The 127692-nt window shown below is 34.7% G+C and overlaps 58 protein-coding genes and 1 non-coding gene across 59 annotated transcripts in view; 26 read left to right on the forward strand and 33 right to left on the reverse strand.

The window, feature by feature from the left end:
- Positions 1–1249, reverse strand: TpMuguga_03g00614 (uncharacterized protein; the record flags this gene model as incomplete). Its single annotated transcript, XM_757645.1, has 1 exon — positions 1–1249. A coding segment is annotated over exon 1 (832 nt), but the record flags the coding sequence as incomplete, so codon positions are not given.
- A 199-nt stretch (positions 1250–1448) lies between these two features.
- On the reverse strand, positions 1449–2900 carry TpMuguga_03g00615 (uncharacterized protein; the record flags this gene model as incomplete). The annotated part of the gene is made up of 1 exon (XM_757646.1): positions 1449–2900. The coding sequence occupies exon 1, from the start codon at positions 2193–2195 to the stop codon at positions 1449–1451; it is 747 nt and encodes a 248-aa protein (XP_762739.2). The 5' UTR covers positions 2196–2900.
- Positions 2901–3579: 679 nt separating this feature from the next.
- TpMuguga_03g00616 (uncharacterized protein) lies at positions 3580–5031 on the reverse strand (the record flags this gene model as incomplete). Its single annotated transcript, XM_757647.1, has 1 exon — positions 3580–5031. The coding sequence occupies exon 1, from the start codon at positions 4321–4323 to the stop codon at positions 3580–3582; it is 744 nt and encodes a 247-aa protein (XP_762740.2). The 5' UTR covers positions 4324–5031.
- Positions 5032–5268: 237 nt separating this feature from the next.
- On the reverse strand, positions 5269–7799 carry TpMuguga_03g00617 (uncharacterized protein; the record flags this gene model as incomplete). The annotated part of the gene is made up of 1 exon (XM_757648.2): positions 5269–7799. One exon carries the CDS (start codon positions 7797–7799, stop codon positions 5412–5414), a length of 2388 nt encoding a protein of 795 aa, XP_762741.1. The 3' UTR covers positions 5269–5411.
- Positions 7800–8460: 661 nt separating this feature from the next.
- TpMuguga_03g00618 (putative integral membrane protein) lies at positions 8461–8793 on the forward strand (the record flags this gene model as incomplete). Its single annotated transcript, XM_061305738.1, has 1 exon — positions 8461–8793. One exon carries the CDS (start codon positions 8461–8463, stop codon positions 8791–8793), a length of 333 nt encoding a protein of 110 aa, XP_061160873.1.
- Positions 8794–9163: 370 nt separating this feature from the next.
- On the forward strand, positions 9164–10231 carry EMG1 (EMG1/NEP1 methyltransferase family protein). The gene is made up of 2 exons (XM_757650.2): positions 9164–9425; positions 9509–10229. The coding sequence occupies exons 1-2, from the start codon at positions 9316–9318 to the stop codon at positions 10212–10214; spliced, it is 816 nt and encodes a 271-aa protein (XP_762743.1). The 5' UTR covers positions 9164–9315; the 3' UTR covers positions 10215–10229.
- A 157-nt stretch (positions 10232–10388) lies between these two features.
- Positions 10389–12250, reverse strand: TpMuguga_03g00620 (uncharacterized protein). The gene is made up of 4 exons (XM_061305739.1): positions 11322–12250; positions 10833–11175; positions 10534–10655; positions 10389–10501 (listed from the first exon to the last, which is right to left on the reverse strand). Exons 1-4 carry the CDS (start codon positions 12180–12182, stop codon positions 10406–10408), a joined length of 1422 nt encoding a protein of 473 aa, XP_061160874.1. The 5' UTR covers positions 12183–12250; the 3' UTR covers positions 10389–10405.
- A 25-nt stretch (positions 12251–12275) lies between these two features.
- Positions 12276–12894, reverse strand: TpMuguga_03g02165 (uncharacterized protein; the record flags this gene model as incomplete). The annotated part of the gene is made up of 2 exons (XM_061305831.1): positions 12276–12436; positions 12472–12894. The coding sequence occupies one exon, from the start codon at positions 12892–12894 to the stop codon at positions 12517–12519; it is 378 nt and encodes a 125-aa protein (XP_061162059.1). The 3' UTR covers positions 12276–12436; positions 12472–12516.
- A 128-nt stretch (positions 12895–13022) lies between these two features.
- On the reverse strand, positions 13023–14960 carry TpMuguga_03g00621 (uncharacterized protein; the record flags this gene model as incomplete). The annotated part of the gene is made up of 2 exons (XM_061305740.1): positions 13436–14960; positions 13023–13314 (listed from the first exon to the last, which is right to left on the reverse strand). Exons 1-2 carry the CDS (start codon positions 14917–14919, stop codon positions 13023–13025), a joined length of 1776 nt encoding a protein of 591 aa, XP_061160875.1. The 5' UTR covers positions 14920–14960.
- A 1-nt stretch (position 14961) lies between these two features.
- Positions 14962–15434, reverse strand: SOH1 (SOH1 family protein; the record flags this gene model as incomplete). Its single annotated transcript, XM_061305814.1, has 2 exons — positions 15351–15434; positions 14962–15260 (listed from the first exon to the last, which is right to left on the reverse strand). The coding sequence occupies exons 1-2, from the start codon at positions 15394–15396 to the stop codon at positions 14962–14964; spliced, it is 345 nt and encodes a 114-aa protein (XP_061162060.1). The 5' UTR covers positions 15397–15434.
- A 64-nt stretch (positions 15435–15498) lies between these two features.
- Positions 15499–15972, forward strand: UBL5 (Ubiquitin-like protein 5). Its single transcript, XM_757653.2, has 3 exons — positions 15499–15570; positions 15651–15756; positions 15842–15972. The coding sequence occupies exons 1-3, from the start codon at positions 15562–15564 to the stop codon at positions 15955–15957; spliced, it is 231 nt and encodes a 76-aa protein (XP_762746.2). The 5' UTR covers positions 15499–15561; the 3' UTR covers positions 15958–15972.
- Positions 15973–16081: 109 nt separating this feature from the next.
- Zdhhc18 (DHHC palmitoyltransferase family protein) lies at positions 16082–17486 on the forward strand (the record flags this gene model as incomplete). The annotated part of the gene is made up of 1 exon (XM_757654.2): positions 16584–17471. One exon carries the CDS (start codon positions 16584–16586, stop codon positions 17469–17471), a length of 888 nt encoding a protein of 295 aa, XP_762747.1.
- A 136-nt stretch (positions 17487–17622) lies between these two features.
- On the reverse strand, positions 17623–18746 carry TpMuguga_03g00624 (uncharacterized protein). Its single transcript, XM_757655.2, has one exon. The coding sequence runs from the start codon at positions 18620–18622 to the stop codon at positions 17639–17641; it is 984 nt and encodes a 327-aa protein (XP_762748.1). The 5' UTR covers positions 18623–18746; the 3' UTR covers positions 17623–17638.
- A 70-nt stretch (positions 18747–18816) lies between these two features.
- dnaJ (DnaJ domain protein) lies at positions 18817–21793 on the forward strand. The gene is made up of 4 exons (XM_757656.2): positions 18817–19152; positions 19218–19464; positions 19643–21536; positions 21714–21793. Exons 1-4 carry the CDS (start codon positions 19096–19098, stop codon positions 21778–21780), a joined length of 2265 nt encoding a protein of 754 aa, XP_762749.2. The 5' UTR covers positions 18817–19095; the 3' UTR covers positions 21781–21793.
- A 12-nt stretch (positions 21794–21805) lies between these two features.
- Positions 21806–23838, reverse strand: TpMuguga_03g00627 (Inositol polyphosphate kinase family protein; the record flags this gene model as incomplete). Its single annotated transcript, XM_757658.2, has 8 exons — positions 23184–23838; positions 23036–23100; positions 22913–22991; positions 22712–22824; positions 22439–22600; positions 22294–22367; positions 22057–22264; positions 21806–21865 (listed from the first exon to the last, which is right to left on the reverse strand). Exons 1-8 carry the CDS (start codon positions 23542–23544, stop codon positions 21806–21808), a joined length of 1122 nt encoding a protein of 373 aa, XP_762751.1. The 5' UTR covers positions 23545–23838.
- On the forward strand, positions 23617–24767 carry rpiA (ribose 5-phosphate isomerase A). Its single transcript, XM_757659.2, has 5 exons — positions 23617–23786; positions 23827–23988; positions 24077–24256; positions 24332–24580; positions 24655–24767. Exons 1-5 carry the CDS (start codon positions 23748–23750, stop codon positions 24748–24750), a joined length of 726 nt encoding a protein of 241 aa, XP_762752.2. The 5' UTR covers positions 23617–23747; the 3' UTR covers positions 24751–24767.
- Positions 24768–24808: 41 nt separating this feature from the next.
- Positions 24809–25730, forward strand: TpMuguga_03g02120 (uncharacterized protein). The gene is made up of 2 exons (XM_061305827.1): positions 24809–25164; positions 25318–25730. Exons 1-2 carry the CDS (start codon positions 24912–24914, stop codon positions 25686–25688), a joined length of 624 nt encoding a protein of 207 aa, XP_061162061.1. The 5' UTR covers positions 24809–24911; the 3' UTR covers positions 25689–25730.
- Positions 25731–25845: 115 nt separating this feature from the next.
- On the forward strand, positions 25846–28737 carry UFL1 (Uncharacterized conserved protein (DUF2042) family protein; the record flags this gene model as incomplete). The annotated part of the gene is made up of 2 exons (XM_757660.2): positions 25846–28409; positions 28685–28737. The coding sequence occupies exons 1-2, from the start codon at positions 26024–26026 to the stop codon at positions 28735–28737; spliced, it is 2439 nt and encodes an 812-aa protein (XP_762753.2). The 5' UTR covers positions 25846–26023.
- TpMuguga_03g02115 (SGS domain protein) lies at positions 28658–29793 on the reverse strand (the record flags this gene model as incomplete). Its single annotated transcript, XM_061305826.1, has 10 exons — positions 28658–28762; positions 28794–28832; positions 28894–28977; positions 29011–29055; positions 29085–29131; positions 29254–29317; positions 29360–29432; positions 29469–29524; positions 29611–29655; positions 29698–29793. The coding sequence occupies 10 exons, from the start codon at positions 29791–29793 to the stop codon at positions 28727–28729; spliced, it is 585 nt and encodes a 194-aa protein (XP_061162062.1). The 3' UTR covers positions 28658–28726.
- Positions 29794–29839: 46 nt separating this feature from the next.
- On the reverse strand, positions 29840–31067 carry nadD (Cytidylyltransferase family protein; the record flags this gene model as incomplete). Its single annotated transcript, XM_757662.2, has 3 exons — positions 30364–31067; positions 30030–30225; positions 29840–29944 (listed from the first exon to the last, which is right to left on the reverse strand). The coding sequence occupies exons 1-3, from the start codon at positions 30729–30731 to the stop codon at positions 29840–29842; spliced, it is 669 nt and encodes a 222-aa protein (XP_762755.2). The 5' UTR covers positions 30732–31067.
- Positions 31068–31418: 351 nt separating this feature from the next.
- On the forward strand, positions 31419–31491 carry TpMuguga_03g00934. The gene has a single exon. It is a non-coding gene; the product is annotated as a tRNA-Lys (tRNA).
- Positions 31492–31650: 159 nt separating this feature from the next.
- TpMuguga_03g00632 (uncharacterized protein) lies at positions 31651–32067 on the reverse strand (the record flags this gene model as incomplete). Its single annotated transcript, XM_757663.1, has 1 exon — positions 31651–32067. One exon carries the CDS (start codon positions 32065–32067, stop codon positions 31651–31653), a length of 417 nt encoding a protein of 138 aa, XP_762756.1.
- A 175-nt stretch (positions 32068–32242) lies between these two features.
- TpMuguga_03g00633 (uncharacterized protein) lies at positions 32243–33225 on the reverse strand (the record flags this gene model as incomplete). Its single annotated transcript, XM_757664.2, has 1 exon — positions 32243–33225. The coding sequence occupies one exon, from the start codon at positions 33223–33225 to the stop codon at positions 32275–32277; it is 951 nt and encodes a 316-aa protein (XP_762757.1). The 3' UTR covers positions 32243–32274.
- Positions 33226–33398: 173 nt separating this feature from the next.
- TpMuguga_03g00634 (uncharacterized protein) lies at positions 33399–34193 on the reverse strand (the record flags this gene model as incomplete). The annotated part of the gene is made up of 1 exon (XM_757665.2): positions 33399–34193. One exon carries the CDS (start codon positions 34191–34193, stop codon positions 33399–33401), a length of 795 nt encoding a protein of 264 aa, XP_762758.2.
- A 160-nt stretch (positions 34194–34353) lies between these two features.
- Positions 34354–35252, reverse strand: TpMuguga_03g00635 (uncharacterized protein; the record flags this gene model as incomplete). The annotated part of the gene is made up of 2 exons (XM_757666.1): positions 34354–35093; positions 35126–35252. The coding sequence occupies 2 exons, from the start codon at positions 35250–35252 to the stop codon at positions 34354–34356; spliced, it is 867 nt and encodes a 288-aa protein (XP_762759.1).
- Positions 35253–35404: 152 nt separating this feature from the next.
- On the reverse strand, positions 35405–36252 carry TpMuguga_03g00636 (uncharacterized protein; the record flags this gene model as incomplete). The annotated part of the gene is made up of 2 exons (XM_757667.1): positions 35405–36102; positions 36135–36252. The coding sequence occupies 2 exons, from the start codon at positions 36250–36252 to the stop codon at positions 35405–35407; spliced, it is 816 nt and encodes a 271-aa protein (XP_762760.1).
- Positions 36253–36434: 182 nt separating this feature from the next.
- TpMuguga_03g00637 (uncharacterized protein) lies at positions 36435–36833 on the reverse strand (the record flags this gene model as incomplete). Its single annotated transcript, XM_757668.1, has 1 exon — positions 36435–36833. The coding sequence occupies one exon, from the start codon at positions 36831–36833 to the stop codon at positions 36435–36437; it is 399 nt and encodes a 132-aa protein (XP_762761.1).
- Positions 36834–37485: 652 nt separating this feature from the next.
- Positions 37486–38214, reverse strand: TpMuguga_03g00638 (uncharacterized protein; the record flags this gene model as incomplete). The annotated part of the gene is made up of 1 exon (XM_757669.1): positions 37486–38214. One exon carries the CDS (start codon positions 38212–38214, stop codon positions 37486–37488), a length of 729 nt encoding a protein of 242 aa, XP_762762.1.
- A 74-nt stretch (positions 38215–38288) lies between these two features.
- On the reverse strand, positions 38289–39480 carry TpMuguga_03g00639 (uncharacterized protein; the record flags this gene model as incomplete). The annotated part of the gene is made up of 1 exon (XM_757670.2): positions 38578–39465. One exon carries the CDS (start codon positions 39463–39465, stop codon positions 38578–38580), a length of 888 nt encoding a protein of 295 aa, XP_762763.1.
- Positions 39481–39975: 495 nt separating this feature from the next.
- Positions 39976–42370, forward strand: TpMuguga_03g00640 (BTB And C-terminal Kelch family protein). Its single transcript, XM_061305741.1, has 11 exons — positions 39976–40249; positions 40290–40356; positions 40442–40559; positions 40641–40728; positions 40759–40991; positions 41024–41190; positions 41259–41405; positions 41470–41641; positions 41712–41928; positions 41988–42165; positions 42237–42370. The coding sequence occupies exons 1-11, from the start codon at positions 40203–40205 to the stop codon at positions 42354–42356; spliced, it is 1554 nt and encodes a 517-aa protein (XP_061160876.1). The 5' UTR covers positions 39976–40202; the 3' UTR covers positions 42357–42370.
- A 24-nt stretch (positions 42371–42394) lies between these two features.
- TpMuguga_03g00641 (uncharacterized protein) lies at positions 42395–43578 on the reverse strand (the record flags this gene model as incomplete). Its single annotated transcript, XM_757672.2, has 3 exons — positions 42751–43578; positions 42647–42721; positions 42395–42615 (listed from the first exon to the last, which is right to left on the reverse strand). Exons 1-3 carry the CDS (start codon positions 43352–43354, stop codon positions 42395–42397), a joined length of 900 nt encoding a protein of 299 aa, XP_762765.1. The 5' UTR covers positions 43355–43578.
- TpMuguga_03g00642 (Telomere stability and silencing family protein) lies at positions 43540–44483 on the forward strand. Its single transcript, XM_757673.2, has one exon. It carries the CDS (start codon positions 43662–43664, stop codon positions 44406–44408), a length of 747 nt encoding a protein of 248 aa, XP_762766.1. The 5' UTR covers positions 43540–43661; the 3' UTR covers positions 44409–44483.
- Positions 44484–44521: 38 nt separating this feature from the next.
- Positions 44522–45377, forward strand: TpMuguga_03g00643 (PRELI-like family protein; the record flags this gene model as incomplete). Its single annotated transcript, XM_061305742.1, has 5 exons — positions 44522–44569; positions 44609–44753; positions 44794–44905; positions 45066–45180; positions 45273–45377. 5 exons carry the CDS (start codon positions 44522–44524, stop codon positions 45375–45377), a joined length of 525 nt encoding a protein of 174 aa, XP_061160877.1.
- Positions 45034–48293, reverse strand: chl1 (DNA repair helicase (rad3) family protein). The gene is made up of 11 exons (XM_061305743.1): positions 48145–48293; positions 47991–48109; positions 47891–47949; positions 47608–47810; positions 46633–47578; positions 46554–46574; positions 46371–46523; positions 46117–46338; positions 45890–46087; positions 45387–45684; positions 45034–45350 (listed from the first exon to the last, which is right to left on the reverse strand). The coding sequence occupies exons 1-10, from the start codon at positions 48202–48204 to the stop codon at positions 45407–45409; spliced, it is 2259 nt and encodes a 752-aa protein (XP_061160878.1). The 5' UTR covers positions 48205–48293; the 3' UTR covers positions 45034–45350; positions 45387–45406.
- Positions 48294–48361: 68 nt separating this feature from the next.
- leng8 (SAC3/GANP/Nin1/mts3/eIF-3 p25 family protein) lies at positions 48362–51991 on the forward strand (the record flags this gene model as incomplete). The annotated part of the gene is made up of 11 exons (XM_757677.2): positions 48362–48730; positions 48766–49251; positions 49281–49855; positions 49886–49953; positions 49988–50423; positions 50517–50618; positions 50651–50917; positions 51142–51214; positions 51245–51575; positions 51779–51859; positions 51892–51991. Exons 1-11 carry the CDS (start codon positions 48655–48657, stop codon positions 51989–51991), a joined length of 2595 nt encoding a protein of 864 aa, XP_762770.2. The 5' UTR covers positions 48362–48654.
- A 198-nt stretch (positions 51992–52189) lies between these two features.
- TpMuguga_03g00647 (uncharacterized protein) lies at positions 52190–54226 on the reverse strand (the record flags this gene model as incomplete). The annotated part of the gene is made up of 1 exon (XM_757678.2): positions 52190–54226. One exon carries the CDS (start codon positions 54224–54226, stop codon positions 52214–52216), a length of 2013 nt encoding a protein of 670 aa, XP_762771.1. The 3' UTR covers positions 52190–52213.
- A 465-nt stretch (positions 54227–54691) lies between these two features.
- Positions 54692–55193, reverse strand: TpMuguga_03g00648 (Mitotic-spindle organizing gamma-tubulin ring associated family protein). The gene has a single exon (XM_061305744.1). It carries the CDS (start codon positions 55000–55002, stop codon positions 54745–54747), a length of 258 nt encoding a protein of 85 aa, XP_061160879.1. The 5' UTR covers positions 55003–55193; the 3' UTR covers positions 54692–54744.
- Positions 55194–55348: 155 nt separating this feature from the next.
- On the forward strand, positions 55349–59169 carry TpMuguga_03g00649 (uncharacterized protein; the record flags this gene model as incomplete). Its single annotated transcript, XM_757680.2, has 1 exon — positions 55349–59169. One exon carries the CDS (start codon positions 55349–55351, stop codon positions 59033–59035), a length of 3687 nt encoding a protein of 1228 aa, XP_762773.1. The 3' UTR covers positions 59036–59169.
- Positions 59170–59217: 48 nt separating this feature from the next.
- On the forward strand, positions 59218–59858 carry rbm8a (RNA-binding protein 8A). The gene is made up of 3 exons (XM_757681.2): positions 59218–59364; positions 59434–59625; positions 59662–59858. The coding sequence occupies exons 1-3, from the start codon at positions 59334–59336 to the stop codon at positions 59733–59735; spliced, it is 297 nt and encodes a 98-aa protein (XP_762774.2). The 5' UTR covers positions 59218–59333; the 3' UTR covers positions 59736–59858.
- Positions 59859–60104: 246 nt separating this feature from the next.
- Positions 60105–66932, forward strand: Spt6 (SH2 domain protein; the record flags this gene model as incomplete). Its single annotated transcript, XM_061305745.1, has 5 exons — positions 60105–61018; positions 61187–61540; positions 61597–65638; positions 65687–66006; positions 66354–66932. The coding sequence occupies exons 1-5, from the start codon at positions 60296–60298 to the stop codon at positions 66930–66932; spliced, it is 6018 nt and encodes a 2005-aa protein (XP_061160880.1). The 5' UTR covers positions 60105–60295.
- Positions 66933–66970: 38 nt separating this feature from the next.
- Positions 66971–69142, forward strand: TpMuguga_03g00652 (uncharacterized protein). The gene is made up of 2 exons (XM_757683.2): positions 66971–68135; positions 68462–69142. The coding sequence occupies exons 1-2, from the start codon at positions 67042–67044 to the stop codon at positions 68592–68594; spliced, it is 1227 nt and encodes a 408-aa protein (XP_762776.1). The 5' UTR covers positions 66971–67041; the 3' UTR covers positions 68595–69142.
- Positions 68461–69167, reverse strand: TpMuguga_03g00653 (uncharacterized protein). The gene is made up of 2 exons (XM_757684.2): positions 68758–69167; positions 68461–68713 (listed from the first exon to the last, which is right to left on the reverse strand). The coding sequence occupies exons 1-2, from the start codon at positions 69074–69076 to the stop codon at positions 68634–68636; spliced, it is 399 nt and encodes a 132-aa protein (XP_762777.1). The 5' UTR covers positions 69077–69167; the 3' UTR covers positions 68461–68633.
- Positions 69168–69242: 75 nt separating this feature from the next.
- On the forward strand, positions 69243–75220 carry TpMuguga_03g00654 (AAA domain protein). Its single transcript, XM_061305746.1, has 23 exons — positions 69243–69823; positions 69854–69949; positions 70025–70112; positions 70144–70268; positions 70319–70513; positions 70654–70740; positions 70770–70913; positions 71411–71579; positions 71610–71772; positions 71802–72033; positions 72066–72359; positions 72387–72476; positions 72526–72715; positions 72987–73082; positions 73116–73316; positions 73374–73482; positions 73730–73890; positions 73933–74071; positions 74123–74189; positions 74220–74285; positions 74539–74735; positions 75002–75049; positions 75079–75220. The coding sequence occupies exons 1-23, from the start codon at positions 69311–69313 to the stop codon at positions 75191–75193; spliced, it is 3585 nt and encodes a 1194-aa protein (XP_061160881.1). The 5' UTR covers positions 69243–69310; the 3' UTR covers positions 75194–75220.
- Positions 75221–75321: 101 nt separating this feature from the next.
- TpMuguga_03g02075 (ATP synthase subunit H family protein) lies at positions 75322–76145 on the forward strand (the record flags this gene model as incomplete). The annotated part of the gene is made up of 3 exons (XM_061305823.1): positions 75322–75449; positions 75570–75617; positions 76022–76145. The coding sequence occupies 3 exons, from the start codon at positions 75322–75324 to the stop codon at positions 76143–76145; spliced, it is 300 nt and encodes a 99-aa protein (XP_061162063.1).
- A 155-nt stretch (positions 76146–76300) lies between these two features.
- On the forward strand, positions 76301–77776 carry TpMuguga_03g00655 (N4). The gene is made up of 3 exons (XM_061305747.1): positions 76301–76686; positions 77161–77351; positions 77588–77776. The coding sequence occupies exons 1-3, from the start codon at positions 76436–76438 to the stop codon at positions 77617–77619; spliced, it is 474 nt and encodes a 157-aa protein (XP_061160882.1). The 5' UTR covers positions 76301–76435; the 3' UTR covers positions 77620–77776.
- A 76-nt stretch (positions 77777–77852) lies between these two features.
- On the forward strand, positions 77853–79676 carry TpMuguga_03g00656 (3-oxo-5-alpha-steroid 4-dehydrogenase family protein). Its single transcript, XM_757687.2, has 7 exons — positions 77853–78075; positions 78106–78147; positions 78177–78257; positions 78343–78472; positions 78673–78795; positions 79126–79292; positions 79415–79675. The coding sequence occupies exons 1-7, from the start codon at positions 77973–77975 to the stop codon at positions 79657–79659; spliced, it is 891 nt and encodes a 296-aa protein (XP_762780.1). The 5' UTR covers positions 77853–77972; the 3' UTR covers positions 79660–79675.
- Positions 79677–80441: 765 nt separating this feature from the next.
- Positions 80442–83691, reverse strand: TpMuguga_03g00657 (uncharacterized protein; the record flags this gene model as incomplete). Its single annotated transcript, XM_757688.2, has 1 exon — positions 80442–83691. The coding sequence occupies one exon, from the start codon at positions 83689–83691 to the stop codon at positions 80446–80448; it is 3246 nt and encodes a 1081-aa protein (XP_762781.1). The 3' UTR covers positions 80442–80445.
- A 548-nt stretch (positions 83692–84239) lies between these two features.
- On the reverse strand, positions 84240–84758 carry TpMuguga_03g00658 (uncharacterized protein; the record flags this gene model as incomplete). The annotated part of the gene is made up of 2 exons (XM_757689.1): positions 84240–84430; positions 84452–84758. The coding sequence occupies 2 exons, from the start codon at positions 84756–84758 to the stop codon at positions 84240–84242; spliced, it is 498 nt and encodes a 165-aa protein (XP_762782.1).
- A 156-nt stretch (positions 84759–84914) lies between these two features.
- Positions 84915–87054, forward strand: TpMuguga_03g00659 (uncharacterized protein). Its single transcript, XM_757690.2, has one exon. It carries the CDS (start codon positions 85489–85491, stop codon positions 87037–87039), a length of 1551 nt encoding a protein of 516 aa, XP_762783.1. The 5' UTR covers positions 84915–85488; the 3' UTR covers positions 87040–87054.
- A 274-nt stretch (positions 87055–87328) lies between these two features.
- TpMuguga_03g00660 (uncharacterized protein) lies at positions 87329–89482 on the forward strand (the record flags this gene model as incomplete). Its single annotated transcript, XM_757691.1, has 1 exon — positions 87329–89482. The coding sequence occupies one exon, from the start codon at positions 87329–87331 to the stop codon at positions 89480–89482; it is 2154 nt and encodes a 717-aa protein (XP_762784.1).
- A 636-nt stretch (positions 89483–90118) lies between these two features.
- Positions 90119–93904, reverse strand: TpMuguga_03g02140 (Cullin family protein). Its single transcript, XM_061305829.1, has 18 exons — positions 93641–93904; positions 93468–93586; positions 93346–93437; positions 93164–93317; positions 93042–93112; positions 92850–93012; positions 92653–92784; positions 92185–92409; positions 91785–91937; positions 91694–91757; positions 91479–91582; positions 91360–91450; positions 90874–91265; positions 90789–90824; positions 90687–90759; positions 90562–90656; positions 90410–90496; positions 90119–90382 (listed from the first exon to the last, which is right to left on the reverse strand). Exons 1-18 carry the CDS (start codon positions 93693–93695, stop codon positions 90137–90139), a joined length of 2352 nt encoding a protein of 783 aa, XP_061162064.1. The 5' UTR covers positions 93696–93904; the 3' UTR covers positions 90119–90136.
- Positions 93905–94008: 104 nt separating this feature from the next.
- TpMuguga_03g00663 (uncharacterized protein) lies at positions 94009–99483 on the forward strand. The gene is made up of 5 exons (XM_061305748.1): positions 94009–94880; positions 95149–95244; positions 95275–99022; positions 99162–99263; positions 99331–99483. Exons 1-5 carry the CDS (start codon positions 94232–94234, stop codon positions 99458–99460), a joined length of 4725 nt encoding a protein of 1574 aa, XP_061160883.1. The 5' UTR covers positions 94009–94231; the 3' UTR covers positions 99461–99483.
- Positions 99484–100153: 670 nt separating this feature from the next.
- Positions 100154–101326, reverse strand: TpMuguga_03g00664 (uncharacterized protein; the record flags this gene model as incomplete). The annotated part of the gene is made up of 1 exon (XM_757695.1): positions 100154–101326. The coding sequence occupies one exon, from the start codon at positions 101324–101326 to the stop codon at positions 100154–100156; it is 1173 nt and encodes a 390-aa protein (XP_762788.1).
- Positions 101327–103530: 2204 nt separating this feature from the next.
- RER1 (Rer1 family protein) lies at positions 103531–104396 on the reverse strand. The gene is made up of 2 exons (XM_061305749.1): positions 103667–104396; positions 103531–103632 (listed from the first exon to the last, which is right to left on the reverse strand). Exons 1-2 carry the CDS (start codon positions 104232–104234, stop codon positions 103595–103597), a joined length of 606 nt encoding a protein of 201 aa, XP_061160884.1. The 5' UTR covers positions 104235–104396; the 3' UTR covers positions 103531–103594.
- An 82-nt stretch (positions 104397–104478) lies between these two features.
- Positions 104479–106384, reverse strand: Rab7a (small GTP-binding protein Rab7). Its single transcript, XM_757697.2, has 5 exons — positions 106301–106384; positions 106197–106264; positions 105904–105962; positions 105589–105875; positions 104479–104732 (listed from the first exon to the last, which is right to left on the reverse strand). Exons 1-5 carry the CDS (start codon positions 106348–106350, stop codon positions 104549–104551), a joined length of 648 nt encoding a protein of 215 aa, XP_762790.2. The 5' UTR covers positions 106351–106384; the 3' UTR covers positions 104479–104548.
- Positions 106385–106762: 378 nt separating this feature from the next.
- Positions 106763–114002, reverse strand: DDX60 (DEAD/DEAH box helicase family protein). The gene has a single exon (XM_757698.2). It carries the CDS (start codon positions 113857–113859, stop codon positions 106780–106782), a length of 7080 nt encoding a protein of 2359 aa, XP_762791.1. The 5' UTR covers positions 113860–114002; the 3' UTR covers positions 106763–106779.
- A 1029-nt stretch (positions 114003–115031) lies between these two features.
- Positions 115032–126940, forward strand: vps13F (Chorein domain protein; the record flags this gene model as incomplete). Its single annotated transcript, XM_757701.2, has 4 exons — positions 115032–120683; positions 120735–126549; positions 126581–126662; positions 126808–126940. 4 exons carry the CDS (start codon positions 115032–115034, stop codon positions 126938–126940), a joined length of 11682 nt encoding a protein of 3893 aa, XP_762794.2.
- Positions 126941–127090: 150 nt separating this feature from the next.
- On the forward strand, positions 127091–127535 carry TpMuguga_03g00671 (uncharacterized protein; the record flags this gene model as incomplete). The annotated part of the gene is made up of 3 exons (XM_757702.2): positions 127091–127218; positions 127260–127357; positions 127417–127535. Exons 1-3 carry the CDS (start codon positions 127097–127099, stop codon positions 127533–127535), a joined length of 339 nt encoding a protein of 112 aa, XP_762795.1. The 5' UTR covers positions 127091–127096.
- A 14-nt stretch (positions 127536–127549) lies between these two features.
- Positions 127550–127692, reverse strand: part of AIFM3 (Pyridine nucleotide-disulfide oxidoreductase family protein) — a 2492-nt gene continuing 2349 nt past the window's right edge. The window contains exon 15 of the mRNA XM_061305750.1: positions 127550–127692. This exon is cut by the window's right edge and continues 115 nt beyond it. Within this exon, the coding sequence (XP_061160885.1) occupies positions 127655–127692 (38 nt within the window). The 3' untranslated portion in view covers positions 127550–127654.

The raw sequence follows: 127692 nt of genomic DNA on the forward strand, positions 1-127692 counted from the left end.
TATCTAGACTACTGTAGCCATCAGTGCCCTTAATGTGCCATAGACTTGTGAATTGGGTTTTGGCACCAGAATCACCAGCTGAGAGAGCGGATTGGACATCTTGGACGGCCTCAGGTTTGGGTTCTTTTTCACCAGTAGTACCAGGTTTATTTTGTTCAAGTTTTGTGAGGGCTTGAGTGATTGAATCGCCGATATTTATTTGGGTTTTACCACTACCACCAGATTTGAGATTAGTTTTGACTGCACCTGCCTGACCGTCGAGTTTGACAGATTTGAGAGCTTCTGTGGCAGGATCGGTGAGATCTTTGTCCTCAATTTTGGCTTCATCATTGTGACTGGCACCGAGGGCTCCTTTGACTTCGGCGACGGCAGCTTGTCTTTTAGCAGGATCAGTGAGGGTTTCGAGGGCTTCAGTGACTTGAGATTTAGGAACACCAGATTGGATATTAGTGATTTCAAGATGTTCTTCGAGTTGGGTTTTGACGGCATCGGCTTTAGTGGAGAGACCATTAGCAGCATTGAGGACAGCTTGGATGGTTTCGGTGAGATCAAGATTGACAGGATCTTGTTGAGCTTGAGCTGATTTGAGAGCCTGTTCAACTGCAGTTACCACAGCTGTGGCGAGTCTGTCAACCTTACCATTGAGACCCTGTATGATAGCTTTTACTACCTCAGTGGCCTTAGATTTGAGAGCGTCATCTTCTGTTGGATGCTTTGAAACATATCCTAAGGTCCACAGTACAGCTGATAGGAGTGACAGTAAAATGGCTACCACAAGGTCTATGTAGACCATCAGGAAGTCACTGTTCCACTTCCTTCTGTTACCAAACATTAGGGATGACAGGTAGTGGATCAGAGAAGTGAGGACTGGAAATGAGTTTTCTCCAGCTATGTAGATGGGTAAATAATTATCATCAATAGCAAACGTCAACACATTACTGAGACCAAACACGAATCCAGAAACTGCAATCACAAAGTAGAAGGCTGTTAGATGACCTCTGTCTCCAGGTACATAGACTAAAAGAAGTATCAAGTAGGTTATGAAATTAAGCCACTGGACAGCTATGGAAGGATAGACAACGGTATTGCGTTTTAGTTCCTTGTTGTCAGTGGCTTCTTTGGCGTCACCGTCTTTTTTATATGTGTAGGTTTTGCCGAATATGTTGTCAAAGTCTACTGCCAGTTTAGCTCCATGTTCTATACCGTCTGCCACAACGAATGCTGGAAGACACCAAAGCTCTTTCACTTTTTACTACTTTATCTACCAGTACTTTATCTACTTCCTTTATCTATCTACCACATACTCTTCACTTTATTACATTACATTATCACTTTACTTTATTACATTAAGCTTTATTAGATTACATCATACTCTTACTCTGGTGTTAGATTACCACTTTGTTAGATTACATTCTCCCTCCATTAGTATTAGATTACTTTAACTTTTGTTAGATTAGCTCATTTCTTTCTATGCATAGTAACAGGTCTCTTCTCAGGTCTTTGGTGAACAATGCTGCTAGGTTCTTATTGCAGTTCTTGGAGGCCATTTTGGTCCAGTACCTAAGGGCATTCCACCTAGTCATTCCTGCTGTAGGCCAATTGCTAGGATCATGTCTCTTATACTCAATAATGTAACCTTCAGAATATGGAGCTAACAGACACATCAGAAATGCACCTATCAGCTGAGCCGTAAGGGCTAGGATGCTACCACCTCCATTACCACCAAAGATACCTGGAAATCCTACAGCCAATGAGATCTCATGACACATATAGAATAGAATGGTTAGACATGTAGACATTTTGGGTTGGTTGATGATTGATCTGGCAACTGATGAGTCTCTGTAATGCAGTGAGTAAATAAATAAATAGGCTAAAATGATCATGGTAGGAATCACTAGGTCAGTTAGGTGCCAGTGGTATCCTTGGCCTAATGGTACTCCAGGTATCCAGGGTAGTTCATTTTTGGCTCCCCAATTACATGTAGGAGACACGGGATTGAAGAAACCACCAAAACCTGGTATCAGTTTACCACTTCTGGCAATTGCCACATACAGAGCTGGAAATATGGTGGCTATCAACAGAACCATCTCAATCTTATCCACGAGGTAAAATGGAACAATCATTCCAGGAGCTATGGCTGGATATATGCAGTAGACTAGACCCATACCAATCAGGACCATAAGAAATGGAAACATAATGTACCAATGGGCACTATCTAGACTACTGTAGCCATCAGTGCCCTTAATGTGCCATAGACTTGTGAATTGGGTTTTGGCAGTACCTTGAGAGAGAGCGGATTGGACATCTTGGACGGCCTCAGGTTTGGGTTCTTTTTCACCAGTAGTAGTACCAGGTTTATTTTGTTCAAGTTTTGTGAGGGCTTGAGTGATTGAATCGCCGATATTTATTTGGGTTTTACCACTACCACCAGATTTGAGATTAGTTTTGACTGCACCTGCCTGATTTTGGAGTTTGACAGTTTTGAGAGCTTCTGTGGCCGGTCCTTGAAGATCAGTGTCCTCTACTTTGGCGGTATCATTGGCAGTGGTACCACCGAGAGCTCCTTTGACTATGTCGACGGCAGCTTGTTTTTTAGCAGGATCAGTGAGGGTTTCGAGGGCTTCAGTGACCACAGCTTGAGCAACACCATTACCAGGAGTGATACTAAGATGTGATTCGAGAGCTTCTTTGACGCTTTGGACTTGACCTTGGAGACCATTATCTGTTTTGAGGACTCCACTGATGTTAGTGGTGAGATTAACTGTGACATTACCTTGATCTTGAGGTTGAGCTAGAGGTTGGAGAGCCTGTTCAACTTTAGCTACCACAGCTGTGGCGAGTTTGTCAACCTTACCATTGAGACCCTGTATGATAGCTTTTACTACCTCAGTGGCCCTAGATCAGTATTGGTTTCAGTCTTATCTTACTAGTTTTAGTTTAACTATCTACCTAGCTATTTACCTTTAGGTATCACATTTTATTTAGGTATTACATATTACATTCTCTAACTATCTTATTACTATCTTTTAGTATCTTATTAGTATCCTTTAGTATCTTATTAGTATCTAACTATCACATATCATTCACTTTATTACATTACATTATCTTATTACATACTCTCTTACTAGATTATATTACCACATTATCTCTTACTATTACATTATATCTTACTCTGGTGTTAGATTACCACTTACTAGTATTAGATTACATTACATTATCTTATTACATTACATTAAATACTCTCTTACTATCTCTTACTCTTTTGTTAGATTACATACTCCCTCCATTAGTGTTAGATTAGCTCATTTCTTTCTATGCATAGTAGCAGGTCTCTTCTCAGGTCCTTGACAACGGGTTAGCATTATCTATTTACCACATTCCAGATTAGTTTAGTATTAGTTTAGTATTAGATTAGTATTAGATTAGTATCAGATTAGTATTGGATTAGTATTGGTTTCAGTTAGCTTACTTTTAGTTTAACTATCTACCTTACTACATACTTTTAGGCATTACATTCTCTCTTTCTCTAGTATTACATTACATTACTCTCTTACTACTTTGTGTTACATTATCACTTCGTTAGATTAGTTCATTTCTTTCTATGCAGAGTAACAGGTCTCTTCTCAGGTCCTTGGTGAACAATGCTGCTAGGTTCTTATTGCAGTTCTTTGAGGCCTGTTTGGTCCAGTACCTAAGGGCATTCCACCTAGTCATTCCTGCTGTAGGCCAATTGCTAGGATCATGTCTCTTATACTCAATAATGTAACCTTCAGAATATGGAGCTAACAGACACATCAGAAATGCTCCCATCAGCTGAGCCGTAAGGGCTAGGATGCTACCACCTCCATTACCACCAAAGATACCTGGAAATCCTACAGCCAATGAGATCTCATGACACATATAGAATAGAATGGTTAGACATGTAGACATTTTGGGTTGGTTGATGATTGATCTGGCAACTGATGAGTCTCTGTAATGCAGTGAGTAAATAAATAAATAGGCTAAAATGATCATGGTGGGAATCACTAGGTCAGTTAGGTGCCAGTGGTATCCAGTGCCTAAATCACTTGGTAGCCAAACAGGTTCATTTTTGGCTCCCCAATTACATGTAGGAGACACGGGATCAAAAAAGTCACCAAAACCTGGTATCAGTTTACCACTTCTGGCAATTGCTACATACAGAGCTGGAAATATGGTGGCTATCAACAGAACCATCTCAATCTTATCCACGAGGTAAAATGGAACAATCATTCCAGGAGCTATGGCTGGATATATGCAGTAGACTAGACCCATGCCAACTAGGACCATGAGAAATGGAAACATAATGTACCAATGGGCACTATCTAGACTACTGTAGCCATCAGTGCCCTTAATGTGGAACAGACTAACGAATTTAGTTTTGGCAGTACCTTGAGAGAGAGCGGATTGGACATCTTGGACGGCATCATCTTTGGGTTCTTTTTCACCAGTAGTACCAGATTTAAGTTGTTCAAGTTTTCCGAGGGCTGCAGTGATTGAATCGCCGATATTTATTTGGGTTTGGCCAGTAACTTGATCTGTGAGTTTAGTTTTGACTGCACCTGCCTGATTTTGGAGTTTGACAGATTTGAGAGCTTCTGTGGCCGGTGCGGTGAGATCTTTGTCCTCAATTTTGGCTTCATCATTGGCACTGGCACCGAGAGCTCCTTTGACTTCGGCGACGGCAGCTTGTCTTTTAGCAGGATCAGTGAGGGTTTCGAGGGCTTCAGTGACTTGAGATTTAGGAACACCAGATTGGATATTAGTGATTTCAAGATGTTCTTCGAGTTGGGTTTTGACGGCATCGGCTTTAGTGGAGAGACCATTAGCAGCATTGAGGACAGCTTGGATGGTTTCGGTGAGATCAAGATTGACAGGATCTTGTTGAGCTTGAGCTGATTTGAGAGCCTGTTCAACTTTAGCTACCACAGCTGTGGCGAGTTTGTCAACCTTACCATTGAGACCCTGTATGATAGCTTTTACTACCTCAGTGGCCCTAGATCGGTATTGGTTTCAGTCTTATCTTACTAGTTTTAGTTTAACTATCTACCTAGCTATTTACCTTTAGGTATCACATTTTATTTAGGTATTACATATTACATTCTCTAACTATCTTATTACTATCTTTTAGTATCTTATTAGTATCCTTTAGTATCTTATTAGTATCTAACTATCACATATCATTCACTTTATTACATTACATTATCTTATTACATACTCTCTTACTAGATTATATTACCACATTATCTCTTACTATTACATTATATCTTACTCTGGTGTTAGATTACCACTTACTAGTATTAGATTACATTACATTATCTTATTACATTACATTAAATACTCTCTTACTATCTCTTACTCTTTTGTTAGATTACATACTCCCTCCATTAGTGTTAGATTAGCTCATTTCTTTCTATGCATAGTAGCAGGTCTCTTCTCAGGTCCTTGGTGAACAATGCTGCTAGGTTCTTATTGCAGTTCTTTGAGGCCATTTTGGTCCAGTACCTAAGGGCATTCCACCTAGTCATTCCTGCTGTAGGCCAATTGCTAGGATCATGTCTCTTATACTCAATAATGTAACCTTCAGAATATGGAGCTAACAGACACATCAGAAATGCACCCATCAACTGTGCCGTTAGGGCTAAGATGCTACCACCTCCATTACCACCAAAGATACCTGGAAATCCTACAGCCAATGAGATCTCATGACACATATAGAATAGAATGGTTAGACATGTAGACATTTTGGGTTGGTTGATGATTGATCTGGCAACTGATGAGTCTCTGTAATGCAGTGAGTAAATAAATAAATAGGCTAAAATGATCATGGTGGGAATCACTAGGTCAGTTAGGTGCCAGTGGTATCCTTGGCCTAATGGTACTCCAGGTATCCAGGGTAGTTCATTTTTGGCTCCCCAATTACATGTAGGAGACACGGGATTGAAGAAACCACCAAAACCTGGTATCAGTTTACCACTTCTGGCAATTGCCACATACAGAGCTGGAAATATGGTGGCTATCAACAGAACCATCTCAATCTTATCCACGAGGTAAAATGGAACAATCATTCCAGGAGCTATGGCTGGATATATGCAGTAGACTAGACCCATACCAATCAGGACCATAAGAAATGGAAACATAATGTACCAATGGGCACTATCTAGACTACTGTAGCCATCAGTGCCCTTAATGTGCCATAGACTTGTGAATTGGGTTTTGGCAGTACCTTGAGAGAGAGCGGATTGGACATCTTGGACGGCCTCAGGTTTGGGTTCTTTTTCACCAGTAGTAGTACCAGGTTTATTTTGTTCAAGTTTTGTGAGGGCTTGAGTGATTGAATCGCCGATATTTATTTGGGTTTTACCACTACCACCAGATTTGAGATTAGTTTTGACTGCACCTGCCTGAGCTTCTAGTTTGACAGTTTTGAGAGCTTTTGTGGCAGGTGCGGTGAGATCTTTGTCCTCAATTTTAGCGGTATCATTGGCACTGGGACCACCGAGAGCTCCTTTGACTGCGGCGATGGCAGCTTGTTTTTTAGATTGGAGGTTTTGGATGGCTGCCTGGACTGCAGATTTATCAACACCACCTTGGATATTAGTGATTTCAAGATGTTTTTCGAGAGCTTCTTTGACGCTTTGGACTTGACCTTGGAGACCATTAGCAGCATTGAGGACAGCTTGGATGGTTTCGGTGAGATCAAGATTGACAGGATCTTGTTGAGCTTGAGCTGATTTGAGAGCCTGTTCAACTTTAGCTACCACAGCTGTGGCGAGTTTGTCAACCTTACCATTGAGACCCTGTATGATAGCTTTTACTACCTCAGTGGCCTTAGATTTGAGAGCGTCATCTTCTGTTGGATGCTTTGAAACATATCCTAAGGTCCACATGACAGCTGATAGGAGTGACAGTAAAATGGCTACCACAAGGTCTATGTAGACCATCAGGAAGTCACTGTTCCACTTCCTTCTGTTACCAAACATTAGGGATGACAGGTAGTGGATCAGAGAAGTGAGGACTGGAAATGAGTTTTCTCCAGCTATGTAGATGGGCAAATAATTATCATCAATAGCAAACGTCAACACATTACTGAGACCAAACACGAATCCAGAAACTGCAATCACAAAGTAAAAGGCTGTTAGATGACCTTGGTCTCCAGGTACATAGACTAAAAGAAGTATCAAGTAGGTTATGAAATTAAGCCACTGGACAGCTATGGAAGGATAGACAACGGTATTGCGTTTTAGTTCCTTGTTGTCAGTGGCTTCTTTGGCGTCACCGTCTTTTTTATATGTGTAGGTTTTGCCGAATATGTCTGTTTCTACTGCCAGTTTAGCTCCATTTTCTATTCCGTCAGCTATAACGAATGCTGGAAGACACGAAAGCTCCAGTGATGTTGCCATTCTTCTTACAAAGACACTGAAGAGGTTTTCTGGCAGCCTAAATCTCATCAGGGCGTATGGAGCTGTAGAGTAACAAAGTCTAATATTAAGCATCATAGCAAATCCACCAAACACAAATGCGGCATTGAGAATGGGACACCCAGCTGCGTAGCCAGAGCCCTCAGCACAGGCATTACCATCATTGTGGAGACTTTCCATTAGATGAGAGCCAACTATTACTAGGGCTATCATGGCCATTACCAGAATTGACAGAGCCAGTGACAGTATTATGATCCACACCTTGGACAGTCTATTCATCAGGGCTATCATTGCTACAGTCACACCAGCAGCCAAAGCTCCACAGGCACCAGCCCCATAGAAATACCCTGTGTGAGCCATCTCAGTAGTAGCCTTTGGTGTCTCACTAGTCTATAGTAGTTCTTTGGTATTTCTGATTTGGTGGTCTATTACTTCTATTTTATTGTTACTATGGTACTCTTTACTTCCACCTTGGTAGTCTGTTGTTACTTCCACCTTAGTAGTCTATTGTTGTTACTCCTACTATAAGACTCTCGTATGTGATTGCGATATTATTACTATGGTACAGAAATATTGGTTAAATAATATTATCCATCAGAACAACAATCCTCATCATAGCATCAGAGTTAAACATCATCTATTTGATGGTTGGAGTGTCCATATTGTTATCTCAAGTGGAACAGGAAGAGATGACTATTATAAAAGAAATGATACTGGAGATAGCATTACCAAGCTTAAGAGAACTCTTCGAACTTATGAGTCGAGACCAAGTAATCTGTATTACAGCATGATTTGATATAATATCAGATTGTGTAATATTATGGCATTTTAGTTTTTCTCTCATATTTAACATTCTGGATTGTTATGGAATATGTTGAGTTCTGGATTGAATCCCTGTTGGTCTTATAGTATTACTAGTTATCTAATGTTAACTCTGATATCAGTATCATTATTGAAATTTGATAATTTCAACTGACCGTTTACTAGTGATAAAATAAATAAATAACTGAGTTAAAGGTATATGGGTTTGTGTTACTATATTAGGCGTGAGGAGTTCATCAGATGTTTGATGGCATTTTTCATGATCAGTTGTCCAATTTTGGTTTTTGAACAGAGTAATCTGTGGCGTTGGTACCTCAGTTCCTTCTTCCTTCTCCTTTCCGTATCCTTTTCTTCAAGTAATCGGGATGTTTGTTATGTTTATCCAAAAACTCGTTCTCAAACCTCTCCCTCATACCAATTATTTTACCATACATACCATTATTGTTTAGATTTAGAGAGTTGTGACTATTTACCGGGTTATTGGTATCAACATTTTGATAAATATTTTTATGAGAATTTGGTGTTGAATTAGTATATGAAGTGATCAACTCTATATTATTATCAATTATATCTTGATCATTTAGGGATTGTTCCAAATGGAGTCTCAATTAAAGGATTTATTATTTTCACATTATCAAGAACACCTATTGAATTGGTTGCCATTCTAAACTGTGTTAGTAGAATTAGAAGTATTGGTAGTATCAGTATTGGAAGTATCAGCTGTATCTATATTGTTAGGTGAATTTATTTTGTTTTGTTTTGTTTTGATGAACACTTTTCTCGTATTGATTTAAATATTTTTGGTCTATAATATATTGTTTATTCTTTCTTTGGATGTGTTTGTTTTTAATATCTACTGACCGGTAAGATCCATATCCCTTTACCTTCTTAGCCTTTTTTACCCCAAATTCCGATTAAAACATCAATTAATATTTTATAGTACATTTTAAAATTATTCCTCGTAACACTATTTATTAAAAAATATAAAATATTTTTTTCTAACACTATAATTAATTTGAAATAATATGTAATGTTTTAAAATGAATTGTAAAATATGGTAATAAATTTCGTAATTTCTAATTCCGGTTTAGAATTCCACAAATCTAATAAAAAATCTCCACATCCAAAACTCAATCTTCTTCAAGAACACTTACATTTTAACAAGTAATCACTTATTTATACTATATATAGATTGTTATGTATGGATATAGTAGGTATATATCATTAATATATCAATACTATTGTAGTATTGAGGAGGATAGAAATGGATCTGACTATCGTCCTGATCTAGTTCATTTTTGTTTATTATCACTTCAAGATTCGATTTTGAACAAAGAGGGGAAGATTCAGGTGTACTTGGAGACTCTTCAGGGCCACGTTTTCAAGGTTTCAAATTCCTTTAGGGTCCCTAGAGCATTTAAGGTGTTCAACAAAGTTTTCTCTACTTTTTTACACAGCAAGTCCAAAGACCTAAGAACTGAGTCTGGTGACATTTTGATAGAGTCTGTTGTCAATTTGGACCAATTAATTCCAGACTCTTCCATCAAAATCGCAATTGACAACAGATGCCCAGTTTTAGATATTAGGGCTGTTCTATCCCAATTAACTGTTGATTTTGACCGCTGTTGGTTCTTTTTCTCATCCTCCCAAAATCGCAATCTTTCTAACATCACTCTCTCAAATAATGTAGAAATTAAAGCTATACATAAGGAACTACTCGAAAGGGATGATCTAACCACTAGCACATACCCCAATAAACTGCAATCCTTAGAAGATAAATATTTTAAATCAGTCAACAATTTAGATCCATCAAACCATTCCAATTCAGTAAATATTGTGAATGGAGTGGATAGTAAATTTGATTATTGTTTATCAATTAGAGATTATAACATGAGTTGTCTTTCAAATTGTTATACTCTCGTTTGCACACTAGAACACCTTCTCAATTATTAATATAATACACACATTTTATCAACTAATTAACTGTATTTTTATTTATTAAGGACTAGAATAAATAAATTAAGTGTATAATTAAGCTTAAATAGTATTTGACCTTTAACCATAGATAACATATAACACATAAATATATTGCAACATACAGTTAACTGTTAATTTAAAATAAAAATATAAAAGAGTGTAAAATATTAATGTGAATAATTCTGAAATTTAGTAGCCTTGAATAAAACGTTTTTATGGTTAAACTTTTGAAGTTTCACACCAAATTCCAAATCTCTCATACACTAAACAACATTACAACTATATGTGTAGTTACTTGTGAGTAGCGATTTATAAGGTGAGTTTGATTATTTAGGTTAAGGCAGTCCAAACTACTCTTGAATAGCGGTTTGTTCTCACTCAACTCAATATGCATACTAACACTCCTCATATTCGGTACTAAAGACTAATTAACACTGTTATATACTTTATATAAGGTTAATATATAACACATTTAGGGTTATACAGGTTATAAGATAACTAGTAATCTCAAGTGTGTATAAATAAGTGAACTAGTGTAAAATATGGATAATAATCCCAAGGAAAATAGGGGAATCACCCCCAGTGACAAAGTACCCATAATCATTGGAGTTGGTTTTGTAATTTTCCTCGTGACAGTTTTGTTGGATAAATCATCAGAAGTGGAAATAATGGATGAGTTTCTTAAAGAAAAACGAGAGTTTGTCTTAGAATCCCCTAGGTTGTTAAGATCATCTACTAGCTCCTGCCTACGTTTTTCGTGATCCTTGAGCCTCAAAATCTGAGAGGGATCGTTCTTGGCGGACTCACTCAACAGCTCAATTTCGTGTGTATAACGCTGAATTTCAGAGATCAACGAAGTTTTTTTATTAGGAATAGAGGATCTTTCTCGTAACTTTTGTTCCAATATTATCTGAACATCCTCATCCGTAAATGTAAACTAAACACATCATTAATACTACTACTAGTAGTATAAAATTAGTGTATAATAATCAATGAAAACTAAATAATGTATATAAAAAGATCAGTGTGTAAAACTGAGTCCACGTGGGAAGTTAAAGAATGACCAGGTGTTAAAAACAGTACCGATTTCAAATTATCAGAAATTTGTTTAAGAAACTCTGCAAAATACTCATCACCGAAATTAAGTTGTTCTTCTTGAAATGAGGAATTACAAATATCACACACACTGACGAGCACAAATGTGTTGGACGCTTCGGTAGCCACATTTAAGACCTTACCACATAGTACATACGAGCACTTTGAGAGGAAAAGCTTTGAAAAGTGATCACAAGAATTTAAATTGCTACCGAAAACGTCATAAGTTTCTGAGGGAACAGCACATTCAATTTGAAAAACGACGTGTTTTGAGATCAGTTTTGGGAACAATTCACAAATTGGAACAGCCTTTAGGCGCTTAGGAGATGACTTAACTGGGCTCAACCTTAAGCTCTCCACTGTAATAAATAAGTTAATCAGAGCACCTGAAAGGTACTCATTAAAGTTCGGATGTTCCAAAATGTTCAAAGTTCTAGTTTTTGATAATTTTGCCGAATTTGCAATTGACACTGTTATTGGATTGAATGTTGGTTTATCATCTTCATCTTTACTCTGGGATATTTTACCCGATTTAGCTACTTTAGGATCAGATTTGGAGGCCTTTGAGGTCTTTCCGGAACCTTTATTATCATCTTTGAATAAAACACCTGGTTCCTGTAATTTCTCTGAGGTTTCATCTACAACATCATCCAAATAGTACAAATCTTCGTACAAACCAGTGGAATCAGGTCCAACTCCAGAACTTTCCCACAACAAACTCATCCTCTGCTTAAGCCTAACTTCCTCCGCGTGTTTTTCAGCCAAAAGAAGTTCTCTCTCGAACTCAGGCATATCCGAGAGTTCATCATCCTCAACAGGAGAAGCATCTGATGAATCCTCACTAACCATTTTTTACATTATTTCTAAATTTAAAATTATTCTCTCCTAAAACAATAACAATATAATATACAATACATAATATTGATAAATTGTTATATAAAGTAGTTGGGCAAGAGATTATTAGAGAAAAAATGTTCCGGAATGAATCTCAAATTAATTCCAAAAATTTTACAAATTTGCTCAAAAAAATGCTTTATATTTTAAATGGATCCCATCCCCTTTCAGAACCAAACCTTGTCATATACTACTATATTCAAAATTATCTAATTATAATAAGTTTAATATATAGTAAAATTACTGTATTGGTTAGATTTGAGAAGGTGTATTGCTTGATTTCTTTTTCTTAGTAAAAATCCAAGATAAATTCCTCAACTTTATAATAATTTTTCAAGTCTTCCAGCTTCAGCTTATTCATTAAGTATTTTTCCAAAATTTTGTACGATCTCCCACCATTAAACCTAACTATTTGTCCGTATTCTGTTAATTTCACTATTAACTCAGGATCTAACTTTGAAATTACTGAACCATAAGCTCTAAAATCGCAATATTTCAACATCAGTAACAATATTCTCAACTCCTCAACAATCTTATTAAAATTGTTCACACATTCCAATCCACCAATTATCCCTCTGTAAATATGATCCAGTTTATCACTATTCACTTCAATTTTTAGTAAATAAACACATTTAAGTATAACGTATAACACCAGTATATTAGTCATACCACTGTTTAATTCTGGTTGTATTATAACATTATCCTCTACATACTGTAATACGTATTGGGTCAGTGGTTCTGGGAAGATCCTTGTATTACTTGCAAATGTCAACAGTTTACTTATCAACTTGAGGTTTATTTTGTTTTTCCCCTCAAAAATTTGTAAATTGCGTCAAACAAATTACTCATATCACTTACACATTCATAAGTTAAATTACAGTGCTCAATTCCATCCAATATTACATCATACCCATACAACACACTAGAGTTAGTTGATAAGTTCATGAAATTTACAGATTTATTAAAGAATTTTGACACCAATTCAGTTGTCAAATTGTTGAATTTGTAAACCTTATTCTTAATACACAAATTTATCAAAAATATAGCCTCATTGCCAATTTCACTCATTTCACAATCCTCGATATTTCTATAACACACATTAACAGATATATAACAAATGTTAATAGTATATAGCATATAGTATTATTATACTATTAATTATATGTATAGTTTATATAATTGATAAAGTGGCAGTGGTAAAAAAATACTTGAAGTAGTTCATTATAATTGAATTGATATATTTAGAGTAATGTTTGATTTTAATGAAATCTGACAATGACATTAATATATTCTTAACATCCTCATCAATTTTCGGTAATTTACCATCAACTGTATTAAAAAGGGGTAAAACTCGATCATTAAAGTAGTTTTCAACCAATTGTGCTACAATTTCTCTATTTTTAACCAAATTTAACCTCTTAAACACAATCAGCAAATGATGAAATTGTGGAAAGTCCAACTGATTCACACTGTTTTTATCCAATTTTTTTAACATCAACATTTTTATCTTATTACTATTTGTTAACTGTAACAAATAAGTCAAAGTTGGTAATGCCGAATTCATGTTTAAATTTACAAATTTCTCCTCAAAACACCTTTTTACCATATTTAATAACATATTACCACATTCAGCGTATAAATTCTCACCTAAATCTGTACAATTTAACTTGAAATATTGTTTATAAGAGCTTAAAATTGTAATTAATGTTTCCAACTGTTCATTATTAAAGGATCCAAACTTATACACCACGGAAAGTACCATACGGTTAAACAACTTATTTTCAACCCAATTCATCTTCAATAGAACATAGAGTAGTGTTAACAACTCATTATTATCAAGTATATAAACATAATTACTAACCTTATTAATAAAATTATATATATAATCATTATTCACAAACTCTATACCATGTGTTAGGTGTAATATTTCATTAAAACATTTATAGAACACTGTAGAAGTGGACAAACTATCAAATAACAACTCATTTATCAAATGGTTTAGATAAGTTCCATCAACTTTATCAACCAAACCAACCTTACAAACTAAATTTGAAGTCAATTTGAGCTTTATGATCAGTCTTTCATCCTCAGAATAGTTTCCCCTATCTAAAGCATTCAGTGTACAGGCGTGTAATTTAAGTATCAAAGGATTGACATCTTCAACACCAATTTCAAGCAAAAAATTTAAATAATTTATCAATATTTCAGTGTCCAAACTATCCAAATTTGTTACAACTAACCGGAACAAACATTGTACCAGATCATTATTTATGATTTCATATTTTAATCTTAAAACTGAATCATCTTGTTGTAATGTGTTAAGTGTGTGTATATAAGGAGTTAATGACCGTATAATATTAAGTTTGTAACTCAAAAAACATGACAATGTTTTAAGATCACAATTGTCATTTAATTTTTCCACAAACTTAAAACTTTCTAGTTTAGAGAATAATTCACTAAATTCAGAAGTGACAGGACTTGAACTATTACTTTGATTCAAGCATTTCAGATTATCTCGAAGAACCTTTTTATTATACTTTAAAAATTTATTATTAACTTTAAAACCAATATCATCAATTAATTCGTGTAAATTTCTTACACATTTTTCAAATACAAATTTACCAGAAACGGATGAATTAAGTGAATAAACTGGAAATTGTGTTAAAAAAATCCTTTTTCTAAACAAAATCATTTTAATCTATAGAAAACCAAGACTATTTACAGAAATTATTTGCTATTTGTCATGTTTGAAGCATATCCAATGATTATCAATTTGGTATTTTAGTGCTTCAACAGTTAAATCTGAGGACAGACTGTTAACAAAATCTTTATCCAGGAGTAGTTCTAAAATCTTGAGGCAATAAGCGTATTCAACAAACTTAATATAATGGCCAGTGCGCCAATACTGTAAATATAATATATATGCTCTAAAATTCTCATCATTGAAATAGCCTTTATCGAATAAATGCTTCAGATAATAAATGTCAGATAAACACTGCACAAAATCCAATTCCACCCCAAATCTAAGATTATCTACAACATATATTACTATTTCTATGGTAAATAACTAAATTAAGAAGTTTAAAATGGAAAATTGGTCTAAATAATGAGTAAACAACACACCTTCATAAGAATTATTTCTATAATAATTACGTAAGTAGGATTTCATAATAGGATAAAAAATACTCAAAACATTTTTAAGTTAATTATTTTTTGTGCCGATGGGGAATCTCGCTACTATATTTACTAAAATTATTCTTTTTATACTTTAATTTTCATTAAATCTAATTTATAAATAGTTTAAACTATGTTTTAATGTAAAATTTATCCATAAATGGGCCAGGTTTTTTTTCTACAGTTATCTATACCAATACTATAGTTATATACAGTTTAATTATATAAGGGTACATAATATAGTTTTAGATGATAGAGGTAATTTTAAATGACCGTTTGGGTCGTAAAATAAGGGTAAAATGCAATTCGGATGATACAATTTTGGACCTTAAAAAGCTTGTAGCTGCTCAAACAGGTAAATTCATAAAAAATTTCAATAACTTGATTATTGATATTAATTATTATTAAATTAAATAAAAAACTATCATATATATTGTTAGGAACGAGACATGATAAAATCCGTATTCAAAAGTGGTATACCGTATACAAGGACCATATCACTTTGGAAGATTACGAAATAAAAGACGGAATGGGTCTCGAACTTTTTTATAACTAAAATTTACCTTTTAAATTAAGTTTGCAGTTTTTAAATTTATTTCAATTTTTGAAAATTTCAACCTATTTTCCAACATAGATTTGTAATAACACTTTTTAAATTTGATTTTGTTTCTTTTGTTTTTATACTTTATAGATTTTACATGTATTATATATGACTTTTAGTACTAAATGTGTATTTGTTAACTGGCTCTTGTTTGGTTTTGGTGTGTAAAGCATTCTAGTCAATGTTTTACGAATATGTTGAGGAACTTTTAGGAAAAACTTTTTCACTTTTGTTTTTCTCCACAAAACACCTTTTAAATAATTTAATATTATTTTAAAATGGTGTTTAAAAGTTCCTTTTTTAGCCTTACACATCTCTTTCCGATTGTCGTCACACTTTCTTAAATTTTTAGTGTGAATGTATTAATGGTCCCATCCATAATCTTAAAAATAACTAATTTAGGTGTATTTGTACTTGAAATAATCTAATCTAACCCTTAATATCCTATAATAAAGTCACAATCAAGGGTTGATTAATGCAAAATTTAAGATAAATTAAGGTATAAATAAAGTCAACTTGATTATAAATAAATTTTATTGTGATGTGTAATAGAAGTGAAGGAGGTGTAAGACATAAAAAGGATGGGTTGCGGTAGTGTGGGAATGGTATGTAATTTGAGATGTACTAAGGTGTTGATTGCAGTTTTTACATTTGTAGCGTCGTTTTTGCCATTGTTTTTCTTTCTGGTGTATCATTTTAGCTTTTACTACTCTAGAAATTTGGTTGTTTTGTATGTGATCTTGGCGATTTTGGGGTTGTGTTCAGTGGGTTTGTTCTTTGCCACGTCTTTTTCTAATCCAGGCTATGTCAAAAAACTAGATTTTCCCACTCGAATGTTCGATCACCTAAAATTCTCATTCAGAGGCACTAATCCACCACGTTTTGTTGACATGATGATCAATGGACAGCCAACTAAGGTTAAGTTTTGCCCAACTTGCCACTCTTATAGGCCTCCTAGGTCAGTTCACTGTTCAGATTGTGACCGTTGTATTGTTCGTTTTGACCACCACTGTCCTTATGTAGCAAATTGCATCGGATACTATAACTACAAGATATTCCTGTCTTTTCTTTTAGTTTCTTCTCTCTACTTTTCGCTTATTTTTTCGCTGTTTATTTACCGTTCTGTTGAGTTTTTTCCCTCGTTATCGTCAAGTGTTAGTCAGAACCCTACTGACATCATAGGCACAATTATATTTATGATCATAACTTTCATTAGCATCTGGCTAGTTTTTGGTCTTTACTTCTTCCACATGTTCATTATTCGAAGCAATTTGAGCACCTACGACAAGCTCAAGGAACACTTTGACGAGTTCAACCCATTTGACCGAGGCACCCTCAACAACTGTAAAACTGTACTCCTTTATAATCCGAAGAAACATACTAACCCAAATCAAGACATTTACAATCCATACGCCATGTACACTCTCAAGGTACACGCCAAATCACTCGATAAAACATTGTCTTTTTAATTTCTTACTCAATTCACTATACACACACACTACTTATAGTACTATAGTATATGTTCACATATTTATACATATATATATTAATATATATATATATATTAATATATATATATGTATGTTTATATTTATACATATGTTTATGTTTATGTATATATAACGATTTTGAAATATTATGTGCTAATATTATCAATATCGAAATGAGGTCTAGAATTTTGTAAATCTGGTTCGGTTTGCATCCTATGTAAAATTGGTAAACCAGATTGGAGTAGCAGATTTTGCTTAGTTATACGGTCTGAGGCCTTTGGAGGCTCAGCATTATAAATTAAATTATCCTCAGTTTCCTGGACAAATACAAAATCAGGAGGCAGTAGAGGCATGTGTTTGTGCAAAAACTTAGGTTTAGATTCCAAAATCTTCTGGTAAACCTCATCCATCTTAAAGGAATAAGGATTTCTAGTGATATATGTTAAAAAATATTCAATATCTAAAATTTCAGGGGATATTCCCTTCCCATCATCATCCTGTTTTTTCAAACTCATACTGTTATACACATTTAAAAATCCATGAGCAGCAAAGGGGCTGGTATTAGAGGCGTTGAGCTCAGATAAAAGCTCAGTCGTGTTTATCATACACTCGTAATAGAGAGCTGATGGTTGTGAAAGACTCACTGGCTGTGTTAAAATATCGTGAGGTATAATTGGCTCGTATCTAATCAACGGTTTAGTCTTGGAGCCTAACTTCTCCTTAAAAATGTAATTGTAAACCGTTGAATCAACTGTCTCTAAAGCTTTCATAACATCGACAAAATTTGTGGTTTCACAGCCCCTAACTCTGCTCATCTCAGTGGCTTTACGACCTAATGTCTTTACGTGATTCACGACAAAGTTGGTCGCAGCTTCTAAGGAAAAAAAGTCGATCCTCTTAATTCCAGAGCACAGAGCAATCCATGCAACACATCTGATAAGCCATTCCTCGTAGTAATCAGATATATCAGACTCGAGTTGCCGGGGGTTGAGGACCTGAGGAGGAATAGGAGTACTTTGAGAGTCGCCCAAAGATACCTCATTATCTTCTTCTTCATTAAAATCATCCTCTGCAAGATTATCCTCTATTTCTTCATCGTTAAAATCAAGATTCTCATCGTCATCGTCCATTATTAAAAATTACACCCATCATAGTAAACTACCCATAATTAAACACTACTATAATAAGTATATTATAGTATTATCAAATTGGCTACATAATAAATTAAAATAACTGAAAAATCGAACCAGTAAAGGTGCTGCTATCGCAGAATGGGAAATTACCCTATTAAGTAGAGAGTTAAAGTTAGTTTATGCCTTTTGCTATAGAATCCAGCCTTTTAAGTGTTTTTATATGTATTATATTTTTGTTTCTTGTAAAATACCTGTACCTCTGATAAACACCCTTAAAATCAAAAATTTGTAAATTATATTTAGTTTTTACACATTTACTTTCTTAACTCAGCAATAACAGTATTTTCATAAATAAAAATATCCTAAAAATTGATAACCATAAGATCACATTCCACAAATTGTGAAATTATTATACTTCTTAACACTCAATGAATTTTTTAATAGACGGAATAGTTCAATAATATTCGACTATGAATCTTGATTTTGATAATTTTGATTATTATGACACTTTAAACGTTACACCTAATGTCGGTTTTTGAGTTAACTATTAACATTTTATTTAATTAATTTGACCTTAATAACTCACATTTAGTCCTCTCAAGATGAAATAAAAACCAGTTATCGCAAATTAATTCGTTTATGGCACCCGGATAAAAATTCTCTAATTTCAGAGCCTGATTCCTCAGATTATACCTCTGATCAGAACCACCAAGCTCTCAAGGACACACAATCATTCAGTAATGATGGCCAATCACTCAATAAAAAGCGTGATTCCGCCTTTACTAAGATACAAAAGGCTTATTCTGTGCTCTCAGATCCTATTCTAAGATCCCATTATGGTAATTTACCACCAATTTATAGTTTAATTACCTTTATTGTTTTTTATTATATTTACAGTATATTTTTTGTAAATTATAGTACATTTACAGTATCTTATAATATTACATTGTATTACACTATTATACCATTATTTTACCTATAAATAACCCATAATACACAGATTTAAGAATGTTACAGATAAGTTTGGACATGAAGGAGCAACTTTGGCGAGGCTAGTTATGAACGAGAATGTGAGTGAGAAGAGTGTGTACAGCATTCCGGAGGAGTTGGACAGTGAGAGTCCGAAGCAGGAGATTTTGAGCTACAACAAGAGTGAGGACTACGTATCTAGAAGAGTTCTTCTTCTCCTTAGAGACCGTTACTCAAGGGAGATGAAGCTTCTTCCATTTCAGCTGATCACCAATTATACCTTTAACTTAAGGTCAGATTTCCTGTCTGATTATGTCCAGTTTAACCTTGACAAGGATAAAGGTGTTCCAGTTCGAAGTTTACTGGGTAAAAGGCACCTTTATATGACTGGTGTGATACTGGACAATTCCATGGAATTGCTGTATAACAAGTTCAGGTTTGGTTTTCACCTATCGTCAGTCCTTAACAAGGGTACTTTTGGGAACCTTTTTACCCGCTTTGACCTCAGCAAAGATATATCAGAAACCGTTGAATTTCGTATTAGCGCTGATAAAACAGGCTTTATGAACCCCAAAATGCTATTATTGAATCTCAGGAAGAAGTTTACTGACACCTTTTGGTCCTCTCTCATATTCACGCTTTCTGAAAATTTTACCCCGAATCTGTTTGCCATTTTCAACAAGAACATCAATAAACGCCATTCCATACAGCTTACAGTTACCAACGGTTTATACCTCAACTACCACTATTTGAAGGTCATTAGTAAGTACACTAAGGTTAACTTCAAGGCTGTAGCCTCCCCAGACAACATCGGAATTGAGCTCAGAAGTAAGACTTTAAATGTGTTTGGAACCACTTTAGGCGCCTTAATTCGCCTCTGTTTGATGAATGGCCTTAGTTTCGAGTGGTTCTTCAGAACTTTTGTCGAGTCCAGTTACTTGGGAATTATGAAAGTTGAGTACAGACTAAGCCTTATAAATAACAAAGTAATATTGCACCTCAAAGGCATTATTAACAATTCAAAGGTAAATGTCCCAATTCTCCTGTTTAAAGGTGATCAAAACTTTGCCATATACATCATTTCATCTCTGACAATTATTACTCTTTCATTACCTCTGTTTTACTCTACAATCCAGTCATTATATCAGGGAAGCTGTGGTCTGATAAGTCACTACACTAACAAATGGAACTCTCAAACTCCAGAAACCGCTGGAATTGTGAGTAGGTTGAGTAGTATAATGACGAATGACGAAGGTGAAATTGGCCTAGAGAAACTTGAAGATGTTGGTAGAAGCTTTTACAAGAACCCTCTTAGGCATAATTTTTACTCTTCTTTCCCTCAGTTCTTTTCAACCACCAACTATTACCCCTATTCTATCAATAATGGTTCTGATCCTTCATCACCTCTATATACCAACCAACAACTTGAGGGTAATTTAAACTATGAACTGAAACACATTAAATATTATCATTACAATCCCTTAATACCCGACGGAGGTGTGATACATGGGGAAAATAGCGCACAAGTTAAAAATGATGAGGAAACTGTAAACTCTAGTGAGGAACTGATTATGGCGTTGGAGGAGAACAATAAGTTGCATAACATGGCTAAATTGAATTATTTTAAGGAACTGGAGAAAAAAGGTTTATTGGTCCTGTTTGCCCTTTATGGTCACCCTAAGTTACTTGAATACGTAAACTCTCACTACAAGTCTATCCACTTTACCTTCAATAAGTTCACCACTTACGAAGATGAACTTGAAAAACTTCTGAAAAGCTCTAATTTGGACATTGATACCTCATTTGTAATTAACGTAACCAATGTTCTCATGTCAAAAGTCAACGAATCTTGTTTGTACCTTTCAAGCAGTAATAAAGACTCTCTAATTGGTTTCACCAATCCGCATCTTCATTTATCCATCAAACCTAAATTACTCGTCGTGTACCACATACTTATGTTATACATTTTAATTATATTATATACTCTATTTATATTATCCAGAATATTTATATTATCAATTTTATTTATATAATACGATGTATTTATACTATCCATAATACTTATATATTATCCATTACAACACATATACTATTATACAGTATTATAATTGTGTTTTAGGTATAAATATGGAAATGATGTAAAATCGATTTTAATAAAAAACACACAATATCTTGTTTTACCATAATCTTATCAATGTATATGATATAAGATTAGGATTTAATTATTGACATTAAGTTATTAATGCCATTTATCATGTTTGAACTGTTATCCTACAAATTAATTAGTTTAACCAACTTAATTTAATAATTGAAATAATTAAATAATTGGTTGATTATCGGAATAATGGATTGAATAATGAAATAATTAGTTTAATAGTGAAATAGTTGGAATAAATAATTACTGGACTAATAAGTTGAATAATTAAATAATTAGTTGAATCGTGAAATAGTTAAAATGATACCGTTGTGGGAGTGGAGTTATGGTCAATGTGAGTGAAGTCAATCCACTTAATTTTGTGGAGATTCGGGTTACTTTCATCAAATATTATGAGAATTGAGGAGGCGACTATGGAAATGGACTTCTGGAGGTTTATCCACTCACTTAAGCGCTCTAGAAAGGATATTAAGTTGAGCCTAATAATCTCCATCCTCTCATCCTTCTTGAATATGCTAAACATTTTTTTAAAGTTTAAACTAACTTGTCAAGCAAGTCCATTGTTTGAGTCTTAGTTAAGGTCTTGGCTTCATTGCTTGTTATTACATAATTCTTATTCTAAACGATTATTAAGCTTATTTACAAAAGTAATTATATATATATGTATAGGAGTTAGTGTGGGATAGTACTGGATGTTGTATATATATTGAAGTAATTCGAAAACCAAGTTCTTGCTCGGTGGTTTCCAAAGCAACTTGCTTCTGCCTCCAGGTCTTTATTAGCATGAACAGTGTATGCATGTCCAAGTTATTATAAGATTCTGGCAATCCCAAATCTGACGCATTAAAGTTCTAAACATTAGTTATTCATTAGGTATATTATTAAGCATTATTATTAGTATATAACTACCATAATACATGGAATTGAATGTATAATGAGATAAGGAATAAATAGGAAAGTACCGGATGTGATTTTAATGTTCCATTGAGAACAGAATTGTGGTATTTGTTCTTTAATTCTCTCCAAAGTTCAACGGATTTTACCTTAATCTTATCATCAATTTCGCCATAACACTCTAATCAACAGATATTACCAATAAATAAAAATGTATTAACTGAAACAATAAAATAAATATGGAGATATGGTTGTGAATAAGAGGATACGATCATCATTGACGTTGTGTGAGCCGAGTTTGATGTCAATAACACCGGGATTTTCAAGCCCATACATTAAGTTTTCAAGCTAAACAATTATTAATAAAAAATTATAAAATTAGTGTAAAATACCTTAATGGCCTTGAATGTGTTAGCGGATACATCAATTACATGACCCAGATCATACCAACGATAATCTAAAAAATTAAGTTACACAAATGTGGGATAGTATAAGAGTGCGATGTGTAATTAGAAAAAATTGTATAAAAAGTTAAATTACCTTCATATGAAATGGTAGTAATTCCATAAAAAAGAGGAATTAAATCATTATCGATGAGATAGGAAATATTGTCAAAAACTTCAGGATTAATGTTGTTAACTCTGAAATCATTTAGGTGAGGGATCGGAATGCGATAAGCAATCGAGTAAAAAACAGCTTCAGTAGCAGAATGAGTTTTAATCACCTTGTAGACAAAATTTCGGCCAAAATCCCGGAGAATAAAGGAAGTTCCGCTCAGTTTTAGTTGGCTTTCACCCATGATTTCGAGCGGAATTTTAGATCCCAAATTACTCTCAGGAACTTCCTCCTGCGACTTCTCCATTTCTATAGATTGAGCTGATTTTTCCAGCTGAACTGACATTAATATACAAACTATATAAATTATAATTTTGTTCCAAGCACCACTACAATTTATTGGATTAAAATAATTTTAAAAAATCTCATTTTTAAAAAATTCTTGCTGATTTTTGTTAAACTAAATTAAATTCTACAATTTAAGTTGTTAATTTGTGTAATAATGCTTAATTTCGAGATTAAATGAGAAATGTGTAAAAAGAGAGTATTATGAACAAGAGCAATCAGCTTAGTCTAATGAAATTAGTGGTACAAAAATATTAAATTAAGCTTAAAATTTAATTTTTAGGCTGAAAAAGCCGTAGATACTTACGTTAAAAGTAATTCAATAATCGCACTGGGGACTGGAAGGACCAGCACATTTGCCCTAGAAAGATTAGCAAATCATATTAAAACTAAATCAATAACTAACATTTTAGGAATTCCAACCAGTCAAGCTACTTATCTTAAAGTATATGTTACCATCGCTTCTCTGCTTTTATTATATATACGTACATATTATATATATAATTATTATATGTGTAGTGATGTATGATTAGGCTAAGGAGCTTGAAATACCTTTAATTAGTTTGGATGAAGTGATTGGCTCTGACCGTAGAATAAACATTGCGATTGACGGAGCAGATTCCGTTGATTCTGATTTGAACTTGATCAAAGGAGGAGGAGGAGCTCTATTCACAGAATTCATGGTTGAACAATATTCCGATCAACTCATCATTGTACTATATTTCCTTAATACCATAGTTAATGATATTTTAATTCCTCATTAACTACAGGTGTAAAATATTGATTAGATGATAGATGAGTCAAAACTATGTAATGATCACCTGTTAGAATCGCATTATTTACCAATTGAGATAGTAAAAGGGTGTCATTTAACCACATGTAAGCAAATATATTCAAAATTTAAATCTCAAATCGTAAATTGGAGTGTACGAATGAACTCAGATGGGTCACTCTTCTTAACTGATAACGGCAATGTTATCATGGATACACAATTTAAACAAACGCCTCTTGATCAATTACAAAAGGATCTCAAATTGGTACTTTCATCAACTTTACAATTACTTAGTTAGTTATAATAATTATTTAATTGAATCAACTAATATGTTTTCAGATACATGGAGTAGTTTGTTCAGGGCTATTTTTAAATATGGCTACCAAGTGCCTTGTGGCAAAATCCGATAACACAATTGTAACACTTGAACGTTAATTTCATTTTTTACACCATTTTTTATTTTCACACTACTAACAATTTTTATTAATATAAAATTTAATCACTTATTGATCTTAAACTTTCAATAATATAATTTTAAGTATTTTTTATTATGATTTTAACTATTGATTGAAAATTTTAAATTTCAAGAATAAATTATGTTTAATGAGTCAGCTACCACATCACCAAGGAAATATGATGACTGGTTTGTCGTAGATGAGACTGATTTTATGCTATCAGACTCATCTATTAGACCCAATTCATCTACGGAATCTTACCAAATGCTAACCGACGTGTCAACGGCCGCGGATAGTTCCATAGAATCGACATCAAGGTCCCAACTCTCCAAAAACGTCGATTATGAATCTTTCATCACAGATAAAGTTGAAAAAATGAACAAAGAAGCTGAGGGTATTTTTAAACTAATTTTATCTCAATTTTACTGATCAAAAATATAGCTAATCTATAATCAGTATATAATCAAATCATCCTATAATTAATTTGTTTAATAAATAAATTTATATAATAAAAAAATAGTAGAAAATTGTAATAAAAATGATTTAGAAGATGTGAAAAGAATAAAGGATAGAATAAGTGAAATCGAGTCTCGTTTGAAACCTTTGGACGCCTATAAGGGCCAACATACCGAACACCATCATCCACAGCTGGAAAAGCTTGACAAACTGTTGGAAGAGGCAAGGAGAGAGGCAGGAGAGATTCATGATGGTGCAAACATGGCAGTCCAAGAACTGAAAAAGTCAGTAGAAAACGTAGAAGAGTTGTGTTCCAAAGGTTTAACTTTGAAGGATTCTGCAGACAATTTCAGAAAAATTGCAAACACAGAAAAAAGCCTCATACCCTTGCCCTTTAAAACTAAGATGATTATTGGAGTCGTGACCTTCCTTACTTGTGATTTCTTATTACACATACTTTAAACTTATTCTCAAACATAACTTATTTAATTTTATTTTTTACCCTATTCTCATTAGTTTATTTTCATCTATTGTTAAGTAAATTATTTCCACCATTTCCCTATTTTTTACTCAACTCCATCCACCCTCTATCGCTTTTACTTATACACTATTTAGGTATTTTTAATTGTTTTTTCCCATAATTTTCCATTCACTCGATTCTAACATTTTTTGCAGGATTCCATCATTAACATATAGATATTTGTATTTAATACTTTAATACACAATAACGTATTATGTTATACACTCTAAAATAACACTATGAGTAAAACTGTTTAAAAAATAACTTCAGTTGGAAAATGGTTAGTATATCAGAATTGAGAAGTAGATTAGCTTCGGCTCAGTCTACAAAATCAAAATTAAGGCTAAGTAACCTTCAGTGTATTGACTTACTGTTGAAAATATGTAAAAAAAAGGGAGTTGACCTAATTACTAGCACAGATGGGATGTTATTTTACACTCTCGAGGAGGTTCAAGCTGAAGTGGAAAATGAACTGTTGTCCAGAGGTGGTAGAATCCCTATTTTTGAGCTCAACTCTGTTCTTAATTTTCAACCTGACCACATCGACAGGGCAGTTTCCAACATAGTTAAACCTGGTGGAGAATATCTAAATTCTCACGGAGTTATTATAAGTAAGCAATATCTTGAGCGACTAATGCATTCTATTGATGACCGAATTCAAGAGTGTGGTACTGTTGCAATATCTGACCTATCAAAAGAGTACGACCTTCCACTAGAAATGATGCGCACATACGTATCGGCTAACCTTGGCTCTATTATTAAGGGGAATATTAACGGGAATTTGATAGAATCTTTAACTTTTGAGCAGAGGAAAATTAACAACTTTCTAGCCTCAGTTTTGGCAATCACAATGCCCATCTCAACCAACGATTTATCCAGAATTATTAAACAAAACATCAATACGGTAAATGATACACTTGGTAATCTGATTAAACAGGGTAACGTTAACGGCTTTATCAAGGGTAATGAGTTTGTTCCTCAGTGTTACATTAATTCAGTTGACACCTTCTTAACACACTATTACGCCCGTAACGGTTATATTGAGGTTAGTCTCATCAATTCATTTCATTATTTCACAACAAACACCATTAATAAACATACAAATAACGGCATGAAACACAATAAAGCCACTAAATCTAACCACAAACCCATAAAACACACTAATTCATCCATAAAGAATGGCAATTTAACAGTTAAGGACGGAAGTTCCACTGTAAAGAATGATATCAATACTGTTCACGGAGGCATATTGGATAATAGTGTAAAATTGGAAACTGTGTATATAAATAAAGAATTATTTGAGCCAGTGAGCATACTAATAAATGAGTCAATAAGTAATAGAAGTTGGAGTGATTTGGGTTCAATGTTACCTTCAATTTTAACGGCAAATGATTGGGCAATTGTAGTTTCGACTATAAAAAATGCATCTAAGAATGGGACTCTACTCAATACCTTGTACTTATCAAACTCATTTATCGCAGATTTAACCAAGTATATCATTAGCACTATGGACAAATGTAAGGATAAGGTTGAGGATTTCAGAATGGTTTTCTACAAATCTAAATTATCAAAAGATCATCTGCTACATTGTTTTAATCTGATTATGTCGAATGAGTTTTCCAATGATCAACTCAATGAGAGCACTTTAGATGTTCTCAAGGGTCCTGATTCTTCTCCAAACTCCAACAATCCTTCAGAAACACACTCAAATATGTCATCACCCTTACATTTAAGCACTGATACATCAACTGAGGAGAACATTGAAAAGTATTCAGAATTGTATAGTATATTAAATGACTCAAGTGAGTTATTTGAACTGATAGAACTTGAATTAAAGAAGGAGCTGTTGGTGATAATAGCTAATATGAATAAGGTTCTGAGGTCAGATAAGGCAAAAGTATCCTCTGATAGTACTGAAAAGCTTATCACACACTTGATGGAGTGTGAACTGACTTTAAAAGCCTTTGATTTGGTAAATCGCGACAAGGTTGATACAACCCTTAAGTCAGAGACTTTAAAACCAGATGTTAAATTTCAAAAGGCCGTTGGCAGTCCTGTGAAACCTACTGAAATTGTCCCGAAACCTGAAATCTACGTTTTAATACAGTTTTTGTCTAAGGAATTATGTTCTTCAGTGTTTAAGCTACTGTTAGAGCGTTACTTGATGAACAATAAGTTGGTTGATGGTCCAGTGACTGTTGACTCTAATAACCGTAGTAAGATGATTGAGTTGATAGTGGACGATGATATAAAGGAGCTTTTTAAGACTTTTACAACTCATTTAAAGAATAAAAACGCACAACAGTGCTTATCAATCTCCCGAGACCTTTGTAAGCTCATGTACATCAACTATAACGTGAAGAAGGATTCCCGTAATTTTATTCGTTCAAAACTCACTCATTTTAATCAACAGCTCTCTTCACTCACCAAGTTGGATTCTATTCTCACCTGCTACGCTTCTCTAAACATTATATTATTGAAGGCCAATCACTATGTGTTCTTCTGTGACAAGCTTTGGGCCGTACGCGAGGTTCTTAAACTCTTCAACCCAATTTTATCCACTCACCCTCAACTTCCACTCATTCAGTCCATTGTTGACCTTGTTGAACCTTCTGATCCTGCTAATTTATCACCAACAAATACATCCATCTATACCCAAACAGGTATTTCAAACATCTTTACTATTCCATAGTTAAAGTTATTACTAATTATCTTGATATTATAGTTAGTTGTATATTATTAATTATCTTGCTACTGTATAATTATCTTGATATTGGTGAAAATTAGTTGTATATTGGTAGTAAAATAGTTTTGATTATTAAAAAAGGGATTTAATTTTTAAAACTAGGTCCTATTACTACTTACATATTTATATACATCCACACCTTTATTAGGTTATTTAGTACATGAATATATACACAATGTTATATGATATTAGATAAAGAATTGGAAGAAAAGACAATGGAGTTGATTAACGTTTTCAAGGTTTAAAGTCCTTTTTATCAATTGCATCAGTCTAATATATTCTATTTGTTATACACACTTACCCATGCTTTTGCTATTGTTCTTTTCATTTCATCATCACCCTATAATTTATATAATTATACAATGATATATAGAGTTATAAAGTAATATATGAGTGATTACTTGATCGTAAAGATTTTTCATCATATCCATGAGCATGGTTTGTGGATTTGATTCATTGGTTTTCGGAGGTAATAGTTTCTTTTCCTAAACATCCATGTGGTATGTTGTGATGGGTACCTTATCAAGAGTTGAAGTTAATGATGACCAATTAGTTTGATTTTCCTGATAAATTTATTAGAAAGATTTAATACCTTTTCAAGTTTAACTTGCAAATAACCACTTTTCCATTTCCAACTACCTAATCAAAGTTATACACATTATTAATACTATCAACTACATCAAATGTATTAACTACATCAAATGTATTAACTACATCAAATGTATTAAGTATATTAACGGAGTAAAATGTGTAAAAAATACTGTTGTTAATTTTAGAAAACAGTTTTTTAAGTTTGAGCTGGTAGTTTTTTGGTCCACAAACAAACTGCAGAATTTTAGAAATTAATGCATAAAATTGTTAGAATACCTTAATGTCCAGTGAATCTGAGTTAATATCGACATTAACGTCCTTTGGCTCTTCAGAAACTGGGACCAAAATTCTAAATGACATTTATGGGTTTACATGAGTTACTTACGTTACATATTTTTGAGTTTGATCCCATGAAAATGATGTTAAAGAGTTATATACTACCTAAATACAGTTTTATCAAAGAACCTAGTCAATAAGGAGTATATAAAGTTAGGATATTTTATGGTAAGGAATGTTTAATAATATACTTTCGAGACGTTATTGGTATTTTTAGAAGCATTCAAGGTGGATTCCTAAAAATTGAAGATAAAATTTTATAAATTTGCAGAGAATACCAAATTGCCAATGAGGTGTTCAATCTGTGTTCTTACGGAAGGTCTAGTGGCGATATTTAAGAGACTACGCCACTCTTCTAAATCAGCCAAACTCATAGTGATAAAATATATTAAATGTACAAATAAAATGTAGAGGAGTAAATTATGTTTGAGTAAAGATGTCGTTATCGGGTACTTTGTAATCGTATAACTTATTCTCTTCAACATATTTCATTACATCAGGATGCAGTAATAAGTTTCCGCATTTCTATATTCAGTGTTATATAATAGTATAGTAAATAATTACTAATAATAATTATGTAACTAAAATGATGGTAGGATATGTGTATTACATGTCCATGTTTGAGAGTATCTCTGACTTGAGTCGACGAAGCTGGTGATGTTTGAGTTTTTTGTCCATTTTTCCATAACAATTCATCCAACAATTTATAACTTTTAAGCTTGTTCAAATCTTCTTGTTTAATCTCAAAATCCTCACGGTATGCTATTAAAAAATGTGCAATATTGACTAAATTATCGGAATGAGGCCTAAACATTTTTATTTTACAGTTAACTTAATATGTCAACATTATGTGGTATAGTCTATAAAGAATACAACTAGTGCCAACAGTATGAAATTGTGTAATATTTTTATATTAATTTAAATAGTAATGAGTGGAAACTAACCAATCAAACATCTGTGGTAATAAATCGGATCCCATAAAAAAATAAAAACTCTTTTCAGGTTCTGTATCGTTAAAGTGTTTTAAAGTGAAATAAGTATCAACATAATTAGCTAGTTTTAGTTCATAGTCTGAGATGTTAATCTTTAGGTTGGGATATTCTTTTTTGAAGAGGTCCATTGCGATTTGACACATTTTAGTTCTATCTTCATCTTTGGCCTTATATTGTTTATCTTCCCTTTTACCGCTGGGCAATATCCTTATTTCTGAAAAAAAGTTAGTTTTAATACACAAATCCAGCATTATCATATGGCCGGTGGTAATGGGATCAAAAGCTCCACAAAACAAGAGCACGTTAGTTACAGCATTCATATAATCCTTATATTTCACAGAATTAATATACCGATGAGCTTTATTGAGGAAAGAACTATTTTTACAGGATGAAATCTTTAAAAAGGTGTGAATTCTTGGAAAATTAAATAATCTATTAACAAGCTTCAGTTTATCAAAAAATTAAAGTTAACCAAATAGGGCTAGTAAATTCAATGAAAATTACAATGTAATTGTATGAATAAAAAAGAGTTATTTGAGTAAATTGGAAATATTTCAATTTTAAATCACAAACTTTAATATTTTAACATTATTAAAATGCAGAAAAAGTTATGAAAATTAAAAATTTAAATTCATTATACGAAATTTATCTAATAGTATATATTGTTTATTTAATATTACATTGATGGAAGGCTAAAACACTATAATCTATGTGTCAAAAGATGAGGCAAAAGTATGATTATACCTTATAGGTTCATCGGTGTTAATTGAGGGTTAATTTATCAAATTTTAAAACAAAAGTGACAAAAACTTAGTTATATTAATGAATTGATTTTTGTATTCGTTTATTATATTTCTTGCATAAAATAATTTCATTCTGTTGTTACCATCAACAATATTTATATTCTATTATTTAAACATTTTTATTTCTTTTATATTATTCTAGGTTTGTTCAATATTTTTACCTTGTTGAATTGTTATAAATTTGAAATTAAAAATGGCGGTTAGGCCTCCTTAGCTCAGTCGGAAGAGCGCCAGACTCTTAATCTGGTGGTCAGGGGTTCGAGCCCCCTAGGTGGCTATCTTTTTATAAAATTGTTTTAACAAATGAAAATTATTATTTATTTAAAAATTAATACTAAACTTTAACATTTCTCAATAGTTGACATATTTTTATAACTATATTACACAACACCCACTTGAACATTTTTTAAATGTATTTTTTTTTCAACCACTCATCTCAGTTCATTAACCTTTCATCATCATCATATAAAAGCTTATTAAACTCGCATTCTTTTATTTCTAAGGGCACTTCATTCTTTAAATAGTATTTTCTTTCTTTATAACCCAGATATTCAGATTCTATTTTTACCAACACAAAACATTCCCTAATCTCGGCAGTTACAACTCTTCTTGTTGTATCTCCTGGGGTTTTATCTTCATAAAAAATATCATCATCACAAGAAACACTGGTTATTAAATGGCCATCCGCTGCCTCATAGGTTAATGTCATTTTTCTGCTCATCACGTTTCCACTCTGAGTCACATTTATGTTTTTGTACTTTGCTCTTTTCAAATCTAAATCAAGGTTTAGATACTTTGCGTTTGAGGGAATTATGTTAATAAACACAAAGATCAGTGATAACATCATCTTCATATTGTTTCGATTTTTTTATCTTGAACTTATATTGTAATTATTTGTTAGTTTTTGTTATGGATTTCTAAATAAAATTTGCTCGCAACTTAGTTTAGGTCCAGTTAATTGTAAATTAATTCTTAAAAAATTTTATATTATATCTATTCTATTTTTGTAAATCTAATTTAATTTTGGACAAATATAGATGACATTAATTGTTAGATCCTTTTAGTCTGAATCTGACTCAGCATTAGGGTAATACAACCTAAACTCCGACAGTCCACTGGGGCCTGCATCCATTAGATCTTGTTCACTAATATTCGGATTATTCAAAATTTGGTCCACTTCTTTTCTAATCTGCCTTGGCGATATATTTCGACCCTTTACTAGGTAGGGCACATCATCCACTTGATCCAGATCTTCATAGCTCATTAACCTTATCGGTTTTCTTTTCATAATGTTCCTGATAATTCTTATGGTATCCTCTGCATTTTCATATTGTAAACTCACATAAAGTTCTTGATCCCCTATGGCTCTTATAAGATCATCAGTGATGGCGAAAATTTTTTCAACCTTTTCATAGTATTCATCTGCTTGCCAAATTAATATATAAATACATAATATAACTTGTGTTTTTAATTCCATATTAGTTACAACTCTTCTAAATTTAACGCCAGAAGTTGATTCTTTATTGTTTTCACCACTTGATTCATGAAGTTGGTTGCCATCAATCGATTCTTTTTTTATATTAGTTTCATCAATTGATTCTTTTTTTATATTAGTTTGAGTATCATTTTGATAGGATTGATTATTTTGACTAGTACCAACAAGTTGACTAATCCCATCTTCAAACTCTCCATCACTACTACTATCATCACTTCTATCACTGGGATAGCCATAATTCAGGTAACTATAATAACTTTCATCAAACTCAGAAAAATTAGAAAATATCAAGACCCCGTGATAATATACTTCCCTGATAACGTCTTCATCTTTAGCTTCATAGAAGGTTACTCCATAACATTGGCTTTCGTTATCTTGTTCATCAAAATCTTGTACGTACACCTTATTAACTGTAAAAAATTTTGAATCTTCGTTTAAAAGGGGTAAACGTAACTCAATACAACTTCCAAGAGTAAAGAATAGACTAACAATTAACAAAACTTTCATTTCTAACATTAAAATAAAATTCTAGTTATTGAAATAATTATTGTTATTAAAAAATTTGAAATATTGTTCAATTCGCATTATTAAATAGCTAGCTAACGATTCTTATTCACCGGCTTTAATTTTATTATAAGAAGTATTTATTTTTTATAAAATATATAATAATGTGCAAAATTAATATTAGGTTAATTATTATCAAAGTAATAGATAATAGTATCGTCATCTGAATCTGAATCAGCATTAGTCCAATCCATCACATCTGATTCAACAACTGTAGAGAGTCCACTAGGATCGGCCTCTCTTAAATCTGCTTCACCAATATTTGGATTTTTCATAATTTTTTCTATTTCCCTTTTGATTTGTTTTGGCGATATATTTTTATTACCCCTAAGTAAGTATGGCTCACCGTCAACTTCATCCAGATCACCGTAGTCCTTTAACTTTGAAGGCTCTCTTGTTAAAATGTTTTTAATAACTCTTACTTCAAGTGGCATATATTCATCACTTCCTAAACTCATATATTGATGCTGAATATCCATAATGGATTGTATTGTCTCATCAACTAAAGTATAAATTTTTTCCATTGTTTTTCTTGTTTGATTTCCTGTTTTGACCTGGTTATAAATACACAGGAACATCTTTCCACTTAATTGACCCAAACTAACAGTTCTTACAAAAGCAAAATGTTCACCATCAATAGTAAAGCTATTATAATTTGGAATATTGGAATATATCTCTACACCGTGATAATATACCTTGTGAATGCAGACATCTGTTTTACTTTGATAATACGTTACCGGAAACCTCACGTTTCGTAATTGTTCATCGAGTTCTCCAGTGTTAGGATCGACAAGATCAGCGCCCTGCATATATCTCTTTTTAACTGTAAAAAATTTTGAATCTTCGTTTGAGAGTGGTAAACGTAACACAACACAACTTCCAAGAGTAAGGAATAAACTTAATAATAATATTGAATTCATTTTTAATTTTATTAGAATACCGATTTAATATTATAAATAATATCTTATGAATGCTATTATTTATTCATTTTCGAATCTACGAATTAGGCAGCAATGTTGCTGCTGCTCTTCTTTTATAACTAAAATAAATAATATATATAAGGTAAAATTATATTATAAGTTAATCTGAATCAGAATCTTCACTAATTTCATTCAGTTTTAGTTTTCTTCTTAACATAGATGAGAGTCCACTAGGACCTGCCTCTCTCAGATCTGCTTCACTAATATCTGCTTTATTAGTATCTGTATCTTTTGTTTGTGGTTTACCAATATCTGGATTCTTCAAAATTTCATCTACTTCTTTTCTAATTTGTTCCTCATTTATGTACTTTCCTTTCAGCAAAAATGGTTCATCGTCAACTTCATCCAGATCACCATAGCTCTTTACCTTTGCAGGTTCTCTTGTTAAAATGTTCCTGATTATTTTAGCACTATTTGAAACATTCTCTTCATATTTTATTCTCATATAGTGATCTTGATTTTCCATAATAAAATCTACCACCTCATCGTCATATTCGTATAATCTATCAACCTTTTTAATTGTCCGTTGACCTTCCCATTTTACGCTTACAACACTTATAAACATAATTATACGTACTTTCGCAACGACTACTAATCTTCTAAATTTACGATAATGTTCTGGTTCAATGAGAATGTCATCTCGTTGTTCTTCAGATAACTCATTTTCATCACCTGGAGGATTTCGACTAAAAATTTGGTCGAACAAATCTGCAAATTGTTGATTATATGCCACTCCTGGAATAGATGATTCAGCGGGATATATTTCCACATCATGGTAATATACCTTATCGATAAAATCATTTTCATCTTTACTTTCATAAGAAATTAAATTACAATCTCCTAATACAATATTAATTAAATAAAATTAATACCTAGTAGAGATTTATTTTTAACTATAAAATCCTCTGAATCTTCGTTTAAAAGGGGTAAACGTAATACTACACAATTTACGGAAAATAAGTATAGACTAACAATTAACAATACTTTCATTTCTAACATTATCAAAATAATATTCTAATTATTAAAATAATTACTACTGTTATTAATAAATTTTATGAATGCAGTTAGCTAATTATAAATATTTCTGAATTTTTAATTATTTTTTTTATTACGAAAATAAACAATATATATGGTATAAATTATATTATAAGTTAATAGGAATCAGTATCTTCACTAATTTCATTCAGTTTTAGTTTTCTTCTTAACATAGATGAGAGTCCACTAGGACCTGCCTCTCTCAAATCTGCTTCACTGATTCCAGGCTTGTTGATAACTTGTTCTACTTCTTTCTCGATTTGTTCTTCATTTATGTCGACACCTTTTCCTAACTGTGAATCATCATCCACTTCATCTAGTTCACCATAGCTCTTTACCTTTGTAGGGTCCCTTTTGAGTATATTCCTTATTATTTTGGAACTATTTGGTATATTTTCTTCATATTTTATTCTCATATAGCGATCTTGGGCTTCCATAATAACATCTACCACGTCATTGTCGTATTTATAAAATCTATCAACCTTTTTAATTGCCTGCTGACCATCCCATGTTACGTTTACAACACATATAAACACATTTTCTGAGATTTTCCCAACGACTACTAATCTTCTAAATTTACGTTGGTAATTGGGATGAACACGAATGTTATTTCGTTGTTCTTCAGTAAATAACTCAGTGAAATTATCAATTTGAACTTGATTCAAGATGGCACTAATAAAAACATTCAATTCATGATTATATCCAACTCCAAGAACAGACAAGTCAGCCGGATATATTTCTACACCATGGTAATATACTTTGTCGATAACATCATTTTCATTTATACTTTCGTAAAAAATTAGATTGAATTGTCCTAATACAATATTAATTAAATAAAACCAATACCGCGAACATATCTCCTTTTAACTGTAAAAAATTTTGAATCTTCGTTTAGGAGTGGTAAACGTAACACAACACAACTTCCAAGAGTAAGGAATAAACTTAATAATAATATTGAATTCATTTTTAATTTTATTAGGATACCGATTTAATATTATAAATAATATCTTGAGTTATTATCTATTCATCATAAATTCACTATTCTAGCAGCAATGTTGCTCCTGCTCTTCGTTCAGTTAAATTACACTTATGATATGTTACATATACTACTATAGTATATATAACATGTATAATTAATTATTTTTATTAATCATCTGAATCAGAATCTTCACTAGTTTCATTCAGTTTTAGTTTTCTTCTTAACATAGATGAGAGTCCACTAGGACCTGCCTCTCTCAGATCTGCTTCACTAATATCTGCTTTATTAGTATCTGTATCTTTTGTTTCTGGTTTACCAATATCTGGATTCTTCAAAATTTCATCTACTTCTTTTCTAATTTCTTCCTCATTTATGTACTTTCCTTTCAGCAAAAATGGTTCATCGTCAACTTCATCCAGATCACCATAGCTCTTTACCTTTGCAGGCTCTCTTGTTAAAATGTTCCTGATTATTTTAGCACTATTTGAAACATTCTCTTCATATTGCAAACTCATATAAAATTGTTGATTTTCCATAATGTAATTTATTATTATGTTTTCATACATGTACAATCTATCAACCTTTTTAATTGTCCGTTGACCTTCCCATTTTATGTTTAAAACACATATAATCACGCAATCTAAGATTTTTCCAACGGCTACTAATCTTCTAAATTTACGATAGTATTCGGGTAGGATACGAATGTTATTTCGTTGTTCTTCAGATAACTCATTAACATCAGGAATATTTTGATTTAAAAATTGGTCGACGAAATCGCCAAATTGTTGATTATATGCCACTCCTGGAATAGATGATTCAGCAGGATATATTTCCACATCATGGTAATATACCTTATCGATAAAATCATTTTCATCTTTACTTTCATAAAAAATTAAATCACAATTTCCTAATCAAATATTAAATAAATAAAACGAATACTTAGTAACACTTGCGCTCTGGCTGTAAAAAATATTGAATCCTTTTCTGAAAGGGGTAAACGTAATACTACACAATTTACGGAAAATAAGTATAGACTAACAATTAACAATACTTTCATTTCTAACATTATCAAAATAATATTCTAATTATTAAAATAATTACTACTGTTATTAATAAATTTTATGAATGCAGTTAGCTAATTATAAATATTTCTGAATTTTTAATTATTTTTTTTATTACGAATATAAACAATATATATGGTATAAATTATATTATAAGTTAATCTGAATCAGTATCAGTAGAATCCATCACATATTGCTCAACCACTGTACTGAGTCCACTAGGACCTGCCTCTCTCAGATCTGCTTCACTAATATCTGCTTTATCAGTATCTGTATCTTTTGTTTGTGGTTTAACAATATCTGGATTCTTCAAAATTTCATCTACTTCTTTTCTAATTTGTTCCTCATTTATATCCTTTCCCTTAACTAGGTGTGGTTCATCGTCAACTTCATCCAGATCACCATAGCTCTTTACCTTTGCAGGCTCTCTTGTTAAAATGTTTCTAATCATTCTAGATACAATTGACTGATCGTTTCCACTTAAAATGTTTGTCAACCTCTCAGAATCTTCTATGCTGTGAATAATGGTTTCGTGGCGAATGTAAAACACTCCCTCGTATGTAGTTGTATCCATTTTTGAAGTCACAATGAGAATTAAAAAGTTCCTGCAATTTATGCTTAATAATCTTCTCCTGAAATTAACAGGACGTTCGGTTCTGTCTTGGAAAATTGTAACACCGTGGTACACAATTTTCCTAATCAATTCTCCATTTCTCGGTTCGTATGATAAAAGTTTGAGCAATAAGTCTCCCGCAGGATAATCAGGTTGATTTATTAAGGTTTGAACTTTTACGTTAAACTTCTCAGAATCTTTTCCTGATAATGGAATAACTAAATCAATCGAGCACGAATGAGTCAAAAATAATAACAGGAGCAGAAATTTCATAACTCGACAATAATAATTTTAAAATTTTACAATAATTTAATAATATTTTATAGTAAATAGATAAAACGTATAAAACGCGTATATAAAATTAATGAACACATGGGCCTTTTAATGTGGTAATTCTCTTTAAATGTAAAAGTTGGCTAAATTTGAATCAATTCGACTTTTGAATCGATGACAATTTACAGTAATATTTGCGATTTTTGAAACTCTTTTAAATTTCAGAATTTCACAATTACTTTGAAACTAACAGAATTAACAAAATACTTTACAGGCTGACTGCATTTAAGATACGTTTTAAACTTTAAACTAAACATTGTTGTGGATAATGGTAAAAATTTTAAGTGGCGATAAGGGTGTAGATTAAAGTTTAAGATTTGCTTGAAGATTTAGTTTCATGGAAAGTGAATCCTTAGGATCAATTTTCGTAAATTGGCTCATTTCTTCATTTTCAGATTCATTCATTTCGTCCTCTCCTTCCAAATTTCCTCTCAACTGATACTCATCATCTCTATCCTCCGATATGCGAGGAAGCCTCGAAGTTACAGAAGTGAATGTGTCTTCTTGGTCTTCGCTAATAATTCCGTCCATACTGCCAATTCCAGATCCTGACAAAACCTCATCTGATGTATCAGATGTAACATCTGTAGATTGTTCTGATGAGGTATCAGTTGTGGAATCAGTATCTTCATCAATAATCCTTCTGGGGAAGAAGAGTCTGAAGATTTTCCTGATTGTCATGACTGGGAAAGTTGCGAGAATACCATGAGTAAATCTTCTTTCTAAAAATATATAAATATCATCCTCTTTAACTGCATTTGATCTAGCATCAACTCGAATTGAGTGAGGCACGTTGTGGGAAAGGTCGTACATACAACCGTGATCTATATAATAATAGGCTTCATAATTCTCAAAACTGGGTGGCTTGTCACCCACTGAGGGAAGAATAGAAATGACGACCCTACTACCCATAATGGTATAATTTACAATGCGCCTAAAATCGGGTTCCCTCTCATCCTGATCATGGAAAATTTCCACTCCGTGGTAAAAAACCCGTCGGATCACATCATCTGTTTTACTCTCATATTTAACATATACATGGGTCACATGAGCAGCATAAAATACTGAATGGTTGTAATTAATATTCTGGTATACGTGAAAGCTGTCCTTATCGAAATTTTTAGAGGGTAAAAAAAGTTCCAAACACACCGAAGGTAATACGAAAATGGTCAAGATTAGCAGGGAATCCATTTAAAGGCAAATCAGAAAAAATTTCCTAATAATTTGATCCTTCTTGGGTACTCGTGTTGGGAACTCTTACAATTGAATTTTATTACACTTTTTGGGTTTTATTTGAAAACTGCATTTTAAACCCTTTTAATAATTTTTTACCTCTAGATTCTTTCGTTTTAAATTGATTTTACACCCAATTTATATTATTTCATACCATTAATACACTTCATATTATTAATACTGTTGATACTTCTTTGTTTAAATATTCAACTTCAAAATTATATACGTTATTTTAAAATATATTTTACATATAAAATTTATACTATAATTCGTAGATAAGGATAATTTCAGAGGAGTTTCTTATGCCTTCTCTGTTTCTATAGTTATCAGTCAATTACTAAATACATTAACTATTTTAATTAATTTTTATATTTTAATTTAATTTTATAACTTATTTTACAAGTTTTAGAAATAATTGTTAGAATTTTCAAATGAATGTATGAAAATTTCAAAGGCACTACACATTAATTTTATAACTTTAAACTCCATTATTTTATTTTATTTTTTGTAAAATAGTTTTTTAAAAATATTCTAACAGTCAATACTCTCATTTTGTGGATCCATATATTCTCATGAATGTCTTTCACTTGTTACACATTTAGTCCATTTTAAACAGACTTTTGACAATTTTTATAATATTTAATTTTGAAATTATCATTCATTTAACGTTTCTATTTTAATGTTTCAATTTTAAGATGTTAAGTCCCTTGGTTAACCTGAGATTATCAGACCTAACTGGGAGGTATTCTTTAACGAAATTTTCATTAATTTTATAATTTTAGGGCTGACATTAACGATGATTATACTGACATGCTTCTTGTGCTCAGAAAACCTGATAATTTCTTCAAAGTACCTATTCATAAATTTATTAATTCCTCTATTTTATCATTTTATTTTAGTCGTAAATGAATTGCTTACTAATCATAAAATTTAGGACACTTCTTACGACTCTGACGTTGTCATAAATGTCCATAGTGGTGTTCTGAGGGTTGCCTCATCTTATTTTAACGAGGCAATAGACTCTCTACTTGAAAAGAAATCTAAATCTAACGGTAACTAATCCAAACTTAATAGTATACTATATTTATACACTCTAAATATAAAAAGTTGTCGAATTTGATAATATTTTTTAGATGATTTGAGTAAGAATGGGCCTTTACAGTTAGTTGTCGATACTGAATATCCGGCAGTGGTCAAGCGTATAATATACTACATTTACAAGTAACCTGATTTTTGGCCTAATTTGCATAGGAATGATTACCAGAGCATGAATGAAGACCCTAGTTCCCTGATTCCATTATATGTAGAAAGTGCTCGGTTTAACCTTGTAGAGCTCAAAAACAGTGTTGTTAAGTTGATAAGGTCCCAGGCATCTCTTGAAGACCTTGCAAATCTAGCCTCAGCGGCTGAGGTAGCTGAGGAGTTTGAGCTTGCACAAGAATGCGGGAGAATACTTGCAGATTCATCATACGCCGTTTTTTCAAGTATTTTTTTAATCACACATGTAATTGTTCAGGCGATTTGTATTTGAGACTTGGATTTTCTGCTTTGAAAACGCTGTTGCAGAGTGATAACGTTCAGTTGGATGAGGTTCAAGTTTTCGTCTCACTATGCCACTATTTGGACAGTAAAAAGAACCTAAACTCGCCTTACAGTTCTTCACAAATAGGACCAAAAGAAAAGGTACACCAAACAATTTCTCTATACAAAACTACTGTATTGATATTTATCTGTAGTATAAATGGGTATAGGAACTAATAAAGCATGTAAGGTTCTGCTCAATGTCACCCAAGTCTCTGTCCGAGTTTAGAAGAGAATCAGTAAACACCTTTTTACTGGATGCTTCATTGAGGATTTTAAATAAAACCCAGATGAAGCCCAGAGTTTTTCCATGGATGGTAAGTCATTTCTCACATCTATATACCAAAATTTTATATACAACTGGGTACAAATTATTATTAGGAAAACGCAGAGTATAAGACTATTTGTTACAACGGGTTATTTCCCATCATGCTGGTCAGATCTGGAAAGTTTAAACTATCGAACCTGGATCACGACTCAAGTAACTGCAGATTAGTAACACCGAGACTTGATACCAAGGATCAAAATGATTCTTACCCAGCTCACACCCATGGTACTCAATATTCCACACATATCATATACAATAAATATAAATATAAATATAAATATAAATATGTTATTAGGAGTTGAAAGAGAGGGTTGTGAGTTGTTTTGGGCTTTTAAAGTGTCTAGAACATCTAGTGGCAGGATAGGTCTTGGACTAACTATTAACTCCGATAAACCATTGGATGAACTTTCTAGGGGAATATTCTCAAAAATGCCCAAATCGCGGAAAGTCGCATTCTTCTACGATTTCAGCCAAAACAAGTTCAAATCTGGCTACATCGATGACACCTCAGTGTAAAACCATACTATCATTACATATATATATTTATATTAGTGGGATAAATATTGATTAGTTTGGACATAAAGAATTTGTGGACCTACGAATCTAATATGAACAGAGCTGTCTATAAGTTAAAGACCAACGATGTGGTTTACATCAGAGTACATGTTACATTCACCTGCGTCAACTTTACAATCTCAGTGGCAAACACCAACTTTAATGAAAAGTTCACCATACCAGTTGGCTCAAAAGTATTTTCCATTTACAATTTTTTATCCATACCATTATATACAGCAGTATAATAATGTTAATTGTGTTTTAGAGGATGATTGGAAATTCAATTAGACGTCCTGGTATATTAACATCACCATTTATTGTAACATACGATGTCGGAGACTCACTCTTATTACCTGAACTTACTTCTAAACTCATTATAGCATAATCTAATACTCTATTGTGTATATTATACTAGTAAGATATTTAACAAAGTTCTCTCAAGGTCTCTTCCCAGTTCAGCTGCTGATTATAGTTAAATATGATGTATTCATTGACATTGGAACTTGAATTCAGAACTTTAATGTAATCGTTTACGTTTTCAAATTTGTTCACCTTTTCATGTTGATTTTCAACCGAGTCATTAGAAGCATTTACATAAGGAGTAGAATTGACTTGTTCGAAAGGGTTCAAAATAGATTCTTTCCCTAAAAAATTTAATTATATACTAATATTTACCTAAATTGTCCAGTAATTGATCATTTGGTTGGTTTTTGTAAGAGTATAAATCTGACTTAGGGTAAAAAACAGTTTCTAAAAATTAATAATTAAGTTTTAATTACCAGAATCAGGAATTGAATCTGCTGAGTTCACTGATAAATTTGACTGAAGGAAGTAGTTCACAGATTCCAAAATGTTATTTTTATCCAAATTTTGGTAATTTCCAGGACTTCCAAAAGAGTTCACTAATTTGAAATAGTCGGAAATGGGATTAGACCGATTTTTAAGGCTACGAACAGAAGATTCATCATCAGGGTTGAGGCTATTGATGTGATCACGAAGTCGTTTAATAAAAAGATTCTTTGCGATATCAGAATCATTGGAATCAAATTCAGAAACTGCCTGCAAAACACCAAGTAATAGCTCAAAAAGTGGAGGATTTTCATCCCTAACTCTCCGAATTTGCTCCTCAGCCTCAGCAGAATTAATGTATTCCTTATCAGCTGACTCTAGGAATTCATAACAGTACATAATATTTCTAAGTACAGTTTCATCCAAGTCAGATTTTCCCATCTGTAAACTCTGATCTAAGCCAGACAAGTTGACCTTTTCAGAGTGATCCATAGGGGCGGTTTTACACCTCTGAAAATCATTTGATACAAGCTCAGTTCCATAAGGGTTCAAATTAAAAGAAGAATACTCCTTTCCCTGCCAATTAGTATCCATTCAACCAAGACATTAAATTAAAATGAAATGAACGGAGGGAATGCATAACGTTGCACTCAACATTAAAAATAAACATTCAAGTCCAAATAATTTAAAATATTTAAAAACTTAAAATTAATGGCAATTATGGTATAAAAAAACTAATGTGTGCCGAATAATCTGTAAGAATGAATATTCCTCATATTTATCACAACTGTACATTCATATCACTAAATATAATGTATTGAATATTATATATTGGTCTATTTCTAACATTTTTAGTATCTTTATTTTTTAACTTAATTTTATCAACTTTGAGGCTAGATTTATGTCCACGAACTTGGTGATTTATCTTCCTTCCAGGCCCACCGAATGTTTTCAGTTATCTTCAGAATCTTTGAAAGTTTTAGGCTTTAACTCCGAGGATCTCCTTTACAAACACTATTGCAGTCCAGAAGACCAATGCAGAGGTTCATACCCCTGCTTCAAAAGTGATATTTTCAATCATGTCGTGAGCAAATTGTACAACGTTAATCTGGAGAAGTTTTACCTCCTAATAAATGGAAAACTAACTGATAAAAAAGAACATAATAAAAATTTAAATTTAAACCACCGTTCTACCCCTAAGGATTTAATAAATGTAACAGTTCTATACAAGCTTCTGGGAGGAAAGGGAGGCTTTGGGAAAATCCTCAAGACGCAGTCAAACAAGAAAAGACAGTCAAATAACCTTGACTCATGCCGTAATTTACAGGGCCAGAGGATACGAACTGTAAGGCTTTCCGACCAGATGAATAAGTGGAAGGAGTCGGAATCGGTTCGTGAAAAACTGGGCGATGATGTATACAAATTACCAAAAAAAGACAAACCTTCTGAAAATATTAAACCTGAAAAATTTTGTGACCCGAAGTACGTAGAAACAGTTAAGAAGGAGGTTTCCAAGGTCAAGGAAACTGTTCTCAGAGGATTCGACAGGAAACTTGAAAAGGAATCTCAAGACTTTAAATTATGTGAAGAATTAGAATCAAAGCGATCTACACTAATTGATTCGTGTTCGAATATTTACGATTTATAGAAGGTTGATAGTTCCTCTTTCAACCCGCTGCACTTCTTTAAATTATTTTTTGTTAATGTAATTTACTTTTTTGTAGATTTATTTTCTATTTATTCAGATAATCGCATCTTTAAATGTTATTCAACACACTTAAGTATAACTTCGACTGGGAATCCGTTACGGTATGTTTTACCAATTTCGCACCGATTATTCCTTTTTAGTGCGGGTTCTGGCGTAAATCTCCCAGCAAATACCTCCCTTATATTAACAATGTCTATACCATCAGTGCAACCGTTCACCCAGACCAAAAATGTTTAAAGGTCCACAGGATGTACCACGTCAAGTTCAACTTCCCATACTTGATAAGTAAGTCGAGTATTTTTTACTGATTTTAACTTTTATTTAGAGAAAGTCATCGGGAATAACCAAGAGTACTACCTTCTTGAGGAATCCATCGTCGACTTGGATAAACGGAAATTATCCTACAACATAGAAGGATTCTCACCAGACTACTACATGTAACTCATTATACACTGTTATAATTACACTTATTATAACACCAATACCATTATAATAAACTATATTATAATAATAATTACATAGTGTTTATTTATATTATGAACATAACTATCGCATAATGATTGCACATAATGTTAGTTATGTGTAATTTATTCATAGGTATTCTGAATCCGCTTCTTTCGAAGAGTCTTCAAATCCGGGCGTCACTGACTTTTCATCATCAATAGATATTAAGATTAGAGGCTTCGGAATTATGAACCTTCCGCTTGAAAAGGTAATTCCCCTTAACTAGTTTTACCATATCCGCTAGAACGGTTCCTAATCCGTTGACCTGTTTTTTTATTTTTAAGGTAATTATTTTTTTAGTTTTGTAAAAACGCTATTTTCGAGTCAATATCGAGATCTAACGATTTCAACGCGATGGTAGAAAGCATATCATCATGTCTATCAGAGTCTCACGTTAAAACCTAATTCACTTACTTGTAAAGAATTGTAATTTGTTAGTTGAATTTTTGGTAAAAGTTCTTTAGCATCAGCCTTAAGTCATTAGTTTTATTTTCATTCATAGAAATTGATTTCTTAACATAGTCTGTTAGGTACTTATCAGCATCTCTTCCCTTGTACCTGCTGTCCAACAGGACAACTCCAGAAAAGTCATCTCTATGTCTCATTGCTCTTCCAATACACTGGTTTACGGTCTTGTAGCACAACAGTGTCCTCTGTTCCCTCGCAAGCTTTGAATAGTTTTCAGATACTGATTGCTCACCGGCTTCAGATGCTACATTTAATTAATTTATACTATAGTATCGGGATACTATGGCTAATACTAGGAGTATTATCTGTATATATTATAGTATCTAATTAGCATATTATTATAGTATTAGTTGATTGTTAATAGTTAGGGATAGTATAGTATATATAGTAATAATATATATATAGTAATATACTAATAGTGATAGTATGGGTATTAGCAGTGGACTTACACTTTTTGTTGTAGTATTCACGTTTTAGTTTTAGTTTAATGTTGTCTGGGGGGTATGGTAGGCCTACCAGGAGAACGAGTCTGGCCAAATCATCGGAAAAATCAACACCTTCACTCTGACTTCCTCCGAAAACCGCGAATAGTATGGCACCCTTCTCGGCACAGCATTCGCTGTACTCAGGAAATATATTCACATTCTCTACAAATAATTAATACTATGGTTAATACTTTGTTCCTTGAAGACGTGTTTCCTCAGCAGGACCTTGTTGCTTGAACTTGACTTGAGGAAGAACTTGTAAAAGACATCAAGGTACGCGTAACTTGAGAAGAAGCAAACGATTCCACCTGGTACAATTTCGGTGATGATTTCCATTAGAGTACATAAATACTTCAGTTCCTTCAAGTTCTCCCTTCTCGAGTAGTCGAAAACCAACTCATCACCATTCTCGTCTGAATAAATGTGTAAAATATTTGGAACACACCTTTATGAATTACTGCGGATAACAGCCGGTCTAGAGGAAACACTGGTAGGCTTCTATGGATAAAAACCTCAGCCCTTGACGGAGCGAGTGATAAGAATTCCTCAATAGGAGAAAGAGTACCACTCATGACAATCACTGACCTAGATTCACCAACTAAAAATTAAAATTAAATCAGCTTTTTACCGATTTTGTGGAAAAATTCCTCTAAACAATCATTAAACAATGTAATTAGTGGTAAATAGTGAGTTGGAGTAAAAAATACCTGAAGCCACGGGAAAGATTTCTATTGAAATATCTTCGGATTTTGTAATGATAACCTCGTCATTGGAACCGCAGTAGAGTAAAGAGTGCACGAAGTTCTTCAGGTTATAGACCATTGACGTGTATGAGGCTATGGTTTCGTTCTTCTTTTTTCTGAAGTGGTATTCACGTTCAGCCAAGCCTCTCATGTGCCTGCAGAAATCAGTCGAGGAGAGGAAGTTAAGTATTTCATGGAACTTGATATCTTCAAGGGCGTATTTGACTGTGAACGCGGTGATCTTGAGACTTTGGGAAGATTCCGGCTTTGAAAGGTTCTCTACAATGGTGACTACAAATTTAGTGATTTCCGAAACCCTCTGAGTCATTAACTCGTTAAATTTTGGCCCATACTTGCTCACATACATACCAAGTTGATGCAACAGCTGTTTAAGTCCTGTCAATGTGAGTTTGGAGGCGTGAGACTCAGTTAATGCGTCTGTCAGGTTATGGCCCTCATCAAATATGAGGATGTTATCTTTGATTCTTAAGCCCAAACTCTCCCTCAAAGACTCATTAATTACTGTTACGTAGGGGGCTAAGACAATGTCTGCGTTTGGTATGGTTGTTAAGTTTGAGTAGTAGGGACAATTACCCAAGTCCTTTCCCAGACGAACTAAGTCTTCCAAATCAAGGGGATAACAAGTTGCTATCTCACTAAGACCTGTGGTATTTGATCTAAATTCACATTTTGACCTTCTACACTCGTCGTTCAGTTCTTCTGGTGTTTTACACTTGCTCTTTATTTGTTTGTTAATACAAACTTGGCTTCTACCAGTACCCATTGCTAGTCTTATGTTCCTGTTTATTGTATTCAGCTGCTTAAACTCCTTTACGTATTGGTTCAGTTGTGAGAAAGTCCGGCTGCAAATTATGATCTGGGTCTTGTTAAGGTTTTCAAGCTTATTCTCCTAAAATAAATTATTTATTATGAATTTACTTCAGTTGTGTCAGATTCAGGTTTAGTTAATAATCTCTTGTAGTTTTCTCTTATTCTCAATTTACCATCTGAAGTATCCAGGCGGTCAGAGACTTTCTTTCTGAGTTCTTCAAGCTTTACTGCTTCATCCTTTATAACATCCTCTACCATCTTCTTCTTATGGTTCAAAGAGGCCTGAGAAACCCATTCCGGAACTTCTTCATCTAAACAATTATACATTATAGTGAAAATCCTTGTGAAAAATTAATTATTTAAATGTTAGTATCATGTGTAGGAAAAGTACCTCTAGAAGGCTCTAAACCAATATCACACATCATTGTTTTTGATCTATTATTTTTCAGCCTATAATATTAGGATAAGGTGTTGGGAAGTTATAATAATACCAGGTCAGGGCTGAGCATAGGATTGACAAAGTTTTTCCAGAGCCTGTGGGAGATTCGAATAATCCGAAAAGAGATTCATCAAAACATCTGTAGGCATCTTTCATAAAAATTAATTGGTTCTAAAGCAAATTAAAATCAAAATTTTGGAACGAACGGGGTACGGATCAAACGGAAGTTCAAACTTCACGTCATCCTTCCTAGGATCTAATGTCATTTGTAAAAACTAATTACTAGATCTAAACTATGAGATAAAAACACATTATAAAAACGTATTTTGTAATTTAGAATTTATAGACAAATGCATAAATGTGTAGAATTTATGTTTAAATGTAGGGAGGATTAAAACCATTAACATTTTATACCCAAGTTCATTTCATGCTCATTTTTTTGTTGTATTTTTATTTTTGTCGTTTATTTTGTTTAAATGTCAAACTTTCACCTTATTGTCCATTTTTTCTTTGTTTCTTAGCATACAAATATTTATTAAATATTTATCTCTAGTTTTCATCGTCTGAAGGATTTATTGATCTATACAATCCTGATTTCATATTGATATATTATTTGTCTTTATTTTTATTAAACCTTAATTACTTTGTTTTCAGTCTTTGACTTGGTATGAATTGTTTTCATATTTCCAGATTCTTCTAGATTTTATTGATCAGCAATGTATAACTTTAATCCAAAGGGGCAACAGCCCCGCCTAAGCTATAATATGCTTTATTCTCACTTAAAATTGCTAGGCAAGTCTAATTTACCATAATTTACGAATATTTAGGATACACAGATGAATTGGCTGGAATCGAAGCGCATAAATTTATGAAGCAGGTTAATTCTCTTAACCAACAATCTAACCCTTTAAACCAACAGTCTAACTCTTTTAACCAGCAGTCTAACTCTTTTAACCAACAGCCTAACCCGTTAAACCAACAGTCTAATTCTTTTAACCAACAGCCTAACGTACAAGCAAATACTTCTCAGTTTAACCAAAATATGTACCGGGATACAAACTATAATGCTGCTGGTTACAATTTGAACTCCAACGTCTTCAATCAGCAAGTGCAACCCATTCAAGGCATTAATCCGCCACAAATTAAGCAAAGTTTCAACCTTGGTTTTGAATCACTAAGTAATCAAGCGAATTATGATAAAAATAATTTGCTAAGCGGAGTCAAGATCTCTTCAAAGGCAACACCTCCTTTTCCAAGCCTACAACTGAATGACCCGTTAGACCCTCACAAAACTCGCAAAAGACCACCTCTAGGTATTTTTAATACTAACAGATGTGTTTAGACCCTAGAACCCTGGCTGAAATATTTAATACTGAGTCAGTACAACCTCTACAATGTGACCCTGCACATCCAATTACTCTACTGTATCAGAAACAAAACCCTCCATCTAATCCATTCCTAATTGGCCATGACCTTCCCACTGAATCTCCTCTGGTGAAATCCGTACCAGGATATTCACTGAATCAACCACCACCACCAAGTTACCCCTATAAACAGCCAGTTGGAACAGTCCCGCAGCCAAATGTCAGGTGCTCCGGAATTATGCCTCAAAATCCACCAAAAATGCCGAGTCCCTTTTCCCTTGATAACAAATTGCTTACGCCAAATAAAAATAATGAAATGCCGAGCCCTTTTTGCCTCGATAACAGAGGGGCTCCAAATAAAATACCGAGTCCTTTTTACCTTGATAACAAAGGGACTCCAAATCAAAATAAACAAAATGAAATGCCGAGTCCTTTTTACCTTGATACCAAAGGGACTACGCCAAATCAAAATAAACAAAATGAAGACACGGCTTCATTAACCATAGTCCAAGTCAACAGGTGGATTCAGGACCTGTACTTGCACTTGAACATGGTAATTCTTTAATTTTCATATAATTCTCAGACCACTTGCTCTAAAACTTTAAGAAAGGCAGTGAATATTTATATTCAACACGTAATGGAAAAATTCAGGTAACTTATTGAGTAAAATTGACTTAATTTTTAGGAATGGAACGTTGACTATGAACGAGTTGAAAATGTTAAGTCCAGACGAAATATTGAACTTCAAACCCACAAATGTAGACCAGCCACGTGAAACAATGAATTTCAAATCAAAAAATGTAGAACCTCGTGAAACAATGAATTTCAAATCCACAAATGTAGAACCACGTGAAACAATGAACTTCAAATCCAAAAACGTGGAAAAGCCGCGTGAAATTCAGCATCTGAATCCAAAGCAGGATTTAAATACTGAGTTTGAAACTAAAAATGTAATACACCCGCCGCAGAATAGGTTTAAACCTAAGTCTAATAAGGCGCCAAACATGTACAGAGCTTTACAAAACCAAATTAACGATTACTTATCAGTTCCAGTGGATAAAAATGAAATTCATAGACGAGAACAGAGATCACATCGTTTCAAAAATACCAATACAAAACCAGTACCCTAAACTATACATATACACGTATATTTTTGTCATTTAAACTATAATTTTCACTGTATCTAATTATTCAACCTGGTTATTTTGGATTAGACTTACAATTTCAATCCTGTCAAGGGTAAAAAAATAGTTGGTCTCAACCAAGACATAGAGAAGCCGTATTTAAGACTTACATCAGCGCCAAATCCCTTAATTGTAGGTTCTATAGTAACATAAAATTACCGTAGGTCAGGCCTGAGCAAGTGTTGGTTAAGTCATTCAAACACGTGTTTGACAAATTCATGAGGACCAGAAATTACACCTATATCCAAGAGCAGTTTAGATCAATACGACAGGATATACAAGTACAGCACCTGAAATCGCCATTCGTAGTTAGAATGTACACAACAAATGCAAGATTGGCAATGCTCCACAACGACCTGGACCAGTTCAACCAGTGCCAAACCCAACTCAAGCACTTGCTTGTAAATTCCAATGATTGTCAACAACTACAGGTTTTCACACACATTTATTACATTTATCACATTTATTACATTTATTACATTTATTACATTTATTACATTTATTACATTATTTTACATTATTTTACATTATTTTACATTATTTTACATTATTTTACATTATATTACATTATATTACATTTATTACACTTATTACACTATTTTTCATATTTAGAGAGTGGATAAATTTATTTATGATTTTAATTTATAATTTTTAGTTTGAATTCGAGATGTATTACATGCTGTACCTGGCGTTACAGAATATGAGCATGGGTCTTATCAGATACTTAAGTTAGTTTTACTTAATTAAATGTTTATTAGAGGAAAATCACGTGAATCAAACTTTGCAATCTAACCCTAAGCTTGAAAACCAGTTTAAGAAGACAATTTACTTCAAGTTCGCAAATGAGGTCAGAGTCTCAATCTCGGAGGGGAACTTTATCAAATACTTCAAACTGGCAAATACCAAGAAAATCGACCACTCGTACTATCTGCACAGGATATACAAAGACGCGTTTGATACCAGAAAACCAAGGGATATTAAACAGAAACACAAGAATTTCTACGATACAGACTCAATGTTTTACGTCAAACTGCTTTTCAAAATGTTCGAAAACAAACTTCGCATGTTCTCACTCTACACACTTTGCAGGTACTTCATAGCTCAGCATAATAGTCAATTATTTGACCACTCTACAATTAATTAACTATTTTTTACAATTAATTAACTATTTATTACAATTATTTGACTACTTTTTACAATTATTTGACTACTTTTTACAATTAATTAACTATTTATTACAATTATTTAACTACCAAATACAACTATTCTGGTGTGTTAATATATTTTGATAGGAGTTCTCTGACCTTGTCGATAGAACTGTTGACGGATATATTGAACTTTTCAAGCGAGGATGATTGCCTCAACTTTCTAAAGTAAGTTTTTGTCCTTTAATAGTGAAATTTAGAAGAAACAAGATTACCTTCAGTAGCTCGAAATTGGTTGATTGCAAGCGATCTCTGGATTCAATTGCTAACTCGCCACTCATGCGCAGTAAAAAGACTTAATTTGCTCCATAATTTTATGAGTATTCAAGAGTTTCAGTTCTCCCTATAGTAATCTATTAGTTGATTTAGCATTTTAGAGAGAATTACCTGAAAATTGGAATTCATGAGTGATTATTACATACGAAAATGTGAAAGATGGAATAAAATTATTAAAAATAGTTTTAAACTGCATAAGTAATGAATATACGTGTGAAAATAGTAGTTTATATTAAATGAGCGATTTTAAACTATGGTTTCGTTGAGTCTCTGAGATATTAGCTGGAGTTTGTTCTGGATCAGGTTAATGGTGACGTTGTTTTGAAAACACTTAAAGGTAGAGTTTATATTCACGTTTTGTATGCCAGAATCGGTGGTTATGTTCTTTATTTTTTCCCTGAGATTTTCAAGAGCCTCTAAACTTGAGGTTCTGGAAACACGGTCAGTAACCCATTTAGTAGTAGGATTAAAATTAGTTTCGTTCCTCAAAGTTGAAGAATCATTGGGGTTAACATCACTTAAATTCACTTGAGTTATGGCGTCGCTTATGGTATAATTTGATTGCGAATTTACAACTAAAACATCGTTTACAGATGCTAAACGGTCAATTGAATCTTGACCATTTGGAGTTAAAATTAAGTCTACACTATTAGGATTTGATATAATAGTGTCATGATTAGTTAATATGCTATCCAAAGAATTTGGAGAATTCGGATCAGAGTGATTTAGGTTAAAAGTTTCTGAAAGTTGGTAGAAAGGAAAGCCCTCTTCAATATCCTTGTTTAAATGGGATTTTGGAGCTAGTTTAGTCAAATAACTGGAAGGCTGAGTTACAGTTGAGACTGAATTTGTAGGTGAATTTTTAGTATCACCAGTGTTAGGGCTGAATAAACCAGAATCAGAATCGAAACTAAGACGAGAATTTGTGTCTGTAAAGTTGGCATTTGTTGCAGTGCTTGTGTTAGTAGTCGTGGCTTCTCCACTATGACTACGGAAAATTGTTCTGTTCCTTAACCTGTCATTAATCTCAATCAATGAGTAATTTTGTGATTTATATACAGAGTTATTTTCCATTAGTCTCTTATTTTCAATCTTAAGTTTTTGTAGAGAAGCGCTTTCATTTTTATACAACTCTTTCATTGTAGCTATTTCACTCTTTAGAATCTCGTTCATCTTGTGGGATTCCTGCAAATTGTCTCTAAAGTAGTCTAAATCAGCCTCCAGTTTAGATATTCTACCAGAAAGCTCATTCTTCTTAACCTTCAACTCCTCAATCTCGTTCTTGTACATGTTCTGCATAATCTCCTGAGAAGACACTAGAGATTTATTTTCTTTAGTTAAGAGATTTAGGCGGTTTTGCAGATCAACTTTATCCTTTAAAAGGTGTTCATTTTGTTTCCTTTCCACTATTAAGTCAGACTGCAGATCCTCAACCTTAATTTGGAGTGATTTAATCCTTTCTAATTTCTGTTCATTTTCAGTCTTCAGTTCCTCAAGCTCAGATGATAATTTTTCCTGCTTAGATAATAAATTTTCATTCTCGGCGATTAGTTTTTCATTTTCTTGCATAGCTAACAGGGCTTCATTTTTAGCATTGTTATTGGATTTTACAAGACTTAGCTTAATATCCGTTATGTCATCTCTCTGAATAGTGAGAATATCATCTATCCTCTTGTATCTTTCCAAAACTTCTTCATCTAATTTAATCTTAGATTCTTCTTCAGTCAGTAAAGAGAATTTTTTAGGCTTAGGAGTACCATAAATATTTATGGATTTTAACTTATTACGTCCACTGCTTCTAAAAGAGGAACTACTATAAAATGTACTATAGGGTTCAGAAATTATTTTCTTCTTAATCATTCGTTGTCTTTCCCTTAAAACTCGGTCTGAGAAGGTTAAACTAATATTACTTTCCCTATCACTATCGTGGTATTTATAATCATAAGAATTTGACTGAGTATATTTATTGATCAAAGTGCTGGAGTTAGAAATTGATGACTCACTGTGGGAGTCACACACTGTACTGGTAAAATCATTATCATCAGAGTCTATAACGTCTAATTTATCAAATATATTTGCACATCTGGTTATACTGCCTTCCTCAGGTGATAAAACATCACCAGAGTTTGAAATTGGAAGTTCGATACTTTTAGAACTTTCTGAACTTATTTCTTTAAAATTATCATTAAAGGTTGGAATTCTTAAATAATCAGACATCTCAGAAGGAGAGTTGTACAACAAATCCTCATCTTCCTTCATAGTTATCAATTGTTTTCTCGAAATTATCACGTTTCTTAAAATTTTAAAATATTAAAATTAAAGTTAATATTACATAAAAACTGAAAGAACAATAACCTTTAAAGGCGTAAATAATGTACAACGATTACAGTAAACACTGAAACAAGCTATTTTACAAAAGTTTCACAAATTAAAACAATATCAATTGTTCTAATTAAGAATTTTGAATTTTGGTGTAAATGTGTAATAATACGGGTGAATTTTGCATGCATTTTCATACCACACAAATTACAGAGAAGAAGGGTAAAAAGGTCTACTATACCTTTAATTTAGGGCCAAAATGTCATAAAACATAATGATAAAATTTAAAAATTAGTATTAATTTACACATTCACAATTTTCAGTTGTTTCTGCCCAAGTTACACATAATTAACATAAGACATGATTCTTATAAAAAACAATCATAAATAACTTGAAAATTAAAAGTATAATAAATTAATTGAAAAATTATTCTTCAAATTATGGCTAAAATTTTGATATTAAGACCGTTGGTTTGAAAGAGTATTCCTGAACTTGATCAGGCGTTTAAGTATGTTTACCAAGGAATTAGGATTAACTCCTAGTAAACATAAATTTACCAGTATTCTTAGCAAGTTTCTGTCAATTCCAGTGTCCAAATAATCAGACAATTTGCATATTAAGTCAAAGTTGGTATCTTCTACAGTGTTATTCTTCCCAATTTTAATCCTCTTTACTGTATTATCTTCATTACCCTTAAAAATAATAGAATTATCCATTTATTATTAAATTTAAACTAAACTATCGAGTGCACAGTTGTGCATCAAGGCCAGGGAGAAAAATACCACATCATTGTCTAGGAGTCTTAATTATACGATTTTTAACCCAGAATTAACGTTATATTAATTCTGATGAAAAAATTTTAAATATTTTATGATTCAATTTACTCATCGCTTATGGTGTTACACCCTTAAAACTTCTCTATCTAATCTATCAATGATTTGTACTTTAAATGTTAAAATTAGCTCATGTATTATATAATTTTAAATGTATTTTTTGCCAAAAATAGGCAGTAAAATTTAATCTCTTGATTTAACAAATTTGTACAGTATCGGTTCTATAAATATGGGATCTTCGGTTGAAGATCTTACACTTGAAAACTCCTTGAATGAATTTATCAAGGCGAATTCAAATGATAAATTTTTTGTGGATGTTGAAAACCCTTCTTGTAAACTGGTTTCCGCCAGTCCTAAGGCCGATTCACCTCAAAGTAACACATCCCCTAAGGGAGCCAGATTACGCAAGGATATCAGTGAATTATTAAATGAAGTTTCACAGCTGTCAAAAAACTTAAATGTTTCCGAGGTTTCAAGATCTTTAGTGGCGGATCTAACTCAAAAGCCAAGCTCACCTAGATCATCCGGCAGATCTTCAAATGGAGACTACAGTAAAAATTTAGTTGAACACGCTCAAGCTGTGATAGAATACCAGCGTGAACGTATAGACATACTTGAAAACATCATATCCAAGTTCAACTCAGCCATGGACAAGGTGAACGAACTGCACAAAGATGAGCTGGAAAGATCCGAAATTGAGAATAAAAACATCAGACTTCAGATCCACAAAGTGGTCTCAGATTACGACGCACTTATTAAAAAGAAAGATTCCGAAATTCGTGAAATTGAAGCCTTAAAGGAGAAGAATCACAAAACCGACTCTGAGCTCCTTAAGAAGGATGAGCAAATAAAGGAAATGTCAAAAAAGCTTGAAACCCTGCCTCAGGAAATAGAAAGAGTAAAAAATCAAAGGGATGAGCTTCTAGACCAAGTTAGAGAATTAAAAAATGAGTTAAATCCACCTTACAAATCATGGCAAAGGAGCATAGAAGACTCACAATCAGTCAATGAACATACTGGATCTTCACCTTTTACCTTTGAATACCAGACGGAATTTGGCTTTAATTACAGAGAATCAACGTCTAAACCGTTTGCTCATTTTTTATGTGATATAAGGAAGCAGGAGACTGCCGCCATGGGCAGGTGCCTAATGCAGGTAGAAAATGATCTAACAAGTTATAAAAGGTTACATGAAGAGCAAAGATCTGAGATTAATAGACTTAATTATCTTCTAAGTGTTAAGGCAAAAACTGAAGCGTTTGATGAGAATCCATACTTCGGATCCCACAAACAGCTTCTGTACATGCGGAACTTATTTGTGGAAATGGTTAAAAAATCTAATGAACTTACGGAGAAAATTACGCAAAAGAAGGAAGAAACTGTTGAGAGGGAAGACAGATCAGTTCAGGCTGCGTTTATGGTAAAATCATTTGGAGAGCAGAGGGAAATGTACGACAAACTCCTTGCGGCAGTCAAGAACAAGATCTCTGTGGAATCTTCAGGGACTTGTTTCTACAGATGTAAATTAGATTACTGTAAACTGTCAGAGGTGGAACAAATGAATTTGGATTTAAAGTTTAATAAAATGTTCGCCGAGGTTGAAAACTCGATGGTTCTTGTCCATCAGCTGGAAGATGACCAGATCATACACACGCAGACAATTTCTAGAGAGAGTCTAAAAGCCGTTAGAAGTGACCCTAAAAACTTGCAAATCATGTTAAAAGACGATCATTATCATGTGTTCAGACTAGGTGACTTAGACTCTTACAAGAGGTTTAAGTATGGTTTAATGTACGCAGGTTTCCTCCTAGATGAGACTAAACTGTCAATTTTCTCAAAGATTGACCTGTCTGATCAGAACACTTTGGAAAATCTACCCAAGGATATGGTCCCGGTACTATTTTCAAAGGTCGTATCTCTGGGCACTCAGAACCCCAATTACATCCAAAGTCCACCAAATTATTCATCAAATTACCCACCAAATTGTTCACCAAATTATTCACCAACTTACTCACCAAATTACCCACCGACTTACTCGCCAAATTACTCACCAAATTACTCACCAAATTACTCGCCAAATAGCCTTGAGCAAAGATATTATCAGTCGAGTTTAGACTTTCTTGTCAATAACATGTTTGACAGTGTGAGTATTTTATCAGATTTCAGTGAAAAACTGGCATACTATGACATGTCTTGCAATGTGCTAGTCTTGTACGGGCCTAACTTGGCCAACAATCCCAAACTAATCCATCCCAAAAACACTTACAAATTCCTGGTCAAAAACGATTTAGACAATTCATCTGGCTTAAATCAAGCTCAATCTATAGATGAATTTATTGAGGAATATAAAGTACCAACGGCAACATTCCCAAATGGAGAACATGTGATACATTACTTTAACCCTCAGCTTAACAATTATTCCCTAGTATCAGTTAAACAAAGGAGTGAACTACTTGGACCAATTCACAGCGGATATCAAAATTCTGAACCTCTTGCTGTTTTAAATAGTTCTAATGTTCCAGGTACTTCTCCAACCCCCGTTAACAGAAGTTTCATGAACATGAATAATCCAGACTTTGAAGTGTATTTTATACTCCCACTAAGTCCAAAATATAACGACACACTCACTAAGCTAATGAACAGAATAGAATTCCTAAGGCTGAAATCAACATTTAGTAAGCTTGGTGAGCATAAAATAGAAATCAAGGAGAAAAAGAAGTTTTACAAGTTTACAGACGGCGTTTTGGAGATGAAGATGGGACCGAGCTCGGACGGACCAGTGAGAATTCCTTGTTCTGACGGCCAATATGAATTTGACGATGTGAAGTCGGAGGTGACTTTACTTTCCAATTCAGACTCGGGATGCATGGAGTCATTTAAATTTAACATTCCCGACTTCGCAATGTATAAAGAATTCGTTTCCGAGCTTAAGAAGAATGGTCTAACGCCTTTAAATCCAGGTGCTGAAGTCGGAAGAGGGCAATTCTGCCTAGTCACCAGAGGCCTAATTACGATATTTAATAAGAATATTTCACCAGATCCAATCCTCGTCTTCAACGTCAAAGACACCAAAGTTGAAGTTGAGGACAAGCCTAGAAATATAAAAATTGTTAACTACGAGACTGGGACTTGTGTTGACATGAAGTGTCTGAAGAAGGGAGTGTACCCTAGGTGGATTTTCGCCTTAAAATTTGCTGGATTCCTCGAGGATGGGCAAAGCTCTGATGAAGATACTACACTGAACGAGTTTTTATTCGAGATTCATATTTTCGACTACGATTCCAAGGGTGAGAAGGCTTTTAAATTTGAAAATGACACCATTAAACTCTATGCCAGTCCTCACAGCCAGTCACAGGAATCTAAACCTTTACGTCCACTGTATGTCTGGAATAGGGAAAATATTAACATTGAGCCCAGGGCCAAAAACTCCAGTGTCAGAATCTACGTGAACAAAGGGAAGAAAACCCAGGAATTTTTCGAAATTCGGTTCATTCCACCGGCTTACGATGATTTCATGAGTGAACTCAAGAAGAATAATTATAAAATTGACCATCCAGATAAGCTAAAGAGTACAAATCACCAGTACGTTGTTAGTCTTAAGGAGGTTATACAACTACGCCAGTCAATGGATAGTCCCAACATCATGTTAAAGATACAAAAACAGTTTTACGAATGTTCTGTTGATATCGACGGCATGAAGGTAAACTTTAGTCCAACTGTGAATTACAAAACGCCTATTGAACTTCCCTTTAAAAAGCAGGACACATTCCTTAAATTCTTACTTGCTCTTAAGATTTCAACGTTTTTACCCTTCACAAAGAGAGGCACAGACATACCAATCAACTTCTTACCTGAAATCACATACTGTTTCGCCTGCCCAGAGGCCAGGAGATTATTCAAAAACTGCAGACAATAAATTTTAACTTTTCAACACATTTTAATTTCATTATATATAGTATTTATGGATTAGGTGTGTCAATTGTGGAGATTGGGAATAAACAATAAAATAAAATAAAATAAAAAGTTGATGAGTGAAAATTTGAATTTTTAGGTCATTTTATAACATTTGGAAAATTAATTTATAATTAGTATTCTGGTGTATGTGGTATTAGATATTACATTTTATAATAATTTCCATATATTATATTCTAAATGTCAGATCACGTAAATTTATACTGTTAAAATATTATATCTTAAAATTAGGATTAATAGAAATGTATAACGGTACGGGAGCTCCAATTAAATGTAAGTTCCTCAACCAAATTATTTGCTAAAATTAGCTTAAACTAACCATAATCTTTAAATATTTTATAGCAATTGAGGGCTGGGTTTTAATGGTAACTGGAATCCATGAGGAAGCTCAGGACGAGGATGTGAGAGAGGCGTTTGAAAACTACGGAACCGTTACTAATCTACATTTGAACCTGGATAGAAGAACGGGATACGTCAAAGGCTACGCCTTGTTAGAATTTAAGAATAAAGAAGAAGCTGAAAATGCCATGGCCAGTGAGTAAAATTTTTAATTATTTAATGTAAATTTAGAATTAAATGGATCAGAGCTCCTAGGGAAAAAAATTTCAGTAACTTGGGTATTTAGAGAAACTCCTCAAGAATAAATAAATTTGGGATTACGCAATTAAGATTCCTAACATTTAGAGAGGAAACTTACTGTACCAGTTCTCAAATAAATAAAAAATTCAAATGAATTATACTATATAAGTTTAATATAATATAATTTATAGTATATTTTATTATATTAAAGAAATATTAAGGGTGTAAATTAATTCGTTATTCCGGAGAATTGTGAAAATTACGTAAATTTCCCGATTAATTCTTGGATATAATAATTTTTCCCAATTAAAAATTTATTAAGAAACAAGTTAAAACTGATTAATGAGTTAATTTGCTGGATAATGGTAAATTTGATGGGGAGGTTGTTTTGTAGACTGGGTTAGGTTAATCAGTTAATTATAATTATTATGACCTTTTAAATGTAGATATAATATAATAACTTAATGCCTTGTTTTTGTATTTATTATATACCTCCGAGCTTTTTAATACGATTTTAATTTTAACACAATTTTTGTATACTTCAGATTAATACCTTTTAATTTCCCAACCCAATGTTTAAAATATTAATTTTTATTTGATTTTTTAATTTATTTATTATTTTCAAATGGTCAAGCCAGATGAAATTAATAATTTAACAACATCAAACCTAAATTCTAAAGATCACAAAAAAGATCTTCACGTTTCCTTCAATATCGAAGAATCTAACCACAGAGAATCCAGTTATACAGGATCTAACCACAGAGAATCCAGTTATACAGGATCTAACCACAGAGAATCCAGTTATCTAGGATCCAATAATACTGGGCCAAATAGTACTGGTCCAAATAGTACTAATTTAGATTTAAAACATGAAGCTTATGGGAGTCCAGATTCTCCAAGTGTTATGTCAGATGAGGAAATAGAATTTCATCCTCTAAATCCTTTCCTTAAAGATTCTAAATTTTACCGTAAAAAGAATGAAGATTACGCTACAAATTCGGAAAACGAATACGAAGAATCGGAAGAGGAGGAGAGCCAGAAGAGGTCTGAAAAATCTGACCTCGATCCCAAATCTAAAAAGAAGCAGAAAGTGTTAAAACAAGTTGTGAAGGAGAGTTACATTGACACAATGGCAGAGGAATCCGAAGCATCTGAGCTGGAAAGTGAAGAAGATGACTACGATGATGAACTTGATAATGAAATCCCAGAAGAGCTCAGAGATTTCATCACAGATGAAGTCGTGGAAGATTACGAAGAAGAAGCAAGTGATGTCGAGTACGATCCACTCAAATTCGATGAAGACGACCTCGAACTAATCGCAGAAAACACCGGCACCAAATTATCCAAAGTATTCAATCACTAATATTAATTCTATCACTAATATTAATTCTATCACTAAATATTAATTCTATCACTAATATTAATTCAATAATTAAATATTAATTCAATAATTAAATATTAATTCTATCAAATTATTTATCTAAATTGTTCTGATACAGGGTAATATTTATTTTAGGGCGACTTTGATGATGAGGAGGATAACAAGCGGTTGCGAAGGTTGAAAAAGGGAACAAAGAAGTCCGAGCCTGAGGCTGAAGATTTGTGGTATGACGAGGAATCGAATCAGGAATTTGAGCTGAGTGACGTTTGGGCAACTGTTGCAGAGTGTTTTGGCCAAGTTGATTTGGTAGTACAGATACTAAAAAATGAACGGAACCCAAACAACGCACCAGTGGAACAGTATGACTCAGATTATGACCCAGACACTGACCCAGACAATGAACCGGCAAATGACGTAGATGAAGAATTGGTTAACAGAGTTGAAACCATCAAAATCACACCGTCAGAACCCGAAAAAAATCTTGAACAAGTATCACACACCATAGTTTACAGTAGTTACGTAAAATTATACCTAATATTCTGTAGTTGATCGATATTGATGAGTTGCAAAATGAGTATTTAACAAAAGAGGATGAGGAGATAAGGCAGGTGGATGAGCCGGAGCGTTTGTATATACGTTACCGGAACAGGCCAAGGCGTACAGATGAACGTGAGATACAAAGTGAAGCGCAATGGATGACAAGAAGATTAATGCAAGAATTTAACATTGATTTATCCAAAGACAGTGTGAAACGAACATATGAAAAGATATTCAGGGGGACTTACACCAATAATCACAACTCAGTGGCAAGTGATGTTACAGAGAAGTGTGAACTTCTTCTCAACTGGCTACTCAATGAACGTTTCGAAGTACCATTCATACTATACCATAAAAGACATTTAATTTGTCCACCACTCACAGATTCCATCGTTTGGAGAGTTTATCAACTGGATCTCGAATGGGTCAGATTAAACACGTTGTCCAAACAGATCCAAACTAAAATTGGTAAAATCGGACATGAAAATCTTTCTAGTGATATTCTCTACTATTCTACCAATTTTGACCACATCAATGACCTAAACGACGTTAACATACATCTTTTATATCATCACAAATTGGACACTGATTTACCACAGGATACTGAATCAGAGGATGCTGAATTAGTAGAGGACACCGAATTAGCAGAGGAAACAGAATCAGTAGAGGATACAGAATTAGCAGAGGAAACTGAATTAGCAGATACAGACTTAGAGGAAAAGAATGAAGCAGTTGAGATGATGGAGGAGCTGCATGAGGATACGGAACGAGTTGATAAGGAAGTTGAGTATCAGTATGATGAGATTTTCGGTGATTTCGAACCCGTTGATAATCCGACACATAACAGATCATTACCCTCAACACCAAATACGCCAACCCTTGACCTTGACGAACCCGAAGATATTACTTCCGATTCCATATCCGACACAATTCCCTCCGATTCCACATCTGACTCCAGATCTGACTCAACATCTCACACAACGTCTGACACAAAATCTGACTCAACATCGGATTCAGTTCTCTCTGGTGATGAACGGGATTTGGATCAGGTATCAGAAGTTGAGAGTGAGGACAGTGCTGATATGGCAATGGACAACGATGAAGTTGAGACTTCGTTAATGTACGAGAGTAAGGAATTGAAAGGTGACTTAAAAGCTTCAGACCAATTAAATGACCGAGATGAACATCAATCCACAGATAACACGACAAACTATAACATGACAAATTATACCACGACAAACTATACCACGACAGGTACCTTAACTAACCATAAGGATGTGGACGTGAAAAAGTCGGTGCGAAAGTTGGAAAAGCCTGTTTTGAGAGTCAAGTTGAAGAAAAACTCTTCGGTGTATTTGGTGGAGAATATTGAAAAACTTGGCTTGGATGTGATTTGCACGATAATACCGACGGCGGACGAGTTTTACAAATTGCTGGATAAGCACTTGATTAACACGGGGCACAGAGACTTTAGACTCACAGATGTGAAGGATCTTGATTTAGACTTTACCGGGATGAATTTTGACTTGGATATTGATCAGCTGTTTTCGCCATTCATGACAGGGCCTTTTTCAACCAGTAAGCACCTGTTCAACTCAATCGTTGACTATTATTGTACCAAGTATAGCACTCACATTTCTATTCGAAGATTGTTTCGAGAGTATTTTAGAAACTACTGTAGCATAACTTGTGTGACAACGATCAAGGGTGAGGCGTCTCTGGAGGTTACAGATAATTCCTGGTTTATCAAGAGAATGATGCGTTTGCCGGTGAATAAACTGTTGAAAACGTTACAAACGCAGTATAATTATCCGTATTACCTGGAGAAATCAGAGCGACAAGCATATGTGCAGAGAAAGACAAATAACCTAAAGTTGCAAGAGATGTATTTACACATGTTAAAATTACAAGAAAGCGGTGAAATTAACATATTATTCCATCCACTGACACCACTTGATAATTTATACCACAAGTCTGACCAGTACAATACGAGGATCACAAATTTGTACGGCACCATTGGTACCACAGTGTCAGCTGACCATGAAACTGACACCGTAAAGAATTTAATAAACAGGGAATTAATATTATTAAGTAATTTTTATGAAAATGACCAAAAGTATATTAACGGGATGGTAAAACAGTTGGTGGGTTTATTTCAAAAATTCAAGTCCGATACGGCGCCAGAATCAGACATTTCCCAGGAAGAGGATTATTTTGTGTCAAACACTTTGGATATGAGTTCAGTAGGTAATAACTTTTACTTCTTCATGTGTAAAACGATTTTGACAAGGTTGTTTCACAAGTACTTGATACCCACGTATAAGAAGGAGATTAAGGAATTGTTGTATCACACATCTACGAACACGGTGTTGTATAATATACAGTTGAATTTCCTAAACCAGCTGGATATGAACACGTCCACAATCCCCGATAAGTTTATCCCAGAGTCAGAAAAGTCACCGAGGGAAACTAAAAGAGGTAGTAGGAGAAGTAGTATTGAGCGGAGAAACTCACAATTCAGTGACAGAGACGAGACGGAGCTGACTGAGAATAGCGACAACGGCTCAGTAATGACACTGATAGCAAATAACGAAGGCTCTGACATTTACATGTGCATCTACGGTGCCACCTCTGTATACATAACAAAGTACACCAGTATCCTCAAGTACATGGTGGAAAACGAGTCAGACACCAGACACAACAACGCCATGCTCAATAACTGGTACAAGATCATCATTGACCTGATTATTAAACATGACGTCACAGTCATGATCGTAGGACTAACCAATTTGTACTCTTTAAATTTATACTACGCACTGCACAGAAATGTACACAAATACAACAATGTCAGACTTATCAAATATAGCACCAACGTTTCACACTTGATTGTGCTAAAATATATAAACTCTAACCAGTTTAACTCCAACAAGTTTAACTCTAGCGGGTTTAACTCTAACAAGGTGAAAACCGGTTCTTCCATTGGTTTGGGCGGTTCAGGGATATATGAGGTCATTTATAGCCCAGTCTATTACATATTGTTATCCCTGAGCACTAGCAGACTGTATAAGAATTATACTATGGAACTGGTAGAGTTATGGGACGAGAAGGATAATTACCTCCTAAAGCTTAATTATCATCATTTGCAGGGTATGGTATCCAGGGATAAACTCCAGGAATATATCAACTACGTCCTAATGCTATGGATTAACAAGTATGGAATCCATGTTAACACTTTGCTGAGTTATCATAAAAAGTGGAATTTCGCTGTTCAGTATGGGAGTAACATAACAGTCTCAGAGTCAGACTACATTAACACGTTCATCGACTATAGAAAGAATATACAAACGTATCTTTCATTTATTTGTGGATTAGGGATTCGAAAGGCTCAGATGCTGTTGAGCAGGTTAAGGAACTTTGTACCCACTAGCAGGAATAACATGTTGGAACTGGTTGGTAACTTGGTATTCCACAACATGGCCTCGTTTATAAGGTTCAGTCACTCTGTAGACTCTTTGGACACTACAAGAATACATCCAGTGGAGTCCGGATTCATAGCACAGAAATTGTGCAACGGATCCCTAGACGATAAACTTGACGGAGAAGACTCAATTCATGAAATTTTAGCTAATCCAGCCAAACTAGACGAGCTAGATTTAGAATCGTATTCCGTACTACTGTGTCAGAAACAGGACATGACAAGGATGTTTCCCTATTTATTATTTATTAAACATGAGCTACAGTTTCCATATAACGTGAGATTCTCAGATCCGTCAGAGACACAGTTGAATGGCATTGCCAAACCCCTCAATTCCAGTAACACAGTTGGCTCTTTAGACGAATTTGAAACCTTTTACAATGTGTTAAAACTGGATAAAAATGTGTTCAAACACGGGACTAACGTACTGTGTAAATTTAACTATTATTACAACAGTTCCAGGTATAATCTGACAATACTGCCACACCAGCTCAAGGGAAACGCCACCGACATGCATCACTTCAAAGTGGAACTAAACAAAGTCAACCCAGCCTCACGACACACCAATCTCACCAGTTCGTTCACTAATTTAATTAATTAAATTATTCTATAACAATGTGTAGATGAGGTGTTTTACGGACGGGTGTTGGAGGTGGACTTTAGGCCTGTGGTATTGGAGAATGGAATGTACAACTATAAAGTTGGCATTTGTTTAACAAATGGTAACAAGAGAATGCTGCTGAATCGGTTCCTAAACAACTTGTACGACGATAATTTGGGAGAATTCCTGTCACCCCTCGTCAAGTTCGATGTCAACTATAACAAGTATAATAACCTACAAAACGTCCACAGGAGGAAACTGCAATATAAAAGAATTATACGACACCCACTCTACAGGATCTGGAACCATCAAAAAGTCCTAACATACCTCAAACAAATCGATGTAACATTCTTACCCTTACTACCTTAGTTACACATTTTTACACTATTTATAGTATTTTACACATTTTTACACACTTAGTTACACACTAACGTGTCTTTTTTTTACACACTAAATAAGACACGTTCTACACACACTTACACACACTTAGTTACACACTATTTACACACTATCGTGTCTTATTTCGACACTTACACACACTTAGTTACACACAAAATAAGACACGTTCTACACACACATCCTTACACACACTTAGTTACACACTAAATAAGACACGTTTACACATTTCACACACTTACACACATAGTTACCATGTATTTACTGTATAAAATTTTCTGATTGATGATTAGGTGCCGATTGGCGAGTGTTGTATATGTCCGATGAATGAGTTGGATAAGTTAAACTTGATAATAAAGACGTGTGGTGACCCGTTCAACTATGTGACATTTGTGATTTACGAGAAGAACCAGCGTGTGCCAGGCGAGTTAGGGAGAGAATTATACTTACAAAATGAAAAGTACACAAATCTGGACCAAATCTCATCACAGTTTGTGGAAATCCTAAAGCTTAACTTGGAGGAATGTTACACACATCCGAAGTTTAGGAATAACCCCGACGTTGCCAAGGTGGAACGTGAGTTGATCCAGGAAAGCTCCCTGAAACCAGACAACATCACCTGGGCCATCATCCCCTCAATGAAAAAGGGATTTAACAACCCGCTCAAGTTCATTTTAATCGTAATTCCGCCCGGATTTAACCTCATTTCAGAGGTTAAAAGTCTTCAAGATCCGATCTACGTCACACACAAATCTTTCAGACTCTGGACACATGAAGAAAAGTCACTAAAACAACTAATCTCCTGGTGGAAGGAGTACGGATACTGGCACCGAAACACCGAAAAAAATAAATTCCAACAACAACGCAAATGATTCTTCACACAATTATCATTATTTTATTATCATTATTTTATTATTATTATGTGTGAATTATGTGTAAATTATGTAAATTATGTGTGAATTGGGATAATTATTTTAATTTATGAGAGGATTTGGGAGAGTAGTTCGCGTGTTTAATTCAAGGAAGATTCTGAGGTTAACTCGTGAACTAAAAAAGATATTACACACCAATAAACATTTGTTAAATCAGTCAAAAAATACATTAGATGAAAAATTAATTTATTGTGGAATAAATAACATAAATATAATAACCAATGGCTTGGGAACAAAGAAATCAATTTATTCACCAAATTCTTTAAATGTTTTATCATTTTACTTGTCAATCTCAGGAATTGTGTATCACATAAAGGCGAGGATTAAATTAAATGAGAAACCCTGTGAATCTAAAACATTTTACACACCTTCAAAATCGTCACTAATCCTTCTATCAGCGTTGTCTGATAAAAGTGTACAAAAAATAGTCTACGAAAATGGAATTGATGTAATATTTAACTTTTTTAAGTATTTCGGTGTAGATTTACAAAATGTGTACGATATTAAACATTTGCTACTGTTATATTCTGCCATTGAGGAACAACATTCAACACACGATTACTCACAATTAATCAGAGCCAATTTACACCAGAACAAAGGAACTCAAACTCTTAACTCTGATGATTCAAATGATAGTTTAAAGGGTTTAAAAGACGATTTTATACACATTGGAGACCCTAACGGTGTAGAGGAAGATTTACGAGTAATCCAAAAGATACCTTCTATTTTAGTACCATTTGGTAGAATTCACGATCTTAGAGCTTATTTAGGCTCTAAATACGGAATTACTAATGAAACATTTACCCTGAGGATGGAAACTTCATACGGAGAAATCAAGTCTAATCCCCGGATTTACTCGCCAGTTTACGAAAATCTTAATTCCGGTACTCTAAACCCGAAAATTCTAAAAGAAAAACTCCTCTCAAGTCTTCTCAATGGAAATATCCAATTGAGATTACTCACAAAGTCAGCAGATTTCAGTGGCATAATACTGTACCACTTTGAGGGGAACATAATCTTGAATATAAACTCGTTCTATGTTAACGAGGGCGTGATATTCCCCCTGTACGGCTTGGTAACTGAGGACAATATCAAATATTTCAGTGACAAGAAAATCGGTGACACTGTCCACTGCTCACACATGTAAGTTCTTAATTTACATAATTTTATCGTAATTTTATCACTAATTTATCACTAATTTATCACTAATTTATCACTAATTTATCACTAATTTATCACTAATTTATCACTAATTTATCACTAATTTATCACTAATTTATCACTAATTTATCACTAATTTATCACTAATTTATCACTAATTTATCACTAATTTATCACTAATTTATCACTAATTTATCACTAATTTATCACTAATTTATCACTAATTTATCACTAATTTATCACTAATTTATCACTAATTTATCACTAATTTATCACTAATTTATCACTAATTTATCGTAATTGTGTAGAGATTTGGAGAATTTAAGTGTTAAATTTACTAATGAGCGGGCGTGTATAGAGTTGAAAAGATATAACCAGGAATCACTAGTCTACAGCCTAAAAAGTAAAAAATACGTACAATTTAACCAAATTCACTTTTAACACATAATTAAACACTTGTGTATGGCACACTTAGTCTATTTACTCATCATCGAGGAGCTCGTCGGAGCTCCAACTCCAGCCTTCATCTTGATTATTTGACCCAGGAAACATTTCACTACCTAAACAAGTCATACAATTTGTTAATCTAATGAATAAAACTCACTGTTAGAATCAATGTGTGAATCGATGTGTGAGTCTGAGCCTGGGGAAATGAGTCCGAAGATGCTTCCGATGACTCTCTGGGCTAGAGAAATGCCAATACCGTAGCCGAACCCTTCCCGTATCATTTTCACGAATCCAGGCGATTCAGGCCTTTGAAGATTCTGTGACTTCAGCAGTTGCAATTCTCTAATTTTAGCGTCAATTTCGTCATTTGTTAAGGTTCCAGTGATGGACTTAGTTTTTCTGGAAGAACGGGAAAAATGCCTGGAACCAGCCAAATCACTAAAACATTTAATTCTACCAAATTTACACAAACTCATAATTTAACCCTCAACTCACATTTAAACATATTTTTAACAAATTATATATCAATATAAATTTATATTCAATAAATCATGTGTTAACATAAAATAATATTTAATAAATAAAATAATATTGTAAATTGGGTGACACATTGGATTGAAATTAAAATTTTACAAATAATTCTTTACATAATAAAAGATAATTTGGTAAAATGTTAATTAAATTGAAATATGAGATAAAAAGTGTTTCAAATGTTTCGGGGACTGGTTATTTCTAGTCAGTTAAAGCTGTTCAAATGTAGTATAAAACCTGTAAATTCCAGACTGTACCATAGTAAATGTACGATATTAAATATGTCCAGAAAAAGGGACGAATCTTCGCCGTACTACGGCGGAATCTCCTCAGATTCCACCGAAAAAAGGAAGGCACTTCTGTCATTATCCATTCCAACTAAAAGGTCACATTCCAACAGTATTAAAGTCCTAAGCTTCCAGGAATCACAGTCTCAACACTCCTTGACTAGGGAACCTAAACTTACGGAGTCTACTCCATTTGTTAAATCCGTTGTTCCGGAGAACATAAAGAAGATGGTAAGATTATTTGGGAAGAACCCAGAGTTTAATGCGCTCATTTACGGAGACGACAATGTGTTAAATTGTCTCACAATTAAGCAGCGGATTATGAACTTTCAAGTCGACTGGGACATCCAAATGCAAGACAAACTAGCATCCTGCAAATACAATCTCAAGACTCCAGACGGCAAAGTAAGAAGATTTGAGTTAATATTTGGTCAGGTTTTTACAGGAGAAACATTTTCTACTAATAAGAAATTAGCCAAAAAACTAGCCGCAAGAGAAATTTTATCCAACCTCCCAATACCCTCCTTCGACGTATATCATACCCATATTATTATATTATTATATTATTATATTATAATATTATATTATTATAATTGAATTGTTTAGGAGATGTATGAGAACAGCCGTTGGATGATTTCGGTGCGTAAGAATTTACTCGGCGCTAGGGAAGAAATTGTCGAAAAAACCTTTACAAGTATTTTTAACACAATTTTATCAATAATTAGACGTGTGTGTTTGTAAAATCGAGTGGAAAATTGGCGATGTTAGTTATCTCGGCACTGGAGAAGGGCACGATTTCAAGGAAGCTGAACTCTACGCCAGTCAGAATTTATACCTACAAACACTCAACGTATTTTTACTCAGTTTTAAACATCCTGGCACTACTATAAAGTTTTGTAGCTTAAAAATTCGGGTAAGAATTTGGACAGGAATTTGTGTAAAAATTTGGGTAAGGGAATAAAATCCCCCGTCACGGATGGAAATAACCTCGCAACTGCATCCGCTAAATCAACGTTTGACGATGAGTTATCCCGATCTGACGCCGCACAAATTAATAATCTACGCAATATTCTCATCTCCAAAATCAAAATCAAAGTACCTTTACCCAACTAATCATACCCACCTAATCCCACACAGTTAATCACACAACCTAATCCCACTACTAAATCACACAACCTAATCACACTACTTAATCACACATAGTTAATCACACATAAAATAATAATAATAATTAGCAAGAGGAGAGTGTGGTGTCTATACCGGGCGGATTTGAGTGTACGTTGGTGTGGAACTGGACAACTCCGGAAGGGGTCCCGACCCAGGTACTAATTACACAACTATTATACCGTAGAAAACAGTGATAAAAAGCGGAAGTAGTAAGTTACTTGCAAGGGCCAATGCCAGCAAGACGATGCTTGTGGAAATGGGCACCATCCAAGACATTAACCCCAATCAAAGCCAACTCTCAACCAAAATCAAATCCTCACTCAATTCCGTATACACAGTTTTATTCCATTTTTACCAATTATTTCACTCTTAATTATCTCATTTTTACTAATTATTTCACTCTTAATTATCTCACTTTTACTAATTATTTCACTCTTAATTATCTCATTTTTACTAATTATTTCACTCTTAATTATCTCACTTTTACTAATTATTTCACTCTTAATTATCTCATTTTTACTCTTATTTTACTCTTAATTATCTCATTTTTACTCTTATTTTACTCTTAATTATCTCATTTTTACTCTTATTTTACTCTTAATTATCTCATTTTTACTCTTATTTTACTCTTAATTATCTCATTTTTACTCTTATTTTACTCTTAATTATCTCATTTTTACTCTTATTTTACTCTTAATTATCTCATTTTTACTCTTATTTTACTCTTAATTATCTCATTTTTACTAATTATTTCACTCTTAATTACTTCATTTGGGTAAATAATTTATTTGACTAAATAACAATTTGGCTGGGTAATTTGATTAGGACTTGGGCGAGTCTGTGCGTCTGGCGTGTGAACTGATAACTTCATCGAATTCCACGGTTTGGCGCCTGTTTATCCTCCAGTTGTGGAATAAACTCCTGTTTAACACTGACAAATCAGCGATTTTAAAGCTTCTAAACACGGTAATCCACGCGCAAAATGATCCGAAACGTAATTTATACAGTTAATACTTAAGTTTAGAGACAAGTTTACAGGGCGACATTTGGGAATCTATGCTTTATAACTTAATTTACGTCATGGACGAGGAGTTTGTCAGGACAGTTCTCAACCTCATGCACTCACTGAAGCTCAACGAAACTCATTTCTACTCCAAAAAAGCACTCCAATACTATCAACACAATACGTAACCACGCACAATTATGTTATGTTTAGGATATTACTGTGTATGGAGTATCAGTGTAATGTATGTAATGAAGTGTTGTTGAGGAGGGAAAATGTGAATTTGTTCAAGGGTGAGATGGTTCTTATGGACTTGGCAAAGTTACAAATGCCAAACCTCATTATGACCTCAAAAGTCGACTACGAATACACCAGGAATAACATTTTCAAGGAAAACGACATTGTGCTACTTTTACCCAGTGATCACACTGCAGCAGATCCCAACGTATTTTCTAACTTTACGTTATAATATCTCAGACACCCGGCCTGATTTGCAACGTTCTGAAGCACAGAGTTGGCAATTTTGTACTTAATATGACCTTAAAATTTGTGTCACTCATTTCTAACCCCTTGGACGGTACACAGAGTAACCCTTTGGACACTGCACAGAGTAATAATTTGGACAGTACAAGGGATAAATCCCGGTGTTTGGATGAGTTTGGGTTGTTGAATTATTCGAAGTATGTTGTGATGTATGTAAAATCGTTAATTCCGTATTTGCGGATGATTGAGGCGACACAGTCCCTGACACACGTAATCTTCCCAATCAACGTAAGATATTAACTTCATAATTCTCAGACGAACGCCGGCAAATACTCTTTCACCTACGAAATGAAGGAAATTTTACTAAACTCCAAGACATTCTCAACACAACCCACACCTAACTCTGTAACCATAACTTAATTATTTCTAACGCTAAACTATTAATATTGTGTAGTTGTTGACGAATATGACGTTGACGCCGGTCCAGTACACGGCGTGCATGTCAGCGTTAAGGAACCCGTTAACACTGATTCAAGGCCCGCCAGGTACTGGGAAAACACACGTAGCATGCGCTATCATCGATTGCTGGGCCAAACTCAATCCAACAAACAGAATTCTAGCCGTTGCAGACTCCAACATTGCAGGTTCAATCATATAGTTTAGTCTTCAGTTAGTTAGTTATACAGTAGTTAATTATATAGTTAATAATATAGTTAATAATATAGTTAATAATATAGTTAATAATATAGTTAATAATATAGTTAATAATATAGTTAATAATAAGTAGTTAATAATAAGTAGTTAATAATAAGTAGTTAATAATAAGTAGTTAATAATAAGTAGTTAATAATAAGTAGTTAATAATAAGTAGTTAATTATATAGTTAATAATACGCTGAGTTAAAAAATTCTGTAGCCGATAACTTGATTGACGCCTTGACGAGGAAGGGCATAAATGCGTTAAGAATCGGTCAAAGTTCCGAGTATGAGCTCCAGGAAGACTCAATCAAACGTATTTTCACACTAAGACAACTTAATTGTATAGATTTGGAACGTTATAATTCGTATGTGAAATTGAGGCAGTCAGGCTACTATAAGGAGGCGAAAAATTTAAAGGTTTTGTTATATTCCGAGGCTATTAAGCAGCATAATATTATTATTGCAACCTGCGTCGGTTCCGGGAATGATCTGCTCCACAATTACCAATTCTCACACGTCATCATCGACGAATGCTCACAGTCCATAGGTCTCCACAAAGTTTACCAAATATTCATTTCTATACCATAAACTAAGTAATGTGTAGAGATGAGTAACTTGATACCGATTGGGAAGGGATGTAAGTCATTAGTGTTAATCGGTGATCACAAGCAATTACGACCAACAATCATCTCCAATCACGCTCTTAAACTTGGGTAACCCATTTTTCACTATTTATAGTATTTTACACATTTTTACACATTTTTACACATTCTTACACACTTTACACACTAACGTGTCTTTTTTTACACACAAAATAAGACACGTTCTACACACTTACACATTTACACACTTACACACTACTGTGTCTTATTTCGACACTAACGTGTCTTTTTTATACACTTACACACTAACTATAGTATTTTACACACTTAAAATATTACTGATAAATATATTCTGTAGACTGGACAAATCATTGTTGGAGCGGTTAATAGAGGAGGAAGTGGCTCCGGTACACATGTTAAATGTGCAAAGGAGAATGCACCCCTCAATCATCGAATTCCCAAACATGCATTTCTACTCCAATAAAATACACAGTCAAGGTAATGTAAATTGTGTTTACAGTTAATATACACAATTTTATGCCCAGTTAACAGTGTTATCAGATGTCGGAGAAGTGAATAGGAGTCGTATAAGAGGATTTAAGTGGCCTGTGGAGTGTTATAATGTTGTGTTTATTGATGTGAGTACATCACCAAGCACACAATTTGAACTTCCCCAAGGCAAATCCAAGTCCAATCTCATGTAAATATTTACACAGTTATCCATAATACACAATTATACAATTGTGATTAGTGAGGTAAAGTGTGTGATGGCGTTGTTGAATTCGTTTTTAAGGGCAAATGATGTTAAGGAACACCAGGTAAGATTAATAAGGTTTAAGAGGGTTTAGATTGGGATCCTGACACCGTATGACGCTCAAAAATTATTAATCAAGAAATGTCTTAAAACACTCAAAGTATCATATCCTTAGATATACCCCTAGAGGGAGCTATCTTACTATACTTAATTGTATACCCCTAGAGGGAGCTATCTTACTATACTTAATTGTATACCCCTAGAGGGAGCTAATTAACTATACCATAACTATATACCCCAAGAGGGAGCTATCTTACTATATAACTATATACCCCAAGAGGGAGCTACTTAACTATACTTAATTATATACCCCGAGAGGGAGCTACTTAACTATACCTAACACAATATGCCAGGGATTGGAGAGTGGTATGATTGAGGTTGACAGTGTGGATGGGTTCCAGGGCCGTGAAAAAGACTTGATAATCTTCACCGCTGTAAGATCGAATCTCGTAAAGGATATTGGATTCCTCAAAGATCCCAGGAGAATGAACGTTATGCTCACCAGAGCCAGGAGAGGTCTTGTCATACTAGGAGATTCACACACTCTCATGTAACTATACTACTTATATACCCCAAGAGGGAGCTATCTTACTACTTAATTATATACCCCTAGAGGGAGCTATCTTACTGTATACCCTAAATACCTAACTATATACCCCGAGAGGGAGCTATCTTACTATACTATAACTATATACCCCAAGAGGGAGCAACTTTACTATATACCCCAAGAGGGAGCTATTTTACTGTATACCCCAAGAGGGAGCTACTTAAGTATATAACTTAATATGTATGTTACTGTGTTGATTTGGTGATTAGGAGTGACAGGGAGAATTGGCGTCCGTATTTGAATTGGATTTACTCAAAGTAAGATTAAATAAATTAAATATTTTTAGAGGATTAAACATTCACATTTCACAATTAAATTTATATCTCGATTACCCCGACCACTCACTCCCAAAATCACCATCAGATTTACACAACCTGAATCATCCAAACACTTCACATTAACACAACAATTTAACACAAGATAAAATAATTTGATAAAATAATATTGAATAAATTTAAAATAAATTAGATAATTTTTGAACACGATAAAATTGTGGGTAATAGAATTATTATAAAATGTATGATTGGAAATGTCGAATTATAGTGTAATTTTTAAGGGATCTGCTGTATTTATCGCAATTTGCCTATCACTCTGTATTACCATTCCCATACTCCTCATACGCAAAATTAACCCAAACGAACGCAAAGACTTTTTCTCGTAATTTTCACACTATTCTATCAATTTACACTATTCCATCAATTTACACCATTCTATCAATTTACACTATTTTTACACAATTATTTAATTTAATTTAATGAAAATGATTAAAAATTTTAGGCTGGTGTTTTTACTCGTACCTCTAGGCACCTTCTGCCTATGGCTACTGTAACTCCCTTAACCATATACCCCGAGAGGGAGCTATCTTATTTTGTACCCCTAGAGGGAGCTATCTTACTATATACCCCTAGAGGGAGCTACTTTACTATATACCCCTAGAGGGAGCTACTTTACTATATACCCCTAGATATACCCCGAGAGGGAGCTATCTTACTGTATACTTATATACCCCTAGAGGGAGCTACTTAAGTATATACCCGAGAGGGAGCTACTTAAGTATATACCCGAGAGGGAGCTACTTAAGTATATACCCGAGAGGGAGCTACTTTACTATACTTAACTAATACCCCGAGAGGGAGCTACTTAAATATATCTTAACTATATAATAATTATATGCTTATTATATAGTAATAATATGGTTAATATGTGAGGGGTGGATGATAATGTTGTAGATGGGTGAGTATGTATATGTCTCAGATGAATCCGATGATAAGTCCGATGCGCGTAATATTCAAAAAGGCTGAAAAAATCGTCGAAAAAGTCTCGGAAAAACCAAAAATTACTTTAAAATATTAACTACTCATTCTCACAATTTTCTAATATTATACACCTTCATACTACTATGGATTGTTAATACTGTGGAATCTGTTAATACTTAATTTTGTGATACTTAATTTGGTGATAAAATGTGTGATTTGGTGAGATGGTGTAAGAAATCTTGATTGTTTGGTGAGTTAGGTTGTGAATTTTTTGCGGGGTCCCCATAACGTTGTTTTGATCCCATTGGCGTTAGGTAGTGTAAATATTAGTGCCCCTACAGATAAAAGTTGGTAAGCTTAAAACGTAGTAAAATAAAATTACTTCAAATGACAGAGAAAGTGGATCCGCAGTCGAAGGAGACGAAACCTATTGCAGAAGGTGAAATCAGAGTAACCACACTCGGCAGGGTTTCAAACTATGTTACCTACGCCAAAAAATTACTCTCCAACGGTATTCCAGTCATCACCATCAGAGGGACCGGAAGAGCCATGAGCAACGTAGTCGAAACCGCAGAAATACTCAGACACATGATCAACGGACTACACCAAGTCACAACCGTCGATACCCAAGACAGATTGTAACTCTTTCACACATTTTCAACAGTTATATTACTCTTTAGTTAGCTCACTCTTCTCTATGTAGTTCTCCTTAGGGGTATATAGTTATTTAGCTCCCTCTTGGGGTATATAGTTATTTAGCTCCCTCTTGGGGTATATTTAAGTAGCTCCCTCTCCCTCTCCCTTATATAGTTAACTATCTCCCTCTTGGGGTATAAATAAGTAGCTCCCTTTAGGGGTATATAATTCTAAGTATATAATAAATTAGCTCCCTCTCGGGGTATATTATTAGCTCCCTCTTGGGGTATATAATTCTAGGTATTCTAACTATATTTAATTAGCTCCCTCTAGGGGTATATAATTGAGTATAAAGTTATTTAGCTCCCTCTAGGGGTATAGTTAGATAGCTCCCTCTCGCCTAGATACCTGTATATACAGTTAGATACCTCTGTATACTCTTAGATATAGTTGTATAAAGTTGTATAATGTGTTAGGGCTGATGGGAAGAGTAAGTCTAAGGACACGAAGTTTAGTGTTTGTTTTTTGACGATATCGTTATCTCTGGACCCGAGTAAGATTGACACAAAGTCTATCGGCTATCAAGCACCCCTGACCAAAGAAACACTTGACGGCGTCGACGTGGACCAATTACTACACTCCAAACGTGGACCACGCTCCAACTCACGTATTATACATACCATACTTACTACTATATACTATATACTATATAATATTAATTATATACCCCTAGAGGGAGCTACTTTATATACCCCTAGAGGGAGCTAATTTATATACCCCTAGAGGGAGCTAATTTATATACCCCTAGAGGGAGCTACTTTACTATATACTTAGTACTATGTACCATTAACTATACTATCTACTATATGTATAGTAATATTACTATGGTTAATACTGTTGTAGGTAGGAACCACAAAGCCGGTTCTAACAAGTAGACAGGAAGAATCCAACTACCAATCAAGATTACTAATCCAACTACTAATCCAACTACTAATTGTGATTACTAATCAAAATTATTAATTGTGATTACTGATGAAAATTGCTGGTTGTGATTCTGATGAGTTCTGAATGTTGTCCGCTGTACAAAGAAAAAATTACCTAATTTACTTTATTGTTTGGGTAATTTGATATATGTGGACTTGTACTCAACTGTCTCACCTCACCTAAATTTATAATTTTCTTCCACATTCCACACAATTTCACACCAATCATTATTTATTATTTATTATTTATATTAATTATTTATAATTATTTGAACAATGTGCCCGACGTTTTGAGTTAATTAGAAATGGACTTGTTGCTGAAGAATCATAAGGGGCAATTTATGGAACGGGTTAATTTCCCCGTGGACGGCACCGTCGAGGATTTTAAAACCTTCTTCTACGAAAAACGTATTTTTACACCTTTTTCACTGACTTCAGACCGCTTCTACCCCGAACGACAACGATGGACCGTTAATTCACGTAATTATTTACTTACTCATTTTGATCAGTCACCGGGCCCGTCCTAACCGGGAATAAACTAACCGAAAACGGCGTCACCGACGGAACTTCACTATATTTCAAGGATCTCGGTAATCTTCACATTATTCCCATTATTCACACTATTAATAATTATTAATTATTGATAATTATTGATATTGATTGATATTTGTGTAGGAGTTCAGATATCGTGGCGTTTGGTGTTTTTTATGGAGTATTTGGGACCGCTTTTTATTCTTCCGCTGCTCTACTTCTTCCCCTCCTTCTTCTACAGAACCGAACCGCTCATCAGATACTGCTCCCAAAAGTATTTTTACACATTTTCCCACTGTTATGTAATTATTAATTGTTGACAATTGTGTAGATTATTGTGTAGATTATTGTGTAGATTATTGTGTAGATAATTGTGTAGATAATTGTGTAGATAATTGTGTAGATAATTGTGTAGATAATTGTGTAGATTATTGTGTAGATAATTGTGTAGATAATTGTGTAGATTGATTGTAGGTGTGGATTTGTGATGTTGATGTTTCACTTTTTGAAGAGGGAATTCGAGACCTTTTTCGTCCACAGATTCTCCAAAGAAACAATGCCCATCAAAAATCTCTTCACCAACTGCTTTCACTATTGGTACACACACTTTTTTACACATTTTTACAGTATTTACACTATTTACACTATTTACACTATTTTTCAGTATTTTACATTTTTTACACACACTAATAGTATTTTACACACTAACGTGTCTTTTTTTTACACACTAAATAAGACACGTTCTACACATTATTACACACTTACACACTACTGTGTCTTATTTCGACACCAACGTGTCTTATTTACACCTTTACACACTTTACACATTTACAGTAGTTATTTACACACACTTAGTTACACGCTAAAGACACGTTATACACACACGGTTACACACTAAGTTATTTGGTATGTGTATTAATGTGTTAGGGTATTGTGTGCGATTGGGATAGGGTATTATTTATTCCATCCTAATTACAGGCCTGTATTATTTTTCACTCGAGGCGCTGAAAAGATTATTTTATTCGCACTCTTCTTCTTATTTCAATTTCTCACCTTCATGACTCATCTCACACTCTGCAGACTACGACCAAAAGGTTTTTCACCCCTTTTACTCATTTTTACACACCTTCACACTATTTTACACACCTTTACACAGTTTATACTTTTTACACATTACATATGCATAATACAATATGATGTGTAAACTGGATGATAGGGACGGTGGTGAGGGGGATACCGCGTGATTGGGGGTTTCAGTATGTGTCGTGTGCGAATTATTTTTGGGAGTTGTTGATTTGGGTTGACATTGCGTTGTTTGTGAATACTCTCACGGGGTATTTTTTCGCATTTGCCGTGTTTTTAATACTGGCAAACTGGGCCAAAAAGAAACATAACAAATATCTTAAAGAATTTCCAAACTATCCAAAAAACAGAAAAGCACTCATACCCTTCCTATTTTAATCTCATACCCACTATACACACTATTATTTACCACCAACACCCTTAATACTATTAATACTACCAATATTACCTATACCATGTATATACACTGTATATAATACATAGTATATAGTATACTATTACAGTAGTATTAGTAGTATAATACTAAGTATATAGTAAGTTAGCCCCCTCTCGGGGTATACGCATTAACTATCTCCCTCTCCCTTAGATATTAAGATAGCTCCCTCTAGGGGTATATAATTAAGTAGCTCCCTCTAGGGGTATATAATTAAGTAGCTCCCTCTAGGGGTATATAATTAAGTAGCTCCCTCTAGGGGTATATAGTTAAGATTATAGGCATAGTATTGTATTGTAGTAGTTAAGGGTATATAGTATAGTAGGTATAATAGTATATAATATATAGTATATATACTATAGTATTATATGTCTGGGTTTAAGAGTATAGTACAGTAGTAATATAGTTAAGTAATATTATATAGTTAAGTAGTATTAGTAGTATATTATAGTATGTATGAGGATTACGTGTCTGGGTTTACGGCTAGTAAATCAGGTGTATATTACATAGCGAAAACAACTCTATTATACATATTTAAGCTTATTACAACAGTATTAAGGAGTATTTACACTGTAATGAGTGTTATCTTACTGTATACAAATGCTATATAATATACTCCTACTACTATACACATTATATACATAGTATATTATATATAGTATATATACTATAGTATAGATAATATACTACTCTATAGTATTACTACTACTACAATGGCTAAAGTAAATATGTTATATTAGATTAATTGGTTTGGTAACGCTTTGATAATATTCCTGTATCTCCGGACTACTAGTGTGATACTCCGGATCTACCTCGTTAATCTCAAGTTCCTGCTGATACTTGACATATTCATCACCGATTATTGAGAAGACCGGCTCATAAAACGGATATCTCACACTGCCATACCTTTTCCTATTCTTAGTATGTGTACCAGACTTAATATCCCCGTAAAGCTCTGCTGAAACGGTTGAATCTGCGCTCTTGCCGGTTTCCGGGTCTATATCAAAGATATCCTCGGGTTCAATGTACTCCAAATTCTTTTCAATGGATTTAAAGTTGGAGATTAGGCCGACCCAGTTCCTCCTAGTCTTGGGCTCAAGTTGGTACAACTCCCCGTTTAACCTCGAGATGAACATGAACTTGTTAGTATTTGGGACCCAGGACATTTGAATAAAGCCTTTACACTTTGAGGCGTCCATAACAAGTTTGAGGCCGTCGACGCCTGATTTACACCTGAGGTCAAATATCTGAAACCCCCACTGGGAACTGTAATTCGTACACATCGCCAAATACCCGTCAACCCTAGCATTACTAAAACAACCCAAACTGTAACGTAACTTCAACACCGGGTCATAGTGACAGTAATAAATCCTCAAACTGTCAACCACCAACTCGTTTTCCACCACCACCTCATACAGCCTCAGGCTACTCACATCATTATTATTATTAGTAATAGTAGTATTATTAGTAGTATTAGTGGTGGTTAATTCTTTATCTTCGGGAGACTTAGAGATAGTTAACAGGGTTTCATCTGTTTTAGGAGGACTTAAGTCCCTGTCCTCAGGGGTTTCAGGTTGTACAAAGTTCATATTTTCATCAGCTGTAGACCGTACTAAATCCTCTTTATCATCTGCTATATTTACTGTAGGTCCACTAGTTACTATAGGTCCACTTTTAGACTCATCTGTACGTTGAGAACTTCCCTTATCAACACTATTACTACTAACTACTGTGGAATTAGTCACAGTGTTATGTGTGGTATTACACCCAGTGTTAGTGTTTGACTTGGTAAAAAAGCGTTTGAAAATGAGTTTGGTGGTTTTGGAATTGGCTGTGGTGTATTTGAAGACGTAGAACCGGTCGTAGACGAGGATGACAAACTGGTTCCCGAGCGGGTTCGGGATGAACATGTGAACTCTAATGGGTAAATTTGATATTGTCAAGTCTGCCAACACTTTAGAGTCTGTCCTCCCCAACACCGTTGATCTTACCACTCCACTCTCCACGTGTAAGTAAGTCTCCACGGTGAACTTTATCATCACTATAGTCGACACCGGGACAAATCCAGCAAATACAAACTCTTCCACATACTTCAAATAGTATTCCGAGTTCTCCAGATTGTCCCCAGGGATCTCATTGTTGTCCCTAGGGATCTCACGGTTGTCCTCACTACACTCTGAGAAGTCCACAGTAGACTCCAGATTGTCCTGGGTACACCCAGAGTGCCCACTGTTAGTACTAAACTTCAATAGTGAGGTGAGATTTTCAGTGGTGAACTTCTTCTTGAGAAGGCAGAAGGGGAAGTAAATGGACTTAAGTTCAAAGGGTTTATTAAACGCCGAGTTAACATTAATACCCGAGACATATTCCTCATCTCTTAACTTATTATCATTATTATTATCCATACTTGACCCTGGATCGTTGTGTATCTCCTCGTCTAACTCCTGCTTCAACTCAGATAAGTCCGGGAATACACCAGCCAAATCCGGGTTCGAATTAGTGTCTAAACCTAATCTACGGTCTCCATTGTTTAACCCGGGATCTCCATTGTTTAACCCAGGATCTCCACAGTTTAACCCGGGATCTCCATAGTCTAATCTGTTATCTCCATAGTCTAATCTGTTATCTCCATAGCTAAATGTGTGATCTCCAGAACCTAGTTTGTGATCCCTGGGACTGGAACTGGAGTCTACAGAACCTAATCTGTGCTCTCTATAGTCAAATCTATAATCCCTAGGACTAGAACTGTAATCCCTATAGTCAAATTTGTAATCTCCAGAACCTAATCTATAGTCTCTATAGTCAAATGTGTAATCCCTAGGACTAGAATTGTAATCAGTATTGGTATGACTGTGTGAGTAGTGAAAATCAGACTGTGACCCGTTATCAAAGCTAATCCTTGGAGTGTTGTAGGGATTAGTAATAGTGCCTAGACCATTAATAAAAGTATCCTTTAAACTCAGCTTAGCGTTAAAATTGTTTAAATAGTTTCTAAAGGCTAGTTTGGATCTGGTTCTTTTCGGCTTCCTACCAGGTCTTTTCGGTAACTTTGTCTTATTCTTGAAGATAGCCTCTTCAAATTCTCTATTCTGCATTTCCTTCACTAGTCTATACTCATACATTCGCATTCTACAGATTTCTTCACTATAAGATTTACCTGTGTCACTTGACACCGGCGTCAAATCCACATACGGCTCTTCCTCCTGTAATTCATACCTAAACTTTTCTGACAAATCTACATCATACTCCATAGTTGTAAAGTGATTGAAAACGTTGTATGGCACGTCATCGTCTAGAGATTCTTGTTTGATTAGGCCTGTGGTGGCTTGGCAGTCTACAATCCACCACCTCCTTTCATTAAACACAACTCTATAATACGTAGGCACGTAAGGTCTATGACTAAACATAAACTCAACACACGTCAATAGTCGATTGTGGTATATAAAGTTCCGGTGTATGTTCAACACAGTGAACGAACACAGCAGTATGTAGGGATACGCCACGGTGTCTAGTCCGAAGTATCTCATGTCTATACTGATCAGAGGATTCAAATCCATAGTACTTAGATCATAAATTAGTAGAAAAAAGGGTCCCAGGGCTACTAAAAACTCGTTCTTCTGACCGAAGAACTGTAAGTGTTGTATGACTCCGAGGTATACCACACGTTTCATGCCGTATTTACGTCTGGCCTTTTTTAACGGCGGTTTTACATACTGAGGCAGAGTGGATTTACACTTACAATTTTCATCAGCGCAGATTAGCCTCTGGAGCTTAAAGTTAATTGGACTATGCGCAGTTGGCACGTTGAGACTAAACGAGGGTAACCAGATGGAGGACGTGGGATAAATATTAATAAACTCGTCAGTAGCCGAGGCTATGGTGAAACCGTCACTTGAAATTGCCAAAGCAGAGAAACCACAACCGCCAAATCCAGTCAACACCGTAGGCAAACGGTCAGTAACCACTGGTCTGACCATTTCTTATAGTGTTAACGTTAGTTAGAGGGTTATTTTGAAGGGGTTTTAGGTGTATTTTAAGGGTTATTTTAGAGCTAATTTGAGGGTTTTGAGGGTATTTCTAGTACTAATTTTAGGGTTTTTGAAGGTATTTAAGGGTATTTTAGAGGTTAATTTATGGTATTTCGGAGGTTATTTAGGAGTATATTAGAGGTATTTCCAAGGTATTTAAGGCTTATTTTAGAACTATTCTGAGGGTATTTCCCGGTATATTTTGACTATTTGAGGTGTATTTTAGAGCTATTTCCAAGGGGTTCTGAGGTATATTATGAGGGTATTTTTAGGGTATTTTGAAGGTATTTAGGACCTTTTTATAACTTATTTATAGTATTTCCAAGGGGTTTTGAGACTATTACAGTACTAATTTCAGGGTTTCTGAGGGTATTTCCGGCTTATTCTAGAGGCAATTTACGCTTATTTTTCCCTATTTTAGTAGTATTTTAGAGGTAATTTAGGTCTAATTTAGCTTAATTTAGAGGTAATTCCAAAGTTTCTGAGGCTATAAAGTATTAATTGTGTGAAGTGTGTCTGAGAGTTTTACAGTGTTTGCACTCGTAGTTTGAGAGATAATTCATGAATTCACACCTTTTACACTTCCAGAACCGTTCCTGGTGATGTTTAAGTTCGTGTTCCCGGTGTCTCCTACGGTCACTTCTGCTCAGTTTACTCCCCTCCGAAACGGTAGTTGCCGTTAAAATCTCTGAAGAAATACCAACAAAACCTGAAATGTCCAACCCGTACGCCTTGTCAAACGCCGATCTCTCAAATTCCTCCCTCAAATCACTGTTTGTCACGGGATCAAAGTGTTGTGTTTGAGCTAATCTAAGATGTTCAGTAACAGATTCGGGGTCACGACTGGTTCTATACCGACTTTTGTGAGTGTATTTGTCTCCTCTACTGTCTCTACTTTGTATACTTGTGCTTCTACTCCTTCTACTCCTCCTAATCTTGCTGCTACTCCTTGTACTCTTAAGATGTTTAAAATTGTGAGAATCTTTGTGTAAAGATTTGCGTGATTTCGGGCTCATAATAAAAATTAAATGTGAAATCACACCGTTTAAGCATTTTATCAACTTTAAACACTATTGACATATAATTAAATATTCCACAACATTTGTGTAAAAGTTGATACGTAAAATAAATACAATAATATGTTGTAATACCACAAAACACTATTTATTAAGTTTTTATCTTCCATATCGCAAAAAATTTAAATCCTTAATTTTTCACATCTTTTTCTGGATTTTATTGTTTTGGTGAGATTTTGTCAGTTTTTTGGTTATTTTTAGACCACAGGTTCACTGGAAGGCTGTGTCACTATGTCAACACAATTCAACAATTTTCAGAACAATTAATCTTTTTTATCATTTTGTAAATTATTTTAAATTATTTTTAAAATTTTGTAAATTATTTTGTAAATTATGTTTTGAGAATGTGTGTCGTTTGTGGATCTGAGTTTACTAATATACCGTTGTAACAGGTGATTCCTACCATTTCTTACCCTTTAAAGCGTTACTTTTATTACTTTAAAATTATTACTTTGTATCTTACCTTTTACATGCAGTTGAATTGTTAATTTGCTCCCTCTACCCCTGCATGCCAATTAGACAACGTGTGTAATCTTCACACATTTTAATCTTTCAACTTTTTCACTATTTTTAACCTTTTTTTACTATTTTTAGCTTTTTTCAACTTTTTTAGAATTTTCTAAAATTTTCTAAAATTTTCAAATTTTTACAATTTTACACATTTTTCACTATGTCAAATTCTACCACACCCAGACGTACCTACGGTAAACTAACCTCAAAACACACAAATCCCACCGTAACAGACACTACAACTCCCTGTCTAACAGACACTACAACACCCTGTGCAACAGATATAACAGTTCGTAAGCGTAATCATCCCTCGTTTAGCTCAGTTGAGTCTGAGTTTTACCGTGTGTTTACCGATCCTAAGCGTCAAAAGTGTGATGACATATCATTCCTATTTAGGGGCGCTTGTAATAACATTGGCACTTCCACTGTGGGTATGTACGGTGAGATTTCACACTCGAGTTTGAAGTTAATTTGCAGGAAACTGGTCGAGTTTGGACTTGACGACAGGAGTGTAGTGCTAGACCTGGGCAGTGGCAGAGGTGTCCCAAACTTCGTCTTCGCCAATGACGCGAATACTTTCAGCTCAATTGGCGTTGAAAAGTGTCCCATCGCATATCTCAACTCTATTAATAATATTTGCATCGCCATATCCAATGATATTCAGAAGATCAAATCCACTGTTGATCTGGAATCGCGAATCAACGATCATTCGCACAATTCCAACAATTGTTTTACAGATGTTTCTACTGCATGCAGTTCGTGTGAATCTTGTTGTGACTCTCCAGATGGTAATCTTATAGAAGATTATGAATACTCTGTGAACACTCAACTGGAACCCGAAGAACCCGAAGAATTTGATGAATTTGATGAATTCACCGAGACACCCACCAAACACCTCAAGTCTCCCAAACCCACTCTCAACACTCTGGACACTGTGGACACTGTGGACACTCTGGACATTGTGGACACTGAGGACGTGGTAAACCCTGTAAACCCTGTGGACAATGAGGATCAAGGGTTAAAACGTGGTTTGGAGGAGTTTAGGAGTAGGTGTGCGAGTTTGTCGTTGGCGTTTGTGAATGAGGACATAATTGCGTATGACTCGTTTGAGGGCGTTACGCATTTTTACAGCTTTGACATTGCGATGGAGCGGGCGCTGATTAGTAACATGGTTTACCAATTCAAGAACACGTCCACTGCCTACGTGTTTGCCTCGTTTATTTCTGATTTGCTGAGCACGTTTGGGCTGACCGGCTGTTTCCTGGCCGCAAAGATACCCTGCAGAATGGCAGGCAGCGGCGAAGGCAAAACCTGCTACATTTACGTCAAAAACAACTGGAAACACATTAAAAAACGGGCAGACTCCAGGCTATCCACGCTGTTTCCCAATGATTCTCACACTGTCAACACTGTCAACAATATCAATCTTGATGTGAACAACTTTGACGAGCCGTATAGTAGTTTGGACATGATAAAGTTGTCGAAGATGTCATTGTATTACCAGTACAAGTGGTACTTAAAGAGGCTTGGCAAGTTTTATAAGCCGTTTGTGACGAGGTCACACTCGCGGGACGTGAGCATTAGAGAACAGCTCGCGTCAGAACGAGACGCCTTAATTGAACAAATCGCACACTCAAACTCTCAAGAACACAGAAATAAACTAAAACAACACATTAAACGGAATTTCAAAGTCATCTCCACCTTTCCCTAATCTACTACCACTATATACTATATTATATACATATTTGTATAGTATATTATATATAGTATAATATATATTATATATATAATATATATGTAATATATTTACTAAATTAAGGGTAAATTAACACTTATTTAAGCTTATTTACACATTAATTATCTGTTAAATAACGTAAATTAATGCCTTAAAATAGTTAATTAATACTATTAAAGTTACTTTACTAAGGCATAATGACAATTGGCTAGCTACAAGAACGTGTCTTGATAACACTAACTGAGTTATAAATAATATTGTTAAAATGTATTGGCAAGTGATTCAGTTTGGATATCCGCAATTTCTCGCGATTATGAGAAATGGTAAGCCATTTGTTATAAGAAAAAACGGTTTACACGAGCAATGGTACAGTGTCACTCACCTGAGATATGACATTGCCAAATTACTTTTCACAGATACTGATGGCAGAGATTATAACTACTTAGAGTGTGACGTAGAATTGTATGAATTGATTGTTGTATTTACATTTGGGTTTAAGTGTAGGAAGGTCTGGTTTGACGGCAGATTATGCTGGAGATTACCTTCCGATGCTAAGGAATTTCCTAAATATTTAGCATTTCACCTGAGATATAATCAAATGTATCTTATGTTCTCTAAATTGAGGATGGAGAGACTGGATTTGGAGAATCCTCAAGCCGGTGCTGTGGTAGAACGTCCAGTGTCTCTAAAAAGAAGAGTTCAAAAAGATAAGAAAACAGTTAAAAAGGCTAAAAAAGTGTGTAATAGAAAGTTAACTACACCTAAAACTTCTATTGAACCCAGTGTAGAGGAGGTGGACGGTGGCTCCACAAGCCTCAATATACCCAGGCAAACTGAACCACTTAGGATTGAGTCTACACAGTTACAATCTCAAAATTGTTCAACACCTCAAGAAATGCCATTAGAAAGTTCTAATTTACTCAGTGAAAGGGTTAGAATTGATATATTTGGAAAGAATGACAGGGACATACTGAGGTTGTTCCAGGAAAACTGGCACAAAATTATCTTATGTAATGGGTATAATTCGACTTCTAATGGTAACATTTACCGTTACAAGCTTGATAAAAAGTTCCTGAGCAAGAGGTTTAGAAGGAATTGTGTTAGAAAACTTATTGAATCAATTGACTTCTACAGGGAAGAGAAGATTATTGTCCTGGGAACTCTCATCAAATTCTCTTTGTACAAGCTGGAAAACAATGAGTGGACTAAGAAAGAGTATGATATTCCACCGATAAAACTGTGCAGACGGGGATATTCCAGAATATTTGACACATTGTCCCGTGACCAATACAGTGTCGAGTTAACTATGGTAGGAGGTATAAAATTGGTATTTAGAGTAAAAGAGGGTGTGAAATGTGTCGAGGTAAAGTTCGGAAGTCGTCCTGTATGGAAGAATAATTATAAAACCACAAACTTTATCAGGACTCTGGTGTACAACCTGAGAGATAATAGCATGTTAGTGGAGAGTAACAGATTTGTTAAGTGTACAAAGGTGAATAATAAATGGATTAATGAGTCTCAAATTCCGTTTTATTTAAAGCATTACGCTGAGGACTTGGGTGGGTTAATTCCAGTTTACATCCACAATGTTACTCAAATAACCAACAGACAAAAATTCGTACTTGACTATCAAAATGTGAACTTTGACCTTATTAAGTACCGTGAGAAAATCATTTGGAGGCGTCAGCCAGGTCAGTCAATTCCCCAAAGTGTAAAATGTTACCTTGGATATGCCATCAGATTACATTTCCGATTTCAGCGTAAATTTACTTATTACGTACTGAAAGGAGATGAGCTTACTGAGGAACACTATCCAATTCCACCAATCAGACTACTTAATGAAAATGGTATGGGTAACATTGTCACACTAAGTTCCGAAGATTATAGTGTACAACTTAGTGTCAGGGGTGATGTTAAAATTGTTTATACTCTCACAAACGGAGTGTGTACCCTTGTTAAATACGGTAAAAGAGTAATTTGGAACTGTATAACTGGTGAGAAGCCACTCAATGTTTTTTACACCATAGGTAGTGGAAGAATTGAGATCATTTTCGAGGATAAAATTCTATTTACCGATTCAAAAAATCCCAACTCTATTGTACAAACCATCGAAATTCCGCCTGAACTTACCTTACACAAGAGAAATGAACGGGGAGAAACCGTACAACTCAGTCCTCTAGAGTACAGAGTCCAGACATGTTCTGAATCTGGATTGAGATACACTCCTAGTAACGATGTTATCTGCACTGAACTTAGACATAATGGGACAGTAGTCTGGAGCCACACTGAAGGAGACCACAAACCCTTATCATTCAATTATTACTTTAAACAAATGAAGATAATTTCCGTTACGTTCCACTCTAAACCTTCAATACAGTATGAACTTCAACAGGATCAATGGACTCTAACCAACTCTTAACCCAATCATTATACTATAGTATTTATAGTATAGTAAAATGCTAGTACTAATACTTGGGTATACCAAAACCTAAACCCTCAATCTAGTCCAAAATACTACTCTACTATGTCATACAGTATATATAATATACTATAATACATTTATTAATATTCTTAACTATCTTAAATATATACTTAGTACTATATACCCCTAGAGGGAGCTATTTTACTACTTAATTATATACCCCTAGAGGGAGCTAATAATATAAGGGGAGAGGGAGAGGGAGCTACTTTACTACTTAATTATACTGTATACTGTTAACTATATACCCCGAGAGGGAGCTAATTAACTATATACCCTTAACTACTATACTATTACTATACTATAGTATTATACTACTATACCACTATGTATATACACTGTATATAATATATATATACTATAGTATTATAGGTATATGTATATTAGTAGGACTATACTATATAGTATTACTATACAGTAAGATAACACTTGTTTCACCAGTATATACTCCTTAATAAAGTCATTAAACCCTGTAAACAGTACTGTACTATTATAATTATACACCTGATTTACTACCCTTAAACCCAGACACCTGATACCATATACCATATATAAATAGTATATAGTATATAGTAGTATGTGGAGTATTAAATATTAGGGTATGAATTGTATAATTTCTTTGGTTGCTTCTTTGTATTTGAGGTATCCTCTGGCGACTAGAGAGTCTACGATTCTGTTAAACTGTTGTCTGGAGAGTGTGAAGTTTGGGTTTTTGCTAAAGAGCTTAAAAATCGTCGTGCTGGAGGCCTCCAGCATCTGCTTCAGGTATAACATTATCGTCGACTCAATGTACAACATCATATCATCAAATGACGATTTCGTTATTATGTAATCCATGTTCTAAACTTATTTACAATATAACCTTACCATGTTAAATAATTCCTCCTTTTCAGGCATTAAATCCAACAACTCCTCACACAAACTCAATTCCAACTCAAAATAGTCATTCCCACCCTAAATCCATTATTCAATCATAATTATAATTGTTAAGTGGTTATGTGTAAATAGTGTTGAGATACGCAAGAGATGAAGCTGAGTTCTGGGTTATGGAATTTGATGAGTTTGTGATCTTCTAGAACTGACAGTTGTGTCCTCATGGTGGCGTCGTCGTAGTCTAAACAGTGTTAACTGAGTTCCGCAGTACCGGGTGACAGTTTCTTTTCCAACTGCGCCAGCGTGACGTATTTCTGAGTATTAAACAAGAGTAAACAGTAGCCCTAGGACACATTAACCAACAATTTATTACCTGATAACTTGAAACCCTAAACTCATACTCCCGTCCCTACAATTGTTATAGTGTGTAAGTAATATTATAAAGTGTAAGATGTTACGTTATGGATAATTTGTAGTTCTGCGGATCCGAGGTGGTGAAGGTACTGGAGCGTTTTCTTATTAAACTTGCCGTCGTAATATGATTTGAAATCTGATTGTAGTTGTAGGATCTGGTCTAGAGTTGTTCCTTCTTCGGGATCGAAGGTGGGATTATCCAGTGGCGGTTGAAAGCTTGTGCTTTTTTCCATTTCCACAACTTCAGAATCGGAAAATTCCCTTGACCGTTCTGGCACGTCAAACTCTCTAATATTCTTCTGGATCCAGCACTCTTTGTTCAATAGCACAACGCCAAAGTTATACCGTGCAATGCCAGAATCTATCACCAGCTTCTTCGACTTCTCGTAAAAATCAACCAAATCCGACAATTTACACGTATAGTCAGGGCCACACTCTGGAAATCGTGTTATCCCAGATAAACTATATAACTAAGATAAACTATATAACTGAGATAATCTGAGTAAACTGAGTAAAAAGTGTGTAAGAACCTTTTTCGAGTGACTTGATGATGTTGATGTGTGTTGTGTCGAGGTATTTATGGTACAGGAGTCTGACTGTCAGGAAGGTCCGAATACACATCTGAACACGATAAACATGTGTAACAAACTTCAAAGTATGATTTATTTGGGAGGAATTGGAAAATGAAGAGAAAGAACTTCATTTTATCTTGTACTTCAGAACTATTGATATGCAGTTCGTCACAATATTTGCCTAAAAAATGTTAATACTTGCCTAAAAAATGTTAATACTTGCCTAAAAAATGTTAATACTTGACTAAAAAATGTTAATACTTGCCTAAAAAATATAACACTATGAGTTTACCAAAGGTGAGAGTGACATATTCGATAACGGAGTCATTTGTCGCAAAAACGGAGATCCAAAATTTCTACAAATTATTACTCAATTGACTCACCTTGATCCTTGAGTTGTAATCACTTTGAGTCGTGATTGGTCTCGCGTATTTTTCTATCTTGTCCTGGTAGTCACTCATCTCACTCACCAACAAATCTGATTTTTCATAATCCCTCGACTTCACGTAGTCACTCAAATACTCCGAAAATATCTCCTACTCATTATAGTTAAATATTAACAGTAGTAATCACTAAGTAAAGTGTCTTTAGTGTGTAAATAAGACACGTTAGTGTGTAAGTGTGTAAAACGTGTCTTATTTAGTGTGTAACTAAGTGTGTAAAATGTGTAGAAATGTGTAAATAAGGTAAATAAGGGTAAGAATGTGTAGAAATGTGTAAATAAGGTAAATAAGGTAAATAAGGGTAAGAATGTGTAAGAGTGTGTAACGGGGTAAAAAATACTTTGAATGCTTTGAAGAGATTATCGAGGAATAGTGAGGTGTATTCTGAGTTGGAGTATAGTGAGTTAATGAGTAGAATAGTGTCCAGATCATCGAGTTTGATTATATTCTTTAACCGCTCGTGTGATATCAGGACGTCGGATTTTATGTATAAAAGCTCGTTTTTCACAGTGTTTATCACCTTAACCGTTGTTTCCGGGATCAAATAACACTCACACGACCTCCTCTAATATTCAATATACTATCTTTGAATATCTTTAAATATGTGTAAATAGTGTAAAATGTGTAAAAAAAGACACGTTAGTGTCGAAATAAGACACAGTAATGTGTAAGAGTGTGTAAGATGTGTAAACGTGTCTTATTTAGTGTGTGTAAAAAAAGACACGTTAGTGTGTAAAATACTATTAGTGTGTGTAAAATGTGTAAAGTGTGTAAGATGTGTAACTAGGGTAAAAATGTGTAGGCGAACTTCCAGATCAATGGTGTTGTTGAATTTGTAGAAGCAATCGACGTTTGAAAAGCTGTTCATGTAATCTCGCGACAGGCTACTGTAAAACCGCGTCGTGCTCAGCAATAACTTCTCCTCAAACTCCTCAAACAACTGAAACATCGGATTTACTCTGACAAACTGTGTACGCTAGTGATTAACTAGTAAAAAGTGTGTACCCCGATGGAGATGAAGAGATTAATGACATTTTGTAGTTGTGTGAAATTGACATTTTTCCCAGTTCTGTAGGAGGAAACGAGGTTTAAAAGCGCTGATTGCAGATTATCGTACAGTGTTCCACGTTCTTCACAGTCTTTTTTAAAGTACTCAACCACCTTTTCACTACAACATTAAATTCACTAAGGACTCACATGTACTTATGACATGACTGCGGCTTATTTAATTTACCAGCCAGCGGATCACACACCTTTATCACCTCAACCTATGACATTATCAGGTTACTCTGACATAATTGGATATATTTAGAAGACACAATTCCGGTCCTGATCCTGCACCAGAAGGTTTCAAATTTGGTGAGCAGGTTAAAGTATTCCTGAGACTCACAACTGAGCGCACGTTTAGCCCTCAAATTCCCTTCAATTTGACCAAAATTATCCTCAATTTGACCAAAATTATCCTCAATTTCACTAAGCAAATTGATAAAATTATTAATACCTGAGGGATTGAGTTAAAAGTTTATTGAGCAAATTGTCAATTTCTCTGATTAGAAATTCAGTTTTCTCATAAGAAACACATTCCCTTACAAACTAAATCACTTTTATTACGAAGTAACAAACCTCCTGGAGTCGAATTCTGCAAAATCCTGAGGAATCCTGGCCTAACAACACTGCAATTATAAACCGCCTCAACTCCTCAAACTCAACATCAATTACCTCACCCACATTCAGCCAACTTTCTACAACAATTATTAACTCAATTTACCTAACTGTGGAATTATTAATTGGAGTACCATTTTGTATGGAAGAATCGATGATCCTAACGGCGCCGAGTTTTAACAATTCCATTAACCAAGTTTTAACAATTCCATGAAATTACTTTACAAATAATAAATAATAATTAATTTGGGGTAAAATAAACTTGTGAAAATAATTTTAAGATTAGCATCAAATTAATCTAACACATCAGATAAAAAGGTGAATAGTTAAATATAATAGCCAAATTTAAACCATTAATTAATTAAACTATTGGATAAATTTGTATATAAAAATGAAAAATGGTAAATTCCTTAAATCTCACAAATTTCCAAAATTAATTAAAAATAATCAAATAATTTAAATAAATAATTTAAAATAATTATTACTTAATTTTATTACTTAATTTTATTAAATTATTTTATTAATTTTATTATTTTTTTTAAATGGATTCTCCAGGCTTATAACAGTAGGGAAAGTTGTACAATAAATTATTTTTTAATTTTAAATATTAAATAATTTTTAAATTTGAAAATGTCAACTAATTTATTCACTATTTGTAAAGTAATTTATTCACTATTTGTAAACTAATTTAACTATTTAAAGTAATTAAAAATTTCAACCGCAGGATGGAGAGTAAACGGCCTCCGGATGAGGTATTATTTAAATGGGACCCTAAGGGTAATTTTACTTCTCTAGGACCAACTCCTGGCGCCAATTTCACCAAACGCCGAATGACAAATTTGCACAATTCTTACAAAATTATCAACCAACTTAAACTAAATGAATTGGAGTTGGATAAGATATTAAAGGAATCTACGACGGAGGGTTTAAATGTGAGACCGGAGACTTTGGAGAAGCTCCGTGACAAACGGGCGGAATTGCTTAAAAATTTGAAAAAATTCCAACTCCACAGTTGCAAGGATTGGCTCGGAGAAAACACACCCAAGTCAAGTATTCACAAGGTGGACACTCTGGACAGATTATCTTCAATGATAATTAACCCCGAATTCCCAATTAAACATGAGGCCGTACTTTACAGCGTGCAATTGGGGAAATCAGACCTTGAATTCTACAACGCCTTGTATCTCACAAAGTTGACCAGAATGAGTAATCCAACCGTGCTAGAGTTAATTAGACAACCAGTTTTCATCAGGGATCGAATGTTACTACTGACTGACAGGAAAACATGCAACTGCCCACTCAACGCAATCACAAAACAAACCACACAACGACATCTTCTACCCAGGAGATCTTTTCACGATACACAATCTCAAGGTACCTTTTACCCCTTAACTAATGTTAATTCTTAATAATACTATAATACTACTATACTTAAATATATACCCCTAGAGGGAGCTATCTTACTATATACTTAGTACTATGTACCCCTAAGGAGAGCTACTTAACTGCACCCCTAAGGAGAGCTAATTAATTGCACCCCTAGAGGGAGCTATCTTACTATACTACTATAATACTACTATAATACTACTATAATACTACTGAATACTACTATAATACTACTATAATACTACTGAATATTTAGGGGATGGTATATTGAATAAGTTGATGAGTCCTGGTGCGAATCCTATGAGTCCGGGGTTATTCTCGTCGGATCGGAGCTGGTCGCAAACACTCCTGGGTACTGTCACAACTAATTCAACATGTTTAGGCGCTGAGAAGAAACATGAATTGCCAAAAGATGACATTAGTGACGGTGATATTGTCTGTCCCTTTCACGTTCCACAGGACTTACCAGAACAGCTAAAGTCACCTAAAGGACACTCTGGATACATTAAAGATTACAATTTACTCTACCGCTCTGATTCCACCGCCAACGAACACTTTCTAATCCTACACCAACTTACTCATTCTACTGTGAATAACACTGGTGACACAGTGAATGACACACCTGGTACTCCAATGGGTAAGTACAGATTACCGTCAAAATTGTTGTCGATTAATTCTGTGTACTTGAGAGACTTTGAATTTGAGCGTCACTACTCTTGTAAACCGGGTGACCTCAGGGCTAACCCGGTCACCACAGGAGACACTGTGAGTTTATCCAGTGTTTACACAGGATTAGCTCTTTTTATAGCTACAAAGACTGAGTTCCTCATTTGCATCACTGATCACACTAGATTAACATTTTGCACCCCTAACACACAGTCATCTTGCACCCCTGATAACACTAGCTTAAAATTTTGCATCCTATTGCGTGAAAAGAATTTAGGCCACAGTGTGGTGGAAATACTATCACACAAGAGCACCGGGCGCATATTTCTACTAGCGACTAATAGCTTATTATACGAATATCAATACCAGCTCGGCTTTAAATCAACCTCACTTCTAGACCATAAAATTTTCAGACTCATCCATGGAGCATTTGTCTATGGTAAGAATTTGGTCACAGCGTGCATCAGGAGGAACACAGTCTACTCTCTTCCCAGTACTAATTTGACAAATACTAACTCTGTGACCAGAAATAACTCAGTTTACAATTGTCTGGAGGGACTGGAGAAACCAGTCGTGGGATCAGTTCTCTATTACCCACCACTTCTCTGGGGTCAATCACACACTAACAACACTAGTGACAATGATAATATATTTCCCAATGGATCTCAATGTGCATGTGGTTTGGGATGTAGGAGGTACAAGGTGAACACGTACCTCAGGTGTATAAACCCGTGGAATAAAACGTATATGAAAATGTCAGACAGTATTGGAATTATTGACCAGGACCGGTCAATAATCTCACTTTTAAACTCCTCTACGGGGGATCTCTCCGTTTTCTACATTCACTCCAATATTTCTCTACAGGAATATACCAACAGTATCCACAGGGGACATCGCATATTTCCATACGATTTAACATTATACAATTTGAGACATAGTAATATAATTAACTCTTTGGATAAATTGGGGTACGGGAGACATTCGTACGGTACGAAGTTTGTGAAGATGTTGGCGCCGCCGGTGAACTTTGTCCAGGGCGTTGACTTGATTATTGTGGACAATTTAGGCACTAGGATTTTCATCGGGTTCTCCAATCTCTCACTTGTTAATACTACCGGAATCGCCTCAGTCACCGCCACTCTAAACCCCTCAGACACCATTCACATTACTCCAAACTCTAACACTAACACACAGAGTACACTGTCTACTAGTGCACAGAGTACTAGTGCACAGAGTAAATTAGTATTATCTGTGAAGGGATTTAGAGTATCAATGCGTAATGTGTGTCAGGGTGTGGGATTTGCAAGAGGTCCATTTTCATTATTCAGAGCAAAGCCTAATGTCTCCAGTTTCATGGTTGATGATTTGTTTATCACGATGGAGCCTGTGAGGAAGAATAACAACGGGACGCTCATTAGAGTAATTTTAACCTCAAACGATTCCACAAGCTTCTTTCAGAATTATCCCACACTGCCACTCTCTGTTACTGAGGAGTTTTACTACTTCAACGAGGATCTTAGGTATAAAAATTTACAGGAGAATCAGCCCGTAGAATACTACCACGAGTTCTATCTCAAACTCACAGATAAAGAAAAGATTCTATCCGTACACATGGAGACATCTGTTTTCCCCGGTAAACCCGATTCTATCTCGGTTAACCAGGAGTTAATTAATAAGGAGTTAAATTGTAAATCTAATGAATTAGGGGACAGTGTGACTGGGAGTAAAATGGTGATAGTGACAACGGAGAAGGTGTACAAATTTAACAGATTAGACTTGAACTTGATCATCAAACTGTTGATAAAGTATACTAAAAACGCGGTAGATCTCATTAAACCACCGCCAATTCTCTGTACACCAACACACAATCGCAACTCCACCAACTCCACCGTAAATTATTCACAGGATGAAGGAGATGTACAAGATGAGAGATTTATTCTGAATAAATATATTAAAGGGGATAAAGAGGAGAATTACTTTATAAACTCTTTAAAGGTTGGTAAATTATCAGAGTGTCCCGTGAACTCTGTCAACACTAACCCTGGCACTGCGGACATGTCAGAGTATATGAAATACTTACAAGGGAATAAAAAGAATGAACTGACTGACATTTTTGGCGAGGATTTAGTCGAGGTTTGCGAAAACTCAAAGGAACTCGTGGGATACTCTTTGTACTACCTCTCATGGCTCTACGGGCCTGAAACACTCTTTAAACATCTTTTCACATATTTAACCGAGTTAAAACAGGATTTTGATCATATTTCAGATAATACCGTGGTGAACTCTGTGAACACAAGTAACGTGGTGAACACTGTGAATACAATGAACGAAACTGTGGACAGGGACATAATATATAAATATTTGTTGTGTAGTTTGGACGATTATAATGTGTTTATGGGTAGTTTTGGGATCCCTTCGAGGATATTTAACTATGTAGTCCCAGGCTGTTATTCAGTGCTGGATCACAAGTTTGAGAAGCCTGTAATCTCACCCTGGTGTAATTTCGTCTCTTTTTCCAATAATAACAAGGTTAAACATGCCAGAGTTACGGCCAATACCTCACCTCTTGTTGACGGATTATTACTACTGGTTTCAGAACTTTTGACGCCAATTTATCTTAACAGAGTATTGAATTTGGTACCAAATTTACACACTCTCACGGTGATAAACGGTGTGGAAGGTAATTTTAACCCGATCAGCGTTAACAGAGTGAGGTACACCCTCAATAATTTAGTGTTAGACAAATTTGAGGATGAAAATGAGTTTGTGGTGGGCAGTAGAGTTGACACTTATTTAACTACTGAGCTGTCAATGGGACTGGAAATGGCTATGAAACAGTTGGAGCAGCTGAATTCACTCCACTCGATAGCGCTGGAACTGATAAAAAACTACCAAAAGTGTAATCTGGAGAATGTAATTCTGTTAATGACAACACTGGGCCCAAATGTCCAGCGGATGATCCTGAAGCCGAATTTACACCAATACGAACCGTATCCAGTTAACTCAGGCCCACTTCCAGACAGTTTCTCCACCACACCGTTCACCGATTTGTATCACACCAATGGTACGGGAGATACCACTGCGAACACTGGAGATACCACTGTGAACACCGTAGACGCATTAAAATCCTTGATTATTGAGCGGTATGAAGCTGATTTGAGGACGTTGAAGGAGTTGGTGCTGGTGTTGGAGGTGGCTCAGGAGTTTTTGGCCTCGTGTGTGCTACTGCACCGTAGCACTGCGCTGGGCGATTACAAGTATGAATTTGACAAGAACTTGCATTTAGTAACTTTGCTTCCCTCAAAAACGGCGAATTCTTTTTTTACGCCGTCGGACTATGTGCCAAAGTCTGACAAATTTGTAACCCCGTTTAAATGTAAATTTACCCGCGAATCGCCCAAATCCAAACTCACAATCACCCACAGCATACTCAACATCATAGCACAAGCTAATTTAATCAACCTGTAAGTTACCAATCGTAGTAGTAATACTAGTGAATCATAGTGAATCATAGTGAATCATAGTGAATCATAGTGAATCATAGTGAATCATAGTGAATCGTAGTATTTATTTCCACTGTAAATTAACTTTATAATGATTTAGATTTCTGAATAAGGACGTGTACAAGTTGTTTAGAATTGTGGTTTGGCTCATCGGCGGTGATACTTCAGCACTAGAAAAGTTCTTCTACGGACACATCTTCACGTATTTCCCCACTCAATTCTATTTATAATATCTATTATTATAATTGTGATTGTGAATTGTTATGTAGGTTTGAGGAGATAACGAGTATGAACAGGTGTAATAGGGTAAAGTATTTGGAGCGTCACTTTGAGAATACGCAGGACGCTTCAAAGTGCGAATACATACACTCACTAATTAAACAATTTACCATTAACTAATTAAAATCAATTTTACCAACATACACATATATATACATGGTATATATTACACAGTATATTCTTAAGTATAAGTATAGTACTAGGTATAGTAAATAGTTATAACAGTATAGTAACAGTATAGTATATAGTACATATTATATATAGTATAGTAACAGTATAGTACTAGGTATAGTAAATAGTTATAACAGTATAGTAACAGTATATTATTAAGTATAGTATATTATTAAGTATAGTATATTATTAAGTATAGTATATTATTAAGTATAGTATATTATTAAGTATAGTATATTATTAAGTATAGTATATTATTAAGTATAGTATATTATTAAGTATAGTATATTATTAAGTATAGTATATTATTAAGTATAGTATATTATTAAGTATAGTATATTATTAAGTATAGTATATTATGTTACATAGTATATATTATTCTTAGGTATAGTATATAGTATAGTAGTATGTATAAGGTGTCTGGGTTTATGGCTAGTAAATTAAGTGTATATTACATAGGGTATATTATTAAGTATAGTAATAGTATATAGTACATATTATATATGGTATAGTATAGTATATTATATTACATAGTAGAGGAATAGGTCTTGAATTATGTGATTTTACACGTTATTAGTAAAAGGTCCCGGTTTAATATTAAACGATTAAACTTTAAATATTAGCTCCTAAACGGGCTATGATTTAGGAAGAACCATTAGCAGAATCAGTAGGAGCAGGAGTAGTAAGAGTAGCAATAGCAGCAGTAAGGGCGTCAATTTTTGCCTCAAGGGTTGCATATTTTCGGTCAAGAATAAGATCTGCGGAAGTAGTTTTAGATTTGACTTGTCTAGCTGAAAGAGCTTCAGAATCTCTAGCATGTTCAAGTTTCTCTTCAAGTTTCGTGAGTTGTTCTTGAGTTTCAGCAACTTTAGCCATTGCGGATTTAGCTTCTGCAGCTTTAGTTCTGGCTTCTCTAGCTGAAAGAGCTTCAGCATCTCTAGCATCCTCAAGTTTTCCTTCAAGTTTCGAGAGTTTTGCTTGAGCTTCTTCAGCTTTAGATTTGACTTGTCTAGCTGAAAGAGCTTCAGAATCTCTAGCATCCTCAAGTTTTCCTTCAAGTTTCGAGAGTTTTGCTTGAGCTTCTTCAACTTTAGATTTGGCTTGTCTAGCTGAAAGAGCTTCAGAATCTCTAGCATCCTCAAGTTTTCCTTCAAGTTTCGAGAGTTTTGCTTGAGCTTCTTCAACTTTAGATTTGGCTTGTCTAGTTGCAAGAGCCTCAGCATCTATGGCATATCTAAGTCTTGCTCTAAGATTGGCATTGGTTCTGTCTTCTTCAACTTTGAAAGCTTGACGTACTAGTGCGTATGTCAGCTTATCTCCTGGAAGACCTTTAACTAAGTTGAAGCCTGGAACCATCTCAAGAACAGCAAGAACAAATTTAACCATGTCAAGTGGCTTAGGAGTGCCAAACCTATCAAATACAAGGAAAGAGTCAGATACAACTCCCATGCGGTGGGCGTATTCCAGGTGTACGAACTTCTTATCTGAAGTTGGTGTGCCTACAAAGTGTAAGTCAAGAAGAACTTCAGAATCGTCTCCTTTCCATACCACGTAGGATCCACAGACAACTTCAGTTACCTTATTATGAACTGGTTTGACCCAGGTGAAGTAGTAGTCAACAATCTTGTACGTCTTGTGGAGTAATACGGTGTCAGGAAGAGGACCAAGGGGGCAGCCAGATGATACTTCGGGTTTGTCACCTTCAGGTTGTTTTCCCAAAAGGGCAGATACCAAAGGCTTCAAGTCCAATTTATCAGCTGATACATGGAAACTCGCGGTCAAGGCTGTGAAGAGGACAAAAATAGTAAACTGCATTTTTGTTACTAATTCAAGTTAACTGCGTTAGATTTAAATGAATTCCAGCGGTAAGTTACTGTTCCTATCTATGGGATAACAGTAAACCTATTCTTCCCCATTCCTCAGTCTGCATTCATCCTATTATCGTAAAAATTAGTGTCAGAATTGTTAACAGGAGTCGGTCTTAGATTATTAAGTCCAGAAGTCGCATATTATTCTCCTAGCGTTGGTATAGCGTTTTCAAGTTCGTGGATTCTATCCCAGAACAATTAATCGTAATATACCAAAGTAGTTAACTTATACCCGTAGAAAGATATATTATAATAAATATATAGAATTATATTCATATAGTCACCGGTTTTAGATTATTATAGATGTATAGTCACGCGTTTTAGAGTATTATAGGTGTATAGTCACGGGTTTCAGACTGTTACATGCATATTTATAAGGAATTTCATAGTTATTTCGGTAATTTTAAACAGATTTCTAAAAGATTTTTGCCTAAAATGCTCCTTTATAAAACTTAACCTAAGATAATTTATCTACACTCAAGTTAATTTTTAGCTAATTAAGGGTAATAACTAGAAAATTTTCGCTAAACGCTAGATATTAGTAGTTAACAGTACAGTACAGTCCTGGAGCACATAATAAAACCAGAATTTTAGATACTTTAAACTAACTTTTAGAACTAATTTTAAGCAGTTTGATCACTAAATTGATGTTTGGAATGTGTTAGAATTGTTTAATTTATTAGTTAAAAATTTTGAAAAAAATTTTTTTCGGAACCCAAATGTCACTTTTGGATCCGGGCCATTTTAGGCCAAAAATCAAAATTTTGTTTTCCCAAATTTCCACATTACTAACTTGATTAATGATTGTTAAGCATCGGAAAATTATAATTAACTCGTAATTAACTGTGTACACTGAGTAAATAGACCCTAAACTACTAATTTACAAGGCCTGGATAATTAGCATTTGGGTGACTTAATTATATTACTAAGTACGATATATACCAGCAAATTGAATTTTAGGTATATAGATAATAGTTTTTAGAGTATTATTAGTATATAATTAGGGAATTTTATATTTATTTTGTTAATTTAAGGGGAGTTTCTAGGATTTGTTAGCCCAGAAATCTAATTTATTTAACTCAATTTAGGATAATTTATCTATTTTAAAGTTAAATTAGTGTTATTTTAGGGTAATAATTAGAAAATTTATCTCTACTAGAGAGATAAAACTGTCTAATATCCTGTCAAGTGTAGCAAAGGATGCATAAAGAACCCAAATTCTCCATAGTTAAAACTAACTTTTAGAACTAAATAAAAGTAGTTTGATGACTAAAATGATGTTTGTAATGATTTGGAATCAATTAATTAAAATTTCTAAATAGTCGAAAATTTTTTATTTTTTCGGGAACCAAATGTCACTTTTGGGTCCAGGGATTTTAGGCCAAAATTCGAAAATTTTGTTTTCCAAAAATTTCCACATATTTGAACAGATTTAACAGTGTTAGGCATCAGAAAATTATTATAAAGTGAAAATTAGCTGTGTACACAGTCTATAGTACGGCTTGAAAGGGCCAGGATAATACCCTGAGGGGTACTTAACTATAGCAATAAGTGTATACTATACTAAATATTTAGTATTTTAGATATATACATAGGATTATTCTAGTAATATCAGTTATATAATTAGGGAAATTTATTTTTATTTTGTAAATTTAAGGGGAGGTTCTAGTCTTTGTTAGCTTAAAAATTGTTTTATAGAACTCATTTTGGGATAATTTAAGGTTATTTCAACCAGATTTATCTATTTTTAGGGTAATAATTAGTAATTTTCTCTCTAATAGAGAGATAACAGTAGTTAATAGTACCATGGTACAGTGCCCAGGTACCTACAATTACCCAAAATTAAACACTCAATAACATCATTTTTAGAAGAATTTTAAGTGATTTGGTGTCTAAAATGATGTGCTAAATGTGTTAAAATTGTTTAATTTAATTTTCTGAATAGTCGAAAAATTTTCATTTTTTCGGGAACCAAATGTCACTTTTGGGTCCAGACCAAAATGACCAAAATTCGAGAATTTTTATTTTTCAATTTTTTCACATAATTAACTTTAATTATCATTGTTAAGAATCAGAAAATTATAATTAACTCTAAAAAAGCTATCCACACTGAGTAACTGTGCTATAAACTACGAACTTAGTACTATACCCATGTACGTGATATATATTATATTACTGTGTATTAAAGCTGCAGTGTATATAGCGATAGAGAACCTTATTTGAGTGACTTTCCATGACGATATGACCGTTTCGCTAAAGTAAAATAAAAATTAGGTTATAAACGTACAGAAGTTGAACGGGACGTATTTGTACTTGATCATGTTCTTGATTTGCTGATTCATTGTGGTTAGGAAGAGGAGTACAAAGTAGAGGACCAGCAATGGCCAAAAAACGTCAACGTCTAAAAAGTCGAAAAAGAGTGAAGCGCAGGCGATATAAGTAACTCTGACTGCGGAGAGCCAGAACGTGAACTCGTTCATTTGTCTCAGAAAAGGCTTAAATTCATAGACATTTTCCTTGGAGTTTAGGCCAGATTTGTTAATTTTAGACGAGTTTAAGGCTTCCTGTTCGTTTAAGGGCAGGATTGTGCCCTTGTTCGCGTCCTCGTGAGCTGCACATAAGTCATCAAAGCTGAGCGGCGTAATAAACCTCAGAACTAAATTAAGTAAGAAGACGGCGTACATATACGCGACTACGTAGTGTGATCCTCTGGTAATAATTACGAGCCAGAAGATGAAAAATAAAACCGCAAAGTAAATCCAACGAAATAGGGTATATTTTACCGTAAAATCAAGACAACTCCGATGGAAAATTGTAAGCTTACGGAGCCACCTCGACTGCTCAGAAAAATCCATTTTTATAACCTTAATTTACAATACCGTCACCGGTAATAGTTATGGCAAGATTCGCGCACCAGGTGAAATCCTTTTCTAAACATAAATAAATTTAATTTATCATAAAAATTGAGAATTTGAAGATTTTCAGGAATTTAAAGAAATTATTAATTTACACCGACGGGTACTCCGTAGCACCCTAACAATATCAACAACATATACAAATTAACTACACAATTGAGTAAAAGAATTGAGTATACAATTGAGTATACAATTGAGTATAAGAATTGAGAGTTAGAATTGAGGGTAGTAAGGTGGGAAGGGTTGTGAAAGTGTTAGGAAAGGCACTGTGCGAGGTTGGAGATTCCTCCGGAACAGTTCCCGGCGGATCGTTGTACGTTTCTCCGATCCAAAAGTAACGTTTCTGGGATGTAAACTTCGTCGTCTTGAATGTCCCTCAGCACTGCCCTCTTTGCGATTTCGTTAAATGCATTTGCCACATTCAAAGACGTCTTCGCGCTACACATTTACACATTTTTACACATTTTACACATTTTTACACATTTTACACATTTTACTTAGTTTAGTACTTATTTAGGCTTTATCTAGAGGTTATTTAGGAGTATTTTAGTGTTATTTAGAAGTATTTTAGTGTTATTTAGAAGTATTTTAGTGTTATTTAGAAGTATTTTATTGTTATTTAGAAGTATTTTAGTGTTATTTAGAAGTATTTTAGTGTTATTTAGAAGTATTTTAGTGTTATTTAGAAGTATTTTAGTGTTATTTAGAGGTTATTTAAGGCTTATTTAGAGTGTTTTAGGGCTTATTTAGGCTTATTTTAGAGTATTTAGAGGTTATTCAAGCTCTATTTTATGGTATTTTAGGGCTTAACTAGGGATTATTTTAGTAGTATTTTAGGCTATATTTAAGCTATTTTAGTGATATTTTAGTCTTATTTTAGGCTAGTATTTCAGTACTATTTCTAGGCTAGTATTTTAAGGCTATTTTTACATATTTTAAGCATATTTTAAAGTATTTTAGAGCTAATTTTACATATTTTAAGCATATTTTAGAGCTATTTTTGGACTAGTATTTCAGTACTATTTTTGGACTAGTATTTTAGGGCTAATTTTACATATTTTATCTTTAGTTTAGTGTTATTTAGAGCCATTTGGAAGGCTTAAATTGTAAAATTTCGGCCTTAACTAGCATTTATCTAGGTAAATTCTTCATAAATTTTACGTGAATTATTGACCAAACAAATCATCAATAAACGGTAAATAAATGGTAAATAAGTCATAAATATGTGATAAATCATAAATAAGTGATGAATAAATCAAATAAGTGATAAATAAGTGGAACAGAGTGATTTTACCTTGTTTCGAAGAGTGGAATATCATTATTAGCTTTACACCAGCTGAGTGCTTTATTGGTGCTAACTTTTTTATTTTCTGTATCGTCGATTTTATTCCCGACGAGTGCAAACGGGAACGTATCTGGGCTTTTGGGATCAATTTGAATGAGAAATTCCGACTTCCACGACTCGATAGACTCGAACGTCTTCTGATTTGTAGTATCGTACACTAACATACAGCCGTCAGCTCCTCTGTAAAACGCCGTTCCAAGACTCTGGAACCGCTCCTGACCAGCTGTATCCCATATCTGACCATTATGTAACAGAATTTATTACCTGCAGAGTTACTTCCTTATCATCCACAGTTATTCCCATCGTTAAAAAATCGGCTCCAACTACAAATAAATTAATTTAATTATTCAAATTATTATTTAATTATTTAATTTTTACTAAATTTTTCGTAAAATTATTTCTAAATATTCCCAAAATATTTCTAAATATTCCCAAAATATTTCTAAATTAGCTAAATTAAGGGTAAAATTAGGGATAAATAATCCCAAATTAGGAGTAAATTAAAGCTAAATAAAGAGTAAATTAAGGATAATTTTGGATAAAAGGAGAAAGAATACTTGTGGCTCTGTATTGGTTGGTGAATCTTTTATTGATGAATTGGTTCATGAGTGAAGTCTTGCCTACTCTAAAAATGGGTAAATTTAACTAATTTCTGTGTTACCCGCTATCGCCTAAAATTATTATTTTAAGTATAGGTTTTCTTCTAGGCATTTTTACCACAAAGATTTAATTTCTACTAAGTCACATACACACAACACTATATTCCACTTTCCACCTATCACACATTCTCACTTTCAATTATTTTAACTTCCTCACTTTAAATTATTTTAACTTCCTCACTTTAAATTATTTTAACTTCCTCACTTTAAATTATTTTAATTAAAATTTCGTTATTTACGAATTTTTGACATTTCCGAGTAACTTAAAAACACGACATCAACTCCCCAAATACCTCCTAATACACTAATTATAGATATACGATAATTATCCCATTAATACACTAGTTATACCTAATATGCTAATTATCCCATTAATACAATAATTATAGATATACGATAATTATCCCATTAATATGCTAATTATCCCATTAATATGCTAATTATAGATATTATATGGTAGATAATGTGGAATTTGAGTATATTATATTTTATTGAAGGTTGGTTCGATTTTGTCGAGTAGGTGTTTGAGGTGGTTGAAGAGCGGATCATCGGTGTTTAGATGCGCTGTGTAAGTTTTAAGTGCGAATTTAAAGTGTTGCAAGAACACGATAAACTTCTTTAAATAGTTCCAGGCGTACTGGCCCAGGCCGTTGGAGTCTCTCAGTACTGCGAATCTACCGTGTGTGAAGTAGTCACACATGTAAGAATTGTTAAACGTGACGTTTAGCGTTTTCACGCGGTTAAATTTACTGTCAAGCTGGACAACTTTGCAGAAATTGTCCTCTATCACGGGGACCAAATCGGCAGTCAAGTCAAACTCTTGCAGGCTCAGCTCCAGGTCCTGGAATGTCCCAATCTCACCCACAACTCCATTCACATTCATGTAATCATTTGTACATCCAATTGTGTGTTCTGTGTTATAAATGTTTCTCTGGTGGTACAGGCTAAAAAATGTTTGTTCCCCGGGTTTTACCATATCCTGAGGTAATTTACCGTTCACAGGTTTTACGGGGTTAGTGCTGGCACCCTGTGGTTCCTGGGTCACCTCACTGGTCTTCGAACTGCTGTAACAACTAGTCAAATATTTCCTGGTGATTAGAAGAACGATTTGGTTGTAGTAGTTGATGTGTTGTTGAAGTTGCTGATGTCTTGGGAGGAGTGGGAAGGTGTCGGGAAATGCCACGGGGTACGAGTGACCTATAGCACCACCCAGGGTACCAGGGGCCACGCTAATTGTATTCTTTACATTTGGTTCATTAGTTCCGTTTCTCAGCTTTGTACTCACCAGTCTACGTATGTTCAACACGTTACTCATCTCCTTCTTACGGTAAATTAATAGTGATAGTATCTCCAACATTCTCAAACTCACATCTGTGCTACTAATCTCCGAGTTAATTATCTCAGAGTTATTTACATCTGAGTAAATAATTTCCGAGTTGCTCATTTCCGAGTTGCTCATTTCCGAGTTGTGTGAAAGGGTGGAATGTTCGGGCTGGTGTAGGAGTTGTGTGAGTTTGGAAGTTTGTATGAGTTTGGCCAAAAGTATGTTGGAGGGGTGGATGTCGCGGGTCAGCAATGCCAGCTCGTAGCAGCCCCGGATTAACCCATTCTCATCCACTAGGCCACAACTCACCAATATCTCCAACATTATCCTTATCAGCATTACCACAGTATTCTCCACGTTAGAAGTATTACCCTGGGTTACTCCGTTAAATGAGTTATCCAAGTTTACTGAGCTATCCTGGGCTAATTTTCCGTTAACTAAGTCACCATGTGTGTGTGATTGTGTGTGACAGTAGAAGTTGAGCGAGTTATTCATAATTGATGATAATCTCTGTACAAGTAACTTAGGTTCTATCACTAGTCTTCTGCTGCTGTTGATTAAGTCATCTCTTACGTCTACGTAATCTTCGCCTTTTCTATTTAGGAACTGGAGGTTTAACGGCTGTTGGGTGTTTGACCTTATTATCAGCGTGTAGAAGGAGGACAGAATTGTCAGTAGTATGGACAGATTAATATTATTGGTATCAGTTTTAAGCGTCGGTAACCGTGTGAGCAGCAGTTGTTTAATTCTTTTTCTGGGAATTGACCAGAAGATGACATGTCCTGAGAGGTCAAATCCTCTCCTGCCGCAGCGTCCTGACATCTGTTTATACATGAGCGGCGTGAGTTCATAGTTGTCTCCGCAAAATAACACAGACTTGCACGGGACGTTAATCCCAAACGCCAGTGATTTGGAACTTATAATAACGTTCAAAAATCCCAGCCTCAGCAACGTCTCAGTGAGAATAGTAAACTTGTGCGGTAACCCCTCATGGTGTATTCCTATTCCTCTCTTTAACGCTTCGATAAATAGGTTTGAGTTCTTCCTGTTACTTATACTGTTTGCTGCTACGTTGATGAATTTATCAATCTCGTCAGTGTAGTTGATGTATATTTTCCTGTTATAAAAGTAGAATTCGGGGTCATAGTCCTGAGACACGTCTACAGGCTCCACTGGCACTTCTAATTCCATGTTACTTGTTATTCCCTCCAATTCTCTCTGCTCCTTTGTGGCACTCGCTCGCATCTTCTTTTCAGACTCGTATTGACGGAGCTGCATCTGATACTTGTCCATCCTCGCCTTGTTTGCCATCTTAGTCGCCAAGGTTCTCTCGGGTGTTCCAAAGAACTTTTCCCACTGTAAGCGTAGCAGCAGTTTAGTAACACTTGTTAGCACGTGGTCCATCTTATTCCTATCCAAGATGAAGACTAGACATGGGAGTCTTCTACTACTCTGCAGCCTCTTGAGCATCTCGTAAAATGACCTCTCATTCAGATACTCCAAGTAATCCATGTCATCCAATAATCCAAACACATCTCTCTCTTCCATTCGCTCTCTAACACTTTCCACCGTTTCCTCATTCACACCATGTTCTACATCTTTCTCCACATCTTTATCTACGATGTGGTTGACGTGGTTCACACGATTAATCTGAGTAATCTGATTGTTCAAATTGTGTAAAAGAGGATAAAGTTTATGTTTCGCGTCTAAATCACCCGAGTGTGTGGTGGTGGGTAATAAATTAACGTAATGTAAAACTCTGTCATAGGTAGCAGAGTTGATATTACCAGCCTGGATTTGACCTGTCAATTCAACCTTTAACGCCTGTAAATAATATCTATACTGTCTCTTTGTTATCAGCGTACATCCCTCAAAGTAGTTACCAGGCATTAAATACATCATAGAATTTAATATCTCAGAATTTGCTGTATTAACGTTAACTCCCGATGTATCACTCAGGCTTAATATGAGCGACTGTACGAGTAGATAACAATCGTATGGCGTGAGATAAACATCGTTTGGGAACCCGTTGTTATATAAATCATTATATGACATACAGCACACTGGATTAAACGCCATTAACCTGTTTTTCCTATTTACAGAATTTTCCGAGTATGTGGCCGGGAAATATACTTCAAGTTTCAAGTCCGAAAACCTCTCATCAAACATTATAAAATGGACTTTATTACTCTTTTTGTCTAACTGGTCGAGGTCCTGACCCATATCACCCTGATTTACCGTGTTCTGTGGATTTACCGTGTTACCCTGATTTACCGTGTTACCCTCATTTATGTTACTCTGACCCATATTACCCTTATTTACCATATTACCTTCATTTACAGTGTTTTGCGGATTGATTGGTGAGTTATTGTATGTTGTGATGTTGGATAGCCATTGGTGGAACTGTGTGGCGTTACCGATGGTGGCGGACAGTGCGATGAATGGGCAGGGTATCAGGTGAATGCATCGTTCTAAAAACGAGCCAAGTTCCAAATCTGCAATGCAATGCACTTCGTCAAAGATTACATATTCTAATCTGCTTATGAAATTAGCCTCGCTGTTCCTCATTGAGATGAGTAACTTCTCGAGCACTGTGGGCACTGTTACCAGGATTTGGCTTGAGTACCACTTGGGATCGTGGAACTTTTCCAGAAACGTGGAACTTAACGCCAGGTTCGGGTTCGTATAGTATTTGGAGCTGAATCTGGCGGTAATTTCATAAGTTACCTGGAGTGCCAGGGCAGTATTAGGTGCTACGTAAATGACCATCCCCTGGTCATCCAGCCTCAAAACCTGTTCCATTGCGTAGTAGCAGATGTAAGTTTTACCCGTAGACGTTGGTGCCACTACTAACGCAGATTCTTTAGCGTCAACAATGTCCAGTAACATCTTCTGCCATGCGTCGGGTCTAAAAAGTACCCTCGGGTCATTTGTGCTTCCCAAAGTCCTCTCAAACACGTCTCCCATGTAACATAACATGTAGTCGTACTCAGTACCTTCAAATATTGCAAAGTCCCATACCTCATGATCCTTTTTTACCCTGTCCATTTCCCTCTCAGTGATTAGATTTAGCTCTGATTTTCCCTTCTCACTGATTAGGTTTGGCTCTGGATTATTCTGTTTTGAGCCTTTCTTTTTACCATCCACGGGCTTAATTCTGTTAAAAGTGTCAGTTGATTCCCTGCTCACTTGTGTATTAAAATTGTTAACCAAATTCTTTGCATAACTTTGAAAGTTAAGTTGGTATAAAAATGTGTACAACAGCAGAACAATTTCCCTCGTCATAATCTCACTGTAGTGTTGATAATAAATGAAAATAAGCCTCAGCAAAATTGTCAACAGCCTCCTAAAAGAATTCGGATGATTAATAACAATTCTTAATCTGTATGATGAGAAACAGTTGTATAGCCTTTGTATCATCTTGTAGATGTACAGGAGTTGCACATTTCTTGTTGAGAGGACTCCTTTGACCCACTTGAAATCGGTCAGAAGGTCTACAGCTCTGTTTGGACCATCTGTGCTGTCAAGTATATTTGTGTACATGTCATCAAATGATTTATCATTGTTAAATAACTGCGCCAGCTTATTTTCTAACCTCACCAAAGTGTTATTATCACTCTCCAGCCTCTTATTCTCCTGCATCTCCACGTTCTTCAACTTCATCAACTCAACCTTACTCAATCTGTCATTCTTACTCAATCTGTCACCCTTACTCAATCTGTCATTCTTACTCAATCTATCAATCTTCTTGTTAACATTTTTCTTTTCCTTGTGATTTGTGTGTTTGGTTGATTTTCCCAATTCTCTCCCTGTGGATTTGATTGACAGGAGTTTGGAATAGTTTACCAGGTTGACATACTTGATATGTAGCCAGAAATGCTCCAATTTAATAACAATTGGGTGATGAAGGTTACTGGAGCCTAAATACTTTGACAGCAAAAATGAGAAACTCGACTGATTTTGTATACTTCTCCTTGTGTATTTGGTTAAGTCTTGCTGCTTCTCCTTGAGGTCAAAGTTGATATGGAAGTCAATACACTCCATACGCTCTGAAATACTGCAAGGATCGCGCCAGAAATGCTTACTAAACATCACTAACTCATCCACCGATTTCGCCCTTGTCCACTTCAAGTCCTTCCTCTCAAACTTGTAATACAAATTTATAAACGAATTATTCACATACAAATATTTACTCCCAATGTCCCCCAAATATTCCGTAGATCCTGTTACATCAGTTTTAGCATCTGTTGTACCATAGGTTGTAGGATCTGTTATAGAATCTGTTGTACCATAGGTTGTAGGATCTGTTATAGAATCTGTTGTACCATAGGTTGTAGGATCAGTTTTAGCATCTGTTGTACCATAGGTAGTGGTATCTGTTGTGACATCCTCACGGGAACCATTGATGCTATTGGCATTGGTATGATTAAGCTGTGTGATTTCACTCTTTACAGTGGTTACGGGATTAGTCAACTGATATGTGAGATAATTTAATTTGATTGGAAAGAATTTTACAGCTTTATCCCCTGTGAAGTGTTGAAAAACAGAGTCAAATTCCTTTACCACATTCTGGCCCAGATTTAGGAAAGATCCGTCAACTTGGTCCTCATGTGCTTGTGCATACTGTACCAACAAGTACAAAATCGTACTAAACAAATTCCCGTCAAATATGTCATTCACAGTCCTATCGAAATTATCTAACTTAGCTGAATCGCCCATAGTATACAACGAGTTAAACAGTGGATAAGAGCAGTAGCACATGAAATCTATAGTGGCTGCGATATCTTCAGTGTAAAAGTCCCAGTCTGAAACATCAACTCTTTTTGTACAGCGTTCCCTCAGGGATACATTTTCCAGCATATAATTATGTACCAGCAGGCATTTAAACGTTAATATGAATAGTTGATTCTGCGCCTTTTCCTCTTCTGTTCCCGTTTCCACTGAGTTGTACGTCTCTGAACGGTTAATTAACTTTACAAACTCAACCAAGTAATTACACACTACCAAATCACGCACATGGATTCGGCGATCCATCACCTTACTCACTTCCCCGTACAATTTCTCTACCACATTCTCCGTACCCACTTTGTCATCTTTATTCCCCGTAGTATTATCTTTATTCTCCGTAGTATTATCTTTATTCTCCTCAGTTGTGGTGTTGAGAGAGTACAACTGTGTGGTCAGTATGAGTGACTGTTGATGTATTGATGTGGGAATGTGAGTATTGGATGAGAAAGAGATGAAAGCTTTAAAATCCTCAGAATGTCTTGTGATATCAAAAAAATATGCTACAGATAAACTATTTGATAAACTCTGTGAAATTAGAGTGTGGACCACGCTGGAGTACCGATCAATTTTTACCTGGTTAGCCAAGTATTCCAAGTATTTCGCTTGATTTTGTAAATTCTCCTTACCTTTACAGGGTAAATCCAATAGTTCATATACAGTGTCAAAAATGTATACAAATGATGAACCGTCTTCTAGTAGTATACATGTTGGCTCATTTTCAGCCAAGTATTGCTGGAATTTAGCATCGTTAATCCAGTTATCAAATACTAAAAACGGCACATTATTTTGTTTAAAATGACATAGCAACAATTGCCTATAATACAAGTAACCATCAAAAAACGTTTCCTCCTCATCTCCGACCACATGAGTCGGATCAAACACCTTTTTAAACACCTCAAAAAATACTAACTTGACCGTACCACATCTCATAAAATTCTTGAGAAATCTGTCAACTCTGTAGGTAAACTGTAGAGTATGTGGACCGTTAGAAAAGTCCAGTAAATTATGTCCCTGTTTATGCGCCATACAACAAATGTAAACTATTAACGATTCTGCATGGATTAGGCATACGGTATCACTAACTCCTAAGGATGAAAAGATGCCTAGGTATTCTCTGGAGCACAGAGAGTGCCAGAGCATTAGTCTTTTCTGAGGTGAGATTTCATTATTATCTAAAATTGAGCAAACCGCTTGAGAATTTATTACTCCAAAGGTATTTGTACCCAGGCCGTCACTGAATCCTTCATTCAAAGTTGCTGTGCTCAGATTATCAGTGAAAGTGCTAACTCCGTCACTGAAGGTGTTTGATATGGAAAAATCATAGGGTAAATCGGCAGTATGTTCTATTTTCTGGACAGATTCCACTATCTTCAAATCGTTATCGTACTTTAAAATCGCTTCATCTCCACTCACCTCGTTCGATGAGTAACCATACGGAGAATTCTCCATTTTTTATGGACCCAATTATTAAGTTACAATTTAGTTAAATTAACATCATAGAAATGATTATTTTACAGTTACAAATGAGAATTTGTTTCGAGTTAATCGCGGGATTTTAACCTTTAAATCCAGGTTCAGAAAATTAATCTAGAACAAACATTTATAAAATCAAGATTTAATTTTTTAAAATACAAAATTACAAAAATATTTTTCTAATTACCAGAGACAGGTCAGCAACCCTATCCAAAATAATTAAATCACAATTATCACAAATTAAATTGTCCAAAACACCTTTAAAATTTATTTTAAGCATTTTTTCAATTAATTTAACTTTATTTCAGCTAAATGTGATTTTATTTTTTGTTGATTCCACTCCATTCTCATTCAACATCATACGCTCCCCTGCCATTTCTGGATCCCAATTTTATCAATTTTTTCAAACCCAAATTTCCCGGAATTTATAATTATAATGTTAATTTAATTCATAAATTATTAGTTATTGTGGAATTTATACTATGAATCTTAGATTTCGGAATTTATTCTAAATTTACCATTATCTACACTGTTACAGAGGGAGAATATTTATTTTATTAAATTATAAAGGTAAATATTTACACATTAATTAAATATATTAAAATTTGGATACATCTCCTACTAAATTTAGCATCTCCTGAACTAACCAATTTAATTCATATTTTAAGTCAAATTTATCATTAAATTTGATAAAAATTATTAATTTTAAATTATAAGATAAAATGTGTAGAGATAAAAATAAATTCTGATTATTTTTGAAACCGTATTGGGTATTCTTAGGAACATTGAAACTATTCCCCTGGCTCATTATAATTATTTGTTTAATTTTAATTTTAAAGATATGTTGGATATTTCATTTCAAGATTTTTAATAACTGGATAGAATTTTATCCATAGTTTTAATCAATAGTTTGAATGTGTTTATAATATTTTTTAGTTTATTACAGTTTTTGAAAATGTACCATAGTTTGTAATATAATTTTATTTCTTATTAGTTGGAGTTTAGATCTCTCATCTAACCGTTGATTATCAAATGAAGTTAAACCATATGATTCCTCAATATCAAATTCTATCAACACAAAATCCTATTAACCTGGAATCGAATATCATTAATCTGCTATAGAATTCCATCTGTTGTATCGCATAAAAATGTTTGAGGGTTTGGTGAAGCGTTTGTTGGATACGTATCTTGCTCCGTATGTTGAGGGGATTACGCAAAATTTACAAATGGCAGTATGGTCTGGGAACATCTCATTAGAAAATCTAACCCTAAAAAACGACATAGTCTCAAGATTAGCACTGCCGTTTCATGATGTTTCGGGGAAAATCGGTAGTATGAATATTAGAATTCCCTGGACCAGTTTAGGAACCACGCCAATCAAGATTGTTATAGACTCAGTTTACATTTGTATAGATAACAGATCAAATGAAAAAACGGACTCTGAAATCTTGGCACACTTGAGAAAGAAGAAAAATAACCTAATCAGCATACTGGAGCATGAGTATTACGAGCTGGCAAACTTACAATCTGAAGGCAAACTAAGCTCATCATACATCATTAAACTGTCACAAAAGATTTTAAATAACATACAAATTGATTTTACTAACATACACTTACAGTTTTTTGATGAGCACAGCTCATTTGCCTTTAAGATTGACTCGATTTTTGTCAGAAAATCAAAGGCTGACGAGAGTAAAAAGAGCCTGAGATTAAAGACAAATGAAGAGTTCAGAGAAGAACCTATCACACACGTTTGCTCACTCCTGGGACTCTCAATTTATGAAACCAACTTCAACCTTCCCAAATCACAAGTCTCCTCAAACTCAATCCTACAACTCATTGCCAACCACTCTGAACGTGAAAATTCTGAGGATAGTGAGACGGGGGACTACATAGGGTTGTTGATGTTGGAACCTCTGTCGTTTAGATTATATTTGGCAATAAATGCGAGAAACAAATCCATCTATGCTTCACTGTGTATTGGGTCAATTGTGCCAAGTCACTCGAAAATATCAGAAACTGTGATTAACTATACCAATTACATAAAGTCAAACATTAGTAATTTGACCAACAAAATAGGTAAAAAGGATCAAACGGACGTAAATACTAATGAGAGAGAGGACAGATTGAAGATAGTGTTGACGAGTGATGTGATTCGAACATTTACGAAGATGTGGGTTGATATAAACATGGTACGCAAAAGAGGAAAGAGAATTCTATTATCAAAGTCAAATGAAGTTAAACTGGATCCAGAATCACTCAAAACCACCACCAAAGCAGAGTTCATCAAATTATACACCAAACATAAACTATCAGGATCCCCCGGGTTACAGAGTACCACCGACAACCCTGTTGACTTAGAAGAGTTGGAGAGATTACAGGATATAATTGATTTGGTACCAGCGCGTTACATAGCAAGATGGAAGTTTGCATGTAAGAGAAGAAGCTCAGCTACGGTAGTGACAAAGGAGAATAAATCCTGGTTCAAATGGGCTAAAAATATCGTCACCACTACGTATAATAATTATCAGTCTGGGAAACAGCAAGATACAAGTGATCCAGGTAAACCTGAATCACCAGAAAAGGAGCCGAGAAAGTCATTCAGACAATCATTTTTCTCCCTTAACAATTCGTTCAATAATTCATTAACTCCTGGTAAAAGTGAAAATAAGGCACAGGAACAACAGGATCAACCAGAAAATAACGGGAATCAAATCCCTATGATAGTGGAGAATTTACCTGGCGGACTAGTGTTAACGGAAGATGAAATTAAAATGATCCAGGAAACCATTAGTCTAGATGAATTATTTGAAGACTCCTTTACAACAAGTTCTTACTATTTTGAGTCAGTTTTACCATCGTTCCAGTTCATCATACAATTGAGTCCCGGCACTAACCATGCTGCTGAATCCGAAGTCATCTTGGTGGACATACAGAATTTACAGAGTAGGTTATATTTACATGCGGTGATGGATATGAAGGACAAGGACAGGTATGAAGGGTATTTCGATTTAAACCTGGACTCATTTGATGTCATCATGAGAAACAAGAAGATCATGACATTCTCACAACAGAATATACCATTCCAATCAATCATAGACACATACATTGAGCCAACAGATTCTCTAGTTGTCAGTGATTTGTCAGACAAATTGGCTCAGAATCCAGGAAAATCGGGCTTGCAACAGTCTAACAGATTAGAGTTAATACAGTCAATAAGTGTGACTGAAAGATGCATAATGAATTTGAGAATATATCACAAGATAATGGAGAAAGGAAATGTAGTAGTTGTAAACGGAGAATTAAGACCGATAGAAACTAACATTTTCCCCGAACTGATACCAGTTTTCTTTGACCTAATCTCTCTGTTTCATCCAATTAAACAAATTTTCAATCAAGATCACAGTCTAGACAATTATAATACAACTTTTGCAACGCCCACCTATTTAGGACCTACCGATTTGGGACCTACGGATTTAGGACCTATTGATAAGGAACCAGAATTTGATGAGTTAACTAGTGAATTAAATAGTGAATTGAATAGTGAATTAACTAGTGAATTAACTAGTGAATTAACTAGTGAATTAACTAGTGAATTAAATAGTGAATTGAATGGAGATGAATTATTGAGTGACAGAGATTCGGTACATTTCCCATCAGCAGAAGTTGACAGGATCCAATTCATCAACTTTGACATAAAGTTCAGTGCACCAATTTTGATTATATATTACGAGGAAAAGAGGATAGATTTTTACTTTGGAACTCTTTTATTCAAGTCTAACGGAGACTGTCAAATAGGCCACATTGATGGAACTCTGGAGCTGAAACAGACCCAAATCACGTGTAATTATATGGAGAAATCTTATAATTTCCTGAGGCCGCTGCCGGTAAAGATCCACTATGACGTGGATATGAAGAATGAACAGATTAACCTGAACGTGATTTTCGAGGAGATTTTCGCACAACTTGAACCCATGGCAACGAGTATACTATTCAAAGTACCAAATGAGATTATCAAGATCGTGTTAAATAATATGGACAGAAGTGATACTTGTGGGACAGACCCGATAACCCATGTAAATAAAAGTGATGTCAGAAATAAGTTGAAACAGTATAAAATAAGCTCTAATGTGCTTATTAGACACTCGGGTTTCTCAGTGTCAAACTTAAATCTGCACGAGATATTCAAGCTGGACATGTACAATGTGGCAGTTAAAATGTCATACACACTGCTGAATTTTAACTTTAGCCTGTCACTGGAGTCGTTTATCATTTCAAATCCAACCACTAAAATACCACTTTTCAAGACTAAAAATAATTTGTCAACCTACACAAGCGTTGACCCCTTTGGATCGGGTGAAGTTCCGGTTGACTTAGTTGGTTTGGATAATTTGAATATTTCACAGTATCAATCGGAGCCAGATAAGCAAACGAGTGACGGAGTTGAAGACTTGGCTGTTCAACTGGAGCGAATGAGCTCATTGGACAAAGTTGAGGATGACACTGTAGAAGAGTATGTAGACGCCGTAGAAGATGTATCAAAGTCACTAGACCTGGAAATTACTACTAGAATAGATGAGAATAAGTTATATAATGTGGTTAATGCGCAGATAATTGAGATGGAGGGGAATTGGGAGTACTCTACGATTAAGCTTATTGTGGACGGGTTTCAGGAGTACAAGGACATATTCAGTAACCAAATAACTCAAACCACACTAACAAGCTTAACAACGACGTTTAAAAACTTTAAGGATAAATTTATTTTTCCAAATGCGAACTTAGCGAGTCAGGGCGATGCCGGGAGGTCCCAAACTCCTGGCGCCAATTCAACATCTGCCGATGATATTGAAGGATTTTTGATAGATAAAGATTTACCCGTGTTGACTAGTGAGTTGAAGAAGTTGGAAGTTGTAACAAAGTGTAAACTAATAATCAAAGGAGCTTCAGTGCTGTTTAATAACTCCAACGGCGACGTCATCGCGAAACTCTGTGTAGGAAAAATACTTTTTAAGTTGAATAAATTTCAAAATGGTGAAAAGATTATCAAGTTGTCAATTCAAACTGGGAAATTATATTTCGGAGGCCGGTGCATTTTGTCACATCTAACCAATTATGAAACTTCTGCTCCAAATTCTGGTACAAATTCTGGTACAAATTCTGCTCCAAATTCTGGTACAAATTCCGCTCCAATTTCCCATCCGAACTCAGACTCTTCTTATTCCTTTAGTGATAACCAAAGTGACGAAGAGGTGGAAAATAATTTATTGGACCTGAAGTTGAAATGTTACAACACGAAGGAAGTTCCGTATAGCATATGTTTCCAAGGAAAAGTGGACAGAGTAGTGTTTGTATATTTTCAGCAAGATATTAACAGGTTTTTGGAATATTTTGATGACGGGATTCTGAGTGTGTTTTTAAGCAGATCATATCACAGAGTTGTGCAGAGAGCTGATGAAATTTACTTCTTTTATCACTTCTCAATCACTTCGCCGATTTTCATTTTACCCGAAAATAAAGCCGCTATCCCAGATTGTAAACGACACTACAAACAACAAATACCACCAGGATCAACTTTACCACTATACAACATAGATAAATGTTATCAAATAGAAGGGGTTAGTGACGGAGTTACTGATGGAGTTAGTAGTGGAGTTAGTGAAGGAGTTACTGGTGGAGTTAGTGATAAATTGGATAATGAGTTACTGTATAGTAAGCATGTGGACGACATTATGAACATATCAAATGTGGTGGATTTGTGGTATTTTGGATCGTATATACTGTTTGAGTTGGGACATTTGGAGTTTAGAAACAGTTACAGTAAGTTATTTGAAACCTACAAGAGCACGATATTCCTAAAAATGCTAGGCACAAAGGCACAAATCATGGAACAGAAGGATGGAACAATGAATATAAGTGGAGTGATCCTAGACCCAACAGACCTGAAAGTATGCACAAGAGGAAGAGATTTGATGGAGATTGGAGTAGACAGTAAGGCGCTAGTGACAAATTTGACCAGGAACCAGATGACATTTCTGATCGACGTGTTTAATGAGAATATCGGAGGAGCTTCATATATGATCACCTCAGAGAGTAATAATTTTACACAGAACTTTCCAACCAAAAATGAGTCCCGTTATCTTATCAGGTTATCGATTAATAAGCTACAATTTTACTGCTACAATAATTCTCAAACTTCGAACACAGGCGGCCAGATTTCTAGTACTAACCACACCACCAATTCAGGTATTATTCCGCTTGGATTATTTGAGTTTAATGACATAACTTGTTGTCTGGACTATGCGTCTAATAATGTGAAGCTGGTTTCGTATTACCAGTTTGGGTTCATAAGTAAGTCTCTGACGATAACAGACTTGAGAGTGAACAGCTTTAACAAGTATAAAACCCTTTTAAAGTGCAATAACGAGGATGAATATAGTGGAGAGGACATGATAGTGTTGGAGGATGGAGATGAAATTGTCAACTCAGTCAACGGATTACTCTTTGAGTGGTTAAAGAATTATAAAAGTAAAACTGGGAATGATTTTTTCAAAATCGATCCGAGCAACTTTACTAAAACAAAGTCACAAGGTGTTAACTTTGTTGACGGAGACTCAGAGGCCAGGTTACAGTATCACGGAATTAAATGTGTGATTTCAACAGACCCAGAGGAAAGTTTTATCGATGTAATAGTCTCAAAGAGTGAGATACCGCTACTGTTTGTGTACTTTTTTGACCTAGTGAGGTTCTTCTCATTGTCGTACGGCACTTCGTCAATGTCACTGTTCCCCAAAATATCACAAGTACCCCTTTAAACAATTATAAATAATTATTTTAGTCTAAAAATTTTTTAGGTAAATGTTGAGCGAGTTTACATATTGAATTTGCTCGTTAGTAAGAGTAAGTTTATATCCTTTAGTAAGATGGATAAGCTGGACTCACCGAGGCTAGAGCTGGTGACGGACTTTTTGTTACAAATGCACGTTCACGGAAACTCGTTCAAGTTCACGAAACTTGATATCATTGACTGTCTACTCTCCAGAGTTTATCCAAACACTAATATCAAGCAGGTGCTGTGCAGTAACTTTTTAATGTACGGTAAGGGACATTACCTGTCTGAAGTATCCTCTAAGATGTTTTTCCAGTTCACAATTCCGCAGATTAATTTACTACTTTACACGAGGGATTTGAGCATTATCATTTACTGCTTTAAAAGTATGTTCACAGATGGACCAAGTGTGATCCCAATTAAGCTGGTGAATAATCAGCTAATTGACGATAACACGAGCAAGTTCCTGACACTGTCATTTGACATCAAGGGGATTGAAATGATGTTCTACGATGACTTGAAGAAGAGTATAGTACCTCTGGTCAAGTTTACAGTGGAGTCGGAAAAGTTGGAAATATTAAATTTACCCATAGAAAAGAGGTACTCGCTAATTCGATGTAACTGTCATTTGTACTACTTTAACACGAATGTCGGAGACTGGGAGCCGTTCATAGAGAAGTTTATTTTCAACTTGGAGTACATAACAAACCCGACTGGCAAATCAACTGAAATGATGAAGAAAAATAGGATAACTAACCAGATTAACAAGCCTAACAGAGTGAGTGACGATAACACATGGAAGGATTTTGTAGCCGAATATCAACTGAAGATCACGTGTAATAGTAATTTACTCGTCAACATAACACCAAACCTGTGCCAACTCCTGCAATACTTCCTACCAATCCTCAAATCTAACCTCCAGTCACCATGCCTAAATAACCCAAATATTAATCAATCAGATGATTCTACTAAGGTAAACGGTACTGATGGCACTATTGGTCCTGATGGCACTATTGGTGCTCTTGGACCTAATAATCAGTCTGAAGAGGATGACATTGAAATGTATAATTATAGATATGTAAATCTGACGAATTACGAGTATTACGGGTTTATAATGGATTTAACCAAGAGTAGAAGTGAGGCTTTTAGTGACGTGTTGCACATAGTGACTACTACAAACCCGAAACAGCTGGATTCATTGGTGAATCAGCTCCACAAGGAGGTTAGCAGTAACGATTACTGCATATACTTGATAACAAAGCCGCCAAAATATTTGTTAAAACACCTCTCAAAGGAGCTGAACTGTAGTGAACAGTTGGTGGAAACAGATTTGTTGACAACGACTTCGGTGTTCAGAACAATTTCAAACCTGTCAAGCATATCATCTCACGGATTTAACAAACACAGTGTTTACAAGGAGATGAATAGGAGTACGTTATTTAACAACGGAACAGTGCTGAGTAACATACCCTTGTCAAAGAACTGCACAGTACTACTGTCAGTTCCAGTGAAGGATATTAACATGTACAGCATGGCGGAAACGAATATGGGAGAACCAGAACAAGCCCAAGACGACGAAGTCAACGATGTTCTCACCAACATAGTAACCACAAACACCACTGAACACAGTGCCGAAAGCTCGAGTGTGAGTGGCACAGATTTGAGCACTAGTAGACCCAGTAGCAGTGCTTTCAACACTAATAGACTCAGTAGCAGTGGTTTGAACAGTAATAGACCAAGTAGCAGCGCTTTGAACACGAATAGACTGTCAAATAGTGTAGTTGGAGTTCCAAACAGTACTGCGAGATTTAGTAACCTAAGTGTTGAAACTAGCGGAACAGTGGGAACTGGCGTCATGGGAATAAGCAGGAATAACAGAGCAACAAATGTGTCGAATACAACTTCAAATAATAACATCATATGCCAGGTGTTGACGCCACATCCGTCGCATAAATTATTGTTATTCACGTCTACGGTGAGGATATATAATAAGTCGGGAATGCCCATAGTCATGTGCTTCCTTGACAGAACTTTTAACCAGCAGTACATGTATAACCTAAATCACAGGACAATTCCGTGTAACCTCTTAAACCAAAGTAATATGGATAATTTTAAGCAGTATACCACGAATAACATTTATACTGGGCTTTCAGAGGTACAAAAGTATACTCAAAACAAGGGCATTGAGGATCAAGACGGTTACTACGTAGTGATCCCAAATGATTACATGTTATCAGTGCCAGAAAACGTATTCATAACGGATTCCCAGACGATCTTTTCATTTAAACCACTGTACAGACAGCATACGTATGATATCTTCAGTCCAAGCAACGTTGATTTCCGAAGTAAATCGAGTGAAAATTTATTAAAAGATTACAACAAGTTGGTTAATAAAAGTGGCTGGTCAAAACTGATAGATACGTCACATCACGTGGGCACAAGACTGAGACAGTGCTACTGTCCAGAATTAACCAAGAACGGGTTTATCTACTTTGTAGTCAGTGTCAATCATAAAAGGTCGTCACTCCCAGCAAACGTAAACGTGTCAGAGGTTGTTATTTACCCGTCAATATCAGTGATGAACACACTACCACTAGACCTAGATCTCAAGCTGCTATATAAAGATTACAACTTGAACAGTTCAAAGTACGGCGGGAAAGATGATCACAATTCGAGAAAGGAGGAAGTTGTATACAAACTTAATAATAAGAGTATACTACACATTTACTCAGTGCCTCCAAACGAGTCTCTATCTCTGTACCTAAAGCTTTGTAAGACTGAAAAACCATATTCAGGCAGATCAAACAGGGACAGTGGATTTTCAACGGATTGGTGTAGTAGGATTGACAATATCTATGGAAACAGTGATACTAAAACTACGTTTAACATGATGGTAAACTCAAGTTTACTGGAGCTAGAGTTGATTCGGTTTCCAGGAGCACTACCGGTAAATAATTTATGTATACAAGGACATTTAAGTTTGATAATTAATGCGCCATGGATTTTTATTGACAGAACAGGCCTCTCTTTAGTTCCACAGCATTTCAACAGGATATTCACAACAAACAACTTGTCATTCCTGTACGATAACAATAATAATAATTATAAGTTGATATCACTGAATAATCCAGTCCAGTCTACAGGAAGACACGCACGGTACCCGGATATTTATGCTCCTTCCGGTCCTAGGTACAGTTCCAGCAGCAGCCACATCCATGAACGCCAAGAGGATCTTATTGACGAGAATGAATATGACATTAAAATGCCAATTATCGGAGGTTACGTATATACGACAATTGATATTAAGGGGAAAAATCATTGCGTGTGCTTAATTACGGAGAAGGTGTACATACCAGGTCTGGCCCACATTTCCAGTAAGGTGACTTCAGCACTCCCAGAGTATTTATTTACAAATAATTTAAAGGAAGTTGTACACCTTAGAAAAGATTCCAGAACACAGAGCATGCAAATTATGCCCAGTTCCACGCAGTCTATCTCACATTTGACGAATTTTAACAACGGAGCAAGTCCGTCGTCAGGAAATAGAGAAGACTCGAGTGAAAATTACATTGAGCTTAAGGTGGGAATGGAGACGTGCTGGAGTAACGTGATTTACCTCAACGAGCTTTACAGTGGAGAGACATTCATGTCACTATTAAAGGAGAACAGTTCCAAGTCATTAGTTTACAACATCACAATCATACCGAAAAATGGAATAAAATACATCTCAATTAATCCAATCCTAACACCCACGCCAACAATGTTAACATCTGGAGATAAGGATAATGACACAAGAGGTTACTTACTTTACAACAATTGCAGTGTGATTAAGGTGGTGATGATAAGGACTTTTCATAAAAGTGATATCAGGAATGGGTCCTGTTTCACAGCAAAATACGGCCAAGTGGTAAATTTCGGTTGGCCAAATCCATTTGTACATAAAACCAAGCTTATACAAGTGTTACTGTGGCTAGACAAGAATACTGTGGCACCTAGTAAACCGCTGATATTCAATTTCTCAACTCCTTCCTTCAGGTATAGAAGAATTGAACTTACCACTCCAGAATACCACACCAACTATAGCATTACAATACTGGCTGAAAATAGAATCGACTATTACATTATCATCATTAACCCCTTCGAAAATAACTCATTGACCGGAAACAACTCAATGAATTTGAATAACACAATGAATGTGAGTAACACGACGAATGTGAATAACATGACGAATCCAAATACGAATCCAGGTGGTTTGGGTAAAAAAGAAGTGGAAAAGGCAGATGTGGAGGAAATTGATGACAGTTTATTACTTGACGGGAATAACTTGAAGGATTCGAAGGAGGAAGATTTACAAGTGTTTGAAGAGGAGATTAAGAGTTATCAAGTGATATTACAAATCAACCAGATTGGGGTGAGTATAGTGTCTCAAAGTTTGCATGAGGAGTTGTTCTTTCTAGAGATGGGCGGCATCATGAGTTTGTTCATGTGTAAGGAGGATAACCAGAGGCTAGAATTGAAGATTTTAGATGTGCAGCTGGATAATCAGTCGGATTCAGAAATAGGAAGAACAATCTTGGTAAATCGATCAAAAGTTGAGAATAAAGACGCAAGTTTCCTCCAAGTGTACGTTGACAGACCTTTCAGTAACTGTAAAGACATTTCAATCAAGAAGATGTTCATATCCCTGGATGATCTCCAGGTGGATTTCAACGATTTGTTGTTCACAAAAATATTTAACTACTACAGAGAGTGCATGATTAACCTGAATAATTACAGCGGACACGGTTACGATTTCTCTAGCGACAACATGGAGATTGGGAATAAAATGTCAAAATTTGATAATAAAATTAATATTGACATGATAGAAAAGTGGTTAAACATGGAAAATGAATCACCAACCAGCAGCATCGACGTTAACGTGAAGTTGCCAAGAAGTATAAGCATAGACTATTTATACATTGAGGCGTTTAATTTAATGGTATGGTGTTGTTTCGAACTTGACAAATTACACATGCTGGGTGATTTGCTGAGAGTAGGAATTAGGATCCTGAGTATATCTAGAAACTTCCAACTCATGGGAGCGCCACTAAGTTTCCAACGAGAGTACATCAGCGTTAACAGGACAAGCATATTCACATTCTACGAGCAAATGAAGGAGAAATACTTACAGGCATGTTTATCGTCAATAGTAGGCATCCTGGGATATAGTAACTTGTTAAACATACCAAGGCTGCCAATAACTGTTGGAAAGTGTACACTGGAGATTGCGGCAGACGCTGTAGACTCAGTTTCCACAAACTTAGGCATGATTTTATCCAAATTCACCTTTGACAAGGATTATATCAAGAGAAGAACAACACACAGAGATGTCACGAGTATGAAGGATGGTATATTTAGTGCAGGAAAGAGTATAGGCGAGGGGCTCTTTAGTCTCACAAATATTATAACGAAGCCAATTGAAGGAGCTCAGAAAGAAGGCATGGGCGGATTTATCAAGGGCCTAGGAAAAGGAATTGTAGGTTCCATAGTCAAACCTATTGACAAGGTTGGAATAGCTGTTTCTCAAGTCTCCAAGGGAATCAAGGCCAACATTAACAAGGAGGAAAAGTATGCGATAGAGCCCTGTAGGAAACCCCGAATGCTTTGGGGCGAGTTCTCTCAAATTCGAACCTACTCCACAGTGGACGCTGAAATTAAATACGTACTTGGCACCAAATATTCCAAATACATTATGGACTGTCTGGTCATTTTAAAACAAGTTAACAACGGAAAGTACATTGCGCTCCTATTTTATCCATCGAAAATCTATCTCGTCGACTTAATCAATAACCCAAATCAAAGTACCATCACATTAGCATAATAATTTTTTAGGCAAAAAACCCTTTACAATGTGGAAATTACAAATTTCTAACATCACCGACGTCAGAGCCTCATCTCACGGAGTTATCATCAAGTAAAAAATTTACCCTAACCTGTCCAACTCTTTCTACTTAATCTTACTCAATTTACCTTAACTAACCCTATCATTAACTTACTTACTCAATTTACCTTAGATAACCTTATTTTCTCATTTATTCAACTCATTATATCATTTTTAGGTGTGGTACTGAGCAATATCAAGTACCTTGTACGAGAGCGGAGATGATAAATAACATTTACGTTTGCTTCCAAAGATCTATTAAACATTCTTCGTCTCAACTCACCATCGGTCCTGAACTTTTCACCAATTAACACATTTTAATTTATTTCAACATTATTCATGCTAATGTTATCTAATACCATAAGTTATTTCTAGTAAAATCAGTAGATTCCATCGATTATTCACACCATACCATTGGATACACATGTTCTATACACATTTGTGATTTCCATTTTTAAAATGTGATAATGATTTATTTCTTTAAATATATATTTTTTTCATTTGTTTTATCCAGGAGTTTAGCAGTTAGTCAGACTAAATCGAAGATTAATATCCCATACATATCACCTGTTAAGAACAACAGTAAAAAGTACGCTTAACAATTAATGTGTATTATAATATCTGTTTTAGGGGTACTGTTATACTCGATGGTTCTACTGATGGCAACGGCGAACTCCCTTTTGTTGAAATCACAAACGCAGATGGCTATTTTTACAAATCTCCACAAGGTACATATATTTATGAATTTAAAAATTATTTAACTTTCTAACTCTATTTATATTTTCAGAGTATAAAGATACTTCATATGCTAAGAGGGAACGAGAACTTGAAGAACTACAGTCTAAGAATATGAACCACTTTGACTTTCTTAATCCACTAATCGGAAACCTCACTAACAGAATTTAGCAAAATAAATTAAATTATAAAATGGAAATATACTTTAATTAGGAAAAAGTTACAGAGATTTTGTTTTTTTAAAGTAATATTTTAAGTTTAATGGTATGTAAAAAACTGCAAACATTTTGTTAGGCTTTAAACTTATTTACACATTCAATTATTGATT

This window comes from Theileria parva, assembly GCF_000165365.1.
Source record: "Theileria parva strain Muguga chromosome 3 map unlocalized ctg_531, whole genome shotgun sequence".
NCBI classification, from domain to species: domain Eukaryota; phylum Apicomplexa; class Aconoidasida; order Piroplasmida; family Theileriidae; genus Theileria; species Theileria parva.

Bases quoted from the DNA above. Each gene is read 5' to 3' on its own strand.
- EMG1 (XM_757650.2), top strand. From the start codon at position 9,316: ATGGTAATAAATTTCGTAATTTCTAATTCCGGTTTAGAATTCCACAAA. The intron at 9,426-9,508 runs GTAATCACTTAT...ATACTATTGTAG, and splicing joins GAACACTTACATTTTAACAA to TATTGAGGAGGATAGAAATG.
- TpMuguga_03g00620 (XM_061305739.1), bottom strand. From the start codon at position 12,182: ATGGTTAGTGAGGATTCATCAGATGCTTCTCCTGTTGAGGATGATGAA. The intron at 11,176-11,321 runs GTACTGTTTTTA...TGATGTGTTTAG, and splicing joins TTTCTGATAATTTGAAATCG to TTTACATTTACGGATGAGGA. The intron at 10,502-10,533 runs GTAACTACACAT...AATGTTGTTTAG, and splicing joins TTATAAATCGCTACTCACAA to TGTATGAGAGATTTGGAATT.
- UBL5 (XM_757653.2), top strand. The intron at 15,757-15,841 runs GTAAATTCATAA...ATATATTGTTAG, and splicing joins GCTTGTAGCTGCTCAAACAG to GAACGAGACATGATAAAATC.
- TpMuguga_03g00624 (XM_757655.2), bottom strand. From the start codon at position 18,622: ATGGACGATGACGATGAGAATCTTGATTTTAACGATGAAGAAATAGAG.
- dnaJ (XM_757656.2), top strand. From the start codon at position 19,096: ATGAATCTTGATTTTGATAATTTTGATTATTATGACACTTTAAACGTT. The intron at 19,153-19,217 runs GTCGGTTTTTGA...ACTCACATTTAG, and splicing joins CTTTAAACGTTACACCTAAT to TCCTCTCAAGATGAAATAAA. The intron at 21,537-21,713 runs GTACCACATACT...ATTGTGTTTTAG, and splicing joins AAACCTAAATTACTCGTCGT to GTATAAATATGGAAATGATG.
- rpiA (XM_757659.2), top strand. From the start codon at position 23,748: ATGAACAAGAGCAATCAGCTTAGTCTAATGAAATTAGTG. The intron at 23,787-23,826 runs GTACAAAAATAT...TTTAATTTTTAG, and splicing joins TTAGTCTAATGAAATTAGTG to GCTGAAAAAGCCGTAGATAC. The intron at 24,257-24,331 runs GTACTATATTTC...AATATTGATTAG, and splicing joins ATTCCGATCAACTCATCATT to ATGATAGATGAGTCAAAACT.
- TpMuguga_03g02120 (XM_061305827.1), top strand. From the start codon at position 24,912: ATGTTTAATGAGTCAGCTACCACATCACCAAGGAAATATGATGACTGG. The intron at 25,165-25,317 runs GTATTTTTAAAC...AAAATGATTTAG, and splicing joins AATGAACAAAGAAGCTGAGG to AAGATGTGAAAAGAATAAAG.
- TpMuguga_03g00640 (XM_061305741.1), top strand. From the start codon at position 40,203: ATGTTAAGTCCCTTGGTTAACCTGAGATTATCAGACCTAACTGGGAG. The intron at 40,357-40,441 runs GTACCTATTCAT...CATAAAATTTAG, and splicing joins AACCTGATAATTTCTTCAAA to GACACTTCTTACGACTCTGA. The intron at 40,729-40,758 runs GTAACCTGATTT...TAATTTGCATAG, and splicing joins ATAATATACTACATTTACAA to GAATGATTACCAGAGCATGA.
- TpMuguga_03g00642 (XM_757673.2), top strand. From the start codon at position 43,662: ATGTCCACGAACTTGGTGATTTATCTTCCTTCCAGGCCCACCGAATGT.
- chl1 (XM_061305743.1), bottom strand. From the start codon at position 48,204: ATGACATTAGATCCTAGGAAGGATGACGTGAAGTTTGAACTTCCGTTT. The intron at 48,110-48,144 runs GTTCGTTCCAAA...AATTTGCTTTAG, and splicing joins TTCCGTTTGATCCGTACCCC to AACCAATTAATTTTTATGAA. The intron at 47,950-47,990 runs GTATTATTATAA...CTAATATTATAG, and splicing joins CTATGCTCAGCCCTGACCTG to GCTGAAAAATAATAGATCAA.
- TpMuguga_03g00648 (XM_061305744.1), bottom strand. From the start codon at position 55,002: ATGGATAATTCTATTATTTTTAAGGGTAATGAAGATAATACAGTAAAG.
- rbm8a (XM_757681.2), top strand. From the start codon at position 59,334: ATGTATAACGGTACGGGAGCTCCAATTAAAT. The intron at 59,365-59,433 runs GTAAGTTCCTCA...AATATTTTATAG, and splicing joins TACGGGAGCTCCAATTAAAT to CAATTGAGGGCTGGGTTTTA. The intron at 59,626-59,661 runs GTGAGTAAAATT...ATGTAAATTTAG, and splicing joins AGCTGAAAATGCCATGGCCA to AATTAAATGGATCAGAGCTC.
- TpMuguga_03g00652 (XM_757683.2), top strand. From the start codon at position 67,042: ATGAGAGGATTTGGGAGAGTAGTTCGCGTGTTTAATTCAAGGAAGATT. The intron at 68,136-68,461 runs GTAAGTTCTTAA...GTAATTGTGTAG, and splicing joins ACTGTCCACTGCTCACACAT to AGATTTGGAGAATTTAAGTG.
- TpMuguga_03g00653 (XM_757684.2), bottom strand. From the start codon at position 69,076: ATGAGTTTGTGTAAATTTGGTAGAATTAAATGTTTTAGTGATTTGGCT. The intron at 68,714-68,757 runs GTGAGTTTTATT...TGACTTGTTTAG, and splicing joins TTCACACATTGATTCTAACA to GTAGTGAAATGTTTCCTGGG.
- TpMuguga_03g00654 (XM_061305746.1), top strand. From the start codon at position 69,311: ATGTTTCGGGGACTGGTTATTTCTAGTCAGTTAAAGCTGTTCAAATGT. The intron at 69,824-69,853 runs GTAAGAAGATTT...ATATTTGGTCAG, and splicing joins TCAAGACTCCAGACGGCAAA to GTTTTTACAGGAGAAACATT. The intron at 72,034-72,065 runs GTATTTTCTAAC...ATAATATCTCAG, and splicing joins ACACTGCAGCAGATCCCAAC to ACACCCGGCCTGATTTGCAA.
- TpMuguga_03g00655 (XM_061305747.1), top strand. From the start codon at position 76,436: ATGACAGAGAAAGTGGATCCGCAGTCGAAGGAGACGAAACCTATTGCA. The intron at 76,687-77,160 runs GTAACTCTTTCA...ATAATGTGTTAG, and splicing joins GTCGATACCCAAGACAGATT to GGCTGATGGGAAGAGTAAGT. The intron at 77,352-77,587 runs GTATTATACATA...ATACTGTTGTAG, and splicing joins TGGACCACGCTCCAACTCAC to GTAGGAACCACAAAGCCGGT.
- TpMuguga_03g00656 (XM_757687.2), top strand. From the start codon at position 77,973: ATGGACTTGTTGCTGAAGAATCATAAGGGGCAATTTATGGAACGGGTT. The intron at 78,148-78,176 runs GTAATTATTTAC...CATTTTGATCAG, and splicing joins ACGATGGACCGTTAATTCAC to TCACCGGGCCCGTCCTAACC. The intron at 78,473-78,672 runs GTATTTTTACAC...GATTGATTGTAG, and splicing joins ATCAGATACTGCTCCCAAAA to GTGTGGATTTGTGATGTTGA.
- TpMuguga_03g00659 (XM_757690.2), top strand. From the start codon at position 85,489: ATGTCAAATTCTACCACACCCAGACGTACCTACGGTAAACTAACCTCA.
- TpMuguga_03g02140 (XM_061305829.1), bottom strand. From the start codon at position 93,695: ATGGAATTGTTAAAACTCGGCGCCGTTAGGATCATCGATTCTTCCATA. The intron at 93,587-93,640 runs GTACTCCAATTA...TAATTGTTGTAG, and splicing joins CGATTCTTCCATACAAAATG to AAAGTTGGCTGAATGTGGGT. The intron at 93,113-93,163 runs GTGTCTTCTAAA...ATAATGTCATAG, and splicing joins GCAGGATCAGGACCGGAATT to GTTGAGGTGATAAAGGTGTG.
- TpMuguga_03g00663 (XM_061305748.1), top strand. From the start codon at position 94,232: ATGGAGAGTAAACGGCCTCCGGATGAGGTATTATTTAAATGGGACCCT. The intron at 94,881-95,148 runs GTACCTTTTACC...CTGAATATTTAG, and splicing joins TCACGATACACAATCTCAAG to GGGATGGTATATTGAATAAG. The intron at 95,245-95,274 runs GTACTGTCACAA...CAACATGTTTAG, and splicing joins CTGGTCGCAAACACTCCTGG to GCGCTGAGAAGAAACATGAA.
- RER1 (XM_061305749.1), bottom strand. From the start codon at position 104,234: ATGGATTTTTCTGAGCAGTCGAGGTGGCTCCGTAAGCTTACAATTTTC. The intron at 103,633-103,666 runs GTACGTTTATAA...ATTTTACTTTAG, and splicing joins ATACGTCCCGTTCAACTTCT to CGAAACGGTCATATCGTCAT.
- Rab7a (XM_757697.2), bottom strand. From the start codon at position 106,350: ATGCCTAGAAGAAAACCTATACTTAAAATAATAATTTTAGGCGATAGC. The intron at 105,963-106,196 runs GTATTCTTTCTC...ATTTATTTGTAG, and splicing joins CAACCAATACAGAGCCACAA to TTGGAGCCGATTTTTTAACG. The intron at 105,876-105,903 runs GTAATAAATTCT...CATAATGGTCAG, and splicing joins ATAAGGAAGTAACTCTGCAG to ATATGGGATACAGCTGGTCA.
- DDX60 (XM_757698.2), bottom strand. From the start codon at position 113,859: ATGGAGAATTCTCCGTATGGTTACTCATCGAACGAGGTGAGTGGAGAT.